At 44.8% G+C, this 144179-nt stretch overlaps 2 protein-coding genes and 1 pseudogene across 2 annotated transcripts; all 3 read right to left on the bottom strand.

Annotated features, from left to right (window-relative positions):
- Positions 1 to 2967: 2967 nt before the first annotated feature.
- Positions 2968 to 87446, bottom strand: MYDGF (myeloid derived growth factor). Its single transcript, XM_088444072.1, has 7 exons — positions 87349 to 87446; positions 87002 to 87182; positions 76662 to 76712; positions 76103 to 76164; positions 75912 to 75993; positions 74572 to 74626; positions 2968 to 3449 (listed from the first exon to the last, which is right to left on the bottom strand). The coding sequence occupies exons 2-7, from the start codon at positions 87134 to 87136 to the stop codon at positions 3370 to 3372; spliced, it is 465 nt and encodes a 154-aa protein (XP_088300198.1). The 5' UTR covers positions 87137 to 87182; positions 87349 to 87446; the 3' UTR covers positions 2968 to 3369.
- LOC148508754 (uncharacterized) lies at positions 59150 to 63644 on the bottom strand. The gene is given in 3 exon segments (XM_088444071.1): positions 59150 to 60071; positions 60073 to 60901; positions 61576 to 63644. Coding segments are annotated over 3 exon segments (2664 nt in total). The 5' UTR covers positions 62858 to 63644; the 3' UTR covers positions 59150 to 59518.
- LOC148508755 (U2 spliceosomal RNA) lies at positions 64290 to 64389 on the bottom strand (annotated as a pseudogene).
- Positions 87447 to 144179: the final 56733 nt, after the last annotated feature.

Consider the following 144179-nt stretch of genomic DNA (forward strand, 5'->3'; position numbering starts at 1 on the left):
TGGCGAGGGATGAAATGCTGGGCGTATAGACGCCCGGCATTTCCCCGACGCCAGGAGACCGGCATCCCGATCGAAGGGATGCCGGGCGCCGCGAGCTGACAGCCGCGGGGGGGGGGGGGGGTTAGGTTTAGGCCACCCGGGGGGGACTTAGGGTTAGGCACCCCCACGGGAGGGTTAGCCTAGGTTGAGGGAGGGTTAGGCACCCCCGGGGGGGACTTAGTATTAGGCACCCCCCGGGGGACTTAGGTTTAGGCAGCAGGGAAGGGAGGGGGGGATTAGGGTTAGGCACTTGGGGGGGAGGTTAGGGGGTTAGGTTAGGGAATACTTACCTATCCACAATCGGGATTTCCAGCGCTGTCGGGCTTCCGCTGCCGGGAACTCTGCTGATGTTGGCCAGGCGCTGCGGGAATCGAACCGCCGGCCATGCGGCCGGCGGTATTTCATAGACTCCTCAGCAGAGCACTGGTTACTGAGCGTCTCATATAGAGAGGAGGGTGGGAGAAGGAGCAGCCCAGAAGCGGAAAACTCTTAATGATGGATTGCCGTCTAGGCTGGGGGAGGGGCTGCTGGGGGAGAGCCTACCTCCCTTGTGCTGCATTAACTCCTGGGTGTGCAACCCTCATAAAAGATGGCTGCCGCTGCAGGCCCCGGCACCAGTCTAGCTTGACCCGGTGGTCTATTGGGGGAGCGGACGGACCGGTTGCCCCACTGCAACGCCCTCCGGTAGGTCTCCACCGCTGGAGGTAAGGACTGCCACTTACCTGCGTCTCCGCTGCCCGGCTGCAGTCCTGGGCCCTCAGTGGCATCACTAGCCAAGCCCCACTGGCGCCCGCCGAAACCACTGGCACAGTTACCGGTGTTGCGGTGCCGGCGGAAGATGGGGCAGCAGCACAGGCGTCCATTAGGATGCCTAATGCTGCTTGCTCTGTAGCAAAATAAAATAACTCATAAAATTAAAAGCTTGAGACTGCTAAAGCAGTCCCCCTGTTATCAAAGGTGCGACTGATCCTGTCCAGCACCAAACGAAAAACTGCCTGTGGCTGGGGGCAGGATATATGTGGAGGAGGACCGAGGCATCCTGGGAGCTAAAGCTTATTATTACCAATTATTTATATAGCGCACATATCCTGCAGCACTTTACAGAGAATAGTTGGCCATTCACATCAGTCCCTGCCTAAGTGGAGCTTACAATCTATGTTCCGTATCACATGCACACACACACATACACACTAGGGTTAGGTTTTGGTGGGAGCCAATTTTTGGAGTGTGGGAGGAAACTAAGGTACCCGGAGGAAACCCATGCAAGCACAGGAAGAATATACAAACTCCACACAGGTAGGGCCATGGTGGGAATCGAACCTACGACCTCAATGCCGTGAGGCAGTAATGCTAACCATTACATCATCTGTGCTACCCAAAGCTTAACTGTTTGGTGCCTGGATCACTCCAACCACACACACCCCATCGTATCCCTGTGGATCCCCCATGGACCCTGAAGAAGAAATACAGGTAGATAGTTATCCATCATACAATACCATCAGAGAGAGGTCCGACTGGCTTTAATTTTATTCTGCAGCAGGACAATGATTCCAAACATAAAGCCAATGTCATTAAGAACTAACTTTCGTGTAAAGACGAACAAGGAGTCCTGGAAGTGAGGATATGACCCCCACAGAGCCCTGATCTCAATATCATCGAGTCTGTCTGGGATTACATGAAGAGACAGAAGGATTTGAGCAAGCCTACATCCACAGAAGATCTGTGGTTAGTTCTCCAACATGTTTGAAACAACCTTCCTGACGAGTTCCTTCAATAACGGTGTGCAAGGGTACAGATGTGTCCACATACATCTATCCTCCATGCACTACAAGTCACTCCACACAGAACGCAGGAGCTCCGTGTGCCTTGGTAGCGCGGAACGTCTTTTGTGCATCTTTACCTTCAAATGTGTCTTATTCACACAGTGACACGAATAGCTAGCACAAGCAGATTCTGCTGATTAAAATTATATGCAGCATGCCTATGTTACAGCTGCTGACACTAACATAGCATATCACATGCAAATACACCCGCAGACACACACAGAACATAGGCATGCTGCATATCATTTTAATCAACAGAAGCTGCCTGTGCTATTTGCATCACTGTGTGAATAAGATGCATTTGAAGGTAAAAAGCCGCACAAAAGACACACGGCGCTACAGAGTCACTCCGCCGCACGGCACGATTAGAAGGTCTGTTTAACACGCAAGATGTAGGAGGACACACCTGTACCTAGAAGAATTGATATTGTTTTGAAGGCAAATGGTAGTCACGCCAAATATTGATTTGATTTAGATTTCTCCTCTGTTCATTCACTTTGCATTTTGTTAATTGATAAAAATAAACTATTAAAATTTCAATTTATTACAGCATTCTTACTTTGCAGCATTTTCCACATCTGTCTAAATAGGCACAAGGAAAATGTTTAAATGTTTCACCTATGCTAATTGACTGTACAATGGCTAATTTACTAAATTTACTCACACGTGGTATCCTCGTAACTAACAGTCAATGACAGACACATTCTGAAACTCAGGCTGGCAGAGGCATTTGTGGGGCGGTCTGTGTTTCCGAATACAGGGGCGTGTTGTCTGCATTTTCCAGGAAAGCAAAGGCCAGGATCTGCGTCCATAGGCGCAAACATTCTGGCCTCACAAGCAGGCCAGCCTGCGAAAGCTAAGTGACCAGTGCCGCACAATATCGATGGTCGTGATTATGACCCCAGTCTGCGTCCTCGGTCATAGAGCTGGGATCGCAGATGCTGACAGGAGGCATCACTTTACTTCATACGTCTCCTTCAGCATTTCAATTTTAGTAGGATAAAATTGCAAAGCCGCAAATGTGTGGCTTTGCAAATCTGCCCACTGCTGAATCACCACTGTTCCCTAAACTCACGCGTTTAGACAATGAAAAAGAACAAAACAATTTTAGTTTATTGTTTATTCCAACAAGCTTTGAACTACAATGGGAAAAATAAAATACATTTTTTCTACATACCCCCACCAATTAAATACCCTTGGAGGGGCTTAGCTTCCATGATGGATTCAATTAGACAGTGTGTCACCTTTTCCGTCACTACTAAGAATTTAGAGTCATGGTATTGGGTAAGAAAAAATAGGTGACAAACTATGGTTTTATATTAAAGTGCTGGAAAAAAGGCAAAAGTAACTGAAACAGTTATATATACAAAAATCACCAAAGCATGACAAGCTCCAGTTATCTATACTACCAGTTTTTTCTGTTACCAGGAATTATTTGCATCTTTTTATAAATCCATACATCATCTTATAGAAAGTCAGTCATTCTACAAAGATTTTGCTGGTAGCGTCACAACTCTTCATGCGAAGACCTGGCCACAAATGTTAGCTTGTACAGAGATGAAGAAAAGGAACCTGGTCTGTCTGAAACTGAAAGAAAAAAAATGAAGACATTGAGCTGTTGGTGTAATTTCTTTTTTTTTTAATACATTTTTATTGAGACAATATGTATTACAACATCCAACATAAAATCACATTGATCATTTTGTGAAGTACAACTTTCAAATTTATAAACAAGTCTTCAATTTTATCCTTTACATTTATATTTCTATTTTGATAAACCATTACAAAATTATTGAGCCGAGAGAGAGTAAACCAAATCTTTGTAAATTATATTAATAGGAGGATCACCTACCGCCAGTCTTGTGAGATACCATGTGGTATTCCTCAAACTGTGGTGTATTTGTTTCCTTATAGTAACTGGGAGTGTGTCTATGTATATTTCCCATAGTGAAAAGAAACGTTCCACCTTTTTTTCTTTTTGTGTCAAAGTCTCTACCCAATCCATTTTAAAAATAAAATCAATTTTGTCATGAATAGGGACCATTGGGGGGGTGAGCTATCCAACCAACCCTGCAGTATGGTTTTCCTACCTGCCACGCTCATAATCAACAGTAATTTCTTACTATCTAAGGTCATACGCTGGTCTGGATTGAAAACCCCTAATACCGCCCACTCAGGAGTAAATGGAACATAGTTTATAAAAAAAAATTCGGTATATCTTCTTATCTGATGCCAAAAATTTTTAACTATTGGGCACGCCCATAGACAATGAAAATTGTCCGCTTCCTCCTGTTGGCATCGTGGACATAAATGATTATTAGATGAACCCATTTTGAACCGTCTAATGGGGGAAAGATAGACATTATGATAAACATTTATAAAGAGTTCGGTATACATACTGGCTGGCAAAGTTCTTCTAGAGAACTCCAATGCCTTTTCTAGCCTTGGAATCGGCAAATTTGGGAAATAAGTTAGCCATTTAGCCACACCTCTGGAAATTGTAGCATGATCAATTATATCTCTAAAAAAAATTATAATGGATTGAGATAGCTCTATGGTGTGGTACCTGATACGACAGAAAGGTGTCCAACGTATTGTCCCAATCCTTATTGGAAAAATATTGTAGAACGTGTTTAAGATAGGAATGCACTTGCAAAAATGCCAATGGATAAGGGTTTATCATTGGGAAATTATTTGAGACTTCCGTTTATGTGAGCATACGTTTTCCTTCAACTGAAACCAGCGATTTCAAATTGATTATACCCGCCAGACGCCATAGTGTGAAAGGGTGAGCAGCCATACCGACAAGGAAACTAGGATTACGGATTAGTGGAAGGTGAAGAGTGTAGTAAGCATTTAATCCAGCCTTATGTCGTAAAATGTGCCACATCTTTCGAGTTGTCCATAGTAACGGATTTGATTTATATATTTCAGATATCTCTTTGTTCCACTTGTACATTTGTATATATGGAGGACTGATGCAACCAATCACGTAAATGTCGCAAAAGTGCCGCCTGATTATATACAGTTATATCTGGAAAATTTATTCCCCAGTTACTTCTAGGTTGGCATAGTTTCTGTAAGGCTATTCTAGCTCTGCCACCCTTCCAAATAAATTGACGTATCAGCCTATTAATTTTAAGTGTGTCAGCTTTTGTTAAGAGAACAGGGAGAGACTGCAAAGGATACATTAAACGGAGTATAGCCACCATCTTTAATAAATTAGCTCGTCGCAAAAATTATAAAGGAAGACGTTCCCACCCCCTAATATCCGCACTCAATCTATTTATCGCTCTTGTGATATTCAGTCTATAGAGATCATAGATATTGTGTGGTAATAATATTCCTAGATATGGTATGTATTGTTTAGACCATTGTAGGGGATATTGAGAAGCCCACCTAGGAGGTCTATCAGAATTTTTAAAAGACATAGCTATTGACTTAGTCATATTTATGTATAGACCAGATATTTGACCAAACTGTTCTAATTTATGTAATAGAAGGGGCAAAGATTGTTCAGGATTACCTATATAAAGAAGAATATCATCCGCGAACGCAGAGATTTTTAATTCTTGTCTGCCCACAGAGATACCCTTTAGTTCTCGCCAAGTCTGAAGAGTTCTAAGAAGAGGATCTAATGCCAAATTAAATAACAACGGTGAAAGAGGATAACCCTGACGGGTGCCCCTTTCCAGGTGAAAACGGGGACCTACTATGCCATTGACTAACAATGATGTTGATGGATTAAAATAAAAATACCGTATCAGCTCAACAAAATTTGTTCCAAAGGCTCTTCTCTCCAGCACCTCAAACAAGTATGGCCACAAGACCATATCAAAGGCTCTCTGAATATCCACACTTAATAACATATTCTCAACTCCCAACGTTCCCGCCGACGCCACTACTGCTGCAATTGCCGTCCTTATAGCCTTTACTGCATGTCGCCCGTGCACGAACCCTGTTTGATGTTCTGTCACTATGTGAGGTAAGATTGTTTGGAGTCTTAACGCCATGATCTTAGCCAAAAGCTTAAAATCAACATTCAGGAGACTAATAGGCCTATAAGATGACATCAAATTTGGGTCTTTGTCCGGCTTTGGCAGCAGAATTGTATGCGCCTCATTAAAGGTATCATATGGTGTGTTATTATCATGTATTGTTTTGTATAATTCTAACAATGTTGGGGATATGTGTGTGTTTGTAATATTCAATAGTATTCGCCAGAAAAGCCATCCGGCTCAGGGGATTTGCCAGCTGGGAGCAACGTTATGGCTTTATTAATTTCTTCCATAGTTATGCTACCCGCTAACGCCTCCCTCTGCTCCACTGTTAACTTTTTTAAAACGTCATCAGTAAGCAGGGTGGACTGAAGTGCCCCATCAATAGATGCGGAACGAAACATCTCTTTAAAATAAGATTGAAATTGATTAACAATTTCTTTGGAATCAGTAATTATGTCTCCTGTAGTAGGATGTGTCAGTGTAGTAATTGCATGGCGTTGTCTGTAGGGTTTAGATAAATTTGCTAACAGTTTGCCTGCCTTGTTCCCCCAACGGTAAGATTTGTTTTTAGTGTGTTCTATTGAATGTTTTGCCTGTGTTAGCAGATAGGTTTCTAATATCTGCCTAGCTTGTTTGTACTGATTCATTTTTTCAGGTGAAGGATCATTAGTATACTGTTGAAAGGTGTCCTTTACCACATCCCTCAAGGCCCTGTATTCCACCCTAGCCTCTCGACGCTTGCGTGCCACATAGCTTATACCTCATTACAGCCTTCGAGGCCCGCCAAAAAAGAATAGGGTCGTCCCAAGAGGACAAATTATCATCCACGTAATTTGTCCAGTGGTGAATAAGGTATGTTTTAAACTCATCAGATTGAGCCAGATAATGTGGAAATCGCCAAACATAATCCACCCGTTTCATGTGCGGATGAGAAAGAGCCAGTGTAACAGGGGCATGATCTGAAACAAGTATATCATGTATATCCACTCCCTGTATCTCAGACATCAAACCATCAGAGATCAATATTTTATCAATTCTTGACAATGATCCATGAACCATGGATAGATAAGTATGTGTTTTATCAGTGGGGTTTAATAGTCGCCACGGGTCGGACATATTAAGATTATGTCTAAATGTAGTGAGTAGTTGATTACTCGACATCTGAGATCTCTGTGTCACTGGTGATTTGTCAAGTGAGGGGTCTTCCACCATATTGAAGTCTCCCCCCATTATGAACAGATGAGTAAGCCTACTTTGAAGCACATGGCCTAAGTCTTGGATGTACATATGGGTATTAACATGTGGGGCATAAACATTCACTAGAGTATATGCGGTCTGATATATTTCAACATCTAGTATTAGGTATCTTACTTCTGGGTCGGCCGTTTGGGACAATATAGAAATTGGCAAATCCTTTTGAAAAAGTATGGCCACTCCTCTTGACTCATTTTTTGTAAGAAGCTGAATAACAAGAGCCCAACCAATTAGCTTTTAAGGTATGTTCTGCAGATGTAAGCCAGTGAGTTTCTTGTAAGAAAATCGTTTAAGGTGGGTGAGGACCCTTTTTCGCTTAACGGGAGTGTTTAAACCACCTACATTCCAAGAAATAAACTGCATGGGTTTAGGGGGAAGCGTGGCTACTTGTTCACTTGAAACTGACGGCATGGCTACTCACCCAACAAATGTAGGAAGAATCTGACAATTCCCCTCTCATCTAGACTGGCCCTCTCTCTCTTTCCAGGCTTCAAATCATCACATTCAAAATACATCAATAAAGCAAAAAAGATTTCTGAAAACTTGGTTAGGTTTATCTCTTATTCTTCGTCTCAATTGTTGAAGACATAACTTGTTTGATACATAACATCTCAATTCACCATTTTCAACTTTTCCCACTAAACATAAAATGAAAGTGGACACCATCAATAGAGGTGCGCACACATATATAACAAAAAACATAACTTAATATAGTTTAATTTAAATGGGGCCGCTAAACCCCAGGAGTATAAGACATAACACTCCCCATCCAGGTGTAGTGACCCCTACTAATAGAGCTAGCATTAATCAGTAATAAGATTCTCAGCGAGGGGAACTGGAAGGTGACTACGGATCCATATAATGTACCTTTGCCTTTTCTGGGTCGGTGAAAAGAATGTGGTGCCACCCTCCACCACTCTCAACTTGGCCGGATAAAGCAGAGCAAATCTCACCTTTTTATTAAAAAGAAAAGTGCAAATCTCTGAAAATTCCTTTCGCTTTTGGGTGACAGTAGTCAAAAAATCTTGAAATATTAAAATTTTGTTGTCATTTATTAGCAGTTCCTTTTTTTTACGTAAGGCGGCCAAAATTTTTTCTTTTGTTCTAAAATCTAAATATCTCGCCAAAACTGGTCGTGATCTCCTTCTTGCTCCCTCCTGTTCAACTCCTAATCTATGGGCTCTTTCAATATACGGAACGTCTATATCAGCATCTAATTCCAGAGCGTTTGGGAGATCAGTTGTTAGAAAAGACATTAAATCTGCTCCAGATACTGACTCTGGGAGACCTATAAAACGCAGGTTGTTGCGTCTGGAGCGGTTCTCAAGGTCATCAATTTTATCTTGCATTTGTTTAATTAATCTATCATGAGAATCTACTCCAGACTGACAGCCCTGCATATGGTCCTCTGCATCACTCACTCTCGTCTCCAACGCTACAATGCGCGATGCATGAGAGTCAATCCTAGCTAAACCAGATTCTAAGCGCTTTTGAAGATCCTCAAACCGCTTGTCCATAAGAGGCATCATAAAATCTGATATTTCCCGTGCCGTCAAAGGGGTGGTCTTATCAGGCGGGATTTCTGAGGACCCAGATTCAGAGAGAGATGGCGAGGGTGGCCCTGATTTCTGGGAAGAGCCTTTTGCCTTACCTATCTTATTTGGTGCGTTAGGTTGTTTGGGAGGCATGATTTTATCAACAAATCTGTCTATACCCTTCGGACTGCAAAAAATTTAACAACTGATAGTGGTCACCTAAGCGAAATAATGGTAAATGGTTACCTGGAAAGGGTTTGCATTATCATTGATTAAAGTAACATTTCAATAGCTCCTAAGAGTAGCACCCCACAATTAATACTGAAGTCTACATTAGAACAGCCAAGAAGTATCCAAATATTCTGTTATGAAATAATCTAATAAATTTACAGTGATTACTGTCAATATGACCACCGATCGAAAACGACCAGTAGGTGGTGAACTCAGTGGTGTGAATATGTCGTGATTCAGTTATTACACGATCCTGAACAACAACTAATTTTCTGTATATCTACAAATGCAACAATTATAGAGAACAACCAGTAGGTGGCAATCTCAATGTGGTAGATCTGCTGTGGTTCAGTATCCACGTGATCCCGAACAACAAATTACTGTCTGTACATTCACAAATACAACAAGCTTAGGAAGTGGCCAGTAAATGGTAATCTCAATGCAATAGAAATGCTGTGGTTCAGTCACTACGTGATCCTGAACATCAGATTGCTTACTGTATATTCACCGATATCACAAATACAGAAAATGACCAGTAAATGGCAGTCACAGTACAATAGGTATACTGCGGTTCAGTTACTACGTGATCCTGAACAACAAATTAGTTTCTGTACATTTGCAAATACAATAATTAAAGAAAATGGCCAGCAGCTGGCAATTTTGACATTACTAAAACATTTTGATATAATCGTGGTAAGGAGCAAAATGCATCAAAATCTAATGCATCATAAACATCCAGAAATATAACACCTGCAAAGATCACCATATCAAATTTCACAGTAATATTAGCTTGTATATGGATTGGTTAGTAAAACAGCAAGAGGGGGAAGGGGATATAGTAGATTAGGCAGGGTGGGACAAAGATTGGGGGGATCGGAAAGAACACAAGGTGTATGCCAGGAAAATAGAAAAGTTAAACATACAGGGAGTCATTTAGCAGCAGGGAGAGATAAACCTCTCAGTCCCCCACACTTTAGCCTCAATAACTCTGTGACTGATTCTTCAGTGTGTCAGCCAGTATACAGGAGACTGTCAGATGTGAAGCAGAGCCAGACAACACCAGGGAGTTATCAGCAGCTACCACCAATTTTTTGGTAGAGCCGGAGCAAGCGCTCTGAAATATATGGACTTAAAGATCTCCCCACATGGACCTGTGGGACTGGAAATGCAGGGAGAAATGCTCCACAAGGGAAAACACTCCAGGCACCTCCACAGCACAGTCAGCCCCGCAGAACTCAGCGCAGAGTGCGGTGTATAGCCGTCCGGAGAAAAGGGTGACTGGATACAAGTGCGTCACGGGCACAGACGCCGAGGACCTCCACACCGCAATCAGGGATATGAAGACGTGACACTGGCCACGGAGCAGGGCAGCTGAGAGAGGAGAAGGCTGAGCGCAGGTACCTTGCAAGGGAAAGTCCTCCCACAGCAGCTGAAGACACAGGAACCCCGGGCGTCCGATGTGACCGCTGCACCGGGATTACATTTAGGCGGCAACCTGGATGGCAACCAGGAAGAAGCCCTCAGCTCCCACAGTCCCCCAGAAGGGAAGCAGCCGAAAGGACACCGCCAGCGAAGATGTAGGTAAGTGAAGCAGTTGTACCGGCTGGGACCCCTCAGGGTGATATCAGGCTACAGCCAGGTGACAGTGGACTGGTTCGGGGTAAAGAGAGCATGGATGAATTAACCACGCCAGCTCCCACGCCCAGATAGAGGCGTTCAGGTAGGCCACCACCATTGATGGCCGGACTCCGGTGCTATATAGGTCTCCCCCACAAAAGGAAGGCGCCAAATTGTTCCTCCACGCTTCCTCCAAGTAATGAAGTGTAGAAAAGTTAATATAGACACTTTAGGAGGTGGATGGAGGAGGATTGCAAATAACTCTGTAGGGAGACTAGTAAAAGCCATGCTGGATGCCCCGCCCACCGGAAGTCTGTTGGTGTATTTTTAAACTTCTGGTAGACATCACTTTTGGAGAGGTCTCAAAGATTAGCAAGGAAGGAGCAAGGCAACATTATTCTCCCAACAGGACACTCAAGGTGAATAATATTTCTTCAGAATAAAAATAAAATTATTATTATTAGGTATGCTTTAAAACACTATCACTAATGGACAATGGACTTAGGCAAAATATAAAATAATAGAAATAAAAAAAACAAAAAAAAATATGTAACACAAAAAGCATTGCATATATTCATTGGACCAGCAGATTAATGACACACATGTATAATGTACTATCCATATACTGGGTTTTTTCTTTGACTATGGAAGCTATTATTAGCTATTATAGCCAGTTTTGAATTATTAGAAACTGCTCAACATGTTTTTATTTTGTCTAAATGTGTAATTTTATGTATTTATTGATCTCCTTTATCTTTGTTTGCACTCCTTTTTTGGGTCATGTTTTCTTTTCTATATTTTTCCAGAAAATTCTTTGTTTTTGGAGTTCTGTTCTGTCATCATCAGGCATATAGCCTAGCCTTGGTGCTTGAAAACATTTAAGATTCTGTCCAACTCTACGTAGCCCACAATTCTGTCAGCACACCCTCTGCACTTTGCCTACATAATAACGCTCCGTTACAGACCAGTTACACCCTTTCAGTTGCAAGTGTAAGTGTGACTGAAAAGCATAAAACTCAAGTAATCTTTTTAAGGTTTGGTTTCATTTGAATTGTTTCTATAAACATTTAATTTCTACTCCGTGCGGTCCACAGCATCTGCGCCGACCAGTCCAGGGACTTGCTCCCCCTCGCTCCAGTGCTATTACAGTTAATGACGTGCTGGGCATAATGATGTCATGTCCGACTCCTGACCACTTCATACCAAACGCGTGACAAGAGAACAAGAAAGTAGAAAGACGAGGAGCATAGAAGAATACAGAAAAGACAAAGGAAGAAAAAGAGACTGATGAAAAGAAAGGTGGAAGCGACTGAAAAGTAACAAAGAACCAAGGGGACAGTGTGGAGGGGGCAGAGTAATACAATGGGTAGTGTGATGGAGAGGGGTCAGTTTCAGGATAGTCAGGGATTAATTTCAAAGATCTGAAACTCAAAATGAGTGTACTTTTTTAATGTGAAATTGTTTCATGGGCGTTCCTGTAAATTTTTCTATTAGGGACCCACAAAGCCATGTCCGCCATCAAACAATAATTACAACTGCAATGAGTGATAAAAATAAAGCAAAAAGTTTGAATAGGAGAATAGACATTTTAAAGATGAATGGACAAATAAATAAATATTTGTTCACTGTGTACGGAGACAAAATTCTATGCCTTGTATGGGGTTGAGCACGGGATGCCGGCGGTCAGAATCCCAACAGGGTTAGGATCCCCGTGGTCTGTATTATGAGTGCATCCCCTTGTATGTGTTGTGAAAAGGTAGCAGTTTCCAAGGAATATAGTATTTGACAGCACTTTATAACTGAACATCCCGAAGTAACCAAATTGGATGCAAATGAAAAGAAAATACAAGCTGAAAATGTTTTGAAGCATCTTACTGCAGAACATTTCAAGGGAAATTGCTGCTGCTGGAAAAAGTTATACCGATGGTGACTATATAAAGAAATGCATGTTTGCAGTTTCTGGGTTATGTCCATAAAAGAGTGGAACATTTCAGAAGGTCTGTTTCACTCATGACTGCATAGAGGAAGATAGTGTAATTTCCAGTTGAAGCAGAAAGCCAGTGACTTCTGCTTTTACTCTCTAGCAATGGACACAAGTACAGATTTAAAGGACACAGCTCAATTTATTTTTATTCAAGGTGTTGACGGAAAGTTTAAAATTACTTAAGTGCATGAAGGCCTAATAACTGGAACAGAATTATCCAGTGAAGTAATAAAGTGTATGGATGCTAAGTTGGGACAAAGTTTTGAAAACTTAGTGGCAATTTGTACTGATGGTGTCCCAACAATGTGGTGTTCCTGGCCACGATTCCTGCGTCGGTGGTCGCGGATTTCCTGACCTCTTAAGTGCCAGGCACTGACCAGATTGAGGTAAGCTTCAGCTTAAGCAGCCTGGCCAAAGGGGTGACTATCGCAAACGGTTGCAATGGTGATCCGAGGCAGCGACTACGCATACTGGGGACTCAGATCTCTCATAAGCAAGAAGGAGGTGGGTGTCTATTTCCTCCAGACACTTCCTGCTGCATTTACATTTTGTTGGGACAGTATTGACAGCTGCTTCTGTCAACACCGTCCATCATTGAATCATACCCTGAGTGCAGCAGCCTACTTTACCATACGGAAGCGAAATGGTTGAGTAAAGGAAGAGTACTCCAGCATTTTGTTACTTTAAAAGAAGAAGTAGCCAAATTCTTAAACAAGAACCAAGACAAATTCCCTGAACTTTAACAGAAGCCCTGGGGCTTTATTTATCCAGCAGCTTTTAGAACGGCACCCAGTCAGTGTAAAGCCCGGCATGCTTTACACTTGTGGGTGCCGTTTTAGGTTTCCACTTGCAACCCGCCAGGACGCAGCGACACACAAAAGCCGCTGCTTCGTGACTAATGGCACTGGAATCATGATCTTTTCTTCTTTTGTGATGTTACAACACATCTAAATAACCTCAACAGTGAACTTCAGGGGGAAAATAAGCTAATATTTAAATGTTTTGCTGGAGTGGAAACTTTCAAAATGAAATTGAAGCTTTTCAGAACTCAAAGTGAAATGTGTCATGTTCCTACTTGTGCACAATATATCCCTCAGCATAAGTACAGCAAGCTGGGAGAAAAAAAAAAAATTAGAGTTATGGTAAGAACTTACCTTTGTTAACGTAGTTAAAGCTTTCCAGCTCCCATGATGCATTGGGTCCACTCTCCCTATACCCCGCCACCGAGGCACCTCAGTTGGTAACCAGCCAAAGGCCAGAGGATGATAAGAGAGAAGGAAAACTGGTACACTCAAGAATCACATTCTCATACAGAGAAGGAGACAGAACACCGGTGACCAGCCACATAGCCCATATGAAGCCAGGTGCGTCAGGGCGGGTGCCCTGTGGACTTCGAAGAAAGAGTTAACAAAAGGTTCTTACCATAGCTCATTTTCTTCCTCAGGGTTCATAGGTTCCACAGGGAGACCTTGGGAATGTCCCAAAGCAGTCCTTTTAAGGGTGGGGAGGCTCCTGCGCTGAGAGGAGAATCCGGCGCCCAAAAAAGCATACTGAGAGGCAAAGGTATCAAATGCATAGAACCTTAGAAAGGTCTGGACAGAAGACCACGTGGACGCCTTACAAAGCTGGACAGCCAAGGCACCACGGCAAGCTGCCCACGAGGGACCCATAGATCGAGTAGAATAAGCCTTAATAGAAGTCGGAACAGGCAGACCTGCCTGCGTGTAAGCTTCTGAGATAGTCATACGAAGACATCTAGCCAATGTTTGTTTATTGGCTGTCATCCCTTCTCGTGAAATCCATAGAGCACAAACAAGGAGATTTCCAAAGAGAACTGGTATGGTCCACATAAATCCTGAGGGCGCGGGACACATCCAATGAGGCCTCACCGAAATGGCAGGGAGATGAGATTCTGCTTATGTCAAAATGCGTGACACTTCTGTCATTGCTGCTCAACTTCGAGTGCCTCCTTGATGGTTTATGTAAGCCACTGTGGTGGCGTTGTTGGACTGAACCTGCACGGGTTTTCCGTGAAGAAGGTGCTTTGCCATCATGAGGGCCTGTACACATCCCAAAGTTCCAATATGTTGATGGGCAGGTATGCCTCTAACGTTATCCACCATCCTTGAAAGGAATGTGGACTGGTCACTGCGCCCCATCCCCGGAGAATGGCGTCCGTTGTTAGGAGTGTCCAGTCCGGGATCCAAAAGGGGTGACCCTTGTTAGATAAGATGTCTGTAGCCTCCAAAAGAGGGACAGACACACCTCCGGAGAGAGTACCATTGTCTGACCTCTGACCCGGTGGGGTAATCTGTTCCACCTGGAGAGGATCAGCCCCTGCTGGGGCCTGGAATGGAACTGAGCATATTCCACCATGTCGAATGTGGACACCAAAGAGAAGTGGACTGACACCCGGCGACTGCAGAGACATCTGCGTACTCGCAGCTGCAGCGTGGAGATCTTTTTTGGAGGTAGAAAGATTATCTGCTGGTGAAAGTCCAGAAGGGCTCCCAAATCAACCTTCCTCTGTGAGGGAATTAGGGAGGACTTTTACCAATTGATTAACCACCCGTGTGCTTGTAGACAAGCCACTGTCAGTTGCAGGTGGTAGTGAAGCACCTCTGGAGAACTCGCCAACAAGAGGAAGTTGTCCAGATATGGTATGAGCCGGAAATCCTGACTCTGCAGGTGGGCTGCCATGACAGCAATAATTTTGATAAATACCCTTGGGGTCGTTGTAGTATGGCAAACAGCAGATAACGCTGGTGAGAAAGCATTATGGGAACATGTAGATATGCATCCTGAATGTCCAGTAATACCATGTAATCCCCAGGTTCCATAGCAGTATGATGGATCGTAAGGTTTCCATCCTGAACTTGGGCACCCTTGTTCAGAGATTTGAGGATAGCCCGAAGAGACACATTTGGTTTCTGAACCAGAAAGAGTAGAATAATATCCAGTCCCTCGTTGAGATAGCAGAACTGGTACAATTACCCCTGCCTGCAGCAAGGACTGTATGGCTTTCTGGATCTGCAAGGCCTTGTTCTTGTCGGAAGAAGGGCTAGTGCAGAAAAATTGGTGGGGAGGTGTTCAAAGGAATGAGAGGGCCACTTCTCTTACCCAAGCATCCTTGGTGGTTTGACACCAGTACTGGGAAAACTGAAGAAGTCTGCCTCCCACTCTGGGGTTCCCCAGAGGGAGGCCTGCCCCGTCAGGCTGCAGGTTTATCCTGTGGTTTGGAGGCCGGGCATCTTGTGCTCCAGGCCTGTTTCTTAGGCTTGGCAGGCTACTTGGCAGCGGACTGCCTAGGGAAGGACTGCCCTTTGGATTTTCCTTGGGTAGGGGCAGAAATACCGATTAGGATTTGGCCAACGTGTCAAAAATCTTGTCCAGGTCTGGACCAATCAAAATCTCCCCATTATAGGGTAAGGCCTCCAGGCCTTTCTTAGGATCGGCATCCGCGCTCCAATAGCGTAGCCACAGGGAACCGCGAGCAGACATGGCCGCAGCCGAGACCCTAGTTGTCAGCAGACTAGCATCCAGAACGACCTCACCGATATATGCAGCCGCATCCCTAATATGGACGATCAGTGACACTTGATCTCTGGAACTTATACAAAAAACAGAGTTGCAGATGCACAAAGCAATCTCAGGCTTCAGATCCCCAGGGCATCACATGAAAATTCTATATTATAAATTTAAATGTATACAGTAATGATCGCATAGTGCATCTGCAACTCTGTTTTTTGTATGTCACTTTGAAATCTCAGCATGATGGAACCTTTCATTACTATTAGGGTGTGCAGTCTAGAGCCCCTCCTTATACCCCATATTGTGTATTTATACACACATCTGAAGCCTGAGATTGCTCCAGTCTAGATTTGCACCCCTCCCCCACCCCCTCATATGTTTTTAAGCAGGGACCTAGCATTTGACTGCACAAGGCAACAGGCATAATTACAAGTAAGTCCTATTTATATTGTTAGTATCAGTTTATTTGGGGTGAGCGTTTGGGTGTGGGGCCCCCTGAGCTGTTCTGGCTGGACCTCTCCAGGGCATCACCATTTAATACATATAGTCACTTTGTATATCACTTTCATGTTTGTTTAATATTTATGCCTTTTTTCACACACATTCTACCCTTATCATTATTATAACACTTGTTAATTACTTTACACACCTGATACTTTAACACTTCACTGTCACTCTTTTTTTCGTGTGATGCCCTGGGGAGGTCTTTGGCTGAGCTGACTTTTGGGGTGCCCTGCGTCCCAGATGTGAACCCCAGAGTGTTAGGGATCTGCTCAATGAGGTGACCTTGACGCTGGTGGGCAGGCCCGTATCAGTGGCATTTGATATGCAAACTACCTCTGAAATTCTATATTATAAATTTAAATGTATACAGTAATGATCGCATAATGCATCTGCAACTCTGTTTTTTGTATATGTCACTTTGAAATCTCAGCATGATGGCACCTTTCATTACTATTAGGGTGTGCAGTCTAGAGCCCCTCCTTATTCTCTGGAACTTCCAAGGACTCCTCAAGTGTATCAGCCCATTTCTCTATCACCTTAGCTACCCAGGAGATAGCCATGGACGGCCGGGCAACAGCTCCTGAAAGAGTATATAGATTTTAGGCAAGTTTCCACCTTCCTATCCGTAGGATCCTTAAAGGAAGAAATGGAAGGCATAGGTAACGTTGCACTTTAAATTAACCGTGTAACGTGTGAATCCACTGCAGGGGGTGATTCCCACTTCTTACAATGAGCCTCAGGAAATGGGTAACATGAGGTCAAACGTTTATGAAGTTGATACCTCTTACCAGGCCTCAGCCATGTGATTCACCAGCTGATCTGATAGAGGGAATACTGCCGAAGACACCTTTATCTGTTTAAACAGTGGGTGTTTGGATTTAGGGACTGGTTCATTATTCTCTATAACTAATGCAGATCTGACCGCATGCACCAAGGCAGGAATATTAATCCTCGACTTGGGATCCGCCTCTTGCTGAGGGGAGTCGGGGTTAGAGGCATCAGCCACCTCTCCGTCATCAGATGACATCTCAGATTCTGACAGCTGTGTGGATTGAGATGACAACACAGGATGCACAGCTGGTCGTACAAGTTTCTCACTCTGCAACATGGTCTGAATGGCCGTAGGGATCATAGTCATACTCTCTACTGAGGTAGAGAAAACATCCACCCATGGTGGACCACCCTGCAATAATCCCACTGTCGGAATGACCGCCTGCTGTGGTACAGGAGGGGTCTGCATAATCAGTGGTGTTCCCTGTGAGTGAGGGACGGGCTCATACATAACCTCTCCCGAACCAAATCTTCCTCACTGAAAACTGCAGTACATAATCTGCAAGATTGCGGCATAAGTACAGGAATGCGTTCATTACCCTTGTCAGACATGTCTGCAGGGTAAATGGTGCACAATAACGCACTGTGTACAAAGCAACCACGAGCATGTATAGATACTAACAGGGAGCAATATCAGTATATTTATATTGTCCAGTGTCCTGTCTTATGCTTATATAAGCTGCAGGAACCCGTTGCCAAAATATGGCACAACACCTGTACTAGGGTAGAATGAGAGAAAAGGGTATAGCCATAAGCTGACAGATAGAAAAAAAGATAGATAGATAGTGCTAGCACAAATCACATATAATGCAGGAAAGACGCTGCAAAACGGTATACGTAGTGTCTGGTAGGAAATAGCGCTACATACAATGACCCTGGGGAGAGGTATGCAGGGGGACCGGACCACGCTGTCCTGGGAGAACTGCGACTGCACTAGAGAAAATGGCCGCCGGAGACCTCAGAGGGTCGTGTCCGGAGGAGGAGAGCAACTCAGGGAAGCCAGACCGCAGTGGAAAGGCGCGCTGAGTTGAGGGGAGAAGCCGCTTAAACAGGGAAGCTGTCTCCCCTGGCCGGTTATTAATCCCTGGGACTTTTTTTCCCCCCACACCAATAAGTCCCTGGTGGTGCAGTGGAACGCGATGGCCGGAGCATGCGTCCACACCCAGCGCCTCTGGTCTGTCCCCTGAGACCGGAGGTAACGACTGCCATAACATGCGGATCACCGCGAGCAGCGACCCGCTTTACCTGTCCCCTGATGTCCGGGTGCAGTCTGGGTCCTCTTCGGGGGCCCTGATTACAGCTGATCCCTGGAATGCCCGCCGAGATTCCCAGATCAGTACTGGCGTAGCGGCACCGGAGAGGTGACAGAGCGGCAGTGCAGACTTCCCATGGACAGTCTGCTGCTGCACGCTCTAGTTGTAAAACTTACTTGAATAAAATAAATAAAATAAGCTTATGGGGCTGTCTAAACAGCCCCCCTGCGAAATGGTGACCCGACTTTTGGCCGGGTACCAACTAAACTGAGATGCCTCTGGCTCGGGGGTGGGGTATAGGGAGAGTGGGCCCAATGCATCCTGGGAGCTGGAAAGCTTTAACTCTGTGGTGCCTGGATTGGTTCCCATTACCTACACCCTCAAGGTCTCCCTGTGGAGCCTATGGACCCTAAGGAAAAATAGGTTATAAAACTTGATGAAAAAGTGATTGAAGAAATTGACAGAAGGCTCACTTTATCTAAAGAAGAAGACATTCAATTGAAGATCCCTTTTCAGTGGATTCAGCGGACTTGCCATCCCCATTGCAGCTGAATGTTATTGATCTCCAATGTTCAACAGATTACAGAAATAAGTACAGAGAAAGCAGTCTGCAGGAGTTCTACAGAAGTCTGGACAAATATCTTATTGAAGCAGCAATTAAAACAATCAGCATTTTTGGTAGTACCTATGTTTATGAACAAGTGTAATACCTCTAATTAAGACAAAATAATTCTGAAATAATACAATATAAAGTATTTTAAATGTCATTTTGCTTCAATTAAAAAAAAAAAAAACCATGAACTTCTATATAGTATTCTTTGAAATTAGGATTTAATGTCATTTTACCGGTTTCGCCCCTCATCTGTTTTCCTTGGACCAGTTTGGACCGGTTTCATTTTAAGTTGTACATACCTACCTTAATAGCTTGCTATATTTTATAGTTAATACTAAAAAAAATATTATAAAAACGTGTGAAGTTGTAATAATATAATTATTATAAGTAATTATTGATAGTGGGGTTTGGAATTAAAAAATGTTTTTCTCTTATGTCGAGCCCAGCAGTGAAAACAACGCGGTCAGAAAAATTACAGCTCTTATCAAAAACCCCACAAAAATGACAGAGCTAGTATGTGCAATGCTGTGCGTAACCATTTAACTGGCTAATATTTTTTTTAATGATTGAATCAGGTCAAGAAAATGTATTTGTAACTTATCCAACATGATTTTATTATAAAAAAATGTAACACATACCATTAATGTAATACCAATCAACCATATATAGTGTTCACGCTAGGCTGTTTTAGCAGGCCTTGCCTGATTTTTAAAATGCGCCGCTCTGCTAAAACAGTCTGGCCACTGCCGTTCTGCCGCCGTGTGAATAGATGCCGCGTGCCCTGGTTTTCACTTGGGGGCTGAGGGCAGCTTCATTTACATTTCCCCGGCGGCTCACTGCAGACGCAGGGTGGTGTGTGCTGCCGAGCTGTCCAATCAGCAGTGATCAACGGCACGGCAGGTACTGAGGGAGGGATGCATGGATCCAGAGAGGTCGGGAGATCCCTCTGCATTTGACGGCTGCTGGAACATTATATTCCAGTAGCCTCACAGAAGCCATTTCTGGCTTGGTTTCAAACCATTGTGCAAAGACATCTTAATGGTTTTCAAAAATCCTAACCAATATCAGTAAGCAATACCTTCCACCAGCGATAGCCACACAGCAAATACGGTAGCTCAGAATAGCACTACAATCACCCTCTCAGGCAAGACCTTTGTTCTAAAGATCATGCATGGCTTCAATAGCCACCTCATTAAAGCCAGGTGCTGTAAACTTAGGTGAATAAAGGGTCCTTGGCTTAGCAAGTATGGCCTTGGTAGAAGCCACAAAGATGGAACCCTCGGCCATGTTGAGAGTCTCCATGTAGCATGTTCTGTGTTGCCAATGAGGAGCAACCAAAAGTACTGGAGCACCTTCCCTTTGTACATTTTTTAGCACCCTCTGGAGGACTGCCACTGGAAGGAACAAGTAAACTTGACAAATGTCCCATAGCACCAACTGAGTCTAACAGAAACACCATCGGATCCCTGGTTGCAGAATGTTTGCAACTCGTTATTCAACAGAGACTCCATCACAACTATGTCTGTCTGATACAACTTTTCAACTAGTTAAGGAAAGACTTCTGGATGATGGGACAATGCAATGGTATGAGGAATCTGACAAGTGGGAAAATATACTTCTAAAGTTAAAGTGAATGCTGCCATGATGACTGACTGATGACTTTTGATCTTCTCTTTCTGGAATCCAGCGGGTCTATCTCTTGGTACCATCTCTGATGATTGAGGTATTGCACATCACTAGCGTTCCCGCTAGATCAGAGGTTCCCAAACTCCACCATTACAGTCCAGGTTTTACAGCTATCCATGCTTGAATCCAGATGGTTAAATCAAACTGACTAAGGTACTAATTAAGTCGCCTGTGCTCAAGCATGGATACCTTTAAAAGGTGGACTGTAATGTCGGAGTTTGGGAAACTCTGCGCTAGACTGCTTCAGCGGAGCGCCGCGCCCTGCCCTATTTCTGAAAGGCAGAAAGCACCCTGCCCTCCAGCGCAGTGTCCCACGGGTGGGGAAAAACGGCAGAGCAGCGGTCACCACCAGTGAATGGATGCCAGGTGCATGCGCCGGCATCCATTCAAAGTGACCGTGGAGTTTGGGGGATGCCTGGGGTGTCCCTAAGTGCCAGCACGCCCCCAAGAGTGATGCAAAGGGGGATGCGTCATAAAGACACGCCCCCTTTTCAGGCGCGTGCCCTTGCTCTGGGTCTGGCGCCCTGCCTGCCGTCGGACCTAGAGTAAACACTACATCACCATTGTGGCACTGTTGGAATGAAGAATTACCAAGATCCAAAACACCACCCTTAATTCCAGGGGGTATATTTACTAACTTTAGAAGTGGAGATGTTGCCCATAGCGACCAGATTCTACTTAATATTTATCTAGCACCTTCTAGAAGATAATAGCTAGAATATGATTGGTTGCTATGGGTAACATCCCAACTTCTAAAAACCCGCACTTTAGTAAATATATCACCAGGATTCCTCCAGGATCCATAGAGCCGGAAAGTGAGCTGAAGAACTACTGCTCCCCAATATTGAAGGCTGGCGAAATTGGATGTTGGTTATCATCAGCATACAGTTCTAAATGTAGAAGTACTTCGGGGTAAAGACTGATGACTTGGATGGATTGCTGATCTCATCTCCCTTCACTCTTCTGTCTGCCCTCTTCGTTCACTTAATACACGCAGCCTTTCATGACAATTGATTACTTCCTCCCACTCCCGCCTCCAAGATTTTACCCGTGCTGCTCCCCACCTTTGGAACCCTCCCTCTCCCCATCAGACTCTGCACAACTCTACAATCATTCAAACGAGCTCTTAAGACCCACTACTTCATTAAAGCCTTCCAGCTTTCATCCTAACTTGCTGCTACATCTTTCTTCCTCCCTGTCTACCCCATCTGTCATACCAGGCCATACCAGGACAAACAAAGAGTCTGATTTTCTTAAAGAACTGGTACGGTCCACATAGATCCGCAGAGCCCGTACCACGTCCAAAGAGGCCTCACCAGCCGAGAGATCCAATGAATTAAAGGTTGGGACCACAATTTCCTCGTTAATGTGGAAACTAGACACCACTTTAGGAAGGAAACCAGGGCGGGTCCAAAGTACCGCCCTGTCCGAAATTAAAAATCAGAAAGGGGGAGCGACGAGAGAGCCCCCAAATCCGACACTCTTCTGGCCGAAGCAATAGCCAGAAGGAACATTGTCTTTGTTGTAAGCCATTTAAACTCCACGGAACCCAAAGGCTCGAATGGAGGACCTTGGAGCGCCCTCAGAACCACAGCCAAATCCCAAGGAGCCACTGGAGGAACAAAGGGAGGCTGGATGTGAAGGACACCCTTCATAAATGTGCGGATATCGGGCAGCGTCCGGGCGTTGAGGCAACAGCAATGGAGTATCGATAGACAGACTCTGAAGATCCGAGTACCAATGCCGTCTTGGCCATTCAGGAGCCACCAGCAAGATCTTGCCTCCTTCTTGCCTGAACTTTCAAAGTACTCGAGGCAGCGTACCGACAGAGCATCCACCAGGAAAGCCTCTGCGTCTCTTGTTCGGGATCCGTACACCCACAGCTTATGGTTTTGTCTGGAAGCCATGAGGTCTATTTCGGGAAGGCCCCACTTGTTCGCCAGGAGTTCAAATACCTCCTGGTGAAGAGACCATTCCCCGGGATGTACATCGTGACGGCTGAGGAAGTCCGCTTCCCAGTTGAGTACTCAAGGGATGAACACTGCTGAGCTGGCTGGGAGATTGCCTTCCGCCCAAGTCAGAATGCGAGATACCTCCTTTAGAGCCGCCTGACTTCGAGTTCTTCGCTGACGGTTTATGTAAGCCACCGTGGTGGCGTTGTCTGACTGAATTGCATGGGTTTTCCCTGCAGGAAGAGTCTTGCTTGTTGCAGCGCTCTGAACACTGCCCGAAGCTCCAATATATTGATCGGCAGGACAGATTCCTCCGACGTCCACCGTCCCTGGAAGACGTGTGGGCCCGTCACAGCGACCTAGTATGCAGGCAGGCATCTGTTGCTAGAAGGACCCAATCCGAAATCCAAAACGGACGTCCCCTGTTGAGATGAGACGTCTGTAACCACCAAGTCAGAGACAGGCGTACCTCCGGGGAGAGCACTATCAATCGTGTCTTTATTCGACGGGGAATTCCGTCCCATCTGGAGAGGATCAACATCTGCATAGGCCTGGAATGGAACTGGGCATATTCCACCATGTCGAACGTCGACAACATGGAACCCAGCAACCTCAATGCCGAGTGAAGAGACACTCGGCTTTATAGACAATTGCGTATCCTGGACTGCAACAGGGCTATCTTTTCTTCCGTCAAGGAGATCCTCTGCTGCTGAGAGTCCAACAATGCTCCGAGATGGACCATCCTCTGAGAAGGAATTACAGAGGATTTCTTCCAGTTCACTAGTCAACCGTGAGCCTGCAACACTGATATTGTCAGTTGCAGATGGTTGTAAAAGGACCTGTGACGACCCTGCCAACAACAGAAATCCGTCCAAATAAGGTAACAGGTGAAACCCCTGCAACCACAGGTGTGCCGCCATGACCACCATTACCTTTGTGAACACCCGAGGGGCTGTGGAAAGGCCAAACGGTAGAGCCTGAAACTGGTAATGGTGATCCGACACCGCAAATCTGAGGTAACGCTGATGAGCCCTGGCAATGGGGATATGCAGGTAGGCATCCTGGATATCCAGGGACACCATAAAATCCCCAGGCTGCATAGCTAAAACAACAGAACGCAGAGTCTCCATTCGGAACAGAGGGCCCTTAAAAACTTGTTCAGAGACTTGAGGTCGAGGATAGGTCGGTATGATCCATTTGGTTTCTGAACCAGAAAGAGGTTGGAGTAATATCCCGTCCCACTCAGGGGTGACGGAACAGGCACTATGACTCCCATATGGAGCATAGAGCACACCACCTCCTGGACCGCTAGAGCCTTCATTGGATCTGAAGGAAGGTCTGCTGCAAAGAACTGATGAGGAGGCAGTTTGCGAAAAGAGAGGACATATCCCTGAGATATCACTTCCCTTACCCAAGTGTCTGTGGTGGTTTGATACCAGCACTGGGTATATTGTAGAAGTTGGCCTCCCACCTTGGGGTCCCCCAAGGGGAGGCCCAGCCCGTCAGGCTGAGTGTTTGTCATCCGGCTTGGCGGCCGGACGTCTTGTACTCCAAGCCTGTTTCTTGAGCTTGGCTGTCTTTTTGGGACCTGAAGGTCTCGGAAAGGACTGCACATTAGATTTGCCCTGTGGGCGATAGGGACGAAAGGACGGGTTCTTAGACATTGACGGAGTTGGGGCTGAAAGCAGACATGCTGATTTGGCTGCCGCCAGCGTGTCCACAATTTTATCCAATGCGGGCCCGAACAGGACTTGTCCATTATAAGGTAAGCCTTCCAAACCCTTTCTGGATTCAGCATCTGCCCTCCAAGTATGTAACCATAAGGAGTGGCGAGCAGACACAGCCGCCACGGAAATCCTAGAAGTCAGAAGACTAAGATTCAAGGCCGCTTCGTTAATGTACGTAGCGGAATCTCTGAGATTACCCACTAACACAAACTGTTCACTGGTAGCTTCCGAAGCAAATGATGCTTCCAATGCGTCCGCCCATCTTTCCATAGCCTGGCCCACCCAGCAGACTGCCATAGCTGGCCTGGATGCTCCTCCAGCGAGGGAATAGATGGATTTAAGGCACAGTTCCACCCCACGGTCTGTAGTGTCATCAGAGAAGACATTGACGGCATAGGTAGCGTCGCGCTCTTTACCAAGCGCGTCACATGACAATCCACCTGAGGGGGAGATTCCCATTTAGTGAAATAATCCTCCGCAAAGGGGTATGCACGTGCCAGACGATTCTGAGGCTGAAACCTCTTACCTGGAGATTTCCACGCCTCCTCCAAGTGATCCACCAGCTGACCAGATAGAGGAAAAACTGCTGCAGCACCTCTAACGTCCTTAAAATAAGCTTGTGTAGGTGCTGCTGGTAGATTGTCGTCAATAATCACCATGGCCGTACGGACCGCCCATATGAGACCTGGAATATATTTTGGACTTAACCTCCGCCCCTAATTGAGGAGCATCAGTGTCTGACAAATCCAAAATCTCGCTGTCATCAGACGACCCGTTGTCATCATCTAGTTGTGTAGCTGGAAACGAAAGTAGCGGTCTTTTAGCAGGTGCTGGGTCCTGCTCTGCAATATTCTGCGTCGTAGCAGATACAGAACGTGCCCAAACAGGCTCCACCGGAAGAAGAACCTGCTGAGGGGCACACTGCGCCACCACCATCTGTCCCGGACCCCCTAATATGGGGGAAGGGACAACCGCCTGCTGTGCAAACCCCAATTGGGGAAACACAGGGGGGGCTGTTTACCTATTGACAAGGACATTCAAGGCTTGTGCAAAGGAAGCCCAAGGGGGTTCCTGTGAGGTGCTGAAGATTCTCACCCACACCCGCTCTACACCTAGAGCAGGAAAACGGGAGAGGTGCACCCATAGACAGAGAATCCTCACTGGACATAGTGGTATGTGACTCCCCACAGTAATATGAGGTAAATTCCCACCCTGACAATACTGGCACCGAGAGGGCTGAACAGGAAGAAGTAACAGGGATAGTTAAAATGGCTGACAGGAGAGTATCAAACACATAGCGCTAGCATAAAAGTCACATACAATGCAGAAAATCCTGCATTAATTGCTTCTCACTTACACAGACCTACAGCCTGGCAATGATAGAGCTACATACGCTGACCTGGACAATGGAGGAGAGGTATGTAACGGGGGACCCAGGCTCCGCACCCGCCTTTCTGCCCATCCAAGATGGCCACCGGAGAGAGTCAGAGAGGCGGGCCTGGGGGAGGAACGATGCCTCAGTCCGCCGAATCTCTGAGGAACAGGCGCTGAGAGCAGTGGGGGGAAGGTACCCTCCCCTGGCAGGCTGTTAACCCCCAGGATGCTGGAGCGCTTCCATAATGCTCCAGCCCCGTATCCCTGGTGGCCTAGTGTGAGCGCAGGATCAGAAGCTGGCTCCACTATCCTCCAGTCCCCAGGGAGCCCCCCCCCACTGGACTGTGTGACAGCGGGCGCCTACCCCAGATGCCCGCTCCTTACCTGCTGCTGTCCCTCGTAAGTCCTGCCACAGTCCCAGACCACCAGGGGTTCCGCTAGCTGGAACCCCCAAGAGCCTGCCGAGCTCCCCGGATCGCTAACGGTGATCGGCGCGAGTGTCGGAGCGGTAGCACGGACGTCCGCTGGACTGTCTGTGCTGCCACTCTTAAATTCTTCAAGCTTTTCAGGGGTTGTAAAGCACAGCCCCCCCTGTGTGGTGACCAGAGTCCGGCTGGGCACCAACTGAAAAACTGAGGTGCCTTGGCCTGGGGGCGGGGTATAGGAGGGGCCCCAGTGCATCCTGGGATGACAGCTTTAACTGTGTGGTGCCCAGGGACAAGCCCATGCCAATACCCCAAGGTATCCCTGTGGATCCCTAAGGACCCTGGAGTAGAATTTTTTTTTTATATAATAAATATATACACACATATACACACACACACACACACACACACACACACACACACACACACACACACATATATACGCACACACAACATGACATAAAGGTGCTCATAGTTGAAGCTGCATACACACACAACGATTTAGTAATTGAACGATTTTAGTAAATGATTTTCTTTAATTTTTTCAAGGGCAAAATGAACGAAAATAGTTTACTAAAATCGTTCATTTACTAAATGTAATGAACGATTTTTTTGAACTACAAATGATTTTTGCATATTCCCTTACTGAAAATCGTTGAGTTGGTCAGTCTGACTGAACTACAAATGTGAACGCGCATGAACGATAATCGCTCATCGTTTTAACTCAGAAAGTGAACGATTTTTCCAATGATTGAACAATATCGTTATCGATAATCGTGTGTGTATGCACCTTTAGTATTAACATATCAACTATTGGTCATAAGGTAAGTATTGTGTGTACATTTGGTATAAAATGTTTATGCTCATCTCAATACAACTCCACTCAGAAGTATGACGAGTCAGAGTAAGACCTTCTTATGGAAATTTTGTTCTTCCCTTTATGAAGGCTTCCAAATCTGGAATACAGCCCAGCGCCAAACAGACAAAGGAGCAAAATAGCAATTTTCTATTAAAAACACATACAAAATAGAATCTTTCTAAATGACAAATCAAATCAAGTACAATTCACCCAAAACCCAGGACAGGGATGATCCAACAGCTTAACCACTGGGAGCTCCCAAAGGCTGTAGTCCTTCCTAGATAATTGAGAGATGAGCAGGAACCTCAAACTCGTTTTGTTTAAACCAAACTCACGCAGGAATAAGGGCCCTCATTCAGAGCCGTACGCTCTGAGCAGAGCGCACGCTCTGAATGAGGGCCGGGCTCCATTTTCATGGAGCGTCCTCCTGGACGCTCGTATAGCTGTGGGTCACCACCCACAGGCTATACGAGCGTGCTTTTTGATGGCCGCGATGGTCGAGACCATCGCGACCATCGAAATTGCGAGCCGGAGCCTGCGGTTGAGGTTTTCAACCGCAAGCTCCGGAGTGATTTTGGCTCTACCAGAGCCAAAATCACTCCCACTGACATCACTAGTGATGTCAGTGGGCCGGCTTCTGACGGGAGGCGTTCCCGTGGGAACGCCCCCGTCAGGGAGGCACGCCCCCGGCACGCCCACCAAAGGGGGCGTGCTGTCAATCAACATTGACAGCACGCCCCCTTTGATCGGACACAACGAGCGAAGGACTTTCCTTCGCTCGTCGCGTCAGGCGCATGCGCACGACGGAGCTCCCTCCGTCGTGCGCATGCTCAGTGCATAACATCGACCCACTTGCGAGCGGACAGCCGCTCGCGAGTGGGTCTGAATCAGGCCCAAGGTTCCTTTTCCACTGGAGGTGCTTAAATAGGGCTAGGTGTTCACTAGAGAAGCTACAGTATGCAATGAATTCCTATTACCAGTCAAAATTACTAACAACGATACAATGCTTCCTAAAAATGGCTAACAAAAGTCTAAAATTGAATAGGTAATTCCAATTTAATAAAGTGTTTCAATAAAAATATATATATATGTTACCCAGAGTATATATTTAATATGTTGTAAACACATTATTTCTTAGGTTATTAATTTATATTTATATGTGCACCAATCAAAAAGAGCCGCGAAAATTGAAGACCCACCATAAACTAAATAGATTAATCTCTGTGTTAGTGTAGAGTGGTGCCAAAAAAAAAGAAGAGTTATAGTAAAACTTACCTTTGTTAATTCTCTTTCTTCGAAGTCCATAGGCTCCACAGGGAGACAAAGGGGTGTAGGTGGGACCTGGAGGACCGGACACCAACAGCAAAGCTTTCCAATCCCAGAATGCTCCGGTCCTATACCCAGCCCACAGCCTGAGGGCAACTCAGTTTTGTTAACAAGCCCAAGGCAGAAGCAGGCAAGGAGAGAAGGAAGACTGGTACACTGAAGAATCACACTGTCACACAGAGAAGGAACAAGTGACCAAGAGAAGAAACCAATAGAAGCCAGGTGCGTCAGGGCGGGTGTCCTGTGGACTCTTATACCCTTCTGCTCCACGGGAGGTTTCTGTCCTCTTCTTCAGGGTCCATAGGGCTTCACAGGGAGACAATGGAGATGCCCCAAAGCAGTTGTTCAAGGGCGGGACAGAAGACCAGGTGGCCGCCCTATATAGATGTTCAGCTGAGGCCGGGCTGCCCACGAGGGACCCACAGAGCGAGTAGAATGAGCAGATACTGTAGCCGGCACAGGAAGGCCAGACTGCATGTAAGCCTGAGAGATAGTCATGCGAATCTATCTGGCCAGAGTCTGTTTGTTAGCTGGCCATCCCTTCTTGCGGAATCCATATAGGACGAAGAGGGAGTCTGATTTCCTGCTGGAAGTTGTACAGTCCACGTAGATCTTCAGAGCATGGACAACATCCAAAGAGGCCTCACCTGCAGTGCCGTCGGTGATTGAAAGACCAGAACCACAATTTCCTCATTTAAGTGGAAACAAGAAACCACCTTGCGAAGGAAGCCTGGACGTGTTCCTAGAACAGCCGTCCCGATGAAAGTTTAAAAAGGGGGAGCGACATGAAAGTGCCCCTAAATCCTATACCCTACTGGCAGATGCGATAGCATAAAAAACAGTCTTCGCAGTGAGCCACTTGACATCCACTGATTCCAGGGGTTCGAATGGAGGTTCCTGAAATGCTTGGAGCACCACTGCCAAATCTCATGGAACCACAGGAGGGACAAAGGGAGGCTGTATATGTAGAAAACCTTGCAGGAAGGTGTGACCAGATGGACAAAGCAGAGACCTGCTAGTCGGAGGCCAAGATCCAATCCAGCCTGAAGAAAGGCAAAAATTCTAGACACATTAAGTGTGCGTCTTAAGACAGGCTGGTGGACATCTCCACACTCAATGCGATCGCACACTCAGACATAGTGGGCGTGCTAATGCCATGCCATGCAATCGCCTGCCTTGCTGTGGGTTGCCTGATTTGCATATGCTGGCTGCGTGCGAACACATCTAGCGAGCGGGTCTGAATCGAGCCCTAAGTCCGGATGTAGGCATGGACCCTGAGACAACAGGTCTACTCGTAGAGGAAGTTGAAGAGGAACGTCTATGGAGAGACTTTGAAGATCGAGTACCAATGACGCATGTATCAAGCCGGAGCCATCAACAGGACTGTGCCGCCTTCCTGCTTGAACTTTCGAAGAACTCGAGGAAGCAGGGCTATTGGGGGTAAGAGATATGCAAATGGAAAACCCCATGAAACTCCAATCATTAAGGCGGACGCCTTAATGGACGTGTTCCTTGCGCAATACAGATATGGCATGCCATCACACCCTGTGGTTAACTGCAGATTCAGCACTGACAAGTGAGATTGCTGTCACTCACAAAATGGAGAAAAAAAAAAAAAAAATATATATATATATATATACATATACACACATACATACACACATACACATAATTATATATGCATATACACACACATATATACATACACATACCCATTCAAAAGTTTCGGGTCACTATCTACTAGCTGCAAATGTCTGGTTTTTAAAGGAATATCTACATAGGTGTATAGAGGCCCATTTCCAGCAACCACCACTCCAGTGTTCGAATGGTACATTGTGTTTGCCAAGCGCGTTAGAAGACTAATGGATGATTAGAATACCCTTGTGCAATTATGTTAGCACAGCTAAAAACGGGTTTGCTTATTAGAGAAACTATAAAATGGGCCTTCCTTTGAGCTAGTTGAGTATATGGAGCATCACATTTGTGGGTTTGATTATAGAAACAAAGGCTATTCCATGCGAGAAATTGCCAAGAAACTGAACATTTCCTACAACGGTGTGTACTACTCCCTTCAGAGAACAGCACAAACAGGCTCTAACCAGAGTAGAAAGAGAAGTGGGAGGCCCCTGTGCACAACTGTGCAAGAAGACAAGTACATTAGAGTCTCTAGTTTGAGAAATAGACGCCTCACAAGTCCTCAACTGGCAGCTTCATTAAATGGTACCCGCAAAACACCAGTGTCAACGTCTACAGTGAAGAGGCGACTCCGTGATGCTGGCCTTCTAGGCAGAGTGGCAAAGAAAAAGACATATCTGAGACTGGCCAATAAAAATAAAATATTAATATGGGCAAAAGAACACAGACATTGGACAGATGAAGATTGTCCATAACACTTTTTTCCAGACAGAATCGAAGTTTGAGGTGCTTGGATCACACAGAAGAACATTTATTAGATGCAGAACAAGTGAAAAGATGCTGGAAGAGTGCCTGAAGCCATCTGTCAAGCATGGTGGAGGTAATGTGATGGTCTGGGACTGCTTTAGTGTTGGTAAAGTGGGAGATTTGTACAATGTAAAAGGGATTTTGAATAAGGAAGGCTATCACTCCATTTTGCAACGCCATGCCATACCCTGTAGACAGCGCTTGATTGGAGCCAATTTCCTCATCCAACAGGACAATGACCCAAAGCACACCTCCAAATTATGCAAGAACTATTTAGGGAAGAAGCAGGCAGCTGGTATTCTGTCTCTAATGGAGTGGCCAGCGCAGTCACCAGATCTCAACCCCATTGAGCTGTTGTGGGAGCAGCTTGACCGTATGGTACGCAAGAAGTGCCCATCAAGCCAATCCAACTTGTGGGAGGTGCTTCAGGAAGCGTGGGGTGAAATTTCTTCAGATTACCTCAACAAACTAACAGCTAGAATGCCAAAGGTCTGCAATGCAGTAATTGGTGCAAAAGTAGCATTCTTTGACGAAAGGAAAGTTTGAAGTACAAAATTATTATTTCAAATAAAAATCATTATTTCTAACCTTGCCAATGTCTTGACTATATGTTCTATTCATTTTGCAACTCTTTGATAAATAAAAGTCAGTTTTCATGTAAAACACGAAATTGTCTGGATGACCCCAAACTTTTGAACGCGTGTGTGTGTATATATATTAGGGATGTGCAGGCTCGGATAGGTTCGAGTTTGCACGTGGAGTTCGGATTTTTCCCTCAAAAAAAACGGAACTCAGAAAGAGGCAAAACGTCATCTTGCACGGACGAACATCATCATTCCTGGACAAAAGGTGAACACTGTATGTATATGTGTGTATGTGTATATATATATATATATATATATATATATATAACAATTCAGTCTCAAGCATAGTGATAGCTCCCAGCCCCGACAGCTGTTTCGGTGTTACCACCTTCATCAAGGGTCAGCCATACTGAACATGTCAGCAGAGGCCATATAAATACCAAACTACCTAATGGTGAAAACAATCACCTGTGTGCACACCTGAACTCTGGCATCACTCGGCGTGACCGGAAGTCTAGCCGCGGACAGCGGAACACACGTCGCCACCCCACCTCACTGTGGTTAGCAACGGAGTTCCGCTTGGCCGGATCCGACATCACGGACACGACGGAACTCAAACAGCTACCCCGGCTAACACCGGAAATTGCTGTATGGTTCCGTCTAACCGGAAGTGATGTCATAGTCACTAACATCCTATAACTGGATAAAAGATAACCCGTGGTGCAATCGGCCCCGATCACCATGACAACAGGGGGCGATCAACAAAGGACCGCCCCATGAGGCACAGAACATCGAGGACAACAATAACCAGGATCAAAACCATAGTAACATTCATAAAAAATTAGCACCAATAGCAGCCTCATTCAGTGATAAACAATCTCTACAGTGAATCAATCATATTCAAATATTAAGATCAATATGCAAAATTCTTAATATAAACAAAGTTCTAAACTGTAAACAAGTTACAAAAAAAGTTTTTTATCCATAATAAAATCTTTACGACTGAACCATTAGCAGCTACTGATAAATTAGCCCTATTTCATAATTACGCTAAATATTAGTTAAATTCAGATAATGCATCACTAACAATATTAATCACTGTAAGGTGCACACATCAATTAGAGAATGGATCATTTAAAGAAAGAGTATAGTAAATGCATAACCAACATTATACTAATGCAATTATAGTTAACCCCTGCAGTCAATCATAGTGCATCATAGAAACGATGAAAATGTAAATTCCTCATTGAGTCCCAAAGGAGACATCGAATCCAATCGATATATCCACTCGCATTCCCGTTGCAAAAGCAATTTATGTCTGTCACCACCTCTTCTCAGTGGCGGAATGTGGTCTATTGGCATATAAACAAAATCATTCATGCTGTGACCATGTCCAATGAAGTGTCTCGCTACAGGCGGTGTGCTGGTGTCAATTAAAGTAACAGCTTTTTTAATTGAGGATCGATGAAGTGCAATACGTTCCTTGACCCTTCGTATGGTCTTGCCCACATATAATTTTTTACATGGACATAGTATCAAATATACCACATATTTTGTCTCACAAGTCATGCGATGTCGAAGCTGGTAACGTATGCCGGTAGTAGGATGACAAAAATATTCCCCCGTTAATAAATATCGGCAATTGATGCATCCGCCACATTTGAAAGCTCCAGTTTTAAGTGTAAGCCAGTTAGTGTGAATGCTGACCCTTGGACTTACATCAGAAAAAGTGATCCTTTCTTTCAAGTTAGGGCTACGCTTGTAGCAAAATAATGGATTTTGCTGGCAATGTGGACCCAATATAGGATCAGTTCGCAAAATATGCCAGTGTTTCAAGATCACTTTTCTCATCAATGCTGTGACGGAATATGTACTGGAAATTATCATCCTTTCAGGCTTGTCCCTTTTAGTATCAGGGTTTAACAAATCTTCTCTTTTCAATGTGAGACATTTTTGAATGGCTTCCTGCACTTCTCCAGTGTCATATCCTCTATCAATGAAACTTTGACCCATCAACTGTAGGGCCTCCCGGACTTGTTGCATATTGGAGGTAGTTCTTACTACTCTCAGTAATTGGGAATACGGTAATCCCTTTTTCAAGGGTTGAGGATGAAAACTACTAGCCAGTAGTAATGTGTTTTTATCAGTTGGCTTCTTAAAAATTGCTGTAGTAAATGTATTTGTCTCAATTGATATCAAAACATCCAAAAAAGAGATGCTGAGTGCACTGCAGGAGAATGTAAATCTAATAGAACCCGATAAGGAATTCAAAGAGTCCACAAAGTTTTTCAACGCAAGGGCACTGCCAGTCCAGATCAGGAATAAATCGTCAATATAACGCAAATAAAATGCAATAAAGCGAGAATACATACGATTTGACATAATATACTTGGTCTCATAATCAAACATGTAAAGATTCGCGTAGGCCGAAGCCATATTAGAACCCATGGCAGTACCCTTGCGTTGAATATAAAATGCATTGTCAAACAGGAAGTAGTTTTTATGCAAGATAACTTCCATAAGAAGATAGAGAAATTCTCTTGGTGGGCCATTGTAAAGCATGCTTGCACCCACTACCCTCCTAATGGCCTGCATACCTTCAGTATTGTCAATATTAGTGTACAAACTACTAACGTCCATTGTTACAAGCAGACAATTCGCCGGTGGCTGTCCAAAAGCTGTTAGCTTATTCAAAAAATCAATAGTGTCCTTAACATAATAGGGCGTTAATTGTACAATTGGTTGTAGATAATAATCTACATATTGTGAAAGGCTTAAGGAACCCCTGGAGATTATTGGTCTCCCAGGCGGTTTAATTAAGGACTTGTGCACCTTCGGTAATATATACAGCAATGGTATTTTGGGAAAATCTTGTATCAAAAAAGTAGCCGTAGGTTCATTAATCCACCCATTGGAAATACCCATTTCAATTATATTGTCTATTTCTCGTTTATATAGACCTGTAGGATCATAGGTGAGTTTCTGGTAGCATGTAGTGTCATTCAACTGACGTAAAACTTCATCAATATAATCGGAACGATTTAATATAACCACACCCCCGCCTTTATCGGCTGGGCGGATTATGATAGCAGGGTTATTTCTCAATGTACTGATAGCCTTAATTTCCTCTTGTTTGAGGTTTTGATGAAATTTACCTCATTGTTTAAGTATTGGTATAGTTTCACTTTTAACCAATCTAATAAAGGTTTCAATTGATGGGTTATTAGCTGGGGGATCAAAAGAGCTTTTCGTTCTAAAAGGAGAAATTGTGGCATTACTTGTGGGTTGTCTAGCCAAAAAATCTTTTAAACGTAATTGTCTTTGAAAATGATATAATTCAGTCTCCCACCTAAAAGCATTCTGTCTATGTGTCTGTACAAAGGATAACCCCTTTGACAGCACCGACATTTCTGCTGTATTAGGGGTGTAATTTGATAGATTAAACAAGACTACCTCCTTGCTCCCCTCGGAGATTTCTCTGATTTTCTTTCTATGCCTGACACCCCCTCGCCTACAGGGTTTTTTGATTTGTTCTTGCTGCGTGTGTAAACTTTTTCTTTTAAAAAAATCCCTTTGTGTGAATTGTCTGAATCACTCAATGATGTATGTGATTCTATATCTGTAAAGGTATTCTCAAATCTCCTTCTATTGTTAAAACCCCCTTTCCAGGGTCGTCTGGTTGTCTGATTAGACAACCAGGAGTAAACCCTCAAGTCTTTGTAATCCTCTTTTACTTTTTTGTATTTTGTTTTTTTAAAGGTTAATAATTCCGCCCTAAATGTGGAATGTTGTTTTCTAATTTGGACAGCCACTCGGTGCCTGTATCAACTTTCAATATATCTAAACCAGTGGATTCACGTGCAATTATCTCTTTCTTTAAACCTTCAATGTCAGAATTGACCTGTTGGATAACCAAAATCATAAGATCAAAACTACATTGGTTTAGTATCAGACACCATTGTCTGCAGAATTCTTTGTTATTTCTGTAAATTGTTGGTTGATTCCTAATGCGGAAACCCCTGGGAATTAATCTGTCTTTATGATATTGTGACAGTGTTAGTCCGTGAAGCTCTAGCTCAATAAATCTTTTTTTCAATTTAATCAAATCGGAAAAAACATCAGTAGGATTGTCCACATCAAAGGCCAACTGATCAGTTTCTGCAAACAAAATTTTTGAAATGTCTTTTTCAAGAAATCTCTTGTTGCCGGTCAAATCTCCAACACCTATATCCATTCTCTAGGTAGACTGTAGTATCTTGATTACAGAAAAAAATTAATTTTCAAAAAAAAGTCCACAAAAAATATAGTAATAATAATAATAATAATAATAATAATCTTGGTGCAATTTCAGTCAAAAAAAGGATTCCTTTCTTTGTGTTATAACAATTCATGGAAAAATCGCACACAATTTAGTCAACAATTGGGTGCAGGGTCAATAGATCTCCATACAAAAAACACTTAACTGTATCCATGGAAACAGGCAAGATAGACCAGCACACCAGCCTTATAGCAAAAATTAATCCATTTATTTAGTCATAGAAAAAAATGGCATCAAACTGCATGTCAAAAATATTGAGTGGTATATCGATACTTATCAAAGTAATGCAGTCTCAAGCATAGTGATAGCTCCCAGCCCCGACAGCTGTTTCGGTGTTACCACCTTCATCAAGGGTCAGCCATACTGAACATGTCAGCAGAGGCCATATAAATACCAAACTACCTAATGGTGAAAACAATCACCTGTGTGCACACCTGAACTCTGGCATCACTCGGCGTGACCGGAAGTCTAGCCGCGGACAGCGGAACACACGTCGCCACCCCACCTCACTGTGGTTAGTGTGAGGAGACAAGGGAAAAGGACTTCTAGGACTTGCCTGCATGTTGAAAAGAGTTATGACCCAGTTCTGTGTTCTTAAATTGAAACCCTCAGTCTGCATGTCTCATACAGGAAGTTTGCCAGCAGCAGACAGCAAAGGTGTGTTCCTGTTACAAAACCCTCCTCCTTCCTCTCTGCAAAGACTGACACCTGAGCCCACCAATGAGGGAGAGAGAGGGAAGTAGGGTGGTGCAGCAAGAGGAATTGTGGGATAGTGTGTGTGTAGAGTGTGACTCTGAAGGTTGGGGTGTTGTCCCCTCTCAGTGTCTTAAGATATATAACAGCTCTGTGTGCCCTGTTACAGCTGGCCAGGTAGGGAAGAGATATATAGCAGCTCTGTGTTCCCTGTTACAGCTGGCCAGGTAGGGAAGAGATATACAGCAGCTGGAAAAGACTTTGCTGAACTCTGAGTGGACTGTAATGATATAACCCTGCTTACTGTTTGCTGAATTTCTGTGTCTCCATGAATAAAGTTCATCATTCCTTCATTATAACCTGCTCCACTGTGTGATCCCTGAACCCCAGGATACCCAGGACACCCGGTATCCTCACAGTTAGCAACGGAGTTCCGCTTGGCCGGATCCGACATCACGGACACGACGGAACTCAAACAGCTACCCCGGCTAACACCGGACATTGCTGTATGGTTTACATCGTATGTATTCTCGCTTTATTGCATTTTATTTGCGTTATATTGACGATTTATTCCTGATCTGGACTGGCAGTGCCCTTGCGTTGAAAAACTTTGTGGACTCTTTGAATTCCTTATCGGGTTCTATTAGATTTACATTCTCCTGCAGTGCACTCAGCATCTCTTTTTTGGATGTTTTGATATCAATTGAGACAAATACATTTACTACAGCAATTTTTAAGAAGCCAACTGATAAAAACACATTACTACTGGCTAGTAGTTTTCATCCTCAACCCTTGAAAAAGGGATTACCGTATTCCCAATTACTGAGAGTAGTAAGAACTACCTCCAACATGCAACAAGTCCGGGAGGCCCTACAGTTGATGGGTCAAAGTTTCATTGATAGAGGATATGACACTGGAGAAGTGCAGGAAGCCATTCAAAAATGTCTCACATTGAAAAGAGAAGATTTGTTAAACCCTGATACTAAAAGGGACAAGCCTGAAAGGATGATAATTTCCAGTACATATTCCATCACATCAGCATTGATGAGAAAAGTGATCTTGAAACACTGGCATATTTTGCGAACTGATCCTATATTGGGTCCACATTGCCAGCAAAATCCATTATTTTGCTACAAGCGTAGCCCTAACTTGAAAGAAAGGATCACTTTTTCTGATGTAAGTCCAAGGGTCAGCATTCACACTAACTGGCTTACACTTAAAACTGGAGCTTTCAAATGTGGCGGATGCATCAATTGCCGATATTTATTAACGGGGGAATATTTTTGTCATCCTACTACCGGCATACGTTACCAGCTTCGACATCGCATGACTTGTGAGACAAAATATGTGGTATATTTGACACTATGGCCCTCATTCAGAGCCACTCGCTAGCGGCAGTACGCTCGTTCCGAGCGATGTTCGCACATCTGCGCATGCGTACGGTTTTTAGTACGCATGCGCGAACCAGTCAGTGCGGCCGAAAATCGTTGGTACGCAATATAGCGAGGGCCTGCTATTTTGAGTGACAGAATGAGGCGTATGTGGGTGGTAACAGGGGAAGGTGCTTGAAAACGGGGAGTGGAGATCCGAACGCAGGCGTGCTTAAAGGTCAAAACGGGCGTTTTAAGGGAGTGCATAATTAATAAAGCAGCGTCATTGACCACGTCACTTGGTTTTTTTTAACTCAGAACTGCTCGCAAAATAGTGGTTGAAAACACCAACCACAAGAATCGCGAGCAGTTCATACGCTGTACGATGTACTCGATTAATCTAATAAATAGCGGACATGACGTATGGTGCGTGCGGCCAGGGGGCGTTTTTATCAAATAAACGAGCGTATGTTTTGCTCGCTCGTTCAGACTTAGAGGTGGGAACAGACTGCAATTTGCGAACGGATCATTTGAATAGCCACCCCTTGTTTTTGAACGAACGACCACAAATAGCGAACGGCTCTGAATCAGGCCCTATGTCCATGTAAAAAATTATATGTGGGCAAGACCATACGAATGGTCAAGGAACGTATTGCACTTCATCGATCCTCAACTAAAAAAGCTGTTACTTTAATTGACACCAGCACACCGCCTGTAGCGAGACACTTCATTGGACATGGTCACAGCATGAACGATTTTGTTTTTATGCCAATAGACCACATTCCGCCACTGAGAAGAGGTGGTGACAGACATAAATTGCTTTTGCAACGGGAATGCGAGTGGATATATCGATTGGATTCGATGTCTCCTTTGGGACTCAATGAGGAATTTACCTTTTCATCGTTTCTATGATGCACTATGAGTGACTGCAGGGGTTAACTATAATTGCATTAGTATAATGTTGGTTATGCATTTACTATACTCTTTCTTTAAATGATCCATTCTCTAATTGATGTGTGCACCTTACAGTGATTAATATTGTTAGTGATACATTATCTGAATTTAACTAATATTTAGCGTAATTATGAAATAGGGCTAATTTATCAGTAGCTGCTAATGGTTCAGTCGTAAAGATTTTATTATGGATAAAAAACTTTTTTTGTAACTTGTTTACAGTTTAGAACTTTGTTTATATTAAGAATTTTGCATATTGATCTTAATATTTGAATATGATTGATTCACTGTAGAGATTGTTTATCACTGAATGAGGCTGCTATTGGTGCTAATTTTTTATGAATGTTACTATGGTTTTGATCCTGGTTATTGTTGTCCTCGATGTTCTGTGCCTCATGGGGCGGTCCTTTGTTGATCGCCCCCTGTTGTCATGGTGATCGGGGCCGATTGCACCACGGGTTATCTTTTATCCAGTTATAGGATGTTAGTGACTATGACATCACTTCCGGTTAGACGGAACCATACAGCAATGTCCGGTGTTAGCCGGGGTAGCTGTTTGAGTTCCGTCGTGTCCGTGATGTCGGATCCGGCCAAGCGGAACTCCGTTGCTAACCACAGTGAGGTGGGGTGGTGACGTGTGTTCCGCTGTCCGCGGCTAGACTTCCGGTCACGCCGAGTGATGCCAGAGTTCAGGTGTGCACACAGGTGATTGTTTTCACCATTAGGTAGTTTGGTATTTATATGGCCTCTGCTGACATGTTCAGTATGGCTGACCCTTGATGAAGGTGGTAACACCGAAACAGCTGTCGGGGCTGGGAGCTATCACTATGCTTGAGACTGCATTACTTTGATAAGTATCGATATACCACTCAATATTTTTGACATGCAGTTTGATGCCATTTTTTCTATGACTAAATAAATGGATTAATTTTTGCTATAAGGCTGGTGTGCTGGTCTATCTTGCCTGTGTCCATGGATACAGTTAAGTGTTTTTTGTATATATATATATATATATATATATATATATATAACAAGAGATATGGTAAGAACTTACCTTTGTTATCTCTGTTTCTACGAAGTCCATAGGGTCCACAGGGTGACCTTGGGGTATAGCTGGATCCTGGATCCTCGGGCACCACGGAGTTAAAGCTTTTAGCTGCTCCCAGGATGCACTTGGGTCCAACCTCCCCTATACCCCGCCCCCAGCCACAGGCACCTCAGTTGGTAAGCAGCCCAGGCCGGAGGAGGAGACGAAACAGAGAGAAGGAAGACTGGAACACACAAGAACCATACTCACAGAAATGGGAGACGGAAAACCGGTGACCAGTCACAGAGCCCATATGAAGCCAGGTGCGTCAGGGCGGGTGCCCTGTGGACCCTATGGACTTCGTAGAAACAGAGATAACAAAGGTAAGTTCTTACCATATCTCTTGTTTTCTACTTCAGGGTCCATAGGGGTCCACAGGGTGACCTTGGGGATGTCCCAAAGCAGTCCAACTAAGGGCGGGGACGCTCCTGTGCTGATAGGAGAACCCGGCGCCCAAAGGATGCATCCTGAGAGGCAAAGGTGTCAAACGCATAGAACCTCAAAAAGGTCTGAATGGAAGACCAGGTGGCCGCCTTACAGAGCTGAACAGCAGAGGCGCCACGGCTAGCAGCCCAAGAAGGGCCCACGGACCGAGTGGAATGAGCCTTAACCGAGGCTGGAACAGGTAAACCCTCCTGCATATAAGCCTCAATAATAACAGAACGAAGCCAACGGGCTAGAGTCTGTTTGTTGGCAGGCCAACCCCTCTTGTGAAAACCAAAGAGGATAAACAAAGAATCCGACTTCCTCACAGAACTAGTCCGGTCCACATAAACCTGGAGTGCCCTTACAACGTCTAAGGAAGTCTCCCCAGCCGAAAGATCAGGTGACTGAAAGGCTGGTACAACAATTTCCTGATTAATGTGGAACCTGGAAACCACCTTAGGCAGGAAATCAGGACGAGTGCGAAGCACCGCTCTGTCCTGATGAAAAATCAGAAAAGGGGGACGACAAGAAAGCGCCCCCAAATCTGAAACCCTCCTGGCAGAAGCAATTGCCAAGAGGAAACAGTTTTAAAAGTTAGCCACTTGAGCTCCACTGACTCCAAGGGCTCAAAAGGAGGACCCTGTAAGGCCCTAAGAACCACACGCTGGGGACACCAGGATCAGTGTGCCTTCGTCCTGTTTGAACTTGCGCAGGACCCGAGGCAGCAGAGATATCGGAGGGAACAAGTAAGCCAGTTGAAACAGCCATTTCACCGACAGCGCGTCTATCAGACTTGCGCCTGCGTCCCTTGTCCTTGACCCGTACACAGGCAGCTTGTGATTGTAACGGGACACCATCAGGTCCAGTTCTGGCAGCCCCCACTTGTCCACGAGTAGTTGGAATACCTCTGGATGAAGCGACCATTCCCCGGGATGCACATCGTAACGGCTGAGGAAGTCTGCCTCCCAATTGAGGACTCCTGGGATGAAAACTGCCGAGAGAGCTGGAAGATAGCGCTCCGCCCAAGCCAGGACGCGGGACACCTCCGACATCGCAGCTCGACTGCGAGTCCCTCCCTGGTGATTGATGTACGCCACCGTGGTGGCGTTGTCTGACTGCACCTGAACGGCCCTTCCGTGAAGAGCGGTGCCGGACGACTGCAGGGCTCTGTATACTGCCCGCAGTTCCAGGATGTTGATGGGAAGAATCGCTTCCTCCGCCGACCAACGACCCTGAAGTGACAAGGAGCCTGTCACCGCCCCCCAACCCCGGAGACTGGCATCTGTCGTGAGCAGAACCCATTCCGGGATCCAAAAGGGGCGCCCCTCCAGGAGATGCGCTGTCTGCAGCCACCAGGCTAGGGACAGACGCACCTCCGAGGACAACACCAGCATCTGAGAGCGGATCCTGTGTGGCAATCCGTTCCATTCTGAAAGAATCAGCCCCTGCAGGGGCCTGGAATGGAACTGGGCAAACTCCACCATGTCGAATGCCGACACCATGGACCCCAAAACTCTCATCGCTGAGTGCACCGACACTCTGCCACTGCTCAGACAACTGTGAATCCGCAGCTGTAAGGAGGAGACCTTCTCTGGAGTCAGAAAAATCCGTTGCTGACGAGAGTCCAGCAGGGCCCCCAAATGAACCATCCGTTGTGATGGGATGAGGGAGGATTTCTTCCAGTTGATCAACCAGCCGTGCGCCTGTAGACAAGCGACCGTCAGGTGGAGATGCTGGATCAGTACCTCCGGGGAGCTTGCCAGCAAGAGGAGGTCGTCTAGATACGGTAGCAACCGTATCCCCTGGCTCCGAAGGTGAGCCGCCATGACCGCCATCACCTTGGTAAATACCCTTGGTGCCGTGGAGAGACCAAAGGGTAGAGCCCTGAATTGGTAGTGGTTGTGGAGAATAGCAAACCGCAGAAACCGTTGGTGCGATGTTGCTATAGGCACATGGAGGTAGGCTTCCTGGATATCCAGGGAGACCATATAATCCCCCGGTTCCATCGCCAGTATGATGGAACGCAAAGTTTCCATCCTGAATTTGGAAACCCTGAGAAACCTGTTCAGGGACTTCAAATTGAGGATGGGGCGATGAGAGCCATTGGGTTTCTGCACCAGAAACAGCGTAGAGTAATACCCCATCCCACGTTGAGACTGTGGTACGGGTATAATGACCCCCGCCGTCAGCAGGCCTCTATGGCTTCCTGAACCTGCAAGGCCTTGGTTTTGTCCTGAGAAGGACTTGTGCAAAAAAACTGGCAAGGCGGCCTGTGCCGAAAAGACAGGGCGTACCCCTGGGAGACCACTTCTCGCACCCAGGCATCCGTGGTGGTATTGTGCCAGCACTGGGCGAATTGAAGTCGGCCTCCCACTCTGGGGTCCCCCAGAGGGAGGCCCGTCCCCATCACGCAGAAGGCTTATCTTCTGGCTTGGAAGAAGGGCGCCTAGCACTCCAGGCTTGCTTCTTTGGCTTTGAGGCGGTCTTGGGTGCGGACTGCCTCGGGAAGGACTGACCCTTTGCCTTGCCCTGAACCCGAAAGGAACGAAACGCCGAGCTCCGGACCTTAGCAGGTGTAGTAGCTGAAGGGAGGAAGGCTGACCTGGATTTTGCCAGGGTATCTACTATTTTGTCCAGGTCCGGACCAAATAGTAATTCCCCATTAAAAGGTAAGGCCTCCAAGCCTTTCTTTGAATCCGCGTCTGCTCTCCAAGACCGCAACCACAAGGATCTACGAGCAGACACTGCTGCCGCTGAAACCCTAGAGGTCAACAGGCTAGCATCCAAAGATGCTTCTCCAATGTAGGAGGCGGCATCTCTCATCTGTCCTAACAACGCCCTCTGGACGTCCGGAGATTCATCCGTAAACGTGTCCTCCAAGGCGTTGGCCCACCCCTCAATGGCCTTGGCCACCCAGGAGATGGCCATGGACGGCCGGGCTACAGCCCCTGAGAGAGAATAAATAGACTTTAGACAAGTCTCCACCTTCCTGTCCGTAGGATCCTTCAGCGAGGATATAGACGGCAATGGCAAAGTAGCACTCCTGATGAGGCGTGTTACATGGGAATCGACTGCAGGCGGAGTTTCCCATTTCTTACAATGCGCTTCCGGGAATGGATAATTGGACGCCAAGCGTTTCTGTGGCAGGAAACGCTTACTGGGCGTCTGCCAGGCCACCGCCATGTGATCAGTCAACTGATCAGACAAGGGGAACGCTGTAGAAGTAACCTTAGCCTTTTTAAAACTAGGATACCTTGACTTGGGAGCGGGTGCCTCATCCTCAATCAGAAGAATAGCCCGCACCGCCTTAACCAGAGCCCGCACATTGATGGAAGACTTAGTGTCTACCTCCTGGACTGAGGCATCTGAGGCTGAGTCATCCTGTACCTCACCATCATCCGAGAACCCCTCAGAATCCGAAAGATGCGCAGCCTGTGCCATGACTGAGCGTTTAGACGCCCTGGAGGGCACGTCACTGCGCAACATCGACTGAAAAGCCGAAGATGCTGCCGCCAAATCTTGGACAGTGTGGGAAAGCGCATCCACCCAGGGTGGAGGAGCTGTCACAGGAGCCTGAAACGGCACCACAGCCGGCTGTGCCACAGGGGTGGACTGAATATACATTGGCAACCCCGCATAGGGACCAACAGGCTGAGACCCCGGGGGAGTCTGCAATAATTGTGGGACACCCGGGGAATGGGGGATGGCAGGCTGGGGCAACGCCCTAGTAGGGGCGGCAGTCGGGACCGACAGACGGTCCGCGATGGACACCAGCACCTGGGAAAACATCGCCCATGGTGGCTCCTGCGAAATGGGAGGTTTAGACGTACCAGGGACCGCCTGGCACCGTCCGCACAGGCCGTCCTGTGACAAATCCTCCCTATCCACTCCTGCAGAACAGCGCCTGCAGGAGAACAATACCGGAGCCCCGGAGTGCTCAATCTCCTCCTCAGACATGACTTAGGAAGAAAACGTGCGCACTCACCAGTGTGCTGAACAACAGCCCACAATATGGCACCGTGTAGCACACAACTGTATGTGACGGACCTCACAAATACGTGATCTATATAGGTGAGGTCAGTAGAAACACCCTTCCCCCGCACACCTGTAGGGCTTGTAGGAGAAGGAAAGGGATAGGTACAGGCTGACAGTAAGTAGAAAAAAGACACAGACAGGCAGCACTAGCAAAAGTCACATACCATGCAGGAAGATATACTCACTGCACCTTTCCACTACAATCAACCTCCCAGATTCAGTGTCTGGGAGGGCTATAGCGCTGTGTACACTGTCCTTCTGCAGGGGAGAGGTACACAGGGGGACCGGTCCGCGTGCTCCCTGAGAGTATCCACGCTGCCACAGAGAAAATGGCCGCTGGAGACCTCAGAGGAGGAGTGGCCGAGTATCTGCAGCTCAGCGACGCCAGACTCCAAGCTGAAAGGCGCGCTGAGCTGAGGGGAGGAGCCGCTGACAGGGAAGGCTTCCTCCCCTGGCTAGCATATTAACCCCCGGGTTGCCGGCATCCCGCTTGCCGCGATATTAACCCTGGTGGTCTAGTGGTCTGGCGGGGTATGCCTCCGCTGGAGGGGGGGCCCGCCGCCACCGCTAGCGCCCCCGGTCTGTCCCCTAGACCGGGGGCATGGGACTGTATTTAAAAGGAACCCGCGCACCGCCGCTAATCAGCGGTGCGCGGCTTACCTGATCTCCCCGGCGTCTTCCGGCAGCAGTCCCGGGGGAAGCCAGAGTCCGGCTAGTACAGACTCTGGCTTCCCCCGCCGCGATCCCCAGTTCAGTGCTGGCGTCGCGGCGCCAGCAGGGAGAAGGAGCGGCAGCGTGGGCGTCTGTACAGACAGCCCAGCGCTGCTGCTCTAGAGAAAAAACTAATAGTAAAAAATAAATAAATTTAACTAAGTTAAATAAAAAATTAAAAGCTTTAGGGGGCTGCTCCTGCAGCCCACCCCGCAGGGTGACCCGACTCCGGCCGGGCACCATCTAAAACTGAGGTGCCTGTGGCTCGGGGGCGGGGTATAGGGGAGGTTGGACCCAAGTGCATCCTGGGAGCAGCTAAAAGCTTTAACTCCGTGGTGCCCGAGGATCCAGCTATACCCCAAGGTCACCCTGTGGACCCCTATGGACCCTGAAGTAGAAATATATATATATATATATATATATATATTAGGGATGTGCAGGCTCGGTTTTACTCGGTTCTTATCGCCACTTTACCGCAAATTCGGATTTATTATATTGGCTATCCAAAACACGATAGGCGATAGCCTATAAAATGCCGTTTAAAGATCCGAGTAAATCCGAGCCCGCTCACCCCTAATATATATATATATATATATATATATATATATATATATATATATATATATATATATATAATCCTAATATACAAACAATCATTTTTTTAACTGTACAAAACAAGGGAGAGCTATGGTGGCAATATATGGCCATACAGGGTATCATACACTATATGGGCACACAGGGTGTAATGCGCTATATGAGCTTGATTCAGAGATGGACGGTAAAGCAAATGCAACTGGATACGCTCACGGATCGCAGTTGCTAAAATATGCTAATTCCTTCCAAAGCACAGCCGAGCATAGGGACGCCCATTGCTGCCTGCTTATATCCATATGACGTGCAACAGTGTAAATATCGGTACTACTGATGCACATCGGGCAGTCAGGCAGCATGTAAGTCATGTATGACCAGCCGCAAACACTGCAGCTCTTCTGACACACAGAAAGCTCTTATGCTACACGAGAGCACAATGATTAATTTATGCACGCCCACGAAACAGCGTTTAAATAATCAGACACGTCTTGGTTTCATAACCCCCCCCTCCCGTTTCCAGCCCCAAACGCGGACTACGTCACTCACTTTGTGCGCGGGCCAGCGGCGGCTGTGTGTTTGTTATAGTGGCCAATGAGAGTCAAGACAGACTCCCATTGGCTGCTGCATTCACGGAGTGAGCCGGCTGGACCTCACTCATGAGCTCCGCCTTCCGGCTCCCGTCATGACGTCTCTCCCATAGTGCAGGAGAACGGGCTGGAACTCTGAGCGGACAGCGGCAGACGCATCAGGAGCGGGGATTTAGGTAAGTTGTGTAAGTTTTTTTGTGTGTGTGTGTGTGTAAGGGGCAATGGCACTGCATAAAGGGGGTGACCGCTACTGGGGGCACTGCATAGGGGGTGGGTGACCGCTGCAGGTAGCACTGTATGGGGGGTGCTACTAGGTGCAATGCATAGTAGGGACTACTACTGGGGCCAATGCATAGGGGGGACTACTACTGGGGGCACTGTATAGGGGGGGATACTACTGGGTGGACTACTACCACGGGCAATGTATAGGGGGGACCACTACTTAAACACCATGCCCCCCTCTCCGGAATTCTCTATGCCGATTTTTTTTATTCAGTCTTAATATAAGGGCACGACTGTATATTTTATTTATATATATACACACATATACAGTACCAGTCAAAAGTTTGGACACACCTTCTCATTCAATGGTTTTTATTTATTTAAATTATTTTCAACATAGTAGATTAATACTGAAGACATCAAAACTATGAAAGAACACATCTGGAATTATGTTGTAAACAAAAAAGTGTTAAACAATCCAAACTATGTTTTATATTTTAGATTCCTCAAAGTAGCACGCTTTTGCTTGGGTGACAGCTTTGCACACTCTTGGCATTCTCTCAATCAGCTTCATGAGGTAAGGCCCCCATACATCAGAGATGGATTGCAGCAATCGTGCAATTTGCAATCGATTGTATATAAAAATCTTTCCCTTTTTCAATCGATTTCAGATTGCAGAATAGCCACAATCGATTGAAAAAGGGAAAGATTTTTATACACAATCGATTGCAAATTGCACGATTGCTGCAATCCATCTCTGATGTATGGGGGCCTTTAGTCTCCTGGAATGGTTTTGAATTAACAGGTGTGCCTTGTCAATAGTCAATCTGGGGAATTACTTGCCGCCTTAATGTGTTTGAGACCATCAGTTGTGTTGTGCAGAGGTAGTGTTAGTACACAGTGGACACCAATATTTGACTACTGTTGTAATCCATATTATGGCACCAACCACTCAACTCAGTAAAGTGAAACGACAGTCCATCATTACTTTAAGACATGAAAGTCAGTCAATACGGAAAATTTCAAAAACTCTGAATGAATCAAGTGCAGTTGCAAAAACCATCAAACGCTATGATGAAACTGGCTCTCATGAGGACCGCCCCAGGAAAGGAAGACCAAGAGTTACCTCTGCTGCAGGTTTTGGTTCATGGATTGATCAATGCATTTAAGCCTGCAGCCCACATCACAGGACCCCATTTCTCTGCAGGTCCTACATTGTCATACTTATGGAAACCTGGTAGCTGCTATCACAGAGTTTAAACTGAAAAAATGTTACCTGGTTTAAAGCTTACCTGCCAACTAACTTATGGCTTTTAAAGGCAAGAAAGTCACCAAACATAGCTTCCATCATACTACCAAAAAGGCAGCTGACACAGGTTAATATAAATGAGCTTGCACAGGGGTGCATGAGAAAGCTGTGATCACAAAAAGGTTAATTAAAAATTAACCAAATAAACAGAGTCAGAAATCCACTGCACTCGCCACTCCCAGATTTGGGGTGCATACCTGCACCCACTATTCCCAGGCCTGGGGTGCAAGTGGCTTGTGACCACATTGCTTAAATAAATAAAAACAGGAAACTCTGCACTCACATTGTTAAATCACTCACAATAATACATAAATAATGGGGATTTGGTTCATGGATTGATCAATGCATTTAAGCATGCAGCCACATCACGGGACCCGATTTCTCTGCAGGTCCTACACTATTTGTCATACTTATGGAAATATGTATTATTGTGAGTGATTTAACAATGGTGAGTGCAGACTTTTCTGTTTTTATTTTTTTAAGCAGTGTGGTCACAAGCCACTTGCACCCCAGGCCTGGGAATGGCGAGAGCAGGGGAGGGTTAAATGTACTTACGAGCCGGCATCTGGATATTGATCTGTCGGGCTTTTCTCGTCGGGATTTGAACCAGCGGCTTGTAAGCTGTCTGTATTTCATACCCAACCCATTTATAAGGCGCCACAATGGTTTCTGTAACACCCAATGGGGAATATACACCTGACAATGTTACATGAGACTTATTCATACAAGTTAACATAAATGTGTAATTGTGCAATTAGCATAATTATAAAGGGATTACAAAGGGAAGAGGGTCCTCCTGCTCACACGATAGATGCGCTTGGGAAATGGGTAAAAGCACAAAAAAAAACTAATGTACGATTTAAACGCATTTTAATGTTGCACTTTTTATAAATGTTGACATATTAGATGAGCATTAGGGTTAGGCTGCAGTTAGGGTAAAATAGTACTGTCGACATGCTCACTGTCAACATGCATAAACCTGAATGTCAACATGGTAGACCACACCCTTTTTATGAGTATTCCGTACACTTTTGATGGATTGCGCTTTAACCAATACACTACCAGTAGCTTGTATTAATGATTAATGAGAAGTAGGATGTGCTGTGTTCTAAACCAATAATAAGATAAAATGTAGACAAGCAATAACGGGAATGAGCCCCTTAATCCGCGTATTAGATTTACTAAAACGTCTAAAACGAAGAGGTGGAGCTGATGCCCATAAGAACCAATCAGATTATATAATTTGGCTTGTCTAGAAAATTATAGCCAGCAGTGGTGTAACTACAGTATAAATTTTGCTCCCCCCTGCCAAAAAGGTTTCTTGTCCCCGGTGCGGGGAGGGACGATGTGCAGCCGGAAAGGGGGTGTGGCCTCACAGGCAGGGGCGTGGCCACGCGGCCCAAACCCCCGTGGTCCAGTGTTTCTTACCAAGGAAGGTGGGTGCAGGAGGTGCGGACTGAGTTGTGTTCAGTGTGACGGCTCCCTCACAGTGTCAGGAGCAGAGTGCTGTGCTTAATACTACAGTGCAGCACTCAGCTCCCATCACTGAGGCGGAGTCTGCACTTTGGTGTCATCCCTCAGCGGGTGACACCCTGGTGCGGCCCGCCCCTCACCCCCCTTGTGACGTCACTGTTAACATATAATATATATAGCCATCAGCCAGCACTGCAGCCCACTGACTGAGCCCAGCATCACCCGTCTGTACATGCAGACTGCCTGCGGTTCTCGCCTCAGGATCTTGCTGAATAGATCAGCGTGGACACGACGGTCTTCACCAGCGCTGGACCAACCCAATTACAGCAGGTAAGCAACCTCCTGACCAAAATATTTCTGTGCAGCTGCGTAAAGGGAGCAGGGCATGTGTTGCTGGCAGGATGGCTCTGTGCCCTACACACCTGCATAATCGGTGTAATGGTTGGGCTGGCCCTGGTCTTCACACAACCAAGAGCAGCCAATGCCCAGCCCTGTATCACCGCTGATGAGTCACCGGCTCCCATGCGCCCGCGGCCCTCCTGACAGGGACTCAGACGGCAGCACAGGCAGAGCAGTGAGTGCATCTCTTCCCTCACATCTTTGACGCCTGCGCCGCCCTCATTGGGGGCTGCAGGGACTGTAGTTACGCCACTGATAGCTAGAATCTGAATGGTTGCTATGGGCAACTGCTCCAATATTCTTTTTTAGAAATTTTAGTAAATCTGCCCTTCAGTCACAGTTTACTGTGTTTTGCTGGTAAATAAAATTATACATTATAGTTGCACCCTATCATCCCCTTTCGGTCTCATTCCTGTAGTTTGGGAGGAAGCTACAAATGCTGTTAAATAACCACTGGAAAATTAATGGATAAAAACATGACAATTAATGGCTGCTGTGGTGACGTGTATTTAAGTTTTTCAGGGATGGGGAGATTCAATTGTTTTTTGTGCACCCGTTTGCAACAGGCGCCCGACAGAGCAATTCAATTGTTGTTCTGATTGAGCACGAATGCTGCTGGCGCTCAGATTTCTGTGTAATCTCACTTCAATACAAGGAGTACCATCAGCATGTTTTACTGGTTCACACAGACTATAGAAGTACTTCCATTAGGAAGTTAGCTCAGGGACATCACCACATCAAAGCCCAACTATCCATCTGAACAGTCTACACAATGGTTAGGATATCCTAGAATTCTATGTAGACCTAGGACTGACCCTAAGAGCAATATATAGGCACTGTGTTGTCTGCCACATGGAGAAGATAGAACACTACCACAGGTTACATAATAATCCATACCCACTTTTCCAGGTTTGTTTGTAAATCTGGAAATGCAATATAGAAGAAAGAAACTGTAAAATCTTTAAATGCATTCCGACACCCCTTCATTATATTTTGCCTTTCAAATACAGCTATATCAAGTCTCCTCAAAAGTAGCGTGTCTGAGGGGGCAGTTTCATAATTTTTCTTATTGCATTGATAAAGATGAAATTAAAAGGGAACCTGGAGGGGAGCAGGAAAGAGGAACCCTGGTAGGGGGTCAGGGGTGCCATGTATGGGGGGGTTAGAAGCTCTCAGGAGGGTTCAGGAAAGCTGACCTGTTTGGGGGAGGGATAGGGTGCGGCGGAAAGGGGGTGGTAGGTGCTGTGAGGTATGGGGAGCTGTTAGAAGCTGTCAGGAGGGATCAGTAAAGGTGATGTGTGAGGCATGGAGGGGGGAGTGTTAGGAGCTGGTTATTGAAGCTTTGTTGTCCCAAAGATAATTCCCCAAGCTTGTAGAATTGCAGGGATAATTCCGTTGCTATAGTAAGAAAGGCAGACTTACTGCCTCTACACTGCAAATTGCAGCTGATACCTACAGGCTGTTAATCTCAGCGTCCTCGGCACCCGCTGAGTGGCTCACCTGCAGGTGGCTAAAATCCTATCGGAGCGCTTGTTAGAAATGTAGCGGGATAAACTTCTTTAAATGGACTGTGGATGGCGCGGCTGTGTTCCCGGAGACCCCTGTACTTAGTTTGCGGACCTGCAGTCAGAGAGGCAGGGAAATACTGCAGGTTTGTGGTAATCCGGCTCTGTGTGGCCACCCTGCGCCCCCGTTAAGCCAGTCCACTCGAGCAGGCTCTACATCACGCAGGTGTACCCCCCCTCCTAACCGGTCCCTGTTGCTAGGGACCAGTGTTCACATTCCAAGCTGAGAGCCCTGGACTATACCATCTGTGTGGCGGCGAAGGGGGTTTCAAATCCCACAGGTCACCGGGAGACTGGTGCCTGGATCATTTCCCTATCACCTGGCCGTTCAATGGGACCTTTACCAGATGGCACAGGTTGGTGTCCCACAAGTGACCACAGCCTTCCCCCACCTCCTCTCGAGCACTGTGGTGCAGTCCCAGATTCAAGTGTGCTCCGCAGTCAGGAGTGATAACATAGAAACTGAGTGGCAGCTCTGGGGACAAGGAGCCTCCATCCCTCTGTCTGTGCCCCACACAAATGGGTATGTGTATGTCCCAGGACCCTCAGCAGCAGTAGTAGGAGCAGGATAAATCAGCATCAGGGGAGGGAGCATCTATGCGAGCTAAAAGGCAGCCATCTTGCTGCACCCAAGTGAAGCCACAGTGAGTACACCTGCTGGAGGCTCCTACTGAGGCTACGCAACAAGTTGAAAAGTCCTATCTCTACAATGGTGCATTCTTGAGGTAATAGTTTAAAAACTGTAAATTTCTCAATTACCTGAACCCCAAAAAGGCCCTACTCTGGAACAATATCTACCTAATAAAAACAAACCCAAAGTCTAAATTCGCCCCCTACCCTGAGTTATGCCTTCCCAAAAATCCCCCATAGAGGACAGCAGAAAAGTGGTCCTAATTGACAATGTCAGAAAAAACTGACAGTTGGAACTTTAGATTGCTCCCAAATCTAAATTTTTTGTCTTTGCTTTGAAATTTGGCATGCAGCACCGAGAGATAGTTCTACCCGCCAGTGCCAGCTCGTTACCTCCAATAGCTTTTAAGGTGTAGCCCCTTAAACACCCTGCCCCCCCCCCCTCCTCCGGAATTCTCTATGGAAGAGTTGCAGTTTTTTTTTTTTTTTCTCACAGCCTCAATATAAGGGCACGGCTGTGCATATATATATATTCCATAGACAAAAAAAAAACCTTACGGTTTCACATGGCCCATTAAGGCTTCTTACACATAATCTGAAATTTCACAAAACCTGCACGGATGCAGGAAGACAGGGCGGCGCGAATGGGGAAAGACATATTGGTGCGGATGAGAAAATAAAAACTAGCACAGTTAGGAGACCACACAGCTGTAGAGATTGGGGAAGTTATAGCAGCATAAAGGCGAAGATAGTGTACATGCATTGACAGAGTAATATAGTTTTAGAAATTAAGAAGCTAAATGTGTATTCTCAATTAGATGATTGTATGCAGTAAGAAGGATGTTGGAACAAAGTGAGATTATTTTGGTGAACGAATGGGAAGATTGTGGGCAGAGAGTGGGATGCGTGTGCCACATAACTGTTCAGACCTCAGTTGCATAGACTACATGTGTGTATTCCAATGAGCATTCTGTGAATTAGCAGCTCCACCATTTTGTGAGTGACAGCCATCTCACTCTGTGAGAGTGCTGAATCTGCAGTTAACGACAGGGTTTGATGGCATACCATATCCGTATTGCGCAAGGAACACGTCCATCAAGGTGTCAGCGTTAATGATCATAATTTCATTGCTTTTTTTAGTTTGAGTTGCACAAATTCAGTAGGTTTTGTGAAATTTCAGATCATGTGGAAGAAGCCTTAATGGGACATGTTAAACTGTATGTTTCATTGCTTTATTATAATTTATTATAGTACCAGCATGCGGGGAAGGCTTGCTGGGAACTGTAGTTCCACAACAAAAGCCAATATTTTAACTTAAATTGCACACTTTACATAATCAATCCGGCACCCACCATTCCAGAGGTGCTGGGGATAGCCCTGGGCTATCAGCGAGGGGTGCCCTGGAAGGGGGGACCCCTTTATTGGGGGACCTCAGTTCCCCAGGGGTCCCCCGCCTGGGCTGACTAGCGGTCAGGAGTGATGCTTCGGCTGGGGGGCCCGGTGAAAGGGCTCCCCTGGCTGTGGCATCACCACCCCGCTAGAAAGGGTCCGGTGCTGGTTCTGGTAAATACAGGGGAACCCTACACATTTTTCCCCCATGTATTTCCCGAACCAGGACCGGCTCAGAGCCCAGTGCTGGTTGCGCTGAATATACGGGGGACCCCTACATCATTTGTCCCCTGTATTTTGGCAACCAAAACTGGTTCTGAAAAGCCTGGTGTTGGTTGTTTATTGTGGCCACGCTTTTTTTTTTATTTTTTTTAAATTAAACACAGAAGCACAGATGGGTCTCACTGATCCAGTCTTTGCTTCTGTGTTTATTTAAACACAGATGCAGGTATCATGGATCTTCCAGATCCAAGCCTGCATCTGTGTGCTGCTACCTCCACCGGGTCCTAACGCCTGCACCATCGCCGCCGCTAACGCCTGCTACCAGTTCCTAGCCGCAGCTAATACCTGCTAACCCCTCCCCCCCTCCGGACGCAGCAAACGCCGGCTTCCTTTCCCCCGGTCCCGGCCCCCACTACCACCCACAAACGACGGCCATCTTTGTGCACCCAAGTGAAGCCATAGTGAGTACACCTGCTGAAGGCTCCTACTGAGACTGTGCAACAAGTTGAAAAGTCCTATCTCTACAATGGCGCATTCTTGAGGTAATAGTTTAAAAACTGTAAAGGAATTGAAACTTCCTATCTCTATAATGGCAGATTCATGAGGTAATAGTGTAAAAACTAACTAACTTTCTCAATTACCTGAACCCCAAAAGGCCCTATTCTGGAATAATAGCTACCTAATAAAACAAACCCCAAGTCTAAATTCGCCCCCTACCCTGAGTTATACCTTCCCAAAAATCCCCCACAGAGACCAGCAGAAAAGTGGTCCTAACAGAGTGTAAGAAAAAAGTGACAGTTGGGAGCTTTAGATTCCTCCCAAATCCTAATTTTTTATTCTTTTTGCCCTGAAATTTGGCATGCAGCACCGAGCGACAGTTCTACCCGCCAGTACCAAATTTCAGCCCTCAATAGCTACACCTCAAAAGCCAATAGCTTTTGAGGTGTAGCGCCTAACACCCTGCCCCCTCCCCCCCCATCGGAATTCTCTACGGAGATTTCCGTTTTTATCGATTCAGCCTTAATATAAGGACATGACTGTGCCCTTATTATATACACACTAGCGACCCGACTGGCTTCACACAGAAGCAATTTTGAATTTCGGGCGATAATCTTTTTTAACCGAGGTCTTATAATATTGCCTTGTAGACGTTGTTTTTCCTCCTGACGTCAACATGAAAAGATTTTGTTTGACTTGACACACAAAAGGGCCATGTAAAGTTGTCCATAAGCAAAACGGGCTCCACTTAGGTCAACTCCAGCCACGTTAAGTGTCTGTCCCTGTGCCTTATTTATTGTCATGCCAAAGTAGACTCTTACCAGGAATTGGACTCATTTGAAATTAACAAATCGTTTTTCACATAAATGAAATAGGAACGGTGGACCCTATGGACTTCGAAGAAAGAGATAAGAAAGGTAAGTGTTCTTACCATAATTTTCTTCTTCAGGGTTCATAGGCTCCACAGGGAGACCTTGGGGATGTCCCAAAGCTTCGGGTGGGGACGCTCCTGCGCTGAGAGGAGAATCCGGCGCCCAAAGGAAGCATCCTGAGAGGCAAAGGTATTCTAATGCATAGAACCTTAGAATGGTCTGGATGGAAGACCACGTGGTTGCCTAGCAAGGCTGAATAGCCGATGCACCATGGCGAGCCGCCCACGAGGGGCCCACAGACTGAGTAGAGTAAGCATCAACAGAAGCCGGAACAGGAAGGCCTTCTTGTGTGTACGCCACTGATAGACATATGAAGCCATCTAGCCAATGTTTTTTTATTGGCTGGTCATCTCTTGTGAAATCTATAGAGCACAAATATGGAGTCAGATTTCCCTAAGGAACTGATATGGTCCACGTAAATCCTGAGAGCAAGAACCAAAGCCAAAGAGGCCTCACCTGCCGAGAGGACAGGTGACTGAAAGCTGGTACCACAGGTCCCCGAATAAAAAGGAATTCAGAAACCACCCTAAGAAAAAACACAGGGCGAGAGCAACTCATAGCCCTGTCTTGGTGAAATATCCTGAAGAGGGAGCCACAGGAAAGCGCCCCCATTCTGATACTCTCCTTGCAGACATAATCGCCATAAGAAAGAGAGTCTAAGTAATAAATCACGTAAGGTTTACCGAAACCAGTGGTTCAAATGGGAGCCCCTGGAGGGCCCGAAGAACTGCCTCCAAATCCCAAGGAACACTTAGTGGGGACAAAAGGAGGTAGAATCCAGAGAAAACCCTTAAGGAAGGACTGGACAGCCCGGAGTGGAGCAATTCTATGCTGGAACCATACTGACAATGCAGAGACCTGCACTTCCAGGGAAGCCAGGTGGAAGGCTGGTAATGCGTAATATATATATTTACGCTCCAATATATTTGGGATATAAATTCCCTTATATTATAGTAATAGCTTATAAATATTCGCTGATTATGGAATACTACAGGAATATGGTTCATACCACTGCTATTAAGCTATTATAATTAGGGGTGAGCGGGTTCGGATTTCTGAAATCCGAACCCCCCCGAGCCCCCCCGATCCGAGTCCGATCCGAGTCAGGCTCGACTTTTCCCGCCTGACTCGGATCTGAAATCGAGGCAAAACGTCATCATCCCGCCTTCCGAGTCTCGCGGGTTTTGGATCCTATATAAGGTACTCGCGTCGGCGCCATTTTCTCACTCGGCTGTGGACAGTGAAGAGGGAGGGTGGGAGTTAGGGCTGTGTAGTGTAGTGTAGTGCTGCTGTTGTCCACTACTTCAAAGTCCATAGGGGCTGGCTGTGTTGTGCTGTGCTGCTGTTGTTAATAGGGGCTGTGTCCACTACTTCAAAGTCCATAGGGGCTGGCTGGACTGTGTTGTGCAGTCAGTTCTCCATAGGGGCTGTGTCCACTCCAAAGTCCTGTGCAGTGTCCCAGTCCTAAAGGAGTGCTGTAGTGTTGTCCAGGGGGTGCTCTGTCCATCAGGGGTGCTCCCCCCAAGTGCTAAAAAAAATAATATATTTTCTGTGTTTGTGAATTGTGTGCGCAGTAGCCGCACGTGCATCAACAAAGTAGTGCCAAGCGTGCGCCTGTGTCATAAGTAAAGGGCCGGCTGGCTTGACCGTTAAGGGTGCTGTAACCCCCGAAAGTACACTCCAGTCCAAACCAAAAAAAAAATTATTTTCTGTGTTTGTGAATTGTGTGCGCAGTAGCCGCACGTGCATCAACAAAGTAGTGCCAAGCGTGCGCCTGTGTCATAAGTAAAGGGCCGGCTGGCTTGACCGTTAAAGGGTGCTGTAACCCCCGAAAGTACACTCCAGTCCAAACCTAAAAAAAAAATATTTTCTGTGTTTGTGAATTGTGTGCGCAGTAGCCGCACGTGCATCAACAAAGTAGTGCCAAGCGTGCGCCTGTGTCATAAGTAAAGGGCCGGCTGGCTTGACCGTTAAGGGTGCTGTAACCCCCGAAAGTACACTCCAGTCCAAACCAAAAAAAAAATTATTTTCTGTGTTTGTGAATTGTGTGCACTGTGGCTGCACGTGCATCAACAAAGGAGCAGCGCCAAGCGTGCGCCTGTGTCCCATAAGTAAAGAGCCGGCTGGCTCATTTCTTAAAGGGTGGTGTAACCCACAAAGTGCACTACTCTCCAGCAAAAATAAAATAATATTTTCTGTGTTTGTGTGCGCTTTAGCCGCACGTATATATATCAATATAACATAAATGGAGGACCAAACTTTCTCAGATAAAAATAAAATAGGGAAAGATCAAGAACCTCTTCCTCCTAGTGCTGTTGCTGCTGCTGGGAGTTGTTCATCATCCCAGAGAGGAAGTAGGAACATCACTACTTTTACTAAACAATTGACCCTCCAACAGTCCCTAGCGATGAGGATGAAGTACGACAGCAGTCATCCTGAAGCAAAACGTATAACTGAGGCCTTGACTGCTATGTTGGTGTTAGACGTGCGTCCGGTATCCGACATTAGTGCAGTGGGATTTAGACAATTGATGGAGGTAGTGTGTCCTCGGTTCCAAATCCCGTCTAGATTCCACCTGCATCCTCAAAGCAGCAGCGACAAGCGTGCGTCTGTCTGTTAAAGGGTGGTGACACCCTCAAAGTGTGCTACAGAAACAATTAAAATATTGTTCTTTTTTTTTCTGTCTATGTGAATTGTGTGGGCTGTAGCCGCACCTGCATCCTTAAAGCAGCAGCGACAAGCGTGCGTCTGTCTGTTAAAGGGTGATGACACCTCAAAGTGTTCTACACAAACAATAAAAATATTCTTTTTTTTTTCTGTCTTTGTGAATTGTGTGGGCTGTAGCCGCACTTGAATCCTCAAAGCAGCAGCGACAAGCGTGCGTCTGTCTGTTAAAGGATTACATCGGTGACAGCATCCAAGTAGGCATGTCAGACAGTCCGTACCTGTACTGGCAGGAAAAAGATGCAATTTGGAGGTCCCTGTACAAACTGGCTCTATTTTACCTGAGTTGCCCCCCCTCCAGTGTGTACTCCGAAAGAGTGTTTAGTGCAGCCGGGAACCTTGTCAGCGAAAGGCGTAGGAGGTTGCTTCCACAAAATGTGGAGAAGATGATGTTCATAAAATGAATTATCAACTCTTCCAGGGAGACCAGCCTCCAGAACGTACAGAGGGACCTGTGGTTCCAGCAGGGACGAATTAATACTCTGTGAGGATGAGGATGTACACACTGAAGAGGGTGAGGAATCGGTGGATGAGGATGAGGATGACATCTTGCCTCCATAGAGCCAGTTTGTGCAGGGACAGATTAATTGCCAGCTTGTTTTGTGGGGGCCCAAACGAACCAATCATTTCAGCCACAGTTGTGTGGCAGACCCTGGCGCTGAAATGATTGATTTGTTAAAGTGTGCATGTCCTGTTTATACAACATAAGGGTGGGTGGGAGGGCCCAAGGACAATTCCATCTTGCACCTCTTTTTTTTCTTTGCATTATGTACAGTTTGGGGCCTAGTTTTTCTAACTGCCATCCTGTCTGCCACTGCAGTGTCACTCCTAGATGGGTCACGTGTTTGTGCCGCCCACTCGTGTCGCTTAGCATAGTCATCCAGCTACCTCGGTGCAACCTTTTGGACATGAAAACACTATTGTGAGGTGTGAGGTGTTCAGAATAGACTGGAAATGAGTGGAAATTAAGGTTATTGAGGTTAATAATAGCATAGGAGCAGAGAAACCAACAAATTCTGTGATTTTAGCTGTTTTTATGCTTTTTTTAAAAAAAAATACAGATCCAAAACACAAAACCCAGAACCCAAAACACGGAAGGGTGGTTTTGGCAAAACCAATCCAGATCCAAAACACGAAGAAAGATCCAGATCCAAAACACAAAACACGAAAAGTGGCCGGTGCACACCCCTAATTATAATACAGCCAAACAATAAGTGTGTTTGTGTTTATTGTTGTTAAATAGCAAATGTACAGACACAATTTCAATTATTGTATATTTGCATCATCATCAGGTGTTAATTTGACCAAGAGAATAAGGGATCACATTTAAGGTAGTGATCCCTAGTAATTGTCCTTCTATTTTTGATTGAAAAAAGCATTCTTTATTAACATAAAGATAGCAAAAAACATACATAAATCACACATACAAGTGTACTGTGTCGCAGCACAGCTTAAACCCAATACACTATCAAACATAATCAAACATACTATATAATGCATTGCAAAACATATAGCACAAGACATCCTATACTATACATGATACACTGCATTATTCATTCAGAACTTAAACAATCAATCAACAAGGTCTATGGGTGTGGAGGGTAGAGGGGAGGGGAGGGGGAATCACAGAACTGAAGTTTTTATTGAAAGACAGACACATATATGGGAAGGGTGAATAAATAGAAAGACATATCAATAAAACATCAGTCTCTGTGGAAAGGGGGGAAGGGGGCCACTGTCCCAGTCCTTGTTGGACAGTCACACATGGGGAGAGGGGCAGAAGAAGGGGGGTTTAGTCCTCTTCTTCCTCAGGGCTGTCCATGATGGAATAGTCTCTTAGCAGGCTGTGGATCAGCCTGCGACAGTCCTGGATGGACATCCTCTCCCTCCTGACAATGAGGCGGTTCCTGGCAAGCCACAAAGCGTCCTTAACACAGTTCATAAGGCGCCAGGCCTCCTGGATTGCCCCATAAGTGTGGGTGCCAGGAAACAGTCCATAAAGTACAGAGTGGTACGAAAGGTTGCTCCTTGGCACACAGTCTTTGAGTTCATTTTCCAGGGCATCTAACAACAACTGTGCATAAGTACAGTCCCAAAACAAGTGCATAGATGTTTCCTCATGAGAGATGCACCAGGGGCAATGTCTGTACCTGCACAGGTTACGGGAGTGCATGAATGTCCTTAGGGGCAGACCCCCTTGGATTGCCATCCATGACATGTCCTTGTGTCTATTTGTGAGCCTTTTGGAGGCCACATTTTCCCATACCTGCTTGGCAGTTGATGAAGGGAGCCCTGGAATAGGCTCCATAACGTCTTTGGCTCTGATGAGCTTGTGAATAGTCTTTCCACAAGTCAGGTTTAACTCCCTCCAGTTGGTGCTCCCTCACAAACTTGGACACCTGGTACAACCAGGGAGTGTTCCAGTTGTAAGGGATGGAGCTGTCCCACTTAGCCCAGCCTAGGGCCCTCCAAAGGGGTAGGAGGAAAAAGCGAGACATGGAGTTTCCTGCAGAGTCATTATCAGTCTCACACAAAGTCCTGCGGATACAGTTGCACACAAAGAAGGCTCGCAGCATGGTGGGGATATCTGGTATTCCCTTTCCACCTTTGAGGGGCTCCTTGTACATAACTATCCGCTTAACTCTGTCCATCTTGGAGCCCCAGATGAAGTGAAACACTGCCCTTGTGATGGCCCTGCAGACCGTGACCAGAGGTGGCCAGGCCTGCGCTGTGTACTGCAGAACGGGAAGGATCTCGTTGCGCAGTACAAGTGCTTTTCCTTCGATGGTAAGGTCTCTGAGGCTCCACAGTCCAATTTTTTGCCTTACAGTGGCAAGTCTTTCGTCCCAGCACTTCAGGGCCGCACCCTCACCACCAAGCCAGACTCCCAGAATTTTGATGAAGTCCGGCTTGACAGCAAAGGGGAATGGAGCGGAGGATGACAGGTGCCACTGCCCGAACAGCATAGCCTCTGACTTCCCGCAGTTGACCTTTGCCCCTGAAGCTCGGCCGAAGCTCTCGCAGGTCTGGACGAGTGCTGTCACCGAACTCTGGTCAGCGCAGAAGACAGTGACGTCGTCCATGTACAGCGAACACTTGGCCTCTCTACGGTCTGGACCCGGTGCGATGACCCCTCTGATCTCTGGTTTCCATCTGATGCATACAGCCAGGAGCTCTATAACACAAACAAAAAGAAGAGGTGAAAGAGGGCAGCCTTGTCTGACCCCAGATAGAATAGGAAAGGGGTCAGTCTTCCAGCCGTTCACCAACACCGAGCTGTGAATATCAAGGTACATCAGGTTAACATACGTGCAAAACATTTCACCAAGCCCAAACCTCTGCAGGACCCTACCCATCAACTCATGTGAGACACGGTCAAAGGCCTTCTCCTGGTCAAGGCTGACCAGAGCCGCATGCACGTTCCGGTCCTTGATGTAATGGACCGTGTCTCTAAGGAGGGCAAGGTCTGGTCCGGGTGAATGATCTGCCCGATGACAGCCTTCAGCCTGTTGGCAAGTACCTTGGCCAGGATCTTGTAGTCCACGTTCAGGAGAGAGATGGGCCTCCAATTTTTCAGCTCGCATCTCTCCCCCTTACGCTTATACAAGATCGTGATCAGTCCCTCCCTCAGAGAAGGAGGCATTTTGCCCTCCACCACCATCTCCTTGTACAGCTCGAGCAGGTCCGGGCCAATGAGGTCCCACAGCGCTACATAGAGCTCTGCTGGGAGACCATCACTGCCCGGGGTCCTGCCCTGCCTAAAGGATTTAGTGGCAGAGTGCAACTCCTCCAACACCAAGGGAGCATCCATGGCTACTTTACCTGCAGGATCAATAGTGTTAGTGATACCTGACAGGAACTCATCAGCCACAGCACTGTCCGTCGTCTTTGGGGAGTAGAGGTCGCCATAGTAGTCTGTGATGACCTTCATGACGCCCTCCTTCCCCTGCTTGGGAATACCGGTCTCATCTCGCAGCTCAGTCAGGGGCGTGTGGTCAGAGTGGAGTTTCCAGAAAAAGAAAGAGTTACATTTCTCACCCTTCTCCAGGTTCTCCACCTTGGAACGGAAGACGATGCGTCTGGATTCCTCCTCGAAGTGCCCTTTCAGGCTCTTTTTGGTCTCCTCCAGATCATCTCTCACGTCCCAGCCGCACCGTTGGAGGTCCTGCAGGGACTGCAGTTGTCTCTGCAGTCCCTTGAAGTTCCTCTTTCGGTCGCACGCCTGTTGTCTACCTTTGACCTGAAAGAAACTGCGAATGTTAACCTTAACATATTCCCACCAGTCACTCATACAATCAAAATAGCATTTATCATTCTTCCATGTGATGTAGGCATCATTAAGCTCCTCCAACACCTCCTCCCTTTCCAACAGAGCACAGTTCAACTTCCAGGAGCCTGGGCCAGGAGGGAAACCATTGCCCAGGACTCCTTGGAAGAGAATGGCCCTGTGGTCAGAGAAGAAGCAGGGGACCATAACATGCCTATTCTGCTTCACTGCTCTAGAGGTAAACACAAAGTCAATGCGGGAATGCACCGAGCCATCGGGGCGGCTCCACGTGTAATTCACGGAGCCAGCCCCCATGGAGCCCACAGCATCCCGCAGAGAAGCTTCAGTTACCATTTCTATGAGCAGTTTAGATGTCAAGTCAAGCTTAGCAGTGTTACAGGTCGTGCGTCCATCCTCCTCCATGGGGCAGTTGAAATCTCCGGCCATCACTACTGCCCTAGTGGTTGCGAGCTGCAGCCGCAGGGTCTGGAAAAGCTCCAAACGCTCATTCTTACCAGGGGGTGCATACACACAGATTAGCGTAATAGGCTCACCTGCCCAGGAGCCGTCTACGATAAGCAATCTGCCGCAGACAAGCTCCTGAACAGAATCTAGGGTGAAGAGGCTCCCCCTAATAAGAATGGCGACCCCTGCAGACTTACACTCACTCCCACCGGACCAATAGGATGGACCATGAGACCACTGCCGGCCCAGATGTCTATAGGACCTGGAAAAAGGAATAGAGCATTCCTGCAACATGTAAACATCACATTTCTGAGTATCTAAAAATGCAAACACAGACTGTCTTCTAAACTTATCCTTAATACTCCTCACATTAATGGTAAAAATGGAAGACGACACCATTAGTTGGGAGAAAAAAGGTTAGAACACAGAAAATACATTTAGCTACCACTCTTGTCGGGCGGTGCTTCCTCTTGAACGGCTGCTGGGTCGCCCTGTTGGGGCGGCTGCATACAGCTCTGGATCAGCTGTTCAATCAAGTTGTCAGCATTCAGGTCAGGTACTACCTCCTCCACGAGGCTTTCCACCATCGCCTCCATCTCGTCCTCCAGTGGAAGAGGGTTCTCGACCTGCTCTACCGCCAACTTCTTGGAAGGATCGGGGTCAGCAGCTGGGCTGTCAAACTCCTTTCGCTTCCTACTCGACTGTTGAGTGCCTGCAGAGGATACAAGAGGGGGAAACTCTTCCTCGGAGAGGAGAGAGACAGGGGGGGTGGAAGAGGCAGTGGGATGGAGAAGAGAGCGGGAGGGAGAGGGGGGAGGGGTTGTGCCAGCAGTGGGGATCGGAGTTGCTGTCACAGTGGGAGGAGGGAGTGGGGTAGGAAGGGTAGGACGGGTGCGAGGGAGTGGGGTGGGGGTGGAAGGTTTCTTACCCTCCTGGCGCCTCTGCTGGCCTTGTCCAGTCACTGCTGCCACATAGGATTTCGCCCTATTGGGGCAGTCTCTGTACACATGGTTCACCTCCCCACAGAGGTTGCATGTCTTCTGAGGGTTTCAGCAGTCGAGAACCCCTGCTCAAGGATCATCTTCTTGCCGAAGGTCTCTATCGTCATGTCCGGCATCTTTCCCTCCACCTCCTTCAGCTTAATCACCACGGTCTGCCTCATCCAGGGCTCCAAGGCTGGGGTACCCTTGGGCTGGGTCTGGCTGGGCTTCCCGGGGGCAGATGCTGGAGGGGCGGTGGAGGTGGATGGGACCTGGTCGGGCAGAGCTTCGGCCAGCTTCGGTCCCTTCTTTCCCGTCTTCTTCCTGGCAGAGGTGGCTGGAGCTGGCACCGGGGTTGGGGCAGCTGAGGCCATCTCTCCTGCTTCTTGCCCGGGGTCGAAGTGGGACTGGAGAAGGGTCTGCGCTGGTCGGAGGTCGAAAGTCGCTTTCGCAGAGGGCAGAGCAAACAAGTCTAGCCCAAAGCCGGTCGAAGTTCTTCCTCGTCGCAGTGTCTGGTCGCCGCTGGTCCGAGGTCGGAAGTCGCCTTCGCAGAGGGCAGAGCCAACAAGTCTAGCCCAATGCTGGTCGAAGTCCTTCCTCGTCGCAGGGTCTGGTCGTCGCTGGTCGGAGGTCGGCTTCACAGAGGGCAGAGCAAACAAGTCTAACCTTCTGCTACTTGTAGTCCTTCCTCGTCGCAGTCGATAGTCTGGGGGACGCTGGTCGGAGATCGGCAGTCGATTCTCCAGAGGGCAGAGCAGGCAAGTCTCACCCTCGGCAGGTCGAAATCCTTCTTCCTTCCAGCAGTCCTCGTTCAGCTTCCTCGGCCGGTGCAGGTCCAGAAAAAATGCAGCAGCAGGTCCTCTGGAGCCCGAGTGTAGCCAAAGTCCAGTCAGTCAGCACTGATAAGAACAGATACTACACTTGATCCTAGCCAAAAGGCAGAGAAGAAATAGCCGACTGTCACTGCCGGCTATTTCTCCGATTTAACACAAAATCACATAAGTATTACATATAGTGAGACATGAGGTCAGGTTGCACGCGCCGCTAACCGACGCAGCGTTTCGCTACACTGGCTTGATAAATAGCCGACAGTGACAGTGCTAACTTATATGTATTACAGAGATCAGCAGAGTGTAATACTTGGTCACATGTTAAAAGTGTCCTATCTGCATATTTCCCAGATACAATTGCTGTAACAAGCGTAAATTGCTATAAACGCTAATAAAGTTGATCTATGATTTCATAACTGGGAAATTTTGATACAGACACATTTCTTGATGTCTTTGGGAATAATAGGGGCCGTTGGAAGAGTTGATTAAAAGTGAAATTATATTTGCCTTAAGTATCTTAACATATTATGACAATTACCCCCTGAGATTGTACAATGATATGATGTTTAAGAACAGACTAAATTTCCAATACATCACAGAAGGACACTTACTAGGGATCACTACCTTAAATGTGATCCCTTATTCTCTTGGTCAATTAACACCTGATGATGATGCAAATATACAATAATTGAAATTGTGTCTGTACATTTGCTATTTAACAACAATAAACACAAACACACTTATTGTTTGGCTGTAGCTTAATATCAGTGGTATGAACCATATATTCCTGTAGTATTCCATGATCAGCGAATATTTATACGCTATTACTGTAATATAAGGGTTTTATATCCCAAATATATTGGAGCGTAAATATATATATTATGCATTACCAGCCAATCTTTATTATGACATAATGGAGGCAGGTACATGCGCCCCCACTTATTTTTAAATCACATTTTCTATCTTTATGACACTTCTATATTTTACCAATTTTTGCTGTTGTTTTTTCTATATTAATATTAAACTATAATTTATTAAAAGTTAAGTTTTAATCCATTGTGCACCACCCATGACAATTCCTTTTCTTTTTGTGTTTATATGTATAATACAGTTGTCAGTGGTAGCACCCATCAACAATATTTTTTGATGATATATTAGGAGGGCCTCTGTTAGTTTCTCACTTTTGAGAAAAGATATAATATGAGATATGGTAAGAACTTACCCTTGTTATCTCTATTTCTACGAAGTCCATAGGGCTCCACAGGATACCTTGGGGTATAGGTGATGACGTCAGTCTTCAGGCACCACAGAGTGCATCTGGGTCCCTCTCCTATACCCCGCCCCCGGGCCAAGGCATCTCAGTTACGTCACAAGCCATAGGCCGGAGGAGGAGAAGAAAGAGAGAGAAGAAAAAATCTGGACACTCACAAGAATCACAGTCTCACCATAGGGAGAAGGAAAAACCGGTGACCAGAATAAAGCCCATCTGCAGTACAGGTGCGACAGGGCGGGAGTCCTGTGGAACCCTATGGACTTCGTAGAAATAGAGACAACAAGGGTAAGTTCTTACCATCTCTCATATTTTCTACTTCAGGGTCCATAGGGTATCCACAGGATACCTTGGGGATGTCCCAAAGCAGTATCCTTTAAGGGTGGGGACGCTCCTGTGCTGAGAGGAGAATCCGCCGCCCGAAGGAAGCATCCTGAGAGGAAAAGGTGTCAAAAGCGTAATACCTCACAAAGGTATGGACAGAAGACTACATAGCAGCCTTGCAGATCTGAACTGCAGAGGCACCACGTCTAGCTGCCCACGAAGGACCCACAGACCTAGTGGAATGAGCCCTCACCAAGGAGGGAACTGGAAGACCTTCATGAAGATAAGCTTCTGAAATTGCCATACGAATCCAGCCTGCCAAAGTCTACTTTGAAGCAGGGCAACCCTTTTTACGGAAGCCATAGAGGACAAACAAGGCGTCCGACTTCCTATAAGAAGAAGTGCGGTCAACATAAATTCTCAATGCCCGCACAACATCCCAAGTGGCGTCACCCACTGAGTCCAGTGGTTCAAACAGCGGTCCCTGGAGAACTCTCAGGACCACAGCCCAATTCCAAGGCGCCACCGGTGGAACAAAAGGTGGCTGAATGCGAAGAACACCTCGCATAAAGGTGTGCACATCAGAGAGCGCAGCAATCCTACGATGAAACCGACTGACAGGGCAGACAGCTGCACTTTCAGAGAAGCCAGGCGAAGCCCATGACACAGTCCAGCCTGTAGAAAAGCCAACACCCTAGACAGGCGGAACTCCCTAAGGGAATACCCTCTAGGTCTACACCACCGGAAGAAAGTATGCCACACACGATGGTAGATTCTTGCCGAGGAAGGTTTACGAGCTCTTAGCATGGTTTGCACCACGGAGCCAGAAAAACCCTCTGGACCTTAGCATGACCGTTTCAACAGCCACACCGAGTCAGGTCCGGGTGAAGACAAGGACCCTGTGACAGCAGATTCGGTTGTAATGGTAACCTCAGAGGAACGTCTACTGACAGACTCTGGAGGTCGGAGAACCAGTGCCGTCTGGGCCACTTGGGAGCTATCAACAGTAGCGTACCTCCTTCTTGATTTGAATTTCCGTATTACCCGCGGAAGAAGGGAAAACGGAGGGAAAAGGTAGGCAAACTGGAACGTCTACTGGACGGACAGGGCATCCACCAGACACGCCTTTTCGTCTCTTGTTCGAGACCTGTACACCGGCAACTTGTTGTTGTGCCGGGACGCCATGAGGTCTATCTCTGGAAGACCCCACTTTACACCAGGACGTCTTTCAGAGTCTGGTGGACAAGACCACTCTCCCGGATGCACGTCCTGCCTGCTGAGAAAATCCTCTTCCCAGTTGAGGACTCCCGGGATGAACACTGCTGATAATGCTGGGAGATTGCGCTCCGCCCAGACCAGAATACGGGACACTTCTGCGAGTGCTGCCCGACTTTGGTTTCCTCCTTGCTGGTTTAAATAGGCCACCGTGGTGGCGTTGTCCGACGGGACCTGCACAGGGTGACCCTGGAGAACCGGCTGTGCCTGCTGGAGAGCTCTTGACACCGCATGGAGCTCCAAAATGTTTATTGGAAGCTCCGCTTCCGCCCGAGTCCACCTGCCTTGAAACAAGTGTGGACCCGTGACAGCTCCCCAGCCCCGGAGACTGGCGTCCGTTGTTAACAGGACCCAGTTCGCCACCCAGAACAGGCGACCCTTGTTGAGGTGGGTCGTCTGCAAACACCAGGTTAGAGACAGGCGAACGTCCGGAGTGAGCCCCATCGTCTGGGACTTGAGACACTGAGGCAATCCATTCCATTTGGACCGGATCAATAGTAGCAGAGGTCTGGAGTGAAATTGGGCGTACTCCACCATGTCGAATACCGACCCCATTGAGCACAATAACCTCATTGCCGAGTGTATCGACACTCGACGACACTGCAGACAACTGCGCACTCTCAACTACAAAGCAAGGATCTTTTCCTCCGTCACAAAGATCCACTGCTGCCTGGAGTCCAATAAGGCCCCAAGGTGCAGGATCCTCTGAGACGGGGTGAGAGTGGACCTCTGCCAGTTTGTCAACCAGCCATGACGTTGCAGTACCGCAATTGTCAGATCCAGATGGTGTAAAGGAAGCTCTGGAGACCCCGCTATCAACAGGAGGTCGTCCAGATAAGGCAACAGTCGGACTCCCTGCGTCCGCAGGAGAGCCGGCATGACCTAGGTGAATACCCGTGGAGCAGTCACCAGGCCAAAAGGCAGTGCCCGGAACTGGAAATGTTCATTGCAGATTGCCAATCTGAGGAACTGCTGATGGTGCAAAAGAATAGGGACATGCAGGTAAGCGTCGTGGATGTCCAATGACACCATGTAGTCCCCAGTTTCCAGTGCCAGAATAATGGACCGCAGGGTCTCCATCCGAAACAGAGGCACCTCAAGGACTTGTTGAGGGCCTTTAGGTTTAGTATTGAACGGTAAGACCCATTGGGTTTCTGCACCAAAAATAGAATGGAATAGAAACCCAGGCCCCTCTGGGAAATTGGAACATGCACTGAAACTCCGGCCTGGAGCATAGTGTGCAAAAACCTTCCACAGTTCCGAGGCTTTGCTCCGGTCTAGCGGAAGGCCTGTGGTAAAGAACCGGGATGGAGGTCTGTGCCGAAAGGAGAGGGCATACCCGTGAGAGAACACCTCCTGAACCCAAGTGTCTGTCGTAGTCCTCGACCAGCACTGGGCGAACTGAAGCAGGCGTCCCCCACTTTGGGGTCCCCCAAAGGGAGGCCTGGACCGTAAGGCCGCAGGTTTGTTATCTGACCTAGGAGCCGGACGTCTGGTACTCCAGACCTGTTTCTTGGGCTTGGACAATTTCTTGGTCCCAGCCTGCCGTGGAAAGGACTGTACTTTAGGCCTACCTTGGGCCCTGTGAGGCCGAAAGGACGACCCACCAGCACTAGAAGGAATCGTAGCAGACGGAAGACATGCAGATTTTGCTGCTGCCAACGTAGCTACTATTTTGTCCAGATCTGGACCAAATAGTACCTGTCCAGACCTTCTAATCCCTTTTTGGAATCCGCGTCCGCTTTACAAGAACGCAACCATAAGGTGCGACGAGCAGCCACGGCTGCAGAGGAGATCCTATAGGTGAGCATACAAATATCTAAGGCCGCTTCATTAATGTAAGTGGCCGAGTCTTGGAGATTGCCCACCAACTCGGTCTGTTCAGCCGAACAGTCAGAGTCCAAGGACGCCTCCAAATTATCCACCCAGCGCTCCATAGCTCTGGCTACCCAACACACGGCCATAGCCGGTCTGGATGCTTCCCTGCAAGGGAATAAACGGATTTGAGGCACATCTCCACCTTGCGGTCAGTGACATCCTTCAAGGATGACATCGAAAGGCATAGGCAACGTGGCACTTTTGACTAGGCGTGTGACATGTGAATCCACTTGCGTAGGGGATTCCCACTTAGAAAAATAATTGACCGCAAACGGATAAGCCACTGCTAAGCGCCTCTGGGGCTGAAACCGTTTACCTGGATTTTTCCACGCCTCCTCTAAATGATCCACTAATTGATCAGAAAGAGGGAACACCGTAGCCTCACCCTTAATATCCTTAAAAAGGCATATATGAATGTGGCCACCGAAGGATCAATATCCTCAATAACTAAAGCCGAGCAGACCGCTCGAATAAGACCAGGGATATACACCTTGGACTTAGCGTCCGCCTCTTTGGTACGGAGAGGTTCTTGGTCAGATAGATCCAAAATCTCCCCATCATCTGACGTCTCATCGTCATCCCCATAAGGAGCAGATAAAGACGCCACCGGCCGTTTATGAGGCCGCAACACAGACTCCCCCTGTAAAACATCGGACAAATGCTGAACCGATGTAGTTAGAGTATTAACCCACGCAGGCTCCGGAGAAACCTGGGAAGGGACAGGGAGACTGTGGGGTACCATCAATTGTCTCGGGAACTCCCGCATGGGTGACAACACCACTGACTGCTGGGACAAACCCGTCTGGGTAAACGCAGGTGGCGGAGCTAGCTGGCCCACAAGGGTTGTAAGCGCCTTAGCGAAACAAGCCCAGGGAGGTTCCTGTACCGGGACCATAATCGGCCGTGACAGTGCCAGGCACTGGGGACATAACCCCTCCGCGTTACCCTCCCCCTCCGCTATTGGTACCTTACATTTAGTACACATGAGCTGGAGAGGAAAGTCAGTCTCAGACTAGATGGTAAGTATGTGACACTCACACCTATACGTATTGGTATAGTGTGAATAACACCCTGCACACCGCGCACCGCAAGGGTTTTGAGCAGAGCAAGATCAGGGACAGTAATAAGGCTGACAGTAGAAAGTGAAAGTACAGACAGCAGGCTAGCAGATTAGTCACATACAATGCAGAAGAAACAAATCCCTGCACTATTAGCGCTGGTTCTCAACTACTCAGACCCTCAGGCTGGTAGGACTCAGCGCTGCATACACTGACCTGTGACAAACGGAGGAGAGGTATGCTGGGGGACCCAGACCGCAATGCCACCGCTCACAGGCTTCCAGCAGCGTTCACCATGCTTCAAAGATGGCCACCGAGGAGCAGAGGATGAAGGAGGCCGGCGTGGGGGAGGAGCGCTGACACACTATGGCCAATCAGACAGAGCAGAGAGGCTGTGTGCAGCAGGGGAGGCGCCGGCTGTGAGACAGGGAAAGCGCGCTCCCCTGGCATGCATTTAACCCCTGGGACGCCACAGCGCATGCCGCTCAGCAGTGGCCCTCTGTCCCAGGGGGTAGTGGAAGCGCAGGTTGGTCGCCTGGCTCCACGCTGCAGCCAGTCCCCAGGGAGCCCCCTGCCTGGGGACTCAGGACCATGTGACCAGCGGGGACCCACCGCGGGACCCCGCTGCTTACCTGCTATCCCCTGGGATCCGGCCATGGTCCAAGACATCTGGGGGCACCGTTAGCCGTGACCCCAGATGTCTACCAGCACCCCCGGATCAGTACCGGCGTTCTGGTACCGGCGGGGTGTAGGGGAGACGGCATGGACGTCAGTACTGACTGTCCATGCTGTACTCCCAGATGTGCAGCCAGCGCTGCCTTTAAAAGAAACTTCAGGGGCTCTTCATAGCCGCCCTCTGCACAGTGCCTCCGACTCCGGCCAGGCACCGACGAAACTGAGATGCCTTGGCCCGGGGGCGGTGTATAGGAGAGGGACCCAGATGCATCCTGGGAGGCTGAAAACTTTAACTCTGTGGTGCCTGAAGACTGACGTCATCACCTATACCCCAAGGTATCCTGTGGATACCCTATGGACCCTGAAGTAGAAAATCATTCTTGTGCGACTGTAATTGCTTCTAAGTTGCTACAATCTTATCAAGGTCAGGGTCAAACAAGATCACCCTTATAGGGTAATCCTTTAAGGCCTATCTTGGAATCCACATCTGCATTCCATGAGCGCAGCTACAGGGTATGGCAGGCAGATAGTCGCGGCCGAAACCCTGGAGGTTAGGAGACTGGCATCCAATGTTGCTTCTCCAACATAGGAAACTGCATCTTGATTGTGAGCAACAAAAGACATCTGATCCCCAGAAGCTTCTGAGGGGAAAAAAAAAGTCTTCAAATGCATCAGCCCGGCTTTCTATAGCGTTAGCCACCCATGCAATAGCCATGGTTGGACGGGGAACAGCGCCTAAAAGAGAGTACATTGATTTCAGGAAAGCTTCCACCTTCCTATCCGTAGAATCCTTCAGGGAAAGGATGGGAGGCGTAGTAGCGCTCTTTATCAAAAGAGTAACCAGAGAATCCACCGCAGGAGCGGATTCCTATTACTTGCAATGACCCTCAGGGAATGGGTAACATGAGGCCAAACAAACACTTTTGGGATACCTCTTATCTGGGGATTGCCAGACCTCCGCCATTTGAGCCACCTACTGGTCAGAGAAGGGGAAAATAGCCAAAAACACTTAAACTTGCTTAAACTGATTGTGATTTGATTTAGGTGCAGGTTCAACATCCTCTATAACCAAGATGGACCTGACCGCCAGCACCAAAGCTGGGATATCAATACTTGATTTAGGTTCCCCCTCATGATGAAGGAATAGGAGTCAGACACATCATCCATATCTCCCTAGTCTGACGATCTGTGTTAGACAGCAGTGCCAACCGGAAGACACCACAGGGCGTTAGACGCCTTCTTAGGTTTGTCCTTCGCCAACATGGTCTGAAAGGCCATAGCATAGAAAAGACACCCACCCAGGGTGGCGTTGCGGTAATCCCTGCAATGGAAATGACAGACTGTTGTGGTACTGGAGGGGATTGCATGTAATGTGAAAAACCCTGGTAGGGAGTGACAGTCTGTGTCACAGGGGTAGACTGCAAGAGACCCTGAGAGGGAAGGATAGCATGTTGAGGTAACCCCAAGTGGGTTACAACTGTGGGGGCCGCCAGGCGATCCGCAATGGAGGCCACGGTATGAGAAAAAAAAACGCCCAAGGGGGGTCCTTTAAGGGGCCCGGCGCCTGACGGCACCTAATACATAATCATTCCTGAGTCAAATCCTCCTTACACCTGCAGCACATGACTTGCAGGATAGCAAAATGGGTGCAGTATTGTGCTCAATTTCCTGGTCAAACATATCTAACAATTATCGTGAAAATATCAAGCAGCGCTATACTGGTCCTGCTCATATATACAGCTGGGGCTGTTTTTTATGCAACCTCTATTCAGTATTGTTAATTTTAATTTATATTGTATATTATGTTTTGTGTTTTTTACAGGCATATGTGAATGTATGTGGGTTTTTTTCATATCATGTGTACCCACACTATTTAATAAAACCGTGAATATTATTTGTGGTCAGCGCTCCTATATTTCTTCTTTTTCTTGATCAGTCTATACTGGTCCTGACTGATGCTAGGACTAGTTGTAGGGAACCACTATCAGTGTATGCAACAGACAGTTCCACCTAAAATATGGCAACGTGCAGCACACAACAGTATGTGACCAACCTCACAAATATTGACAAGTATATATATATGCGAGGTCTCAGAACCACCCTAAGTACACCTGTATTAGGGTAGATTGTAAAGAAAAGGGAGAGATATAAACTGACAGTTGCAGAAAATATTATATATATATTATATACACACACACACACATTACATACAATATACTGTGGATGGCACTACAATCAATTGCCCAGATTCAGTGTCTGGGAAGGCTATAGCGCTGTGGACACTGACCCAAAGGCGAGTTACACAGGGGGGACTGGACCAAACGCCGTCCTAGGAGATCTGCGATGCACCATAGAGATAGAATGGCCACCGGAGACCTCAGAGGAAGCGTGGCCCAAGGAGGAAGCAGCTCAGCAAAGCCAGACCTTAGACTGGAAAGGCGCGCTGAGCTGAGGGGAGGAGCCGCTACAACAGGGAAGGCTGTCTCCCCTGGCTGACTATTAACCCCCGGGGCGCCGGCTTCCTGTGCCTATATTGTCCCTGGTGGTCTAGTGGAAGCACAGGGTATGGGGGGGCCTGCATCCACCTCAGTGCCTCTGGTCTATCCCCTGAGACCGGAGGCATTGACTGCTCATACAAGGGTCACCTTACCTTGTCCCCATAGTTCAGGCCGCAGTCTGGGATGTCCGCGGGGACCGGCTAGCACGGACCCCGGGATCCCGCCAAGATCCCTGGATCAGTACTGGCGTTGCGGCGCCGGTGGAGTAACGGAGCGGCAGAACAGACATCCAATGAACAGTCTGTTGCTGCGCGCTCTGGAGGTAATTTTATTTTTATGATTTCTGATAGTAAAACTAATTAAATAGCTTTAGGGCTGCTAAGCAGCCCCTATGCGATAACAGTGACCCGACTCCAGCCGGACACCAACTCAAACTGAGGCGCCTCTGGCCCGGGGTTATAGGGAGAGTGGACCCAGTGCATCCTGGGAGCTGAAAGCTTTAACTGTGTGGTGCCTGGATTTGGTTCCCCAACCTATCCCTGTAGAGCCTATGGACCCTGAAGAAGAAAACTGAAATTTTGTGTCAGTAAACAAGGCTTACATCAATTTTTCTGGAGAAACCTCCTGGCCGGCGGCGGAATCTGACACTGTGCGCATGCAAACTTAAACTGTGTAATATAATTAAAGCTGCAGTTCTTTCTACAAAAATAAATAAATAAATAATTTAATTCCTGGGACTTCTCCAATTTTCTTAAAAACCTGTCCAAAACTGTATAACAGTATGGAGGACACAATGGACCAATTACAAATCACAAGCAAATAGCTTGTGGCTTGAATGGCTTGGTCTTCCAGTCACCAATCCCCGTCAGCCATTAATTAAACTGGCATACTAAATTTATTTGTCACTATTACAGAAAAGAGAAAATCCCAGGTAATAAAGTAAAACTAATGTAGCAGTCCCTGGTGCAACGGCAAAAGAACTAGTGAATGAAAAATAAAAGTGCCTAACAGGCTCTGAACAATAGTATTTGAAGGTGTTAAATTGGTGATTTCTGTGCTTTATAATATCCTGGAAAGTTTGTTGTTTCTTGATTTAATTCGGTCAGCACAATAGCAATTCTTGGTTTCTATAGACTGGGTGTTATGTCATACAAAGTAAAATAAACTATCTGTTAAAATTCCTTACAGGAAACACTTCAACATCTAAAGTTTGTCATGTACACATAATCAAAATATATAACTCCAGTTAACATGATAAATGTCATTTAAACAATATTTTACAATATAAGGATAAATAGTGTGAGTATCTGGGATATCCAACTTACCTGTTGTATCACTTACGACATATTCTGACTTCTTCAATGGCTTGTCTCCCTGAGACTTAGAAAATAAGATAGGCCAGGTTACAAAAGATAAGAAAACAAATTTTAATTTCAACTGAAACATCGGTCATCTTTGGTGGTGTAAACATCATATGGTAGAGTAAAGAAAATATGTCACCAATCTGACAGGTGCTATTTATTTGAAAGATAGGAATTATTGATTAACTTCCCCCAAAAAAGTGCAGTCAGCTACTGACAAAACTGGGAAAGGTTGCGTGTTCCAGCGTCACCTCGCCTCCTGCCAGCCACAGTAACTAAAGCACTAGAAAAGCAAAAAGTGCTGAGGGCAATGAGGAGCAGAATAGAGTTGGCGATGGAAAACCAAGATAAGCCTAGATTTAAATCACACACACACACTAATACTTTTTCAATCATTTCTGGGCAAAGTTTGGTCTCCCTAGTATCACTTCTCTATCTTTGCAGGTAAGTCATTGGGAGCTGTGAAGAGAGAAGGCAGTGCATGCCCCAGTTTGGCAATAAGCTTACTAGGAATTTAGACTGCTGAAAAGTCCTCTTTAAGGATGTAAATATCTATTCCATTTAGGTTGTATGTAGAAATGGGTTATACTATACTAAATGAAAAAAAATAAAAATTTGCATTTACATTATTAATCTACTACATTGTGTATTCAATGAGACTCCATCTACATTTACTTAAATCACAGTGTAGTTAGTAGATTTTATAATCACTACAGAATATTTGAGCATATTACATATATATTAAATGGTTCCGTAGAAAAAATTTCACTTCTTATAGTGTAGAACAATACGGTTTGAATTAGGAATGGCTATTGGAAACTACTTGTTAGTAACAGCCATTGATGCCTCTGATCTGATAGAAACGCTTTTTCCATTTGATGCTGGAACTGCACTGGTTACAACCTGTGCAAGCTTCTCTCTGACAACTGCCAATATCAGTCCTGCTAAATACAGGTGCACAAGGTAGGAATGCTCACAGCAGAGCTCCTTTGTGCATGCGCAATGTCAGCTATTTACTGCCCATGTGCACTACTATAACAGCAATGGATAAAGTATATAAATAGTTAAGTGGCGATATCTACATGCTATCGCAAAGCATGTTGCCAATGCAGCAATGCAGCAGCAATCCAATGGTCCCTTTCCAAAGGCCATCTCTAGTTTGAATTAATTTCACATAACTGAACATAGTTAATTTACCTTTTTTTTTTTTTTTTTTTACTTTAAACAAGACAGTGAATGGGATAGAGAAAATAGTTCTTGTGGCAGAAACAGCTGAAGTTATTGGTAAAGGAGGAGAAACTTACATAAGCTTCAAAGAATTCGATTTTGCCTCCTGTCACTTCTGTTTTGAACATAGTAAAGAACAAATAGGATGTGCCCATGGGCCTGAAACAAATCAATTGAACACACTAGGTTAAGGAGAGAAATGTACTTGTGGAATGACTGAGCAAAAGTATAGGCTGGTATGAGAAGTAGTAGCAGCCTGTTCCTTTACCTCCATATTGAGCAGGAGAAAAGTAAGTTGTCCTCATCCACTCCAATGCTCATCTGCCATTTCTGTTAGAAAAAAAGAATAAAGACTTAATAATGATTAAACTGCTGTGCAAGTAGGACATAAGAGGATTAACAGACGCATAAAACATTTCAAGAAGCATTAAGACACAATAAGAAAAATAGCCCATCTTAAAAGATCTTATAATATGAATGATTTAGCACATGAATTATCCATTCATGTCAGTACACACACTATGCATTATACATCATTTTGCATCAGACAATTACCACATAACATAATGCAATTCCCTGCAGTGTTCTCAAAGTACTACTGGAATGCCATCGGGACAAACAGGATTCCATAATTTCAAGGCCATCAACATCACCAATTTTCCCCTCACACCCCAGAGAGATGTGTAGGAAAATTAGTGATGTTGGGTAGCTATAATTTTTGGGCACATGATGAGACTACCACCGCAGCGGGACTTCATTGAAAACTGAATTTCCCCTAATGAATCATGATTGAATAATACAGAGAAAGGTTTATTTCATTAACCTACCTCATTAGTACCTCCCTGAGCCATGTAAGAGAAACTGCACGAGAAGGCACCCTAGGATGAACACAAGACCACTCAGAATGAACGAGACAATTCAGCACATTAGTGATTCAAAGCACAGTTCACAGACACAGAGTATAAAATCACAGACTTGTATAACTGGTTAATTAAAAGGTTTAACTGTAGTAGCTACATGGAGGAACAGCTTTTACTTAAGTGGTGTGAAGCCAGGAAACCTGAATTATATACAAAATACTTTTTATATACAAAATACTGAGTTTGTAAGAGAAAATGATTGATAATGGTAAGAACTCACCTTTGTTATCTCTCTTTGTATGAAGTCCATGGGGTTCACAGGGAGACCTTGGGGTATAGGTGATTGAGTCATCTGGGCACCACGCAGTAAAATTTTTCTTCCAGGGTGCACTGGGTCTCCCTCCTATACCCTTGCCTCCAGGCCAGAGGCACCTCTGTTTCGTAGCAAGCGAAAAGCCGGAGGATAAGAGAGAGAGAAGAAAGAAGCGAGAATCGCATTCTCACACAGAAGGAGACGGAAAACCGGTGACCAGAGCGAAGCCCATCTGAAGCACAGGTGCGTCAGGGTGGGTGCCCTGTGTACCCTATGGACTTCGTAAAAAGAGAAATAACAAAAAGGTAAGTTCTTACCATATCTCTCATTTCCTACTTCAGGGTCCATAGGCTCCATAGGGAGACCTTGGGGATGTCCCAAAGCAGTCCCTTAAGGGTGGGGACGCTCCTGTGCAGAGAGGAGAATCCGCCGCCCAAAGGAAGCATCCTGAGAGGCAAAAGGTATCAAATGCATAATACCTCAGAAAGGTCTGGACAGAACACCACGTGGCCGCCTTACAAAGCTGAACAGCTGAGTTACCACGGCGAGCTGCCCGCGAAGGACCCACAGACAGAGTAGAATGAGCAGTAACAGAGGGCAGCACTGGAAGGCCCTCATGAGTGTAAGCCTCAGATATCATCAAGCGAATCCATCTAACCAAAGTTTGTTTATCGGCTGGCCATCCCTTCTTGTGGAATCCGTAGAGGAAAAACAAGGAGTCCCACTTCCGAAGGGAACTGGTACGGTCCACATAAGTCCTGAGGGCACGTATCACATCTAATGAGGCAACACCTGCCGACTGGTCTGGAGAATTAAAAGCCGGTACAATCATTTCCTCAGTAATGTGGAAACTAGAAACCACCTTAGGAAGCAACTGAGGGAGAGTCTGAAGCACCTCTCTGTCCTGGTGAAAAACTTGAAAATGGGGAACGGCAAGAGAGAACCCCCCAAGTCCGACACTCTTCTGGTGGAAGCAATAGCCAGAAGAAAAACAGTCTTAACTTTAAGCCATATGAAATCCACTGAGTCCAGGGGTTCAAATGGAGGGCCCTAAGGACAACAGACAAATCCCAAAGCGCCACAGGAGGGACAAAGGGAGGATGAATGCGAAGGACACCCTGTAGGAATGTGCGGATATCAGGAAGAGGAGCAATCCTTCGCTGGAACCACACTGAAAGAGCAGATACATGTACCGTCAGCGAGGCAAGGCGGAGACCAAGATCCAAACCCACCTGCAGTAAAGCCAAAACTCTGGATATCCGAACCACCTGGGGAACGTAACCTTTGGGACGACACCATTGAAAGTAGGCGTGCCACACCCTGTGATAAATCCGGGCAGAGTCTGGTTTACGTGCTCTGAGCATGGTGTGAACAGAGCCAGAAAAAAGCCAGAAAAAAAAAACACTTGGACCTTAGTAGGAGGGATGTCTCAAGAGCCACGCCATCTAAGACAGACGACCCAGGTCCAGGTAAAGGCAAGGACCTTGAGACAACAGGTCCGGACGTTGAGGCAACAGCAACGGAGTGTCAATGGAGAGACTCTGAAGATCTGAGTACCAGCAACATCTGGGCCACATTGGAGCTACCAGCAGGACAGTGCCTCCTTCTTGTTTGAACTTCCTAAGTACTCGAGAAAGAAGAGAGATTGGAGGAAACAGGAATGCCAACTGGAAGGTCCACATGACTGACAGAGCGTCTACCAAGAGAGCCTTGGTGTCTCTTGTCCTGGACCCGTACACCGGCAGTTTGTGATTGTGTTGGGAGGCCATGAGGTCCATGCCCGAAAGGCCCCACTTGTCCACTAGGTGCTGAAACACTTCTTGGAGAAGAGACCATTCCCTGGGATGCACGTCGTAACGGCTGAGGAAGTCTGCTTCCCAATTGAGAACTCCTGGAGTGAAAACTGCCAATATAGCTGGGAGGTGACCTTCCGTCCATGTCAGAATGTGTGACACCTCTCTCACTGCTGCCTGACTTGAGTTCCTCCTTGATGGGTGAAGCCATGGTCGTGGCGTTGTCTGCCTGAACTTGCATAGCTTTCTGTGAAGCACGAGTCTGGCTTGCTGCAGGGCCCTGAAGACCGCCCGAAGTTAAAATATATTGATTGGCAGGGCAGACTCCTCTGCTGTCCATCGTCCCTGTCACTGAGCCCCAACCCAAGAGACTGGCGTCTATCGTCAGGAGGACCCAGTCCAGTATCCCAAAAAGGAGTGCCCCCTGGTGAGGAGGGCCCGTCTGCAGCCACCAAGCAAGAGACAGACGCACATTCGGAGAGAGCACCATTGTTTGTGCTTTCATCCGATGGGGTAATCCATTCCACCTGGAGAGGATCAATTTCTGCAGAGGCCTGAACGGACACTGGGCATATTCCACCATGTTGAATGTCGATACCATGGACCCCCACATACTTGCATTGCTGAGTGGATTTACACCCGGCGACTGTGGAGACATCTGCGTAGTCGCATCTGCAAAGTGGAGATCTTTTCTGTGGCCAGAAAGATTCTCTGCTGTTGGAAATCCAACACAGAGCTCCCAGATGGAGCATCCTCTGGGACGGAGTCAAGAAGGACAATTGATCAACCCCCCGTGAGTCTGAAGCACAGAAATTGTCAGCTGTAGATGGTGGTGAATTACTTCTGGAGACCCTGCCAACAATAAGAGGTCGTGCAGGTAAGGCAACAGTCGAACCCCCTGATGCAGCAGATGTGCTGCCATGACAGCCATAACTTTGGTAAACATCCGAGGAGCTGTTGAGAGACCAAACGGCAGAGCTCGAAACTGGAAATGTTGTTGCTTTATTGCAAAACGGAGGAAACGCTGGTGAGATGAAGCAATTTGATAATACAGGTAAACATCATGAATATCCAGCGATACCATAAAATCCCCCTGTTCCATAGCCAGTATAATTGAGTGTAGGGTTTCCATCCTGAACCAAGGTACCCTGAAGAATCTGTTCAGGGACTTGGGACTGAGGATAGGCCGATATGATCCGTTCGGCTTCTGGACCAGAAGGAGATTGGAGTAATAACCCGTTCCTCTCTGAGGAAGAGGTACTGGGATGACAACTCCCGCTTAAAGCAAGAATTGTATGGCTTTCTGGATTTGTAATGCCTTGTCTTTGTCTGACAGAGGGCTTGTGCAGAAGGATTGTTGGGGAGGCCTTCTGCAGAAGGCAAGGGCATACCCTTGAGAGACCACTTCTCTTACCCAAGTGTCTGTGGTAGTCTGACACCAGCACTGGGTGAACTGAAGAAGTCTGCTTCCCACCTTGGGATCCCCCAAGGTGAGGCCCATCCAATCAGGTGTCATCGGCTTTGGCCGCCGGACGTCTGGTACTCCAGGCCTGTTACTTGGGCTTGGAATTCCTTTTGAGGGCTGACTGTCTAGGGAAGGGCTGACCCTTGGGGCCAAAAGGACGAGGTCCAGGATTCTGAAGACATAGATGCTGAAGGCAGGCACACAGACTTAGCCGCCGCCAAAGTATCCACAATCTTGTCCAGGTCAGGACCAAACAAGATCTTACCATTGTAGGGTAGACACTCTAATCTTTTCTTAGAGTCTGCATCCGCTCTCCAAGAACGCAGCCATAAGGGTCGGTGAGCTGACACTGCAGCAGCCGAAATCCTAGACGATAAGAGGGTGACATCCAAAGCAGCCTCTTGATATATGTAGCTGAATCACAGAGGTTACCCACCAGAGCCACTTGATCTGTGGTAGAATCTGACAGAAAAAAAGACTCCTCTAGGGAGTCTGCCCAGAACTTCATAGCCTTGGCCACCCAGGAGATAGCCATAGCTGGCCTGGCAACTGCCCCTGAAATACACTGACTTTAAAACACACCTCTACCTTCCTATCTGTGGTATCCTTTAAGGATGAAATGGATGGCATAGGTAGAGTAGCACTTTTGATTAAGCGTGTCACATGATAGTCCACCGCAGGAGGTGATTCCCATTTAGTGCAATGTTCCTCAAGAAAGAGATAGGCCTAAGTTAGGCGTCTTAGAGGCTGATATCGCTTCCCAGGCGATTTCCACGCCACTTGCATATGCTCCACTAGCTGATCAGATAAAAGGAAATACTGCAGAAGTAGTCCTTATTTCCTTGAACAGCACATTTGGACCGGGAAGCTGGTGGTTTGTCCTCCTCTATAACTAGGGCCGAACGGACAGCACGTATCAGAGATGGAATATTGATTTTTGACTTCGACTCCTCCTCACACTGAGAGGGCTGTGAGTCATCTTCCTCTATCATCTCCCTGGTATCAGTGTCATCGTCATCATATTGTGTAGATTCTGATGACGGCATGGGCCGTTTGGCCGGTCTAAGGGGTTTATCCCCCTGCAGCATAGTCTGGAGAGTAACAGAGGTATCTGCCAGGGTCTGCACCGTAGTGGACTGCGTATCTACCCATGGAGGAGGCACAGAATGAACCTGCATGGGTGAAATCTGTAAAGGCAGGCCCTGTGAGGGCAAAACAGACTGCTGTGTGAACCCCATCTGGGGAAACACGGGGTGCAGCCCACTGCCCTGGTTGTCAATGCCTAAGCAAAGCACGGCCATGGAGGCTCCTGCGAAGTGACTGGGACCACAGAAGTACCTGGAGGATTTTAACACCTTACACATAATCCCTCTGGAACCCTGTCCCCCTCACCTAGTCCTGCAGCACATGATGTGCATGACAGCAGGACTGGAGCGGGATCGTGCAGATCATCCCCATTTTCAGACATAGCAATGAGGGAAGTGTACACCGTGACAAACCACACAAATTATATATATATATATATATATATATATATATATATATATAAATGTGAGGTAAAATAACCACCCTGACAACACCTGTAATTGTAAGGGCTCAGAGAAAAGAAAAAAAGGTACAGTTATATTGTCTGACAGAACGAGTAGAAATACAGGCAGACAGCGCTAGCATAAAGTCACATACAATGCAGAAGTTACAACTGCACAATGACACTACAAATCAACTAACCAGACTAGGTGTCTGGTAGGATATAGCGCTACATACACTGACCAGGAAGGAGAGGTATGCAGGGGACCCATGCTCCGCGTTTTCTGAGAGATCTGCGACATTGCCAGGAGAAAATGGCTGCAGAGACCTCAGAAGGGGCGTTCCTGTGTGAGGAGTGCTGCTGCAGCTCAGCCAGACCGCAGTGGAAAGGTACACTGTGCAGCGGGGAGGAGCCGGCGGTAAACAGGGAAGGCTGCCTCCCCTGTCCGGTGATTAACCCCCCGGGGCGCTGGAAGCGCAATTTCCTCATTACTGCGCTCCAGACATTGGACCTTATTCAGAGGTGGCCGTACGGTCTACGACCGCCTCGATGTTTTGCCAGTGCGCATGCGCACGAGGGAGCCGGCTCCCTCGTGCGCATGCGTGAGACCCGCTACGACCGACAGCGCCGGTCGTAGCGGGTCTCTTTCCAAAGGGGGCGAGCTGCTGATGTTGATTGACAGCTCGCCCCGTTTGGAAGGCGGGCCGGGGGGGGTGGCAGCCCAAACGGAGGCGTTCCCATGAGAACGCCTGCCGTTTGGGGGAGGCCCCACTGACATCACTGGTGATGTCAGTGTAGAGCTTCCGGCTCTGACAGAGCCAGAAGCTCTCCGGGGCTTACGACAAGTGAGACCCTACCCTAGGGTCTCGTTGTAAGCCCCGATGGTCGCAACCATCACCCAAGCGGTCGTTAGAGCTGTGGGTGTTAACCCACAGCCTAACGACCGCAACAGAGGCGGGCAGTCAGGATGCAAGTGGCCGCCCAGTTTCTGAGCGACCGCTTGCATCCTCCGACCGCCTCTGAATGAGGCCCATTGTCCCTCAGTAGGTCTAAGTGGAAGCGCAGGTTCCATGCCTGGCTCCACCACCGTCTTCCTCCGGTCTGTCCCCAGAGACCCCGGGGGGGGGGGGGGGGGGGGACGCCTGCAATAAGCGGATCTTACCTGCCGCCCTGTGAAACCGGCTGCAGTCCTGGGAGTCCCACGGGATCTGGCAAGTACAGACCCCGGGGCTCCCGCCGCAATCCCCAGATCAGTCCCGGCGTCAGCACGGTGACAGAGAGGTGCCTCTGGCCCAGGGGCAGAGTATAGTAGGGAGACCCAGTGCATCCTGGGAGAAAAATGTTACTGCGTGGTACCCGGATGACTCCATCATCACCTACACCCCAAGGTCTCCCTATGGACCCTGAAGTAGAAAACACAAAGGCCAAAAAAGGGATTGTGGAGTTGGTATATTCCAGATTAGCAATTATATGGGACCTTCTGTTTTACTGCAACTCAGCAAAAGGGTTTCATGGGACCCCTAAATTTAAGTTTGCTATTGAGAGATTCGATAAAAAAATTAGTAAAGTTAAGTAAATTGCGCTTACCTGTCATCCTTTGGTGCAGTTATGTGGTGGGGGACAGGTTTGCACTTCTGTTTGTCCACATATTTACATTAAATTGACCTTAAATAATTTGATTTGGTGCTGGACCACCAACCTGAGGCACCCCTGCAAGTGTCCCGAGCCACCACTGGCATATTTATATTCAAAAGAGCAACTTTGTATACATGATGTATCGTTACAGCTACTGTAGTTGTAGCATTACATCATTTATAAAATTTTGTCCTTCAAAATGTAAATATGCCCTCCTCACTGAACAGCACCCCGCACCAACAGTAGAGTGAATTCTCACCAGCATAACCAGTATAGGCATGCTAGGGCAAGACAGAGGGGCCAGGCAGGCTGTTTTAGCGGGCAGACGCTAAATGAGCAGTGCGCATTTTGACCCTTTAAAATCAGGTAGGGCACGCTAAATGAGCAGTGCGCATTTTGACCCTTTAAAATCAGGTAGGGCACGGTGCCTGGCTAATACAGTGTAGCCGGAACACTACTACAGTTACTGCATCGGGGGTGTGGGATGAGCCAATGATTTCAGTTTACTACTGCCTTCTTCTGAGGGGAAAGGGTCCCCATCTCCCTAAGACGCCCCACAATTTTTTTGGTCCAGGGACAAGATTTGATCTAGGTGAAGTCCAGCAGCAGCCAATAAGAATCAGGCTGTTTTTTATTGGCTTGCTGCGCTGAAGTTGCGGCTGTCCCTGAGTACTGTCACAGCAGTAGTCAATAAGAATTAGGCTGATTCTTATTGCCTGAGGCTAACCTGTACCCATCCGTTGGTGGTTTAAACAGCTGTGATCCTCTTCAGCAACACCACCAGCCTAACGCTGCATTTGGGATAGATACAGTGTGCACACAGCGTGAGAGCTGCTAGACAGCGTCTCTGCATTTGTAACTACAGTCATGATGAAACACAGCACCTCTGAGCTACACAGTGCCAGTCTCCCGGGAAAACAATCTGGATAATCAAAAGGCGGTATGCTGTGCGCCATTAGGCGACCTGAAAAACTGAACGTCTAGCGTTCAGTCCTTCAGGTCGCCAGGGCGGTGCCCACACTGAACGTCATTCAGTGCAGGAGACCGACCTCCTATCCGTGAACATGTGGAACCTGACACTCGTCTTCAGGTTGACGAGCATGTTCCACAGATAGTCGGGGTCGGCAAGCACCCAGCGTGCACGCGCATCGCTGATCCTTGCTGGCTATCCATTAGACGACTTTCTGAACGTTCCGACCAAAACCTCCTGGTTTTGGTCGGATCGTTCAGTCGTCTAATGGATAGGCCCCCTTAGAGTGGGGCAAGAGAGCCATCAGCTCACTGTTCAGTTCAATACCACCTGTGTGTATAATAAAAAGGCTCACAGCTCTGGTAACAGTATTTAATGAATTAAAATAATATTCTGAGGCAAGAGTGCAATAGAGTAACAATTTATTAAAAGTAACAAATCATATACTGAAAATTAAGCACTGGACTGTGTTGATCTGCAAATATTAGCGTTCACTTTTTTGCAGTCTCCAACCTTACAACGACCATCGATGCGTGTTCCCGCATGCACAATAACGATGTCTATGGTAGACCGTACATGCAGGGAAATCTATCAGCGATATCTATGGTTGTTCATGTCGTACCGTGTGTATGCACCATTAGTTTACGTTTCATTGGCTCATGGCCATAAAAAGCATGCCTCCCAACCATTCCGATTTTGGCAGGACATTCCCTACACGCCATTTTTTTCAGTGTGTAACGTCCTTACTTGGTAGCTTGCCAAAAGATTTTCTGCCTTTAGCGTAGATCACCAAGTCCAAAAGTCTGGCCATCCCTGCCCTAATGAATTCAGTCCTGTGATGGCTGGCCAACATTGTGACAGCTGGACCTCATGCTGCAAGTTTCCGTGCTACAATGTCACCAGCCCATCCTGGAATAGCCTAGAGCTGGTAGCTGCTATTCTGTGGTGATGATCACTGTTTGACTATGGCAGTCACCACTTATACATAGGCAGAGGGTTATACAAAATGCCCTTGCTGTACTTCCCCTTCACTACACCCCTTCCCTATCACACTGCTTTATGTGCATTTCCCTTTACACACGCACTCTTTTCATGAAAGAAATATGCATTTTATGCACCCACCCCCATACTTCCAACTCAGCATCAGACCCTTAACAGTACACTGTTGAGTAAAGGACCTGCACATCCTTTATAAACTGTATAAGATTGAAAAATTAGCTATCAGATAGAGGTGACTATTGATAATACAGCAATTGGTAAGCAGCACCAAGACTCATGGCTATGGGCCGATTTCAATTAGCCGTGAAAAGCCGCATTCGGCAAAAAGTTTTCGCAGATTTGCGCATTTTGCCTTTTTTCAAAGTATCTCCGTATTCAATTCCATGGGGGGGAATTGGTTCAGAACCCTTTGGACACTCCCCCTAACAACTAATTAGAAAAAAAATATCTTAATTCACCTCAAAAAGACATGTCATTTTTGGGAAGAAAATGTAAAATGTGTTGGGAGATTGGTAAAAAGTAGGGGGCCAGGTATTTTGGGGGGCTATAAGGTTGAGACAGGTGCTTTTAAGATTGCAGGTAGCTGCAGCAGGTATATTTTTGAGATTTTTTAAATCTTCACTTTAGAGACACCAAAATATACTAGTACCCATTTACATGTACCCCAAATTTATCTGCGGTACTTATTTTTCTCAAAAAAATTTGCATTACATCATTTTTCCACACTTATGCAAACATGTATAGTGGCCCCGTGTATGGGCCACTATACTCTTCTATATTGATTTCCAGGGTCAGTGATGCTTTTTTTTGGGAACAGACTGATATCCCCAAAATATGCTGTCCTCTTCGCTAGTTTTCGTTACTAAATACATTCGCCTATCCGCGTTTTTGCCTGTTTTGGAATTGAATACGGATATAAGCGTCCCGCACATGGCGAAAACATTGTGCATTTTCGCAGCTGATTGAATTTGCCCCATATCACAAGAAAAAAAACAAAAAAACAACACTTCCAACCCTCATCTTACCAGTTGAACCCACTGATTATTTTTTCAGGTCAAATGATAGGAATACAAATGCAGATGCAATACAGTGGCACCTAATGGAAAGAATTATTGAAATCTAATGCAATATAATCATTTTCAGTTTACTGATCATTTTGGAAATTAAAATTGTCCATTTAAAAAAAGTTTTTTGTCCCATATATGCAAAAAGTTTTACATAAAGCATAATTTGTAGAAACAACTGTGAAAATGTTTACTTTAGTTTCAATTGCTTAATTCATCTACATGTAGTTTGTTTTGAGATTTATTTTTCTATAAATGATATATATATTTTACAAACAGTCTAAATGATCCCGATCTGCTTGGTGAAAGTACAATGGTGACAATAACTGCAACTATAGATCTGAGCAAGCCACCTAAGAAGCACTACTACTGTATTGCAATAATTTTAAAAGTACAAAATGGCAGTAACCACACTCAGCATTTGAACCACATACCTATGATGCTCAACCAGACACTATGTAGACATCATGGGAGTGTAGTTCAAACAGATTTGCGTTCTAGATTTACGATTTAAAGATTTACGATTAAAACATATCTGACCAATCTCCGAATATAGGTGTACTCCAGACCCCCGGGTTTCACGTCGAATTCTTCTGTGCTAGATGTTTCATGAGCCCCGGTACCGGCAACAATACAGAGAAAAAGCACAGCACCGACTATCCCGGCAGCAGCCATCTTTAATGAGTTACGGTGTCGGAAACCTCACTTAACAGAGGGAAGGCTGCAAAAGGTATACAGAAGAACGTAAATTAGCGATATTTGTTATTTATAATTAGCAGATTAATAACTGTACAAAATATGCTTGGACATGTGAATAAATCACATTACATTTACTTTACAAATAATTTGTGCAGTTTATATTAACGCTATTAAAATACTATTTGTACCTAACGTGTTCTGGTTGACGGCCATTTTTTTGGAGACTACTACGTGAACTCTGCTGTTCGTCGCGACTAATAGGCGTCACACGCTGGTAATAAACGTGGAATCAGTCAGTTCGATCTCTTGTGAATGACAGATCCTCAGCTCATCTTATCGCGCTTTACAGTGCCAAAGCCAGGGGTGTTAAAGGAAAAGCACCTATTAATTTCAGACATGTTACTGTACTTCCCTTTTCTTCATAATAATAGTACACATTTCCAACTAACAGATTTATTTTTCTATTTCTATTATTGCGTTAGGAAAATTATTACTTTGTTTTCATTTATTTAGTCATGTGAGAAGTGACTATTGATATCTAAAATCCAATAAATCAAATTGCCAACCGGTACTAAGGGGTCTATGTACTAATAATCGTGGTACTGCCATGATTATTATGTATCCAACTCGCAGGGGATATTTTCATTCTTAATGATCATATCCCCGCCATGTACCAAGGGGAACTCACAGGAACAGCGGTTGCAGTAACTGCTGACCCTGCGAGTTATATTTCCGGCATTTAGGTAGGGATGGACATTGGAAGTCAATGGTTAGCAACCATCAATGTTTCCGATTCGATGGAAGTACTGGAAATTTGATAGCTGCCAGCCATCGGATGCACCTTTCCGATGCCCATCCAATGGTTGGCTGTGGAGGGGGAGCACAAACCGCTGCTCTGCATAGAATAGATGTGCAAGCGCACTGCATCTATTCTCAGTGTAGGAGTAGCCTAGGGACAGCCCACCACCTCGTAGAGGGCTGGATACGCCCCCACAGTGGGGCGTTGCGAGGCTCCGTCCCCTTTCCAGAGGCTCCAGCCACTTTTCCGACAGGAGTATAACCATCTATATTGTTATACTATCTGATATTTGCGACGCAATGGCTAGTTGCCATCGCATTACATGATTTGATGTCGGAAGCCCGGCAACCATTCGATGCCTGGCTTCCGATGTCCATCCCTACATTTAGAATTCTTTTACAGAAGTGAAAGCATACTTGCCGACTTTTAATTAATCTTTCCCGGGAGCAGCCCGGTCATCTCGGCTTCGGGGGGCGAACCCAGGCTAGAGCTGTCATTAGACCCCGCCCCCTTTGTCGGAAAGTCCGCTATTTGCGGGTCCGCAAGGAGGGGGCGGGGCTAAATTATGCGATTCGCAACGTTAAGCTCCGCCCCCTGCATACGGACCCGCAAATTTGTCCTAACATCTCCCCATCCTGTCCACTTCACTAGGAAGTGGGCGGGATGTGGGAGATATGCCTACTCTTTCGGGGGTGCGGGGAGTTACCCGAAAAATCGTGAGCCTCCCGGGATAGTAGAAATGTATGAGTGATAGACTTTTCCGGGGGAAGCTGGCACTGCGCATGCACACAGTGTCAGCTTACGGAGTCGGTCGGGGGCTGCGGGGGAGGGATCGAAAGATCTCTCTCCTGCACCTGGAGCCCCCAAAGGCTTACAGTAGTTTACACATCTGAAGATGGCGTAAACTAGTGAGGACTGCTATCTGCAGCGCTAATTAGAAGTTTGCCGGAGATTTCTGTGAAATCTCCTGCATTGTGCTTTTAGTACATAGGTACACTACATAACATTATGCAGAAACTGCAGTTTCTGCATAATCTTATGTAAGAAACAACTTGATACATAGGCCCCTAGATAACAACTCTCAATAAGCAAGTTTTTTGGGCAAGATTCAATTCTTTGACATAGCCATAAAGTGCCATACAGAATGGTCGGAGAAGGCACTTTGCAACCAGTAACCGCTAATTTTCCCTTGCGCCCCATGCAAGTGATGCGCACAGCTGAACATAGTAATGGCATATTGCCAAATCTCCCCCATAGTGCCCCATATCTCTCAGCCATTTCCAATTTAGGCATGTATGTGAGTCACCAGTTCCGACCCGACCGTTACTCAAAGTACGCCAGTGTGCACATGAAACGAGTCCTGCCGGCCCTGCCTCTGGGCCGCTCTGAAGTGAGGGAGAGGGAGTCGCTCGAGAAATGTGCATTGTACCTGTTGTAATCAGGTCTGTCCACCCCTGTATATGAGGATCTTGACTGCACAGTTGTCCATACTGCCGGAATGTTGGGGGAATGTATGACCAATTCACTGCTGCTCTGCACAGCAATGCATGTGAGTGGAGAGGGCAATCTCCATAGCATAGTATTGTAAGACTAATGGGGGGTATCCACTTGTAGATATACAAACGACAGCACGATTACGACATTGCAATCGTGCTGTCGATTGTATAGCTAGTGATGTGCCTAGACTGAGCGTTCACTCGTCAGGTTGACCTGCATGTATGGGCGATGTCGGATGTCAGAAGTGACCAGCGGGCACGTGCATCGCTGGTCGCTTCTGACCAAAACATGCACGATGCATGCGCAATTTGCAAGCGATTGCACGATAACGATGTAGTTATCGTGCAATCGCTTGGCTAAATCGCTAAGTGGATACCCCCCATAAGGACCCCATCTAAGGCCCCCAGCTACACCTGTTCCTGGCTTCCTCAACAGGTGTCTGGTTCCTTGTTCCCTGAATAGCAAAACCTATGGCATAAAAACATCTCAACATTGTCATTCCAAGAGAAGGAAGATTCAGGGGTCTATTTACTAAGCAGTGTTAGGAGACAGAGTGAAAAGTGATAAGTCATAAGGTGCCAGTCAATCAGCTCCCAACTTTCATCTCACAGGCTGTGTTTGAAAAATGACAGTTTGGAGCTGATTGGCTGGCACCTTATCACTTTCTTATCACTCTGCTAACACTGCACCTGCGGGCCACAGTGTCCCGCAGTGGGGGGGGGGTTGGGGACAACACATACGGGTGTGCAGAAGGTGAACAGATGCCGTGTGCGCGGCATCTGTTCACCAGTGTAGGGATAGCCTGGGGGCTGCCCAGCATCTCTGAGAGTGCTGGGCACGCCCCCTATAGTGACATAAACAGGTTGCCGCGAGTCTCCATCTCGTTTTCAAGAGGCCACGCCCCTTCCGCGCTCAAAGTGTCCCTCTTCATGGACCATAAAAGTTGGGAGGTATGCAATAGGAGCCCCAAATCAATAAAAGTAATAAGTGCCCAGGGTGGTGGTGATGTCCTAATTTATGTTACTTTAGGAGACTGTCCTTCCATGGGTGACATGACCATGGTCTAATTTCAGGTGTGCATTATTGGCAGAACCTATGGTGTTAAAAGGTTTAAAAACCACGGACCTAGCTATGAGGGAGAGACAGCGAGGAGTCTACTTTCCTTCTAACACCCCCACTCACTCAAGACTGTCTCCGGTTGCATAACACAACATTCCACATTTAGGATGTCTCAACTGTAACCACAAAAAAGCGTATATACAAGTCAAAACAACAATGTAAGACGCATCAACATTTCAAATGCATTCTAGCCCACATTTCTGTAGAAGAACATTTAGGGGCAGGGGTGCCGAGAGGGGAGGGGGACGGGTACAAATTACCTGGGCCCGGGCTTGCTGCAGAGGGGCCCGGCGGGGGCCTGGGTCCGGCACTGCTCCCCCTCCCTCTTAAGTCACAGCAGCCCAGCACACACTGCTGTGTGCTGGGTTGCACTGGGAGACTGCTCGTGGCTGCTAAAGCAGCAGCCGGAGCAGTCTCCTATGCCTATGGGGGATCGATCATGCTGATCGCCCCCCCCCATTGGCTGTGCGCTGGGCTGAGGGGCAAATTTTTTTTCTAAGGGGACGTGGCCACATCGCCTGCGGTTAGGCCACGCCCCCTATCATCTGGGTCCGGCGCAGCTCTCATTGGCCCTGCTTAGGGGTAAATTTACTAAGAATCGAGTTTGGTCAAGATTGCAATTTCGGGTGAGTTTAGGCATTTTTTCAACTCGCAACTCACAAATTTACTAAAGGCAAAATCGGGTGAGATTTCTCTCTTTTCACTGATAAACTCGGGTGAGATTGCAATCTCAAATAACTCACCATCGGCCAAACTCTGAAGTACTTTTCATGAAAAAGATACAACTCGGGAATTTACTAATAAACGAGATTACAATCTTGGGTGTAATTGTAGCAAACGCAGCTAATTAGAAGTTTCAAATAGTCCACCTCCTGAGCTGCGGGTTTGTCAGAAACATACACAGATCAGTGTGATTTGTCTATGTTTAATACTGGCTACAATACTACATGCATGTTATAAGATTTCTATCCAATAACTCCCTATCATCCATAACTAGCGGATGCATGATGCGACTTCTTTGCCGATAGATACGGATGTCTGCAATTAAACAGGGATTTAGTATGATACCAAACATGACATGTCCACTATATCCTAAACCTTAGATCTCGATTAAATACATATTACATCATAATTATTAGCTAAAAATACCTTTAATAACACTGGTTATTAACTATAATGTGTGGAAACCATCTTGCACATATGCGTCCGCATATGTGCGTCTGTGTGTTGAAATAGCAACTATATACAAATGAGCGTCCATGTGTAAGTATGTGCATACGCATATGAGCGTCCATGTATAATTCCCCAGGAAGAAGTCAGCAGAAAAAACGCGTTGGGTAACAATCGCTTGCCCATGAGATCTAAATGCAGACTCTCTTACATGATATTCAGATAAGCTAAACCTCTTTTATCCAACCTTGACAACAAACTATTTTATCTATATTTATTTTTAATATTATAATTTTGGTGGTCCTTCATCATTTAGGAACCACAGTGGTCTATTTGTACTTGTTTTTACTCTGTTTAGATTAAAATTTGTATCTTTTAAACTATGTTGGCAATCGCCCATCACTTTATTGGTCTATGCTGCTAAATTATTATTTCTTGCACTAAGCACTTTTCATTATTTATTGGTAATTATTTGTAATGTCATTTTTTAAATATTCTGATCATTTTGCACTTAGCACTTTCCTTTTTAATAGCAAGATTGTCGCCCACAGTCAATAAACCTCCTTCTCTATTTACAAGGTAGTATTCTCATCAATACTACAGACTATTGACATAGAGCTGACACCCATGTAGACTAACCTCTTTTGGGATTACTTGCATTGTGTTTCACAAATTTTAAATCACATTAGTGATTAATTCACAGTTATAGGTACTGGCGCCGAGTTAATAGATTATTTTTCGAAATGTATATATACATTTATATGTTTGTGCGTTATGTGCATCAGTGTACGTGTGTTTGTGAATACGCAGTTTAGCACATCGGATTGTGCGACGCAAAGTAGCATCCTCATAACAAATCTTCCGACCATAGACGACTATATCATCAAATAATAATTGTACAACGATCATAACCAATTATTTGACTTTGACAGTCTACCCTTTGTTAGCAAACATAAACTATCACATTCTATTCTTAACCTACTTAGTCATGCATAATAAATTATTATTCAATGTTCTAGATGGTGTGACACAATTTGGTTACTGAATCGTCAATAATGCGTTTCAAGAAAGGGTAAAACAACCGTTATCCGCACTCAGCGGATCTATAGGAGACCATTGGTAAGGTGTGGGACCTCATCGAACCTATAAAGGAAGTTTGGGGGAACTGAGACTACATTATCTAGGATGTTTCACAGAATATTTACGATATTTTATCATACATGACCAAGCCTATTCACTTGTTATTATCTGATGGCACATTCAATTTCAGAATTGTAATGCAGTTCTTCATTAACCTTAGTACCTATACCACCACCACTCACCACCATCATGGTCTCATTTTCACAATTTACCTTGGTGTTCCATTTTACACATTTTACCACAGTAAGAACACATTTGACACATAAACCAATTACTAAGATGACAACAAGTATAAGAATAAGAAGCTTACCTACACTAGCAACCATCTCCTGTACCCACTCTCCCAGACCGGTGAACCATTTGACAGGGTTTAACCATGAGAACCATTTCTCTACCTTTACCTCAGTCTCATACAAGGAAGTATTATGGTCCTTTTGAAATTCCCACTTCAGTTGTAGGATTTCATCCATTTTCCGGTCTATCACCTCTTTGGGGTCATCAGTATTATTGGTGATGTACGTGCAACACTTCACCAAATTGGGTGGCCAAAGTCACACAATATCCACCAGTAACAGCTGTCAGGTAGTTTAACACTAACCTATGTTGTACCAATTCCTTTTTATAAGCCTGTAGCTCCCTACCCGCATACTTGAAAGTGTCATCATACATCTCGGTGATATTGTCTATTAATTTAGCCAGGTGTTGGATATATCTAAAATTTAAAGTTCCCCGAGTTATCCTGGTGGGATCTAAGGCTACCAAAATTTGGAAGCCAGTTGTTTCACTAATCAACTGTGTGGCTATATGCTCTTCACCAGGGATCATATTTCTTTTGTCACGATGTTCATACTGTGTGTGTATGTATGGAGTTGGTGCGGTTTTATGGATACCAATCATTTCATCATGTGTAGGGGTCATGATTTCTGGTAATACCCTCCCAAGATAACATAAACCTTCAGAACAGAGAGAGCCACTTGTACGCTTCCCTTCGAAACATAAAATACAAATCATCTGGGAGAATGTAAGGAACAGAATGATCATTATCATTGAACACATTATTCTTACAAAGAATCCTGTTCCCATTTTCCCCCATTTGACTGGTACGTTTCTGTTTCTATACTATTTACACAGTACCCTAGTGATACTCTGCCAACCGTTACTGTATCGTATCTATGTCTGTACCTGTACAGAAAGTATCTCCCGTTTGCAACAATTCTGCGTACAAGTTCAGAATCGATAGGCTCATTATCTGCTCGGTGTGAATAAGTCATTGTCTGATTGTTCCAGGTCACTTCCCAATTTCCTGGTTTTCTGAAATTTGTGATATTTAAGCATATCAGTGATCTATATACTTGGTACTGGTGGAGCTTAAGACTAGGGGGTTTAGATATATTAAATTTCTTGTCCACCGGTCTTCCCCCATGTAACTCAAGTACCCCTGCTAACTTTAATGGGAATGGCACTAATCCCAATTTACTCTGTCCTTGAGGTACTTGGGAACACACCCAACATTCAGTCTGGTTTAAGACCTTACCCACCAAGGAATGATAATCCTCTACGGGATGCTCGCCCAAATATAGATTACTCTTGGACTGGCATCGTTGGATGCATTTCTCATCAACTAGGGACCCACAGTACTCGCAAATACAATATTCATCAGACAATAACCCCTCAAACTGTCTCCAAGTTACATGGCTAACAGATATCTTAACAATCCCTAAACTGAGTTTGACCGTATACTGCCCTGATTGTTTTATCGCTCTCTCCTCCAACTCCACTCTATCGACATCACTATCGACCTCCCTCTCCAACATCTGTCCTCCATCATAGAAACAGGAAATCCCGAAACAAGTAAGGATGAGAAGAACCCTGGAAGGAAGTAAAAACACAAACACAGCCCACCACTCCATTGCTGGAATAGTGGTCTGCACACGCCTCTAGCTCAGGTGTTTCACTGCAGTTTCTAGCTCTCCCAGAACAGGCTCGCAATCGACAGGTCCATGTTATTTGTCTCGACTCTGCCTTGTATCTCCTTCAGGTGGTTGACCTTTCTGCAGTGAGCGGAATGGACCCAGGTATCCCTTTCTGCTACCTTCAACGATGTGGTACTTGTCATCAACACCTGATATGAACCTTCCCACCAGTCTGTCAAACAACCTGAGCGTAAGAAATTTCGGATCATAACATATTCTCCAGGGTCCACATCATGACAGTTTGTTTCTAGCATATCAGGTGACAACATTTTCAATTTCTGTTGCTGTTGTTTCAGCTGTCTACTAATTTTTATAACATATTTCCCAGTAACCTCATTATTACTTTTCAAATCATCCTGTGGACTTATAATCAAATGAGGTTGTCTCCCAAACAGTATCTCAAAGGGGGACAGATTAAGAGGAGATCTGTGAGTGGTTCTAATGCTATGGAGGACAAGTGGTAGGGCTTCTGGCCATCCCAATCCAGTTTCAGCCATGATCTTACTCAGTTTATTCTTAATGGTACCGTTTACCCTTTCCACCTTGGCACTGGCTTGCGGTCGGTAGGGGGTGTGAAGTCTACTATTGATACCCATAAGCTTACACATGTTCTAGAAAACATCACCAGTGAAATGAGTACCCCTATCACTTTCTATGATTCTTGGGATACCGTATCTGCATACAAACTCCTGAACAATCTTTTTAGCAGTAAAAACAGCAGTATTAGTGGCAGCTGGATATGCCTCTACACAATTAGAAAATACTTCAGTACAAACTAATACATACTTGAGATTCCTGCAAGGTGGTAATTGATTGAAGTAAATTTTTATTACCTGAAAAGGACCGTCTGTCAGAGGGATATGGTATGGCTCGGTACGTATTGTCTTCCCGACATTTTTCCTCAAACAAGTCAGACAGGACATTGCTATCTTTCCAGCCTGAGAAGAAAAGCCGGGTGCACACCACAATGCTCTGACCAACTTGCACATACCTTCTTTTCCTAAGTGAGTCAGACCATGTGCTGCCTCAGCCAGGCTTGGGTAGTATGCCTTGGAAGCAACAGGCCTACTTGTCCATCTCTCCATAGTCTGGAGGACTCCCGAACACATCCCTTCGATCTCCAGACTGCCTTTTCCTGTAGGGAACACAAATTTAGCATTTCAATTAATTTCTGTGTGTCTAATGTCTGGAAGACCATTACTTTGTTAGTTGTTATATTTATGCATAACCCTGCTGCCCATTTGGCAGCTTCATCTGCTTTGTTATTGTCCATTGACACTGGGTCTTCCTCACATGTGTTGGCTACTGTTGATGACAGCTACTGCCTTTGGTAACTTCCATAAGTTTCATTGCAAATATGCTGCAGGATTTATTAAACAGAATAAATTGAGTGATATACCGTGAATGTATGTGTTTGAAGTGTACATGCGTGTGTGTATGGGAGAAATATATGATATACTATATGTCTATTTTAAGGGAATGTTAATTAATCACCTGCACTTCCGGCCCGACTAATGGTCTAGAGATAAATTGTGGAGAGCAATCTATCAGAGAAAATAATTATTTGTGCATGTATGCGCATGGGAATCGGTATGAAATACCACCGGCCGCATGCCTAACCCTAAATCCTCCCCGGGGGTGCCTAACCCTAACCCTCCTTCCCCCTAGCCTACCCCTAACCCTCCCGGGGGGTTGCCTAACCCTAAGTCTGTTGGATCGGCGGCGCCCCCCCGCGGTACCGGCCCGCCCGCCCTAGTTAACCAGTGTAGCGCCGACCACAATGAGTGCGGTCAGCGCTACACATTTACACAGGATCAGCGCTAGGCTTCCAGCGCCGGTCCTGTGCTGCACACCTGAGCCCGTTCCCTCCCCCTGAGCGCTTGCCCAATAGCGCCAGGAGGCGGGCTCAGGCTGTGCATACCACACGCATCACCGCCAGCGCTGGCGGCGATGCGTGTTTTAAACAGCAGCCAATGAGAGTCAGATAGACTCTCATTGACTGCTGCAGCACCCACTGCAAGTGCCGGATGGTCCGTCCGGCTCCTGCAGTGGGTAATGGGACAGATGTCATGACGTCTGTCCCATTATGCTGAGCATGCCAGACCGGGAGGACTGGAGGGCGGCGGTGGGAGCGGTGGTGCGGACTGGAGGAGCAGCAGCAGCAGAAGCAGCGTGGATTCAGGTAAGTAAGTTTTTATATATATATTTTTAAAAACCTGTCAGCACTACTGGGGGCACAACGGGGGTGGCTACCACTGGGGGGACCTCTACTGGGGTGGGGGCACAATGGGGGGGTGACTACTACTGGGGGCACCATTATTAGGAGGACCTCTACTGGGGGGGGCTTTTACTGGGGGCACCATTATTGGGAGGACCTCTACTGGGGGGGCTATTACAGAGGGCACTCAACTGTGGACCACTACTTGGGGGGGGAACTACTACTGTGGGCATTATAAAAGGGGCCTACTACTAGGGGCACTGCACTGGGGGGACCACAGCTGGGGGCAATAACAAGAAGGACCACTACAGGGACCACTGGATAGGGGGGGTCACTACTGAGAGCCTGAATCAGGGGGACCACTACTGGGGGCACTGCATGGGAGGGGGGGGACTACTGCTGGGGGCACTATATAAGGGGCTTACTGCTAGGGGCACTGCGGGGACCACTACTGGGTGCCTGCATAAGTTGGACCACTACTGGGAAACCTGCATGGGGGGGACTACTGCTGGGGGCACTATATAAAGGGCACTGCATAAGGGGGGGACTACTACTGGGGGCACTATATAAAGGGCACTGAATAAGGGGATACCACTACTGGGTGCACTGCATTGTGGGGACTGCTACTGGGGGCACTGCATAAGGGGGAACACTACATAGGGCACTGCATTTTGGGGGTCCACTACTGGGGGCACTGAGTAAGGGGAATTAATTGGGGGCTGTATAAGGGGGACCACTACTGGGGATACTGTATAAGGGGCACTACTATGGGCCTGCATAAGAGGGACCACAACTGCATACTGGGGGTACTGCATAAGGGGTACTACTGGGGTTAAGGTGCATATGGATAGGAATGTTCAGCGTGAAAATAAAGGGGTGTGTCATGTTGACAATTGACATACCCCATTTTTAAGTGATCACGCCCATTTTTTTTCGCCGCGCGCACATATCATAATGTTGGGGGGGGGTCCCTTTTCAAATTTGCCCTGGGCTCCAAATACCCTAGTTACGCCACTGGCAGTAAAGGTCTGATTCAAAAATCATGTGTATCAGCATACCTGCAAAACTCATCTTCAACCAGAAACTCACCTTCCTCCACCCTTTGTGCATCTCGAGGCATATATGGTAAGTACATTGCTGGATTTAACGTATTGCACCTTTTAATGGTAATATTTGCAGGTGCCATTAGATCTAGTTCCCATTTCGTGAACCTTGCTGATGAGACATGTCTGGTTTGGCCAGAATTTAACAAAGCAGATACTGCATGCGGTGTATAGACAGTTGTATCATGCCCTAATACTACATCCTCGCTCTTATTTACCAGAAGGGCAGTTGCAGCTACACTTCTTAAACATGTTGGGAGTGATCTTGCTACAGTGTCCAATTGTGCACTGTAGTATGCTACAGGTCTGCTAGCGTCACCATGTTTCTGTGTGAGGACACCTGCTGCACAGCCATCAGCTTCCGTACAAAATAACTCAAAAGCTTTTTCAGAATCTGGTATTCCCAGGGCAGGTGCTCTTGTCAGACTATCCTTCAGGTTAAGGAAAGTATGCTCTGTCTCCTCAGTTTGTATGACACGGTCAGGTTTTGAGAATGAAACTAATTCCTGCGATGGTAATGCCAAAATAGAAAAACCTGGGATCCACATCCTGCAGTATCCACACATGCCCAAGAAGGTATGGATTTGCTGCTGGCTTTGCGGCAGTGTCATGGTCTGTATGGCGTGTATTCTGTCGGTTGTCAAGTGTCGTAGCCCCTGGGTTAGACAGTGTCCCAAGTATTTAACCTTAGTCTGGCATGGCTGTAATTTGTCCTTTGCAACCTTGTGCCCTGTTTGTGAGAGATGAAGCAACAACAGTTTAGTATCATTTAAACATGACTTAAACTAATCAGAGCACACCAACACATCATCTACATATTGAATGAGGAGAGAGCCATTGTTTGGTTGAAAAGAGTGCAAACAGTCGTGTAAGGCCTGAGAGAAATTACTGGGGTTATCTATGAATACCCTGGGGCAATCATGTCCATGTGTATTGTACCCCTCTGTAGGAAAATTGCAAATAGATATTGATAGTCAGGGTGAAGAGAAACAGAGAAGAATGCAGAACATAGATCAATGACAGCAAAATGAGTACCTGACCCCTAGCAATGACTATCATCCTCCAGCAGAGCATTTGCTGTTATGGTGTGAGAAGGTAACTGTTGGAAATTCCCTGAATCTTGGGAGTGCCCTCTCTGAGTGTACCTAGGTGTTCCCTTCTTAGGTGACCCCCGATTTCTCGATCTACAGTACCTCTTTATGTGTCCTCCTATATTACAATTATAATACCTTTGTGGTTTATGTGTATTGTAAGTTTGTGTCCATGTATATGCTTCCTGTAGAGCCTGACTGCTTGCTGCCATTAACTTCTCACTCTGTGCCTCTTTCTTCCTGGAAATGTTCTGATCATGTTCTATGGCAGATTCTCTAAGTGCATCTACAGTAATTCCTCTCCAGTTAGTTAGAGAGGTTTGCACCCTGATCTTTAGATTATCCTTGAGACCCTCCATTAGTACCGTAACAACTACTTCCCTGTGGTGTACATTATCTTTAATATCTGCTATCCCTGTGTACTGGGTTATTGCTAGCAGCGCTCTGGCAAAATAATCTGATGCAAATTCACTCTCCTTTTGCTTAATAGTGAAAATTTTACTCCAGTTCACTACCACTGGGAAATATATAGCCAATTGTGTTATTATACATTTTATTTTTACCTGGTTATCCTCATCCGTTAATGATTCATCCTCCTCCAATATACAATCCTTAATAAACTTTTGTACATCAGTATTGGAAGGGAGACAGGCTCCTAACACCACTCGCCAATCTTTATAAGTTGGCTCATGAGCATTATCTAAATGTTAAACAAATTTCTGGCATTTGGCTGTCTGTTTCCTAGGTCTGGGAAATCTGACATAATTAAATGTAATTCTGCTCTCATCCATGGACAATGCATTTCTACATTCCTTATGGGAATTATACCATCTTTGTCTGGTTTCCCATTGGGAACTGCAATTGTACGGACAGGATGTGCACCTACTACATCACTATGTTCAGGGTTAACAATTGTTTCGGTACAATGGGTGTTACCTCTCCTAGTATGGTCTCCACTAGTCTCACCAATTTCAGCTGCTGGCCCTGCTGGTTGGATCGCTGCCTTTCCTCTCTGTGGAACATCTAACATATTAACAGCTTGTGTAATGGCTGAAATTACAGTAGGTTCATCATCTTCTTCAATAACATTTTCCTTCAGGTGACTTAAATCAGGATACAAGTTACTTATTATGATTTTTTATTATTTTTGGTATCGGCTGTACGTTCACCTGTAGTCGCATATGGCGGCTGATGGTGCGCTTGTGCTGTCTCCTTTATGCGCGATGATGCTACCTTGCAGCATGGGTACGCTACCGGGCGGTGTCTTGCTTGGCAGCATGAGTACGCTGTTTTGCGGCGTGCTACTATGCCATGTGTGTATGCTATTTTGCAGCGCCATTTTGCAGCGCGCAATTTTGCCACGTGTTCCCCTCGTGCAGCCACAGCTTTAAACAATCATTATACTTTACTCTCTTTTTCAAAGATTTGACTAAACATATGTTATCTCTAACATTACTCAGTACCTCTGAATCAAAACTGCCAACTTTGGGAAAGGGTTTCATACATTCTTTGGCCATCTTGACCCATATGTCGCAGTACACAGTTGCATACTCACCATACTTCTTATTCATTATATACCTTGCCGATCCAATTGGCCCATTCATTAGCAGCTCTCCCTCTACCGTCCCTAGCGACTGCTTAGCACCCATCTGGGACAACGCTTTCGCTTCTTTCACTAGGGACTTCGACGGTGGATGAATTAAATAAGCTGCATCCACTCACTTCCACCCTTTGTGCACCGCCGACCGCTAAGCATTTTCCCATTAGCGTGCACAATGAGGAAACAGAAAATAGCCTATGCAATTATTCTGCTTTCCAGACAAATTATACCAAGCTTTGTTCGACCGCTTCCTACTTTGACTCTCCCCTGGTAGAATTTAAGTATTCCATTAACACTTACCCTTGCCAAGGGTATTCTCCACCACAACCAATTTCACAATCACGGTTCGCACAACCGTGCGGTCCAATCACATTGCTCAGAGACACTACCCTATCAATGGACTTTGTGATTACAATTGGACGTTGACTGAGAAACAATCTGTGGTTTCTCGCCCGGTATACCTGCTGTGTATACCTACTTGGTAGTAGTTGTGCCTCGTCAGGCAACTACCGGGGCTCTCTTGTCTCTCTCCGATAGTGAAGAAAAACATTTTCCGTTTTTCTTTTCCTCCTACGTACACATTCATATACCTTTGTTTTCTGCGCAGAAAAATGCTTTCCCTCCATGACAATATCTATTCAGAGGTTTTAACAAGCGATACAAGACTATCTATTACAACAATTGTTTAAACATGTGGCAGTAATACAGGGAAGACGCATACGCTATTTGCGAATCACCTATTGCAGCGCAAAGTGACAATAAAAGAAACAAACTTTTCTCTCTTGTCCCTGGATTCTAATCAGCGCTCCTTAGATCACACAAAAATGGATATTCGGTTTCACAACACAGAGTACAAAACAGGCTTTAAACACATTGCATTCTTACCCGTATGTGATGCGACATCCACCCTTTGTTGAGGAACCGAGATCCGGTTGCTTTGTGTAATTTCCGGTAGCGTGACCTCAATCTATTGATTCCTAATAGTCGCTAGTTGCTATTTAAACTATCCCAAATCTGGAATTCCTTTGTCTTTACAGTATCAGGGGAGAGGGGGAAGTTTCAGTTTCAGGTTAAGCACATTACATTGCTTAACTGAACATAAACAGGATCTAAAACATTATACCAATAATATTACATTTATGTTTACAACAGAGAAGCAGTATTTACCTATAATACACTACAAATTAAATGCTGATTAAAATAAGACTAAACATCAATATACAGTTATGTAACATTATAAATATACTTAAAGTACATTTAAAATAAGAACTTTATATTAATGATATTCCATAACTGCATGGTGCGGTGGTTATTGCAGGGTCACCAAAATTATCCTATTGGAATACAGAACAGAACAAGCCCAAGGAATGGTGCATTATTATGAATCACAATAGCATACAATCAGATCTCATGCAATCAGATCGACCAATCAATAATTTGTAACCTATATAACTACATGCCTTCATCCAAAATATCTATCTTTAACAGTGCACCCTTTGATTGTTCACAAAACACTATCATACCTTCTTATGATATTTAGTCAGACAAAATATTTCTATATATATATATATATATATATATATACAGTATATATACAGTATAACACAAATCAAACATCATTCATTCAATTGAGTGCCGGGGAAAAGGGTAAGACAACTTTGACTAAGGCATAACTCATTAATGTGTTTGCTGTTATTGTACGGTATGGCTCTACTGTACAAAGAAAGATGCTCATTATGCTCTGTACTGTACATTTAACTTAGTTTGGAATGTCAATTGTGTTTGGATTTTATCAATGTTAAAAATGTTTTTACCAATTAATGCAACATGTATCGTTACTTAGGTTAACAGTGGATATGGCAAGACAGGAGATTGAGGCCTATCCATAGTTAAAATATTGTGGCCATTGCCCAAAGCCCCTTACTTGCCCACTCCTCCTAAATTACCCCTCTCTCCACTGCCCACTCCTCCCAAATTACCCCTCCCTCCCTGGAATACTCCTCCCAAAGTTTGATTAAAATGCCCTTTATTGTAAGCAGCGTGTGTGTGTAGGCACAATGTAATATTAGTTATGGAGAGCATTTGTTTTTATGTGGTTTTCCTTGTTGTCATTTTCTTAAATGTGTCATTTTCTCCATATTACTAAAGTGAACAGCAGTATTGTGTGTATTGTGACAGTGTGTTCAGTCTTTAGTGTACACTACTACAAGATGTTTTTTTTTTATTTTTTTGGGGTACCCCACAGTGGACCTTATTGCTCTGTTGTTTTTCAATAAACATTCCTTTGATGCATAGTACAGCATAATTGAGTTTAACCATTTGTTAATAGTAACATTGCAATATTATCTCGGTACACTTTAAGCAAAAATCAGCTAAAATTTGTGATGTAAACACATGAGTTGAGTTGTTACATTATTGCGGATTCCATTTGAACACCACCATCAGAGCGTCACTACTATTCCATTGACAGTATATTTTGGGGTAATCTTTGAATAGTAAAAATACTTTTTTGCATTGGAAAATGTTAATTTATATATGCATTTTTTTTATGCCAACAGATCACCAGATGCTGTTTGACCTCGTGATCCAGGAGATTGAAAGAGCGAGGACACATTTAAGCAGCCTGGATCAATGTTTTGTCAACATTATTCAGCTATTAATAAATGCATAATAATTTATGGTTAAAATTAAATTTTATAGTTAATTTGACATTACAACATTGCCTTTGTTGTTCAAAAATCTTGTTTTTCAGTTTCCTAAAATGTTGCATTTATTACAATCTAAAAAATGGTATGTCCAGGTTAGTTAATATAAATAATAATTTAGTGACATCCATGCCATTAGTTTTTTTTACTGTTTTTCCTTGCCTAAATAATGGCTTAAAAATAAAACCCTTCCTTTTTTCCTAGATAATCATAAGTCAAACATGATAGATGGTGTTCTTTTATGCATTAAGGCTACGCCACGTGAAGGTGTGCCTAGCCACTGTACATCATAGGCCACATTTGTTGGAGGTGACCACAGATTACCCATTATAATACAACATCCATGATGGTTTCAACACATGTGCAGACATGAGGGTTTTATTTGTCGAGTTGCATAATTTGTTAAAGAAATTTAAACCCCCCCCAGAAAAAAAAATTAAATGTAAATGTAAACTATTATTCACAAGAATTGATTCTTGACCTTTAAAACCACAACCTCAATTACATAAGGGACAAGCACATACATCACTGAAATGTGCCAAACCAAACTCAAAAAAACCCTTAGGACATGAAGTGTTTAACCCCCTAGTTTGGATGTGTGCAGACAATTTAGCAACAACACACTTTGAAAGGGTTTACTGCCATAAAAAATGACACAAACCAACTGCACCAAAAAAACAAAAAACGAGGCAACATTATGGGTAAAAAAAAATGTGGAGGCTGATGATTTGCACCATTTGGCCAAATAAAGAATTACAGTTGCCTCAAACACTCAAACACACATTGACACACACACAATATTCCAATGCCTCTGTATGTTTCAGTAATGTTATGCACAAATACTTTTAAATGTGTATTTGTAAAAATAAGATGGTATGTTTATTTTGTAACTTTTGAAGGAATGTCAAACTAATAAAAAAAAATGTAAAAATAATATTTTAATTTACAAAACACAAATTAAAACAAGTAAGGTTGGGATTTACATCAGGAGCTGACAGTCGATGGAGAAACACAACATGTTGTCCCAATTCATCCAAAGTTGGGAAAAACCATAAAGTGTGATCGATAATGTTGTTCATAAAGATTTGTTGGGAGAAAAAGTGGAAAGGGAAAATGGAAAATAAATGAATACATACATTTGTCCAACATTGCTAGGTAACAAATCAACCATAATAGAAGTCTCATTACAAAATTAAAAATAAAATGTGTTTCAAAAATCAAGAAATACCTGAAAAAATGATCAACCACTGCGTCGCGGATGTGCCCCCTTGACACTCCCACACCACCTACCTCAGGGGGCCATCCTCAGGCAAGGCATCCTCTGGCTGCATTGGGACTCGACTCCTTATGGCAATGTTATGAAATATCCCACACAGGATCACGATCTTGGAAACCATCTTCGGCGAATACATGAGGGCACCAGCAGACCAGAGGAGGCATCTGAATCAGTCCCTTAACAGGCTAATACACCTCTCAACCACCTGCCCGGCAGCAGCAAATGCTGAATTATATTGTGTTTGTGGCTCTGGTGTGGGGGCCAAATAAGGAGTCAGCAGCCAGGGCGTGAAAGGATATCCACTGTCTCCTGAAATAAAAAAAATAAAAAAAATGCAAACAACAAAAACATCAAGTACATTTGTAAAACCCCAAATAAAAAAAACCCCACTTACCGAGAAGCCACAGGTCACATGCTTGCAGGGTGGATAATTTTTGCCAGATCCCTGACTGCCAAATCACAAACAAATCATGTGCACTCCCTGGAAACTTGGCATTCAGTGACAGGATCTGGAGGGAGGCATCACATACCACCATTACATTCAAAGAATTAAAATATTTGCAGTTCCTAAAAATTGCCTCCAGGAGGCTGAAGTGGTATGTGAGTGCCATCCACTACCCCTATGACATGTGAGAAGTCAGCAATTTCCTGAAACTGCGGCTTGATCACACCAAGGTCTACCATATCCAATGGTATACTGATAAAATTACCAATATTTTAATTAAAAGCAGCTATGACGTGCCTTAGGATCCTCAAAAAGGATGGCTGGGATATTCCACCCACCACACCCACTGTGATCTAAAAGGACCCTGAGGCGCAGAAATGTAACACCGACTACAACTGCGTTAGTGGTGGGATTGCTGTAGGAATGTGAATTTCAGGTTCAAGATCACTCTCTATTAATGAGAGAGTGTCTGGGAAAATGTTGGGTGGGAGCCTAAACCTTCTTAACACAACATTATCTGGCATTCCAAAAAGGGTGACATATGTTCTATACATCTGTGGCCTTGAACGCCTTCTCTGCCTATGCCTAGGAGGATGAACATGTAAGTCGGGGTGTGAGAGCATCTCCAATATCAAATCTCCAACAGCTCTCTGAAATTGTAAGGATAAAAAAAATGCTTTGATATATCAGAGCCCAAAACAAAAAACAAATACTTATCTTCAGTGGAATGTAGAACAATCTTACAGGGTTGGGAAGGGGCATATTTGCTTGCTCCTAAATTTGTTGGTAAAATTTTGGGGATAAAAAAAACATTAGGGACACATAAATTCTACAAATAATCATTTGCAAAACAAGGATGTAATATTTAATTTGGTGGAAAAAAAAGAAGAATACAAGACATTTTACGTGTGGCAAATATGGGCTGCTAAGGCTACATCAACACAAGAGCACCATGCAGAACTTACAAAAACTTACCTTGCCAAAAGGAACACAATATCGACAGAGGGGGTATTAAAAAATCCAAGACAATAGCAAAATAAATAAGGCACTCCTAGAATAAGACACAAAAAATAAACAGTCACTGGAAAACATGCCCTGCTAATAGAGAAGAATACAAGACATTTTAAGTGTGGCAAACATGGGCTGTTAAGGCTATATCAACACAAGAGCACCATGCAGAACTAACAAATACTTACCTTGCTAAAAGGAACACAAAATCGACAGAGGGGGTATGGATAAATCCAAGACAATAGCAAAATAAATAAGGCACTCCATGGGGCATAGTCATTTGTGTGTGAGAATAGCAAAAAACCCGCACCTGCGAGGTTTTTCCTGCAGGTGCAGGTTTTTTGCTATTCTATTAGGTGCATGTTTTTTTAAAAGACACGCACCGGGAGGTTTTTTTTCACGCACCTCCTGAGCAAGCGTGATAAAATTGATGATTTAAGGAAAAATCACCGGGACTTGCTCGGACACCCCCGCGGCACCCCCCTTGAGGACTAATTAAGTAATTGGAAGTATCTAATTAGCTTAATTAGTTCTTAATTACTCACCTTCTGAAGCGCTGTCTCCTTCATCTTCTTCTGCATCCAGCGTCGGGAGCCGGCTCTTCTGCAGCATGGTGAGTATGTCAGTGTGTGTGGTTTATGTAAGTGTGTATGAGTGAGTGTGTGTGTGTGCATGAGTGTGTGTGTATGTGACCCCTTGTGTGGTGTGTGTGGCCCCCCGGAATGGGCACTGGGAGAACTACATCTCCCAGCAGCCCTTGCTCCTCCTATCAACCCCCGGGACTCCCAGCAGCCCCCTCTCCAGTAAGAAGAGAGAGGGGAAGCCACTGGGAGCCGCGGAGACCTCCTTCCAGATAGGTGTTTTTTTTTTTTTTTTGCATTTTATGCGGCGCTGGGCTTTCAGAGCTGAAAACCCCGCGACCACTATTTTTTTAATTGAACACAGTGGGAGCGCGCATACCTGCGGTATTCCGGAATTGGGTGCGAGGTGCGCAAGGTTTCTAACTCACTAAACCTCGCGCCCAATTGTATATGCCCCCTAGAATAAGACACAAAAAATAAACAGTCAGTCACTGGAAAACATGCCCTGCTAATAGAGAAGAATACTAGACATTTTAAGTGTGGCAAACATGGGATGCTAAGGCTACATCAACACACCCCAACCAACAACACCAATAAAGCACATCTAATGACTGAAACACCTCAAACTTAAATAGGGCGCAATCTCCCACCAAAAAAATGCGGACACAGCCTATAATGCATATGCATCTATAAATAGTGCGCACTCGACTCAAATACTCATGCTTGTATCAGAAGTGAAACTCACGATGGACTCGGAGGAGCATTCAACTGAAAGAACTCCAGAATTAAGTAAGTTTATACATGAATGGTTGCACGTTAACCAAAATAAAAATGACAGTAAGAAATTTTATAAAAAAATATTCCAATGTGTAGACCCTCAAGATGCACAAGCCAGTGTGGAGGAGGCTGGCCCAAGCCAGGGGAGGCGCAGGCAGAGATAGCTACCATTCACAATGAAGGAGTTGGAGGTTTTGGTTGTCAAGTGCTTGGACCAAATTGTCCATGCACCAAGAAATATGGGAGCTGCACAGAAGGATAGGATTTGGGCCGAGATAGACAGTGCAGTGACCTTGGAGGGGACCATCGTCCGACACACTCACGAAGTAAAGAGATGGTACATTATTGAGATTCTGAATGTAAAAATGGCTAAAATTGATACAATTAACCAACAAAAACTTAAAAAAAAACAATACATGACAGATGGTCTGACTTCAAGTACCGGCTGAAAAGGAAGCTCGCAGATAGGGCTAATCATGCCAGGGGGACAGGTGGTGGTCCCACCCCTGAGTCGTTACAATTGACATCTTTGGAAGAGATGGCTCAGGGGTGTGTGCAGGAAGGGGAGGTGTTAGGCATGTCTAATATGGACACAGACATGCCTGACTTTGCAGCTCCACATGGCGTTGAAGGTAATTTGCTATTTTGTTTAGAAATAAAAAAAATCTGGATTCCAGAAACAACTTGACATACACAATATGATTATTTGTTACTTTCTTCTTTACAGAACCAGAGGAGGAAGAGCTTGCTCCTGAGGTCAGGTCTGGGCACAGTAGATCTGGAGGGTCTGCAGGGGAGGATGCAAATTTACCATCCGTAGACCCTGTGGACCCACTCCTGGGCCACCATCCTCGCAGGCCATGGCCTTCCTCACCAAGTTGGTCGACCACACTCAGCAGAATACATCAGTTCTGCTGAGGATGGAGGCCACTCTGGTGAGGTTGGCCGAGGCCCTGGAGAGATCTGTTGCGGTCCATGATCATATGGCTGCTGCCCAGGAGCAGGCCAACAGACTTGCCATGTTGGAGCCATCCTCTCTTCCTGCTATTCCATCTCAGACCACCACCTCTGGCAGCCCATCAGCCAGCCCCCAACCTATGCCGAGCCCTATGCCTAGGCCACAGCCAATACCATCCAGCTCCGGCCAGGCCAGTCGGCGTGTTACACGCCAGTCAACTGCTGCCAAGGCTGCGCTTCAGCCGAGGCCTAAAAAAGCAAAAAATAGCACTGCCAATCTCGACCCTCATCCATTCCTTTGCAATCCCCATAGTTCTTGCAGCCAAAACCTCCATCTCCTTCCTCGTGTTTTTTTTTACATTTTAATGTTAAAAATGCACTTGTTTCCCCAAAATATATTATTTTGACATGATTAAAAATGCTAAAAAAAAACATGCATGTTTTAAAATAATTGTAAAAATAAAAACATACATGCGTTTGGGTACATTTTACCACAGATTTTTTTATTGTTTTTTCCCCATTTTTTTCATTTAAAAAAAGTATTAAATGACAAAAAAAAAGGTTATTGTTTAAAAACATTTACGTAAAAGTAGCAGAGTACTAGCTTCAGGATACTTTGATATACTAACAATGTTTCGATAAGCACCAACAGTTATTTGGTCAATTAAGCCAATTCGCACATCCAAATGCACCTAAGCAATTGCCCATCCAATTAGCCCTGTTATTAGGACGAAGTTTGCAGACTATTAGGTGATTGCATTGTGGGCTCCGAAATAGTAACATCAGGAGTTACATCGGTTTCATTAGGTATTTACGAAAATACTATCGGACTTGCGGGAGACCATACCCTACCACAAGCTGGACGAGCATCCCGACCTGAGGCCTGCTCGCATAGTGATGTATTACTACTTCCTCTCTTCGTTCTCTCTCGTAGCAGTTAATCTATGTACGCCCCAAAAACGGCGTGCAAATGCTGCATTTTTAGACCACCCCCCATCACCTCTCACAATCAGCCCTTTCTGTCAATCAACTATCGGAAGTCACTTCCTGCTCACAGTTCTGTACAAGCGAATGAATATCTGTTTGCAAAGACTCAGTCGCACATGTGCATAATGATGCATACACATGCGCAATTGCAGAACATTGGCCAGGAATGAGCGAGCGGCTGCTTGCGAAAGGGTCTGAATCAGGCCCTCTATTCTATTAAGTGCCGAGAATATATTATTCTGTGGAGAATGCATTGATTTCCGTATAATTGAACTAGATGGCTTAGAATATCTGGATGTCTGTGGTATTTCTGTGGTATGTTTACCCATTTGTTCATACCTTTAGAAACATAAGGTTTTTTATTATTATAATTGTTAGTGCTATTGTGAGTATTAATATAACTTTTGGACATTTGTTGTCCATTTCTACTCCAGTGTTGGATTCTATTATCAGAATAGTCTGCCTTATCTCTTTAATATGAATGACCACTGCTTCTATTTTGGCTAATTTATTATTCATGACCAGTAAATTTGATTTAAAGTTATCATCATTCTTTTTGGGTTCTAAAATTGCCTCTTTATTTTTAATCTCTTACTCGATAGCCTCCAAATTGCTTCGTTTCTCTTTTATGATAAGTTTCATGAGTTTAAAGAACTCTCATGCAATATACTGTTCCACTCCTTCTGGAATGTTTCATTGTTTAGACCAAATGTTGATCTCTTAACCAATCTCAGGCCCCTTGGTATACGTCCCACTGTGACATATTGTTCCAAGATGGCTATATCCCACCATATACAAATCTCTTTGTTCAATAATTTTTCCACATCCCAAAATAAATAATCTAAACTCTCGATTAGGAAGATCCATACTTTGTTCTTTATTTAAAATTCTATTGCATATACCTGATCTATTGTCACCTCTTACACTCACACTAAACATGGTTAAATAGGAGGTGAAATAAACAATTGTAAGGAAAGCAGCTATTCAGTCAAACAACAAATCAAAAATGTTACAATTCGGGTACTGATCACAGCGCTAACCAAGATCAAGGTAATTGTTCAAAAAATCAGTCTCTCATACACATCATTCTGTACCAGTTATGATGGTGGCCGCTCAAAGTTTCTCAAATAAGACCTCTGTTGTTTGGTCCTCGATGTTTAGGAAAATACAAAAAGTGGAAACTAATAGTGTGAATAGTTAAGACAATAATGACATGCAACACACATATAGCATTGTGTACCATGTTGTCCTACAACATGAGCATGTGGTAAGGGGTCTTTGGATATCCATTCTGGTGCCTCACTTGATTCAGTATAGGGGGATAATGTGATAATCCATGTTGTTTACTTAGTTACAAGGGCCAGATAGGCAGGCGGTGAATATATTATTTAATATTAGCCACGGACCCGAAGCAGATACGGTTTGGGCCCCTGAGCCCTCGGCCCCTAAGTTACTCGGGGCCTGGCACGGGTGTTCTGATTTTACCCCCTGTCACTGGGCCTGGTGGGCATGGCGTGGTAATGCGCAGTGAGACCGGACAACATCATGCAATACACATCTTCACAGCTGGGTGGCCAGTGCTCCACTGAATAAGTGAGAATAAGTGATGAATAATACAGCAGTGGATGGATATAGTATGGTACACCAGAATTCAATAGAACAGTGACCCTGACAGGTGGACCAATCACATGCTGTACTGTACAGTATTGCAGAGTGTAAAGAGTGTATACTGTACAGTACTGTAGTAATTCTGCATGGCAGGCTATATTCAGCAATGATGTGCGGCACTCACACAGTGATAGCATGCCTTAGAAATTAGTACTGGGGTTTTAGCAGCACTGTATGAAATTATCAATGAACCACAAATCTCAGCCCAGAAAATGGTGCCTTTAGATTGCAAACTCACTGTACATTTTATTTTGCACACTTGCAGCAATGTTGGCACTGATGTGCCGTTTGGAGTTTGAACAACATATTACTAATACACATTAGTAAGTACTGGTCACTGCAGCACTTTGAAGTCTGTGGAGCGGGTGCTCTGATCACATTACAAACTTGATGAGCCCTCTAGGTCCTTTTCCCCAAAGACGGCAGAAGCACATCACTTTCTGCAGTGCCGCAGGTACCGGCACTTGTGCTTAGCGACAAGTTGTACAAACTCCAAGCGGCACAGTAGTGCCGACATTGTTGCATGTGTGTGGCATAACACACACAATTCAGTTTGCGATCTAAAGACACCTCTATCTGGGCTGAGACTTGTAGTTCAGTGATGGTTTTATACACCACTGTTCAGACCCCACTACTAAATTACTAAACCACTACTAAAGATATCCCATCACTGTGTGAGCACCGTACACCACTTTCTGCAGTGCCACAGTAAAAGCACTTACGGCTATGTGTTGAGTAGAGACATGTTGTACAAGTTCCTAGTGGCAAAGCAGTGCCGACATTGCCACAAGTATGCGGCATAAAACACACAGTCAGTTTGTAATGCAGAGACATCTTTTTCTGGGCTGAGACTTGTAGTTCTGTGATGGTTTTATGCACTGCTGCTCAGACCCCACTACTAACACATGCCATCACTGTGTGAGCACTGCACTCCACTTACTACAATGCCGCAGTGACCGACACTGATGCGTACCGATTAGCAACATGTTGTACTAGCTCCTAGTGGCACAACAGTGCCGACATTGCCACAAGTGTGTGGCATAAAACGCACAGTCAGTTTGTAATCCAGAGACACCTCTTTCTGGACTGAGACTTGTAGTTCAGTTACGGTTTTATTTGCCACTACTAATTTCTAAGACATGCCATGACTGTGTGAACGCCGCACACCACTTTCTGCACTGCCGCAGTGATTGGCACTTACTCATGTGTATCGATTAGCGGCATGTTGTACTAATCCAAGTGACACAGTAGTGCCGACATTGCCGCAAGTGTGAAGCATAAATCACATAGTCAATTTGTAATCCAGAGTCACCTCTTTCTTGGCTGAGACTTGTAGTTCTGTGATTGTTTTATACAGTGCCCTTCAAACTAGAGATGTGCACCGACCCCCATGTTTTGGTTTTGGATCTCTATCTCCTCGTATTTTGGATCTAGATTGGTTTTGCCAAAACTGCCCTTCCATGTTTTGTTTTCTGTTTTTGGATCTGTTTTTTTACAAAAAAAATCATAAAAACAAAATCACATAATTTGGGCCTGTTTTTGTTCCTACAGTATTATTAACTGCTATAACATTAATTTCCACTCATTTCTAGTCAATTTTGACCACCTCACAGCTCACAATATTGTTTTCATCCAGTTTAGGCCCAAAATTTGCACCAAGCTAGCTGGCTGGCTAAGCGGCAGCAGTGGGCAGCATGAACATGTGGCAGTTCAACTTCCAACATGGCACATCAGGAAACAAATGTTTTTATTATTCAAGAGAGGCCTAAGGGAGTTGGAGTATATATGTAGTTGAAGGCAGGGACAGAAAGAGTTGATTGGTAGTAAATTCAATTTCATTTTTTGATTACAAACTAAATTTATGAGGCAGGGGAGGAGGGGAGGCATTTACAAAAAATATTTTACTCATTCACATCAGTCCTTGCCCCAGAAGAATCCTTGAGTGCTATGCCTGCTGCTGGGAGTGAATTTTCATCCCAGAAGGGAACCAGGAAGACTACTAGTAGTGTTTTCCAAAACAATTGACTGTTAAATAATCCTTTGCAAAGATTCCACTTGAAACTTTTTTCCAACTTGTACAGGGACATTAAATAAAAAACATAGTTAGTGACCTCCAAACTCCAAAAACATAGTGGCCTTCGAACTGCCATTGTACCCAGTGTCAATTTAACCAGCACAAATGGATAAGCAGTACAGAGCAAATGCATGATTTCACATTTAAGGTTTAAGTCTTACATTGTGTCTCTCTTGAGAATCCTGCACCTGCTTCTACTGCTAGGAGTGGATTTTCATCCCAGAAGTGGACCAGGAAGAGTGCTTTCCAAAACAATTGACTGTTAAATAATCCTTTGCAAAGATTCCACTTGAAACTTTTTCCCAACTTGTACAGGGACATTAAATAAAAAACATAGTTAGTGGCCTCCAAACTGCCATCGTACCCACCATCCACTTAACCAGCACAGATATGTGGACAAGCCGAACAGAGCAAATGCAAGATTTCAGATTTAAGGTTTAAGTCTTACGTTGTGTCTTTCTTGAGGATCCTTGAGCACCATGCCTGCTGCTGTTAGTGGATTTTTATCCCAGAAGGGATGAAGACATTGTTTCTTCTTCCCAATGGACACAAATCTGAAGAGATGCAAAGAGTTGTTGATAAGCAAATTGTCAGCTCAAGTGGCACGTGATGCAGTGATGGTTCTCCTGCAGTTTCTCCAGCAAGTGCATCTGCTGAGAAAAAACAAAACTTTCAAAACACCCACTGGTGATGCAGATGAGTCAACACAACCAAGTTTTGACATCTGGTCAGGTCAGAATTGCCTACAATTAATGACATCTCTTCTTGACTTCATCTGATACGGTCACCATTCAAAGAATGGTAGAGGACTATTTCAAAAATTTGAATGATAGCATCCAAATAGGCATGTCAGACACCCGTTTGACTACTGGCAGGAAAAAAAAGGTAATTTGCAGGCCCTTGCACAAACCAGTGTGTATTTAAAAAGAATTTTCAACACAGCCAGGAACCTTGTCAGTGAACAGCCTATGAGGCTACTTCCCCAAAATGTGGAAAAGATAATGTTCATCGAAATGAATTACAAATTCCACTAGGAAGACCTTTACCAGCAATTAAGTAAAAAAAATACAGAGGCACCTGTAATGGTGGATTCCAGCAGGGATGAATTAATAGTGTATGAAGAAGAGGATGTACAAAATCATGGGGATAATGATGACGATGATGACATCTGATGGATGCGCTGCAGATGATGTAAGAGGGTGGAGGTTCCTAGATGGTTAAGGTCCCTATCTCGATTCTCTACTAGTTTTGGATTTACAAATGGTATAGATACCTTCACAACTGTTGTTAGGATGTGGGTTAAAATAATTCCACACCCAAGATGTGGCTTTTCTGGTCTTATGCCCAGGTGTCACCCCAGCCTATAACCCCAGTTTATATCGTTACACCAGCCTGTACCATCACCCCAGATTATACCGGCACCCAAGCCTATATCCTCATCCCATCCTGTTTTGTGTATAAATTACAGCTGTGCTCCCTGTTACATTGGGGATTCATTGTCCACTGCACTCTGGAATACGTTGCATGGAGTTGCCCCTCTGACTCGCTGAAATTCAGGTAGAGGGGCCATGGGTAGAGAGTAGGGACACTATAATCAGAGAATGCAGTTTTAGCTGCTTTATTCCATTTTTTAAATCATATCCTCTATTTTCACCTTTTTAAAATATGTTTATGTGTGTCTCAGCTGAGGCGTTTGTGATGTCATTATGTTTAATATATTATGCACATTATTTAGCACTTTGTTGTGGTCTTGTAGTCGGCGTGTAAACTAATCATTTATTCATGATTGAGGAAAGAAGTGAAAAGTTTAATTTTTTTTATTGCTAACTTTGTGTTATTAAATTGTAAAATTGTGAAGTTTCCACTTACAGTGTCAAACAAATATTTTTTATGCATACACTTGCTTTTCCCTTAACTGTGTCAATATTTTTTACGAATACACTGCATTTTCCACTTACAGTGTGACAATATTTTTTACGAGTACACTGCATTTCCACTAACAGTGTCAATATTTTTTATGAATACACTGTGTTTTCCACTAACAGTGTGACAATATTTTTTATGAATAGACTGCGTTTTCCACTTTCAGTGTGACAATATTTTTTCCGATTACACTGAATTTCCACTAATAGTGTCATTATTTTTTATAGATACACTGCATTTTCCACTTACAGTGTGACAATATTTTTTACGAATACACTGCGTTTTCCACTTTGTGTGACAATATTTTTACAAATACTCTGCATTTCCACTAACAGTGTCAATACATTTTATGAATACACTGCGTTTTCCACTTACAGTGTGGCAATATTTTTTACGAATACACTGCGTTTTCCACTTACAGTGTGACAATATTTTGTACAAATACACTGCATTTCCACTATCAGTGTCAATATTTTTTATGAATACACCCCTGCAGCCCCTGCCCCTGGATGGACACAGTCAGAAACCCCTGGATGGACACAGCAACCCCTGCCCTAGATGGACACAACAACCCCTGGATGGACACAGCAGCCCCTGGATATACACAGCAGCCACTGCCCCTGGATGTACACAGCAACAGCAATCCCTGGATGGACACAGCAGAGATGGACACATAAGACCCTGGATAGACACAGCAGCCGCTGACCTAGATAGACACAACATCCCCTGGATGGACACAGCAGTCCCTGCATGTACACAGCAGCCACTGCACCTAGATGGACACAACAACAGCAACCCCTGGGTGGACACAGCAGAGATGGAAACAGCAGACCCTGGATAGATACAGAAGCCCCTGCCCTTGATGGACACAGCAACCCCTGGATGGACACAGCAGCCTCTCCGGGGTGAAGCACAGCCCTGACAGCCAGGGACTCAACAAGCAAATGGCGCTGATCACAGTGGGGGAGGGACTTTTATACATTCCAAAACCCGTGAGAAACTGACACAGCGGGATGATGACATTTTGCCTTAGCTGCAGACAGTAAGCTCTGATCGGCAGATCACTCTACACTGCATACAGATAGCCAAGAGAGCTACTGCACATGCCCAACAGCAGCAGCTCTGCTCACACATGCCATATGTTATCGGACCCCAGCGATGAGTGTCCTTCTTTCCTCCATTGGTATGTGCAACTATGTATGTGTTTGTAAGTATGCTGTGTGTGTATGCTATAAGTCCAATTCGGCATCATGCTGAATGAGTTTAAATATTAGAAGTAGTGATTTGTCATCACTTAAACTATTGGTTGTATCAAATCAGGAAAAACTGTCAATCCTAAAGTGGGTATTATAATAAAATTAAGTAAACGGCAGTCTGCATAATGCTCATTAATGAGCCAAATGAGTAACATATTAAACAAATATCTGTGCACCATATCTATGATAATAATATATATATATCTTATATATACAATTCATTGGACTGTTTGTTTGGTTATGCATTCGGACACCCCTGCACCAATTGGCATGAAACCAATGCAAGGTGGTCTATTTGGATCCTGGCCAGGTTTTAGGAGGGTTAGGGTCCTGGTTGGACCTCCCTTTGGGGTACGCTGGGCAGAACTTTGACCCAGGGAAGCCTGTTCTGGGCCTTCCACTGGATAGATTTGGATTAAAACCTCACAGAGGTTGAATTGCCCTGGTGCCATCCCTATAAGCATATAAATATACAGTCCAATTTGGGCGGCACTCTCCGGTCTTTCCACAATCAATAAAATAAAGGCACGGACGCCTTATGATAAAGATCAACGTTTCCATTCCATTCCAGAATTTTCGGCAGGAGCATACAACAAATTGAAATACATCTTACCTTTATAGTGTTCATACACCCGTGCAGTGCACGTCCTCTCCGTGCTGCCCATCGGGACCCAATGACGTCACACACCTGGCGTTCCCTGGGCTGTCGGAGAGGTTGCTAAGCAACCTGTGACACCCATGTTACGCTAAAAAATAAAAGATAAACAGTAGCAATATAAAAAATAGAAAATACATAATATCCAGAATATCTCTATCAACGCATTAAGTCCATGTGGGGATATGGTATTAAGAAATGTATCCACCGTGCTTCACACCTCAAAAGCATCTTAGCCCTATCCCCACCTCTAATAGATTTGGGGATATAATCTATGATTTTATAACGCAATGTGGCTAAGTTGTGCTTGAGTGCTTTAAAATGTCTAGCCACTGGTTGATCCACTTCACATCCTTCCAGAGCTAGACGAATAGAGACCTATGCAAAACCATTCTCTCCTTGAACTGCCTTGTGGTCTTCCCAATATATAGGAGACCACAAGGACAGCGAATGTAGTATACGACATGTGTAGTGGAACATTTCACTACATGATGGATTTGCAAACGTTTGCTTGTATGAGGATGGGTGAAGGAAGTGCTGGTCTCCAAATACCCGCAAGTAGTACAGCCCGTGCATTTATAGCATCCGGGCTTGCGGCTTAAAAAATTGATGACCTCTGGTTTTCCTCTTAACGTAAAATCATTTTTGACGAACCAATCCTTAAGATACCTTTCGCGAGAATAACTGGGCATCAGTTGTACATTATGTAGAGATTTAAGGTCCACATCAGTTGTAATCATCGGCAGGGCTCGAAGTGAGCCGGTATACAGTGGTATGCCATACCGCCACTTCAGCCTGTGTCTGAACTCCAACTTAGCAGTCGCGCTGGGAATGAAAAAACAGCTGCTGGAGATGTGTCCCGCTGGGCAGGTCCAGCGCTAGGTGTCTCCGCACCCTGCGGTGTCCCGTGTTCCCCTCGCTCCTTCCTACCCTGTGCCCGCCCCCTAAGCTTACATTTTGCACTACTACTGTCAGGGAGGAGGGCGGCGCTATCCTACTGCCAGACACTGGGGCCCCTGTGTGACCACACAGCCCCGAACATACCTGGAGCTGGCCCTGCCGCTGGGCACACATCTCTCTGAAGTGCACTGCTGGCTTGACCAAGCATCGGGAAACGGGTCCCGATGCCAGGACAGATGCAGCCACAGTAAAAAGAATCCCGGCTATGGCCGTAAACCAATCATGGACCGGCAGCCAATCAATAATAAACATCATTGGTCGCCCTTTAAATTTTGTGTCAGACGCTAGCCAATCACGGAATGCGGATTGGCAGCCAATCAGAGGCAAGTACACGGCTGCCTCTGATTGGCTGCTGGTCCATGCTGATTGTTTCACAGCTGGTGCCATGTGTAAAGCCTGGAGAGAGGATGCTGAGCCACACGCGGAGCCCCACTGACAGCCGGAGGACAGGAGGAGGAGAAACTGGACTCCGGACGTGGAATGAGAGGTAGTAGTAGGTAAGTAGTGTGAGGTGCGGGGGGTGGATGAGGAAAGTAGGTAGTGTGAGGTGCAGGGAGAGGGAAGCAGTCTGCAGGTAGTGTGAGGTGCAGGGAGAGGGAAGCAGTCTGCAGGTAGTGTGAGGTTGTAGTGTGAGGTGCAGGGGGTGGGAAGCAGCCTGCAGGTAGTGTAAGGTGCAGCGGGTGCGAGACGGAAGCAGCCTGCAGGTAGTGTGAGGTGCAGGGGCTGTGATGGAAGCAGAGGCCGAATCTCATTGTCAAAGTCCCTAAAACTTTTTTTTTTGGGGGGGGGGGGGGTCTCATCTAAAATTTCCATACTCCCACTTCAAATTTACCACTTCGAGCACTGATCATCGGCCATAAACTATTTGCTGTGTATGCAATTGATGGACTTGTTTTATTATATTGTTGTACAAAGGGTAATCTTTTGATGTCCTTCTTTGATCTGTGATCTTTAGGTCTCAATAGTTCTTCTCTAGGGATTGCCAAAACTTTACCTTTAGTTTTAATTAAATCCTTCTGTTTATATCCTCTGGATCTGAAATCTATGATCGTGTATGAACACTATAAAGGTAAGATGTATTTCAATTTGTTGTATGATTCTGATGAAAATTCTGGAATGGAATTGAAACGTTGATCTTTATCATGCTGGCGTCCATGCCTTTATTTTATTGATTGTGGAAAGACCCACCAAAGTGGGAGAGTGCCCACCAAATTGGACTGTATATATATATATTTATATATATATATATACTGTATATATATATATATATATATATATATATATACTGTATATATATATATATATATATATATATATATACATACACATGTAAATATATATACGGAACTCCCCCTAAAAATCCTGTTACTTCTAGTAAGGGAATACCCAAAGGGGAAGGGATTAATTTTCCTCTGTATCTTACCTATCTCGAATGGCTTGTGGTGGCTAAGAAACACCTTTCTATTTCTTTAGCCAAAGAATGTTTTGAATTTGAATTGTCAGATATACTACACTCTGAGCCTGATTCAGAGATGAATGCAATGTCGAATACATAGGCAGATCGAGCAATTGTTTACCATTGCACATGCATCTAAGCTGCACTGCGGTTGTGCAGCAGTTGCACTGCGATTACGGATGCACAGAGAAAACCATCACAAAGTGAGTGACAAGCTGTCAGCATTTGGGGTGGTAATGGGGAGTTGTCAGAAAAACGCAGGTGTGTTTGATTGTCTGAACGCCATTACATGGGCACCATTAAATTAACCCTTATGATCTCATACGTAGGTCTGAGTGTCAGGAGAGCTGCCAAATCTGCAGCAGGTAAGACCTTCCACAAGGGCAAGAGGCTGCTCGATGTGCGTTGATGTTACTGATATTCACTAAGGTAAAAAATGAAGTTGTATGTATGTGAGAAGGCAGTAGCGGGCGTCTTTATACCGGATGTGCTTTGGCATTCATTAGCATATTTTCGCTGCTGCGATCACATTAGCGTCCATCTCTGAATCAGGCCCTATATGTTTATTTTTCATATGTAATATCTATTGAGTATATGTTTGTTTAAGACCCCTACAATCATGCTAAGAAGGATTATAACAACCTATAACAACTGCCCATTGTTTCCTTAGAGTAGGATACACTCACCAGTACTTAGGATGCCACCAGGTCTTAAACTTCCACACAGTTGGGGCTTATACATTTATCAGGAGATCACAGGATATGCTAGAAAGTGAGGATACAGAACAATACTGAGGCAGGACTGACCTCAATAGCAAGCCACGAAAGTGAGGCCACAAAGGTAAAACACAGGGCTTGATAGTGGCAACCTGATAATCATATATTAACAAACCTGTTTGCTAAGCAGGGCTAATGGTGGAGTATCCAATATAGAAATAAATGATAGTCACATGATGCACAAATCATATCAATATAAATTCATAAAATATAAATTTATTAGTTTCAAGTAAAACAAATTAATTCCGAGATTGAGGTGAAATGTTTTATATAAAAAGCTTGTGCCAGAGTATGTATACAGAGATTTTAGTTTATTATTTTAAAGTTTTACTGTACACACACTGTCCTTATTCCATCTAATAATTAATTTGGTTACAGTGTTGTCAGTCAGTTAACTATCCTCCTATTGGTATGCACTTTATTTCCTATACTGTGAACATACAATGGACTGTATATTAGTCAGCACGCACATCAACTATGTCTATTTGTATCTATTATGTACTTTGAGATGAGCACAAAAATATTTATTCCCTCATCGCTAGGACAAATTGTTCCACTGAGCAAGTTTATGCCGAGATATTCAATTCCCTGTTTATCACCCTTAAATTCAAGGAGAAAAATGTTGGATTGATAAGTATTCTGGATTAGTAACCAATATAAATAGTTATATTGTTACAGTAACCGGGAGTGGCAATTACATAGTTGCAATTCTACACTTTGCTCACAGTGCAATAGCAGCAGCTGGCAAGTAAACCACTTCCAGGATTATTGGTTTTCTCTTCTCCTATGCCACAGATTCAGTTTGTTGGAGTGCCAATAATTATTATCAGTATATATGATTCATTTAGATGTTCAACAGTGGGTGTGAGTATTTCATACAGTAATTAGTGCCACAAATCTAATATTTAATGAGATACTCCCCACCACTCTTTCTGATTTGTAGCTATTAGTTGAAATTATATAGAACTAATATAGTACTGATGTATCTCTATTTAATCTGCCAATATATGTGGCAATGAAGGAACATATAACTGATATTTATAATCAAGCACACATTCCTGTTCATCAGCCGCTATTTATTACAACTAGGCAGCAGTGTGCTCTCCGTCTAACACATAATGGTGAACGGAGCTATTGAGCAGATAATTGATAACACCAAGTGAAGTGTATTGTGGCACACTTATCCGGATGAATACTTTCCCACTATATACTTTAATTAATAGTTACTGTTCTAAGTGTAGCTCAAGTTACAGCCCTTCTATGCCATGGTACATATTCGGCCTGATAAAGGTTTTATTATATGGAGCTGTTACAATATGATCATCAGTCTCTGTTTTATTAAGATTTAATTACATCCGGTTTCTCGGTCTGACATCGGCGATGTTGGAGAGGGCTAGTAATCATTATGCACGGCACTTGACAGCCATCGTGGAATATAACTGAATCTCAGTCCATCTCTGCCACGGCACACATTCAGCCTGATGTAAGTGGCATTAGACAGAACTGAAAATTATAGACATAGACATAATTATCCATTATCCATGTTGGAAATTTTCAAGTACTTTGGCAGTTTAAGGTGGAAGTCAACAGAATTCACCTGTTTGAAAATTTGAAAAGGTCCAATGTACCCAGGCCCAAATTTTTTGATGGCTGGTGAAGTTTAATGTTACAGGTGGGCAACCACACCTTGTAGCCTACTTTAAACATAAAAAGCCTCTGATGTTTGCCTGCAAAAAATTTTTTAGCAAAAAGAAGCCTTACTGAGGGCAAAGTGCACTTTCTTCCAAATAGCCCTGAGACGAGAAGCCATGTTTGGCTTTATAGGTACATGACTTGGTATTAATAAGGAAAATAGGAAAATGGGATGATATTAAAAAAAACAGACAGACAGAGATACTTTAGTGGAAGAGTGGCAAGCATTGTTATAGGTGTATTCCACAATGTGGCAAGTATGCTGCCCAGTTATTGTGAAGCTTCGAGTTATAGCAACTTCACAATAACTGTTCTAGTGATTGGTTAACTCATTCTGTCTTACCATTTGATTGTGAATGATATCCAGAAGACAAACTGAGGTTAACACCCAATGAGGAGCAGAATGATTTCCAAAACTGGGCAATTAACTGAATACCTCTGTCAGACACAATATCTGAAGGTAAACCATGCAACTGTAAACCATGCTGAATGAACAACATAGCAAGGTCTTTAGCACTGGGAAGCTTAGTCAGAGGATTAAAATGGTCCATCTTGCTGAAATTATCTACCACGACCCAAATGGTATCACAACTGGAGGAACTTGGCAAATCCATGATAAAGTACATAGAGATATGTGACCATGGCTTGTTGGGAATGGCCAAAGGCAAGAATTGTCCAGCTGGAAGTGTCCAAGGAGTTTTATTCTTTGCACAGACTTCACAAGCCTGAACAAATTATCTGTCATCCTGAGTGATAGTAGGCCACCAAACAGAATGAGACAGTAATTCCAGGGTCCTAGAAATTCCAGGATGGCTAGACACTTTGCTAGAATAAAAGTCTGATAGCACGGTACCTCTCAATCATTTTGAAATATACAAAGTCCTTGAGGAGTCTCAGGGGGAGCCTGAGGAAACAAGGTCCACGATTTATTAAGATAATTCATCAAGTGTCTGATCAACACTTGGGGTTCTTTGTATATATTCAGTGTGCAACTTAAGACATCCTACTAACCCTATTCACCATCTCTGCTACTAACTGAAGACTGAAAACTATCTGGTTGCTGAATCTACCTGCCTGGTACTGCTAAACTGGAAAGTGCTTACCAGATTTTTTATACTGATCCTGGCTGACAAATATTCTGAATCTACCTGCTTGTTACTGCTAAACTGAACAGTGCTTATCAGACTTTTATACTGATCCTGGTTGACAAATATTCTATTACCACAATTTTTATTTACATCAGTTTTTTTATATATGGTGGTATTTTTTAGGTCTTTATTTTATTCTATGGGTGTATTCTTTGACTGAGATTTAATGTATATTTTTTTCTGTTATTGTTTTATATTTTGTATATGAATTAAACATGTTTTAATATTTATATTTATCAACTTATGTGATTATTTAATCAGTCAAAGTCAGCGCTCCACTATCCCCTTCCAGTGTTTTTCATAATTACTTAGGAGGGTCAGCTCCTCTGAGTGGTAGCGAGTGACTTTTTATTTTCACCCATATAAAATTGTTACACAATATAGCGCCCAAAAGGTTTTTTCTCTCTTGTTTATCTATTTTAGTCTCCCTCTTAGTTGTACAACCCGATAAGTCAGCTGGCCTGTAAGGCAGGCAGTGATGGGAACAGGTGTATAGCGTTGAATCGCCAGGGTGAGTAGATCGCCTGGCAACCAGCCAGTGGAAATGCTGGAAAATGAGAATAAACCAGGTCTCAGATGAGAACACCAAGCAAACAACCTTGACGCGTTTCTCTGGGTTTTAAGGCTCCCGGTTTCTACAGAAGGTAATGTCCACTGCACCAAGGAGGGTTTTAAATAGAGGAGGTAATCATCCAAAATGAATAACAGCTGTTTAAGTTACTCCTATGGTAGACAGTTTCTACATCAATCAGAAAAAGCAAGCAATCCCATATGTTGCTGATAAAATTAGTAGCAGAGAGCTCTTTTAATAGATAAATTCAACACTGAACAGCAAATAGTTATAAATGTTACATATAAAAAAAATAATAATATAAGGTGTAATTTAATTTTAACAAAAAAACATACTCTTTGGTCCTATGTGTTACTCAGTTCATCTAAAAAATTATAAATAAATACATTAAAAATAGTTATAATTAGTACACTTATCAAAAAATTTATTAATTAAACTGACAGCAATCCATTTTATATATAAAAATAATAGGGTCTCAAATGAGAACACATCGATTATACACAGAATTCACCCAATCCCTACATATATGGTTTAAGTACCTAGTATATAATCAGATGTAATATATATTCAAAAAAAGGGGAGAGAGAAAAGAAGAGAAGAAGTTTTAAAAAGATTCATGTGTATATTTTCTATAAGTTTCTTATATATACATTCTATTAAGTTCAGATATACTCAAGAAAACATTTATTATAGATATATATATATATAATACCATTATCTCACAATATATGGGTGTAGTTCAGACAAGACAGGAAGAAGACAACAGGTTAATAGGACACTGATAAGTTTCTTATATATACATTCTATTAAGTTCAGATATACTCAGGAAAACATTTATTATAGATATATATATATAATACTGTTATCTCACAATATATGGGTGTAGTTCAGACAAGACAGGAAGAAGACAACAGGTTAATAGGACACCGATAGCCAAATAGACTGTGATCACTAGTCTAAAAGGTAAAATGGGATATGGGGAAGATGAAGGTTAATAGACTATTAGATAGTAATCTGAATAGTGCAGAGCTTGTTGCAAAACTTCAATGACAATGCACTGGGAACACTGCTCTTGCCTAAAATTAAAGCAACACATAACCACACCATGAAGTGGCTCTCCTTTACAAAGTTATAAATATCCTGTATACAGCAAGAGTTCGAGTTCAGAGGTACAGGCAAGAGGGAATAAATGCAGTTTTATTGGAAATCTAGTTCTATTGTTTCATTGAAGTCATCTGGTAAAAGCGTATGTAGGACATGTATCCAATAAGATTCTCTCATGAAGAGTTTTCTATAGCGGTCTCCCCCTCTCTGGGTTATAGAGATTTCGTCTATAACTGTACTGCTTAGAAATTTCGGGTTAGCATCGTGTTCTTGCATGAAATGCCAGCTTACACTATGTTTACTGACCCGGTTGATGATGTTCCGTCTATGTTCTAAAAAACGAGATTTAAATTTTCTGGTTGTGCAGCCGACATACTGTTTCATGCAAGGACAGGATAGAATGTAGACTACATAGTCTGATTCACAATTCACAAAGGAGGTGATTGGAAAAGACTTGTTCGTAATATATGAAGAAAAGTTATTCTGCCTATTATCAATAAAATTACATGTCAAACACCTCGTGTGGTTACATTTGAAACACCCACTTGGTCTCGATAACCATAGAGCATTCTTTATATTCTCAGTCTTTGGATATCCTTGTGTGAAATGGCTATGTACCAATTTCCTTTGTAGATTGTCAGCTATTTTAAATGCCACCACCGGCTTACCCTCTATCTCATTCTTTAGTATGAGGTCTAATTTCAAAATCGGGTAGTTCTTAAACACTATGTTCTTCACTTTATGTGATAAACTATTCTGTTTTGAAACAAAGACAATAGACTTATCCAGTCTCTGACTATGACTGGTATGGGTTGATTCTCCTGTTAGTAAAGACAATCTGTCTAGTGCTAATACATCCTCCAATGACTTCTCTAATAGCTCCTTAGGATACACTTTATCTCTAAAAGAATCAAGCAGGGGTTTGACTTGTTCAAGAAAATTATTGGTCTCTGAACAGTTCTGCCTGAGTCTACATAGCTGCCCCTTTGGGATGTTCTTAAGCCAACTTTTCTGATGGGTACTACTATAATCTATATAGTTATTACAGTCAACCTCTTTCTGGAATGTAGAAGCATTTATTCTATTGTCCACCACATTAAGAGTGACATCTAAAAAATGAATAGCGTGTTTGTGAAACGTGCTGGTGAAGGTGAGATTATAATTATTTTGATTTAAATAATTAACAAAGGATGCGATAGAGTGAGAATCGCCTTTCCAAATAAAAAATAAATCATCTATATATCTAGCATAGAGGACCAGGTTCGCGTCAAATGGGCCATTCCAGATGTACTCCTTTTCAAATGCGCCCATATAGATGTTTGCATAACTTTGCGCAAACCTGGTCCCCATTGCTGTGCCCAACACATGTAAATAATAAACGTGATTAAATACAAAATAATTATGTGTTAAAATAAAGTGAATCGCGTGCAGTAAGAACTCGCGTCGTTCTGCCCGCATTCCCATATCTTCTTTGAGATTAAGATCTACCATTTTAATACCCATATCGTGGGGTATCTGATAATATAAGGATGTCACATCACATGTTAACAGGTAACAATCATCCTGCCATATTATATCTGAAATTTTCTCCAGAAAATGAGTGGTATCTCTGAGTTGGGAATCAAGCAGAACGGTACGGGTCTGTAAAAATTGATCTACATAATGTGAAAGGTTAGCCGTGAGGGACCCTAAACCCAAAATAGCAGGGTGCCCCGGGGGGTTGTGTTGTGCCTTGTGAATTTTGGGTAAGTGATAATAGGTGGGAGTGATAGGATGTGTGGGAAAAAGAAAAAACTGTAAATCCTTAATGATAATTTGTTTCTCCAAAGCATCTTGCAACAAATCAAACAATTCTGATTGAAATTTCTTTATAGGATTAGCTGTAAGAATGGTATAATAATTAGTGTCAGAGAGTTGTCTCAGAGCCTCTGACACGTAATCCGCTGTATTTTGGATTATTATACCTCCTCCTTTATTGGCAGTTTTAATTGTAATAGATGAATCTTTTTGTAATTCAATCAGAGCTGTTCTCTCCTGTGGTGTAAGATTATGGCAATATTTAATATCTTTATGTGCCCTCATACATAATTGTTCAAATTCTCCTAAAGTTTTCTGATAAAAAGTTTCAATTGGAGAGCTCTTATATTGTAGGGGAATAAATTGTGACTTAACTCTACAGGTGGATATTTGGTTATCTAGTGTTCTACATATATCGAATATGGGGATCGATGTCGCAATTTAGGAGTCACCATTTTCTTCCAGGAATTCTACAAGCTCACTTAATGGGGCCATATCCCTCTCTGTTAATACATTGTCACTAATCAGTACCTCATTTTCAGTCAAGATGGGACACCCATCGATTTGCCATTTCTTGAGATTTTTGATTGCAAAATAACGTTTGCGGCAAAGACTTCTGATAAATCTATTCAGTTCGACAAATAAATCAAACAGGTTAGGGCCAGAAGAGGGGGCAAACTTCAAACCTCTCGACAGCAGATCTAGTTGTGCATCGGTTAGTATTTTGTCTGTGGGATTGAAGACTCCCCTATTTATTTTACTAATCATCTTTGATCCCATTTTCTGTGATCTCTTTTGCCTTCTGGAAGAAACCACTCTTCTTCCCCGTTTTCCTCTAGGTCTGTATCTCTTTCTCTTTTTGGTGTCCTGCCTGTGTTGTTGGTCATATACCTGCGTCTTTGTATCGATGAATGATATCTCTGTATTGGAATGAGTGAAAAGGGGTATGTGTCTTATTCTGGTGCACAGCAGTTCTATCAGTTTTTCCTACATGGTCCTCACAATCCCTTGTATTTCTATTAACATTATTCCCCCCCCATTGAATCAGGTTGATAATGTTTCCTCTGATGTGAAGCTGTTTCTAGTTCTAGATCGTTGATTAGAATACTGCCTGTGGTGAGGTCTAGATGGAGTGCTCCTCCCATATTGATTAATGTATTCTCTCTTATTAGACTTCCAGGCTCTCATTGGGGTTCGACTTCTACCTTGTCTCCAAGCAACCTCTTCATTAGTTTTCCTATTAAAGTTTCTTATTTTATCATCCCAATAATCTTTGTGATCTCTTTTGAACTTAGAATTTTTCTTATCAATGATCTCTTTTTCAAAGGTCTCCACTTTCCTATTAATCTGTAGGTCCTTTTCTTTAAATGTGGGATGATCTGAAAGGGTATTCAAAGCTGTGCGTGTAGTGCCAATTTCCTTTTCAATCTTTTTGATTTTATCTTCTCTATGTGATATTAATAATCTCATCAAGGCGAAAGAACACTGATCTAATGTATCGTTCCATTGTAATGTTAAAGTGGGGTCATCTTTAATGGAACAGTTTTTCAAAATCCATAACCCCCTCGGTATCCTCTTAACCTCAATGTATTTAGCTAACATGCATTTGTCTAGCCAGTGTCTGGTTTCATCCTTGAGTAGATCTTCTAAATTATAAAAAAATTAATGCATTGGAGTTACGGTATTAACATCACATAACCCCATACTGTCAGTCTTACTAAAATATTCTTCTCTCCTATTATAACTTTCTGAGTAACACTTAAGACTCATTATATTGATTCAAATGGTAGGCTGCACCTTAGCAGAAAAAAAACAATATAACAATGGTAGGTGCGCCTCCCAAATGGTCAATATATCTTTCAAACTAGCTGCCTCAATAAGTAGGAACTGCAGATCCTACTAAAAAGTGCACAATACAGAAATAAATTAAGGCGCTTGGTTTTAATTGAATAAAATAATCAGATATCAAAGTTAAAAATCCATTTATTCATACAATATATTCAGTGCTAATAAAAAACTGTGTGGTGTCTCTCAATCCAGATATAAATTATTCAGGGGAACATTCCAGTATGCATCTCAATTGGCGTATTCCTCAATCAAAATAAAATTATTCAAGGAGCGTGTTAAAATTATAAGGTATCACTTGCAAAATTCCACTAGTGGTATTTACTCTCCTGTAGGAGTAATTGTCATTTGGTAAGGAACCATAAAGCGGACAGAATATCTTAGATAAAGGTCCAAGAAGCGAAGATATAGATGTAAATGAGCTCTGTATTAATAAGGATATGTCCCGTGTTCAGAAAGTTCCATGCGGGTATTAAACTATCACCGCAGAATATTATTATTCACAAGTGGTAGCTACTTCAGCGTTTTGCGCCGGTCCTCTGTGCCTCCGTATGCGGGGTACTTCCACCACTTGTCAGCGGGAGTATGACGGCTTGAGAACCAGCCCGTCCCCCAATAGAAGTAGGTATGCTGTCAGCTCTCCCTCTTATGGGGGGCATCCACTAGACGATTTTATCCCTGTCCAACCTCTTAACGATTTTCCCTTGAAGTTTTCCTTGAAATATGATCTTCCACTCTGAGCAATTTGCAAAAGATTTGCAAAAGATTTGCAAACGATTTGCAAAAGATCTAACAATAATCTATTTTGTTTTAATCTGTGATTGAGAGCTTTCAGCTATAGTGGGCAGATAGTGGTTCATCGTTTGATCATTCAGCGTGAACGATGTGTAAACGATGTGTAAACGATTTGTAAGCAATCAAGTGAAATTGACCTGCATGTTCAGTCGATGGAGGAGACGATCAAACGACCAGCGGGAGCGCGCATCGTACATCGTTAGAAACAATTACTGCACGATTTGCAAACGATGTTCAAACGATGTTTGAACAATTATCAAACGATTATCGAACGATTTTATCATTATCGTTCAATCGTTCAACTTTATCGTCTAGTGGATACCCCCCTTTAGCTGTACAACCCGATAAGTCAGCTGGCCTGTAAGGCAGGCAGTGATGGGAGAAGGTGTATAGCGCTGAATCGTCAGGGTGAGTAGATCGCCTGGCAACCAACCAGTGGAAATGCTGGAAAATGAGAATAAACCAGGTCTCAGATGAGAACACCAAGCAAACAACCTTGACGCATGTCTCTGGGTTTTAGGGCTCCCGGTTTCTTCAGAAGGTAATGTCCACTGCACCAAGCAGGGTTTTAAATAGCGGAGGTAATCATCCAAAATGAATAACAGCTGTTTAAGTTACTCCTATGGTAAACAGTTTCTACATCAATCAGAAAAAGCAAGCAATCCCATATGTTGCTGATAAAATTAGTAGCAGGGAGCTCTTTTAATAGATAAATTGAGCACTGAACAGCAAATTATTATAAATGTTACATATAAAAAAATAATAATATAATAAAAGATGTAATTTAATTTCAACAAAAAAAACATACTCTTTAGTTCTATGTGTTACTCAGTTCATCTAAAAAATTATAAATAAATACATGAAAAATAGTTATAACTGAAGCCAATGCAGGGTTGAAGGCTTTCATCCTTTTTAGCTACAAAGAAAAAAGCTGCGCCCACTGGGGTTTTAGAGGATCTGATAAAGCCCTTGCTTAAATTCTCCTGGATATAATCATCCATTTCTTTAGTTTCAGGAATGAACAAGGGCCCTGATTCAGACCCACTCGCGAGTGGCTGTCCGCTCGCAAGTGGGTCGATGTTCTGCACTGAGCATGCGCACGACGGAGGGAGCTCCGTCGTGCGCATGCGCCAGACGCGACGAGCGAAGGACTTTCCTTCGCTCGTTGTGTCTGATCAAAGGGGGCGTGCTGTCGATGTTGATTGACAGCACGCCCCCTTTGGTGGGCGTGCCGGGGGCGTGCCTCCCTGACGGGGGCGTTCCTAAGGGAACGCCTACCGTCAGAAGCCGGCCCACTGACATCACTACCATCGCGGCCATCAAACTGCATGCTCGTATAGGCTGTGGGTGGTGACCCACAGCTATACGAGCGTCCAGGAGGACGCTCCACAGTTATGGAGGACGGCCCTCATTCAGAGCGTGCGCTCTGCTCAGAGCGTACGGCTCTGAATGAGGGCCAAGGTGTACAATCTTCCTTTAGGCAATCTGGTGGTAGGCATTACTTCAATAGCACATTCATAGCTTCGTAATGCTGAGAAACTAAGTGAAATCGATATCCAGAAAGTTCCCTGCAGATCCACTGTCCAAGAAGGCGGAGTTATTAGCCATATGCATGTTGAAGGAGATCCAAGCAGGTATTAATACAGAGTTTTTGGATGAGACTAAGGGGTCTATGTACTCGTGGCAGTATGTATTCATTTCGCCAGGATTATTTTAATTTCTAATGAAAATATCCCTGCTATGTACCAAGGGGAACGGTTATGGTAACCGCTGTCCCTGCAAGTTATATCCCCGGCATTTAGGAGAAGTCTTTCACAGAAGTGAAAAACTCCCCCGGAGGGCATGTGCACAGTGTCAGCTTTCAGGGCTGGCCAGGGGCTGTGAGGGAGAGATTGAAAGATCTCTCTCCTGCCCCTAGAGCCCCCATAGGCTTACGGTAGTTTACACCATCTGAAGATGGTGTAAACTACCAGGACTAAACTCTGAAAAGCTTTGCTTTTTGGAGTTTAGTACATAGGGGTCAGATCATAGTCCCCACTGTGATCTGAAGTGCTTTCTGTGAAATCTCCTGCATTGTACTATAAGTACATAGGAGCAATACATAAACTTATGCAGAAACTGCAGTTTATGTATAATTTAATGTAAAACTCAGCTTGATACATATGCCTCTAAATGTACACCTACATGGACTTCTTCCACATCATTTAGGCTTTGTCTTTTCCCGACTTCAGGGGACAGTCATGAGCAAGTTGACCTTTGCCGCCAAAGTCTGTCTTCTAGTATGAATGCCACAAGCTGCATAGGTTGAACTGAATCTCCCATAGTAGATGGAATAGCGGCACAAGGGGAATAGAGAGGCAATTCCCTTTCCATCTTCTGTTCCTTGATACTCCTGGCGATCTTAATGGCAAGCCGCATGAGTTTACCTAAGGATTCCGGAACAGGGTATTGGAATAGAGAATCATTTATTTGTTCAGTTAAGCCCAGATGGAATTATCTATGGAGAGCCTGATTGTTCCATCCACTGTCAGTGGACCAGGGCCTCAACTCGGTGCAATAGATTTCTGCTGCGTTCCAACCTTGTTTTAGATCACGTAAATGTGACTCTGCTGATGCAACCAGGTCTGGGTCATCATATGGGAGACCTAATGCTTTAAAGAAGTCATCTACCGATTGCAAGGCTGGGCGGTCTGGGGTTAACCCAAATGCCCAAGTCTGTATATTATCTTGTAATAAAGAAATAATTGGTTCCACCTGCTAGATTTCAGAAGCAGAAGAATGAGGCCGTAATCAAAAGTACAACTTGCAGTTTTCGATACAGTAGAGATTTTTTTTCCGGTCTCCAGCAAAGAGATTAGGAAGGTGCTTATTAGGTTAATTTATGATCACCTGGACTGGTGGAGCTGACCTAACAATATGTTTCTGTGCTTTTAACCAGTCAGACAAGTCTTGAACCACTTGAGACAAGGTCGGGACCTGGTTCCCCAATATTTGGGCAGGTTTTGTGCAGCAGGATCCATCAGCAGGAATCCACTTCCAGTGGTGTAGGGCCAGTGATAATGTTATGATGCTCCAGAATAATTTGTATAAGACCCCTAGAGTCATGCTTTGAAGGGCTTCTGCCTATAACAACCACAAGTTGTTCCCTTAGAGCAGGATAAACTTACCGGTACCGAGTTAACAGGGCTCAGAGTCTGAACTGCAATAATGAAATACTGAATAAAGAGTAGCCTTTGAGACAGGTCTGTAACAAACCAAGTACAGGCTAGAAAAACCAGAAACAAATGCACTGACAGGCAAGTAGTAGAAATATTCCAGGACACAAAGTGACAGGAAAAGGACCAGCTAGACACAACAAAGTTTAAACTATAACTGGCAGTAAGGTGTGGGGCTGACTGCCTTTTACTAGAGATATAAAACAATGGGTAGCCAGCAGGGAGACCAGCTACTTAATGTATAATTGAAAGCAGTTGTAGTTTCTGCATCCCCTGCGGCCCCCTGGCGTGCTGGTTGTCTAGCAACCATGGGACCAGGTGTCATTGCGAATGGGGAGACATTGTGTCCCTGCTGCCTAGCAATAGCCTGGATCTGCATGAGTAATGAGCAGCTCATAACAATGTGGTGAGCACACAAAAGTGGGTGCTGTGAGATGGACAGTGAAGGGGCCAGGGGTGTGCAGTGAGGTGGACAGGGGAGGGGAGTGCTGTTAGGTGTACTTCAAAGGGGGGGTTGTGAGGTGGACAGTGATGGGTGAGGGAATGCTGTGCAGTGGACACTGAAAAAGTCAGTACTGTGAGGGGGTCAATGAGGCCTCTGAAGTGGACAGTGAGTGAGCTGTGAGGTCAGAGTGTGCTGTGAGTTGCTCTTTGTTACATGAAAGGAGATCGATGTGAGAGAGCTATGGAGTGGGTAATGAGAGACAGCTATGGATGGGTCAATCAAGTATATATGGAAGCAGGACTCTATAATAGAGCTTTTGAGGGGCAAAAAGTGAAATATGCACGGATGGCTTGTAGAAAAGCCAGGGCCACTTAATTGCATTTGCCCTCCAGGCTAAAAGTTGCCAGCCAGCCCCTGCTCCAGTCCTCCCAGCACAGGTACAACATTATAACTGTGGGTCTGTGCTTATATACTGTATATACAGTCAGGTGCATAAATATTGGGACATTGACAGAATTTTCATATTTTGGCCTCTATTCACCACCACAATGGCTTTGAAATTAAACAAACAAGATGTCCTTGAACTGCAGACTTTCAGATTTAATTTGAGGGTAATTACATCCAAATCGGGTGAACGGTGTAGGAATTACAACGGTTTCTATATGTGCCTCCCACTTTTTAAGGGGCCAAAAGTAATGGGACTATCAACTCAAAAGCTATTTCATGGACAGGTGTGGGCTATTCCCTCATTATTTCATTATCAATTAAGCAGGTAAAAGGTCTGGAGTTGATTCTAGGTGTGACATTTGCATTTGGAATCAGTTGCTGTCGACACTCAATATGAGATCCAAAGAGCTGTCACTATCAGTGAAGCAAGCCATCATTAGGCTGAAAAATCAAAACAAACCCATCAAAGAGATAGCAAAAACATTAGGTGTGGCCAAATCAACTGTTTGGAACATTCTTAAAAAGAAAGAAGAGAGCTCAGCAACACCAAAAGACCCGGAAGACCACGGAAAACAACTGTGGTGGATGACAGAAGAATTATTTCCCTGGTGAAGAAAAACCCCTTCACAACAGTTGGCCAAATCAAGAACACTCTCTAGGAGGTAGGTGTATATGTGTCGAAGTCAACAATCAAGAGAAGACTTCACAAGAGTGAATATAGAGGGTTCACCACAAGATGTAAACCATTGGTGAGCCACAAAAACAGGAAGATCAGATTAGAGTTTGCCAAACAACATCTAAAAAAGCCATTACAGTTCTGGAACAACATCCTATGGACAGATGAGACAAATATCAACTTGTACCAGAGTGATGGGAAGAGAAGAGTATGGAGAAGGAAACGAACTGCTCATGATCCAAAACATACCACCTCATCAGTGAAGCATGGTGGTGGTAGTGTCATGGCGTGGGCATGTATGGCTGCCAATGGAACTGGTTCCCTTGTATTTATTGATAATGTGACTGCTGACAAAAGCAGCAGAATGAATTCTGAAGTGTTTCACGCAATATTATATGCTCATATTCAGTCAAATGCTTCAGAACTCATTGGATGGCGCTTCAAAGTGCAGATGGACAATGACCCGAAGCATACTGCAAATGCAACCAGAGTTTTTTAAGGCTAAAAAGTGGAATGTTATGCAATGGCCAAGTCAATCCCCTGACCTGAATCCGATTGAGCATGCACATCACTTGATGAAGACAAAACTGAAGGGAAAATGCCCCAAGGACAAGCAGGAACTGAAGACATTTGCAGTAGAGGCCTGGCAGAGATGAAACCCAGCGTCTGGTGATGTCTATGCATTCCAGACTTCAGGCTGTAATTGCCTGCAAAGGATTTGCAACAAAGTATTAAAAAGTGAAAGTTAGATTTAGGATTGTTTAGTTTGTCCCATTACTATTGGCCCCTTAAAAAGTGGGAGGCACATATAGAAACCATTGTAATTCCTACACCGTTCACCTGATTTGGATGTAATTACCCTCAAATTAAATCTGAAAGTCTGCAGCTAAAGCACATTTTGTTTGTTTCATTTCAAAGCCATTGTGGTGGTGACTAGAGGCCAAAATATGAAAATTCTGTCAATGTCCCAATATTTATGCACCTGACTGTATACCCCAATTCATGCATGAAATGTATACTATATTTTCATATAGATTTACATAGGTGTGCAACTTCTCTTTGTAATGTGATTGGAGAGTAAAAATGATCACTGTGTGTCTGTGCATAACAGTACCAGGCGGAGAAGTAGCTGAGCAACTTCCTAACTTCTCTACAATTAATCTATGCTCATGCTTCCCACTGAGGTCATATGGCCTCCGATGATTAAGTAATCATCTCGCTGCGAGTGATACTTAAGTATCCAACTTGCAGCAGGGGAAATGTGACACTAGAGCATTTCATCATTGCTCCAATTCGGGGACAGCTATCCCCCTCAGCTATAAGTAGCTGCATGACTTACCTCCTCCCTGTTGTCCCAGCTACGCGTGACCTTGGGTCATGCATGCACATAGCCGCTGGGGAGGTAGTGAGGAGGCGGTTCCCTCTTCGCATCCCCGGAACCCCTTCCCATAGGAATGATAGGGGCTACGAGAGCAAGTGCCGACTGAAGATGGCGCTTGTTCTCGTGAGCAAACTCTGAAAACTGAAAGTTTTTGGAGTTAGCTGAATATTAGGGGTCCTTTTTGGACCTCTGATGATGAATAGCTCGGTAACTAATGTTTCTGCATGGTTACCAGGCCATTTAGTTTTGATGAATAGGCCCCAAAGTCACAAGAAAGAGTCAGCTATTTGTGAGCATTATCTTTCTGTTACTTATAATAACCAAAAGCTTTTATATTATTAATGTAAATTGCACTATGTATAGAATCTCTTTACTTTTTGTCTTTTGTTAAATCATGTGTAACTTGGGGGCATGGCTTGCTAAGCCAAGATGGCAGACACACTCATCCGGTGCCCTGCATCTGTCTGACCCGTTGGACGGTGTTTTTGTGTCTCTATTGCTCTGCCTACACATTAACCATGGGGAAACTGTTGAGCGCCATTTGAGCTACCCTGGGGATCTAGCTCAGGGCCGTTTTCACCCTCAGAGCAGAGCTCCGCTTCTCCCAATTACTGCGGCTGGTGCCATCTTGCTAGCTTCTGCTAAAATCCATCCTGTACATCCTGCCTGCCTGTTCCTTGTGCCTATACAACTGGGTCCTGCAGCTCTGGCAGCTGTATACACACTGGGGATGATCTTTATTAGGAGTGCTGCATATGTTCACCAAACCTGCTACCTATAGTCTTGCAGCCACTTGTGGGCGCATGCTGTCTCTGCTGGTCCCTGCCTGTCTCCTACACCTCTGCTGGAATTGGTGGCTGCTTCAGATTGCTGTCCCCCAGGCTCTATTTGTATAATCTCCCCTGTAGCCTGCTTACTGCTGTGGACACTCTTAACCCTGTAGCTCCTGTTATTGGGACATTCAAGTGATCTCTAGAGACTGTGATACTAGCTCAGCTACATTCAAGGAAACAGCCTTCTCTGTTTTATGATCTGAGGCAGTGGATTATCTTGGCTGGAGCTCTCGGGCATATAAGGTGACTGGGGCGCTGCATTATGACTTAGATTCTAGTTACAGCTATTGCTAGGCAGCTGGGACTACGTCTGTATGTGTGCATATAGCAGAAACAGACAAATGCAAGTGCACACTCTACCATGCTGAACCTAATAATAATACTGCTAAATTGCATAAGAGGTTCTTGGCATAATAATGGCCATAATTATGGGCCTGCCCACCGCGTCCAGGTGACCTCTATCAGGCCGGTCCCTAACACTCCTATGGAACAAATACAGGGCAGGGGACCCAGGCCAACTCAGCAGAACCGCCCCATGGCATCACACTAGTGTGAGATTTAAAGTGAGGGTTAAAGAATAATAAAGAAAGCCTATGTGTTAAGTCCTACATAAGTAGGACACTGCCTTTGAACCTCTCTATCCCCCTGCCTATACCTTCTAATATCCTGCCTATAAACCTCTAAGGATGATGCTAATTTGCGTACGCAGTCATACAGTAAATAAAGACTCCAGACCTAGAACCTGTGGTTCCAAAGCACAAAGTATTATTCAAGTAAAAGTACAGCAGTTACACGCTATGATCCTCATATAATCTTAACGCAAAGAGATTATACAGACCCAAGTACAATTATACATACGCAGCGCTCTCTGGTCCAGATGTAGGCATCAGCAAGAAACCCCTCATCAATCAGCATTCAGCATGAAGACTAGGAACCCAGGGTCAGAGCACACATATTTATAGCCCCCAGAAATAAACAACACAATAGAGAAGTTTGTTGCTAATACCATTGGTCCTAAAGGAGAGGGCATATGTAACATGGCATTTAACAGGTTGGTTCAAATAGGCACAGCCCAGCCTCTAACAACTGGTGGTCTCTGGTTTCCCGCCCCATGCAAATCCTAACAGTTGTTCATATAATGTACATTTTGTTGCTTGAAGTCTCTGCGGTCCATAAGTTGAGAATGCATGTTGCGATCTCTCCATCGATATTACCGGAATACTGTTGAGATAGTACGCATCAGTACAATACCAAACATGGCTTACTTATCACGTATAAAACCTTAGTTACGAAATAAACTTTATTTCCTAGCAATGATAATAAATTTGCATACTCGAATTTTATACCTTATAGCTTATGGAACCTTGTATGTGAATATGTAATGTGTGAGTATGTGGGGTTTGATGTAAAGACGCTAGTTAACTTGGGGCAGATGCGTGTGCATGGAGCTAATATTCAGCGTTTTCATACAGGGTCTTATGCATTCGCTAATATGCGACTAGTTAACAGCGCAATTGTGCGTATTAATGTGTGTATGAGAAATGGTGAAAGATACAATCGCATGATGCTAATAGTAATATTGCCACATGTACTAAAGTGTGAGTTTATCTAAAATGGCGCTTAGACGGCCATTCGCAAAATGGTGTCTTGCGATCTCATTTCCAAGATGGCGTCTTGCGGCCAGTCGCAAGAGGGCGTCGCTGCGATCCAATTTTAAACTGATCTTGTCTCAGCCAATTATCCAGCTTCGACAAGTGCTACGTATATAAAAAACAAACTAAAGAAGTGAAAAAGTGTGCACTATGATGCCATGAAGCAGTCCAGCCACACTAGCCCAGAGATCCCCGCACCCCAATACCAGTCTTGTATGTGTGCATCTCACAGCTACAATCCATTCACTCCTCAAGGAGGCTCTCTGCAGTGCTTGCTCACATTGGTCCCCGCTTCTGTTAAGTTACAGCCAGCCCTACACTTCCTGCCGATGATATTGCCTTACTTAGGAAGTACCTGTGTTTCCTTGTGCTCAGAAGCTTGAATCTTAGCCGGTCTCACCCTGCAGTTCCTGTGTTCATAGTAGCTGTTGTTTCCAGTTTCCTGAACCTGCCTTCCTGATCAGAAGTCACCCTGGTTTAATCTGCTGTTATTCTACCTGCTCATGTCCTCACTGCTGGTACCAGCTGGAGCAGCGACTTCTGCAGGCACGGCCTACCTGTCCTTAGCCCGCGGCATTTCCACACCACAGTCTAAGACTAAGCTGCGTCAGTCAGTGATCAGCCACTTCAAGCTGACAGTGGTCTCCATCTCGCTGCTGCCAGCCTGTGCTCTAAGCGGCACCTGTGATCATCTGTCTGTTATACCTTAGCTGATGGCTTGTTGCACTTCGGACCTTAGTTTGCTACTTATACAGATTCACAGGGGCCAAATGATGCTGGGTATCTAAGATGCTTCTTGGTCCAGGCTGGAACCGGCGGGAATGGATCAGGAGTCCGGAGTGCAGTAAAATGGTAATTGCACTAGTATTCTAGAATCAAAGTCTAATGTTGTGAAGCTCTGGTCTAACAAGACACTGTGAGAACTTTGTTAGACTTTTCTTAGAATGGATACAACTGAGTTTGCAGGATACAGGTAGAAAAGGTCAGTACTTCTAGTCACTGATACAAGGCTGGAAGTAGAGGTAGAGAACTCATTGACTCATGGTTTACAGCATGCCAGGAATCAGGATCTCTTCAACAGATTGGGAAATACACTGCAGCAGCACTTGCTAGAAGGACTGTGATAAACACTGCAATCTGGATCCCACAGGCTTGCAGACACAGATGAATCCTCAGGTGGATAATTAACCTTGAGAGGTGTTTAGCAATCAGGGTCAGTAATTTGAAAACCACATTGAACAATTTGAAGATTTATTGCCCGATTTTAGGATTTCCCAATCTAGCAATCTGCGCCCATATACTACTGATCAGTTTCAGTGATTTGCAGATTGATTGCAGCAAACTCAGATCAGCCAATCTTGAAAGGCCCATCATTTTGCTAGAAACGGTCTGCAAACCTGCTGATTATGGCCCTCATTCAGAGCCGTACGCTCTGAGCAGAGCACACGCTCTGAATGAGGGCCGTCCTCCATAACTATGGAGCGTCCTCTTGGACGCTCGTATAGCTGTGGGTCACCACCCACAGCCTATACGATCGTGCAGTTTGATGGCCGCGATGGTCTTGACCATCGCGACCATCGAAACTGCGTGCCGGAGCCTGCGGTTGAGGTTTTCAACCGCAAGGCCCGGAGTGATTTTGGCTCTATCAGAGCCAAAATCACTCCCACTGACATCACTAGTGATGTCAGTGGGCCGGCTTCTGACGGTTAGCGTTCCCTTAGGAACGCCCCCGTCAGGGAGGCACGCCCCCGGCACGCCCACCAAAGGGGGCGTGCTGTCAATCAACATCGACAGCACGCCCCCTTTGATCAGACACAACGAGCGAAGGAAAGTCCTTCGCTCGTCGCGTCTGGCGCATGCGCACGACGGAGCTCCCTCCGTCATGCGCATGCTCAGTGCAGAACATCGACCCACTTGCGAGCGGACAGCCACTCGCGAGTGGGTCTGAATCAGGCCCTATGTCCATACACTAGCAATCTACAGCCCCTATCCATCTGTGAAATCCAACATGTTGGACAATCTGATTTAACAATTCCAATCACTTTTTGGTTGCAATCTGTGATCTGTGAAGCCCATACATTCCAGAATTTTATACACAATCATTTGCAAATTGCAGGATTGCCACAATCAATTGCTGATGTATGGGGGCCTTTAGACAATAACTATGGCTGTAAGTATTGCAGACAGAGAAATAGTAAACTCAGCAGGTTACTGAAGGCAGAGATCAGTGACTGGAATCTGGATATTGGATTCGGTTGGGCAGTCAGAAGGAACTGCAGCACTGGAAAATCAGGAATAGCTCTAGCAGGAAACTAGATACTAAGGTTCAGGAATACCTGTTACAGTGGTAACTGTGTTAGACATTGCACTGGCAATTTGCTAGAGCCAGTGGATTGAACTTATGCCCCTGGGTTAGCTGTGAGAGGCTGAGCAGAATCAGGTGGTTTAGGGAGGCTCAGACTGGCATAGGATTGGATGTACCATGGTCAGGTGATCGGGACCTGTCACAGCAGTACTCCAGGCTAGACTCTGATGTGGACTGCGGCCTAGCAGGCTGGAAACAAATGAAGCCTCCATCTCACAGGGATGACAGTGGATGCACAAACAAGTCCAGGGAGTGATTAATGGAATCTACAGGTGAGAGGAAACATCATTCAATATCACGAGACATAGACCAGCATTCCAATCTCCTAGCAACTGGAGATGCCATCCCAGTACGGCATGTATGTTGTCCAGGGGCAGGATTCCGGGAGAGTAATTGGCGACCTGGAGGAGAGACACTTGGAGCACAAGTATGTAAGAAGGTGTGCTGTCGACTTGTAACAGTACCCCCCTTTGATGAGGGGTTGAAATACTCCTAGAACCGGGATTGTTGGGTATGTCCTTGAAAAATCTCTCTTTTAGCTTCGGAACATGTAAAGACCACTCAGGTACCCAGGAATGCTCCTCTGGTCCATATCCCTTCCAGTGAACCAGAAAGTGTAAAATTCCTCGCAAAGATTTGGAGTCCAAAATCTTTTCCACCACAAACACTTGTTAATCTTGAACGAGCATAGGAGATGGTCTTCCAGGATGTTTAGGTCTGAACTTAAAAAGTAAAAAGTGTTATTGATTTTCAGTGTGTTGTGCAGTTTAAGCTGGAAGGTGACAGGATTAACTCGGGAAATGATCAGGAATGGTCTGATATATCTAGGACAGCTTCTGCAAAGCCTGATGGAGCCTAATGTTTTAAGCAGATGATCAGACCAAATCCTAAACTTTTAAATGACATGGCTTCCGGTGTCTGTCTGCCAGCATCTTGGAATGTATGGAAGCTTTGAGGAGACAATGGGGTACCTTATTCCCGATGGAGCAGAGTCAGGAGAGCGAAGACAGAGATGATGGATGCCTGGCGTTTGGTTCAAATGAACTAACTCTTGGATGCAGTCCTGTGATACAGAAGAAAGGTGAGGTGAGGAGGAAGAGTGACATGAATTATTAAATGCAAATTCGGCCAAAGGTAAATGGCCGACCCAGTTTTAATGGCACTTGGTAACAAAATATATGAGATACTATTCCAGAGACTGGATAACTCGCTCCATCTGCGCATTGTATTGGGGATGAGAGCCAGAGTATAGGCTAAGACTGATGCCCAAAGAAGAGTAGAAGCCTTTCAGAAATTAGCTATAAACTGTGTCCCTCGATCTGAAGCAATGTCTTGTGGTAATCCATGGAGTCAGAAAATATGTTGGAGAAATAAAGTGGACAGCTCCTTAGCAGTAGGGAGTTTAGTTAGAGCAGTGGTTCTCAAACTCGGTACTCAGGACCCCACACAGGTCACGTTTTGCAGGTCACCCAGCAGGTGCACAGGTGTATTCATTACTCACTGACACATTTTAAAAGATCCACAGGTGGAGCTAATTATTGCACTTGTGATTCTGTGAGGAGACCTGCAAAATATGCACTGTATGGGATCCTGAGGACTGAGTTTGAGAACCTGTGAGTTAGAAGAATAAAATGTGCCATTTTACTGAATCGATCCACCACAGTCCAAATGACAGTACATCGTGAGGAAAAAGGAAGATCCACCACAAAATCAATAGCAATATGGGTCCAGGGTTTTGAAGGTATAGAGAGTCGCAGTAGTAGGCCAGAAGGAGCGACCTGAGGAGTCTTGTTCCTGGCACAGATGTCACAGGCCAGAACGAGCTCACGGACATCTTGAGACAATGACGGCCACCATACAGAACAGGAAAGCAACTCCAGAGTCTTGGAGATACTCGGATGACCTGCTGCTTTGCTAGAATTAAAGTCTGGCAGGACTGATTCTCTGAGTCTTTCCAGAACAAATAGCAATGCAGGAGGATTCCCAGAAGGAACTTCTGACTGAAGAGCCTAAAGAGTGTCAGCCAAACTGTGGGTTAAAGCCACATGAATCCGAGAACCAGGAATAATAGACTCGTCTGAGGCGATAGATTGTTGGACAGGAAGAAAACTCCGACAGAGGGCATCCGCTTTGATGTTTTTGGATCTAGGCTGGAAAGAAATTATATATTTGAAGCTGGTAAAAAACAATGCCCAACGACAGCGGATCATCTTGGCGGCAGGTCTCAGCTATAGTTGTCACTGCGACACTGCATCTTGTCCTGATCCATGTTCTGGATGTTGCAGGCAGCTGGATTCCTGTCTTGTCTGGATACAGCGCTAGCTGTTTGTCTGTGTGCTGGAATCAGCTGAACACTAATTAATCATGTCTTCACAGTTCACGTGCACATTAGCAGTCATTAGGAAGGCTCTCTGCAGGAAATGCATTGCATAAGTTACAGCCAGCCCTTCACTCCATGCCGGCTATAACGCTTGTTGTGGCTTCTGGTTCCAATGAGAGGTTATCCTTCTGTGTTTTCCAGCTCCTAATGTTCAGTGTCTGCGATCTCCCTGCAAGTTACATCTAATGCTGGGCATACACTACACTTGACAGTGGATCATATGGTCTTAAACACTGGAAAACAGACAAAAAACAATTGTTCAAATTGGTTACATTCGTGTTTTAACCAATTTGTCTGAACAACCATTTTTGTCTGTTTACCATTGTTTTTGAGCAAATGATGTATGTCATTTGCTACCCACACATTACCATATTTTCATTCCAACCAGCCAGATTGGACAGATATCCGACAGATAATTGTATAGTGTATGCCCAGCATAAGCAGTGGCTTCCGCTTCCCAGCGTGTGTGTGATTTACCTGCAAGTGACAACAGAGCAGTACCTGCCACACCTCAGTGTCTGTGTGGATTCCCAACAAGTACATGAAAGTAGTGTCAGCTACATTTCAGTATTGTGAACTTATGATTATTCATTCCAGCACTCTCAGGAGCTTCTCTGTGTCTGTGTGGCCAATCAGATAATAACACCCAGCTGTCTGCACTACTATATGTCCAAATTACAACTCCTCAATTTCAGTTGCAATTCCTTGTCTGCATATTCAAGCAAGCAACTACTTTTACAGCAATTTCTGATATCACTCAGTGCATACCAGCTATTCAGGCTGCAAGTAGTCAAGTGCATACGAGTCCTCAAGACTGCAACTAGCCAAGTGCATACCAGCTATTCAGGCTCCAATTAGCCAAGTGCATACCAGTCCTCAAGACTGTAACTAGCCAAGTGCATATGCAATTCCTTGTCTGTATATTCAAGCAAGCAATAACTTTTACAGCAATTCCTGGTATCACTCATTGCATACCAGCTATTCAGGCTGCAAGTAGCCAAGTGCATACCAGTATTTAAGACTGCAACTAGCCAAGTGCATACCAGCTATTCAGGCTGCAATTAGCCAAGTGCATACCAGTCCTCAAGACTGCAACTAGCCAAGTGCATATCAGCTATTCAGACTGTAACTAGCCAAGTGCATTCCAGTCCTCAAGACTGCAACTAGCCAAGTGCATACCAGCTATTCAGGCTGCAACTAGCCAAGTGCATTCCAGATATTCAGGCTGCAACTAGCCAAGTGCATACTAGCTATTCAGGCTGCAACTAGCCAAGTGCATACCAGCTATTCAGGCTGCAACTAGCCAAATGCATACCAGTCCTCAAGCCTGGAGCTAGCCAAGTGCATACCAGCTATTCAGGCTGCAACTAGCCAAGTGCATACCAGTCCTCGACTGCAACTAGGCAAGTGCATACCAGCTATTCAGGCTGCAACTAGCCAAGTGCATACCAGTCCTCAA

This window comes from Taudactylus pleione, unplaced genomic scaffold (genome assembly GCF_031769625.1).
Source record: "Taudactylus pleione unplaced genomic scaffold, aTauple2 ptg000347l, whole genome shotgun sequence".
Classification (NCBI taxonomy): domain Eukaryota; kingdom Metazoa; phylum Chordata; class Amphibia; order Anura; family Myobatrachidae; genus Taudactylus; species Taudactylus pleione.

Bases quoted from the DNA above. Each gene is read 5' to 3' on its own strand.
- MYDGF (XM_088444072.1), bottom strand. From the start codon at position 87,136: ATGGCTGCTGCCGGGATAGTCGGTGCTGTGCTTTTTCTCTGTATTGTT. The intron at 74,627-75,911 runs GTAAGTTTCTCC...TTATTTTCTAAG, and splicing joins TCGAATTCTTTGAAGCTTAT to TCTCAGGGAGACAAGCCATT. The intron at 3,450-74,571 runs GTAAGTTGGATA...TTTTTCTTTCAG, and splicing joins TGTCGTAAGTGATACAACAG to TTTCAGACAGACCAGGTTCC.